The following is a 141,821-nucleotide window of genomic DNA, read 5'->3' as shown; positions in this document are numbered from 1 at the left end:
AAGTCATGCTGTACATGACATGCATGTCATGATTTTCATGTTAACTCGTGTTATTTATGTTCGTTACACAGTCACGTCGCAAGATACCAATTTTTGTGTATATAAAGCTAGCGAAACGGCCGCCAGTGCACCATGAGCGTGGCACGTAAGTCATGCTGTACATGACATGCGTGTCATGATTTTCATGTTAACTCGCGTTATTTATGTTCGTCACACAGTGACGTCACGCAATACCCATTTCGGGGTAGATCAAGCTAGCGAAAAGGCCGCCAGCGCACCATGAGCGTGGCACGTAAGTCATGCTGTACATGACACGCGTGTCATGATTTTCATGTTAACTCGCGTCATTTATGTTCGTCACACAGTCACGTCGCAAGATACCAATTTTGGTGTATATCAAGCTAGCGAAACGGCCGCCAGCGCACCATGAGCGTAGCACGTAAGTCATGCTGTACATGACATGCATGTCATGATTTTCATGTTAACTCGTGTTATTTATGTTCGTTACACAGTCACGTCGCAGGATACCAATTTTTGTGTATATAAAGCTAGCGAAACGGTCGCCAGCGCACCATGAGCGTGGCACGCAGTCATGCTGTATATGACATGCGTGTCATGATTTTCATGTTAACTCGCGTTATTTATGTTCGTCACACAGTCACGTCACAAGATACCAATTTTGGTGTATATAAAGCTAGCGAGGCGGTCGCCAGCGCACCATGAGCGTGGCACGTAAGTCATGCTGTACATGACATGCGTGTCATGATTGTCATGTTAATTCGTGTGTTATTTATCTTCGTCACACAGTCACGTCACGCATTACCAATTTCGGGGTAGGTCAAGCTAGCGAAACGGCCGCCAGCGCACCATGAGCGTAGCACGTAAGTCATGCTGTACATGACATGCATGTCATGATTTTCATGTTAACTCGTGTTATTTATGTTCGTTACACAGTCACGTCGCAAGATACCAATTTTTGTGTATATAAAGCTAGCGAAACGGCCGCCAGTGCACCATGAGCGTGGCACGTAAGTCATGCTCTACATGACATGCGTGTCATGATTTTCATGTTAACTCGCGTTATTTATGTTCGTCGCACAGTCACGTCACGCAATACCCATTTCGGGGTAGATCAAGCTAGCTAAACGGCCGCCAGCGCACCATGAGCGTGGCACGTAAGTCATGCTCTACATGACACGCGTGTCATGATTTTCATGTTAACTCGCGTCATTTATGTTCGTCACACAGTCACGTCGCAAGATACCAATTTTGGTGTATATCAAGCTAGCAAAACGGCCGCCAGCGCACCATGAGCGTGGCATGTAAATCATGCTGTACATGACATGCGTGTCATGATTTTCATGTTATGACTTGTCATTTATGTTCTTCATACAGTCATGTTACGCCATACCAATTTTGGTGTACATTCGATTAACCAAGCGACCAGGAGAGCACAAAGTCGTAGGCGGCTAGATAGATAGATAGATAGATAGATAGATAGATAGATAGATAGATAGATAGATAGATAGATAGATAGATAGATAGATAGATAGATAGATAGATAGATAGATAGATAGATAGATACGCTCAAAGTCGCAGAAGTTCGCTAAGAAATGCTTCGCATTTAAAAAACACTTTTCTTACGGTCAGAATAAACCTTCAGGGACGCGTAACAGCCTCCCAGTGTCGCGGGTCACAAAGCACCTGGTTCATTAATTAAATGCGCGCGTACGGGCCTTATATTTACGAGTGCTGGTATGATTGCCGACATCTAAAAACCTGAATGACAATCATTCAGGATTCTTCCTGACGTTGCCCCAGCCCTGACAAACAATAAATGAAAATGTATGCTAGCTTTCTTTTGTCGCATGCTAATTTTCCATGCTTTCTAGTGATACGAATTTCGGATGATACGAATATTTTTGGTGGTCCCGTGAGATTCGTATCCCCGAGTGTTTCGCTGTATATAAATTTATTATGTCACATTTATTACTGCGATTGCAAAATAACGTTCGATATATAAAATAATAGTGAATGCAATTAATAATGCACAGAATAGTGAGATGATATATATATAAGTGTCTGGTCTATTTACTTTTAGCTCGCCCGTTTCAGATCACTGATAAAGAGTGCTTAACAGAGGAGGGGATAGAAGAGAGGAGACAGAGCTCTGTCAGCGCTCTATATCCTCTCTTCTATCCCCTCCTGTCGTTTGCATTCTTAAGCACTCTTTATCAAGGAAAAGAAGTTAAGTACATGTCTACGGCTGCTCATAAAACTGTCCCTCATAAAACTTCTCCAAATAGCTTGCTCCACACAAAAAAGTGTTTTTTCGAGCTAAAACATGTGGATCATATATGTAAGCGCAATGTATGTGGAACAGTCTTAAGAAATGAGCAAAGTCGAAGCCCGGCCCGACCCGAGCCCGCCACCTTAAACCCGGGCCCGACCTTACGCCCTGATCTTCAGGCCCGAGCCCCGCCCGGGCCCCGCGTTTGCGGGCAGGCCCGAGCCCGTGCAGTGCTCTATGACTAGCCTCGGGCTGCATTTCAGTGATGCGGCCATACGCAGCTGTATACATACGCATAGGCGTGCGCACAAAGGCGGGAAGGGCAGGGAGTGGCGGCCGCCCCCCCCCTATTCACCTAAGAGGGGGGGCGCAAGGTCAGCCCCACACATTGACACAATAGTGAGGAGGGGGGGGGCGCTGCGACACGGAGGGGGCGCAATGTCAGCGCCCTACATTGACATAATTGGGAAGGGGGGCGCTGCGACGAACCCCCCCCCCGCCCCCCGAAGGGGAACCCTGCGCACGCCTATGTACATACGCACTGGCGTCCAAATATCCCGAGTCCGAGGAAGAGCGTCGTCGTCTAGTCGCTCATGCCGGCGCGCAACGAGCGGCGTCTACAACAGAAACGCGTATACAAACGGGAATAGGCTTCCCAAGCAACGCTTAGCGGCGCTGCTGCTCTTGACAGGCACGCCATCTCTGGCAGAAAAAGAGAAACTGGGGCGTGATCAGCGAGCGTTTTCCCTTCTCTCCACCGCGTTGCCGCTCGCTTCCGTGCACGTGCAGAGCTCTCGCGGTGCACTTGCGGCGTCTCACAATGTACCGCGTGCAGTGCGGCTTCAAAAGAATCTTCAAGCTTGACTGGCACTTCCGCAAAGCGAACTTGATAAAATGAGGAAGGCTCGTCAATCACGTTAACGGTGAAGAGCAGACGATCGACGACAACCACGCCCGACTCAAAGCGAAATGCATTTCCCAAGTCGCGATTACACCGTGTAGGACGTATACCTCGAGGTAAGTCTCATTCTGTCACGTTAAAAATGAATGATGGTCCACATGCACTCCGAAATGAAGCCGTACACGCTATCGATGTTCTGCGGCGTGGACTACGAATCATATGATTGTTGTTTTGATATGGAATGCTTACAGTAGCAGCCGTGTACTTTCGTGAACAAACGTTTGCGGCGTGCGAAAAAAAGATTATACGGCCATGGCACTGCTTCCTGAGAAGGTTAGAGTCAAGTCCTCCGTGCCGCTGGAGAATCACCCGCCGATTAAGACGCGAGGCAGCTAGCTGAGCTTCAACCACTGTGAAGCAAGATGAACTGCTCGCCTCGTTTTTTCGGCTCTCGCGTCATGCTTGCAGTCTCTTTTTATGATACCGACTTGACAGGCGTATAAAACCTGTTGCGTGAACGCGGCTAGAAAATCGCACAAAGTCAGAAGGTGGTTACTTCAAGGTTGCAATTGCAAAGCATGTATTAAGTGCCAGTTATATTTAGCGGCTTAAATATATATCACCCCAATAAAGTGACAAAAACAAAGCAAACCTGCAGAACGATGTCAAAGCTTGCTGAAAATGCACAGACGTCCGTTCCGGCGTGATAAAGCAGCCTTCCCGACGCGTGAAATGCAGGCGCCGAACTTCTGACAATGTGCGGAATTCAGTTGAATTCAACCAACCGCGCAACGCTAACGGTATAACGCGAATGTGAACGTTCAACAACGACGGGTAGGTCTCACGAGCAAGGGGAATCAAAACACAAAGTTGCTTCACCTACAACCGTAACTGGACTTTAACAATGCGAGAAGACAGCGAGTAATCATTACTGTAGTCGCTGCGTGCATGCGCTCCGTTACTTACCGATTGAGGTAGTCGGAACGAACGAAAGCGATGAACTCAGACAGCCAAAATAGAAGGCGAGACAGCGCTGTCAGCTATCCACGCTTACCGCCTTTATTTCTCGTGCGACACGCCCGGGAACCGATACAGTTTAACACGTGAATCGTGTGCCTTGTCTGCACTGTTGTGGCTGGCCACTAAACCGCAATACTTCGGGACCACGCTTGCGCTTCCGCGGGGTTGCTTCTGCCATCGTGGAAATGCGCAGCTTCGCACAGCAAGCCTCTTGGTTCAACGTACCCAGCTGACGGCCTCCCAGTTACCCGCACCGAGAGAAGAACGCGTGCGCACGTGCGCTACCGCTACCGTGAAAGGGGCTGAGTCGGCCGCGCGAAGGTTCAGAGCTTTCCGACAGAGCCGCAGCGCGGCTGGCGCGGCGCTGTCGTCGCGCCGCAAACTTGAGCTTGGGTTCCCTATACAGCTTCTCTTGTAATCACTCCTGATATGAATGTCGTGTCTCCACGAACTTTAGTTGCGAAGCACCTTATGCGCTCGGGCTGTCGGCATACAGTTGCATACTGTAATGAAAAGCTCTGTCTCTGCGATGGACGCTGTCTGCGACGCTGTCTGTAGCAATGGGAGGATGCTGTGCTCTCATAGCTATTGACGTGTCCCTATGGGAAACACCGGTGCTTCGCACCTCCCCAGGTTTCACGTTAGCGGAGCTGTCTTGTTTATTATACTAGTATAGCAAGGTGTGGGAAAGGGGGTCAAGGTGAGGAAGAGGGAAAAGAGGAGGGCAACGCCACCATCTCCGCAGCTTCCTTAGTCTTCACACTACAGTGCGTATTAGGAGCTAAGCACCTTAGGGTCTCTGCTTGTCGGCGTGTCATGTCGTCGTCACGGTCCATCATAAACGGGTATGCGTCACAAAAATAGGGTAAATCCCACTACTCGCCACCGGTCCATACTATGCATATTGTGAGTTAAAGGTTCGTCGTTATTGCCTAAAACATTATGTTTGGCTTAGCAGCGGTGTCAGAATCCCCGGCGAAATTTACCAAGGCGCTCAAGTTTCTTATCTAGAACTAGAAACACAAACGTGCATCTCTACCAGGGGCGTAACCAAGGGGGGGGGGGGTTCAACCCCCTCCGAAAATTTTCAATTTTGCTTGCGTATATATACACGCACACACACAAACGCACGCACGAATATACATAAAGTATGGCTGAACCCCTCCTCTCCCCCCCCCCCGGAAAAAATTTCTGGCTACGCCCCTGATCTCTACACTAAAGTCCTCTATTTGAAACACCACTTCTTGAAACATATCTGTAATGTGATGGAGCTTTACTCGCCACCGGTCCACTAAAAAAATCACAGCATATCCACGTGGTGAATGATGATGAGTGGGGCGAAGCGAACTCGCGCTGCAGCACGGCGATAGCATTGGCGCGAGCGTGGTCCTTCTTGATGGAAGATATTGTGACTAGATTGTTTGAGAACCACAATCTGGTGCACACACCGCAACTATGGCCGAAACTGTTATCAAGGAAGTCCCGCTGGAAGCGCGCGTCGGCGCTTTCGGGCAGAGCCCGCCTGATGCGTTTTACAGCCACTTCACGTGCTCGCACAGCCTCGGGCTCTACCTGCCGGTACGCGCGCTTTCTCGCCGCTTCATGGTCCTTCATATTTTGTAGATCCGATTCGCGCCGCAGCCGTGCAGCTTCGGCCTCGCGGGCTCGAACGGCGGGGTCTTCGCGCCGCCGCCGTGCGGCTTGTCGAGCAGCTTCGGCTTCGCGGGCTAGAACGGCAGGGTCTTCTCGCCGCAGCCCTGCAGCTTGTCGAGCAGCTTCGGCCTCGCGGGCTCGAACGGCGGGGTTTTCTCGCCGCAGCAGTGCAGCTTGTCGAGCAGCTTCGGCTTCGCGGGCTCGACGGCGGAATCTGCTTCGCGGCGTCGACGTGCAGCTTCGGCCTCGCGGGCTCTCACCTCAGGATTCTGTCTGCGAGCGCGCGCTGCCGCCGCCTTCCGTGCCCTCCGTTCCGCAGCCTTGTCTTCCATCTGGCGACTCCGAGCTAAAGAGAAAGCGTGCCAAGAAGGAGCCTCATGGCGCGTTACTTCCGAAATGTTGTCTTCGGGTGTCGTTGAAAGCACGAGACGTAGTAAAGGAGAAAGAACGCCACACAGGCGAATACGCACGAGAGTGTCACTCGTCAACGTCGTCTTCTTCTTCTACTGCATACCAGAACGCACGCTTCTCACGAGCTAGAGGTGGCTACTACAACGCTACAAACAAACGGAGGATGGACAGACCCACGGCATAAGGAGCTTCGCCCCTAAAATGAAGAAGGCAACAGTTAGCCCAACAAATAGCCGACGACGTTTGTGGAGCAGAAACACCCTTCCCTGCATCTCTTCCACCCCACACAATATCCCTCATACTGCACCTATTGTGGAGCGAAGCCCACGGTGTATCACTGCACCTGGGAATGTCCACAACCACCGGGCTGCCGCCCTATTCCTTCACCCTCACAATCCTCCTGGGAGACTGCGCTGACCAGCTCAGAGCCGCAGGAGCAGCGTCGGCTGATCCAGCGGGCACGTGGTGTGGCGCGAGCCAATGGGGCCCTGAACTAAGGGCTCCACCCAACGAGGATGATCCTTGAGGCCTCCACAAATAAAAGTTTTCTCTCTCTACTCTACAATGCCATAGGGAACTGAAACCGGGCATGTAGGGAAGAAGAAGAAGAAGAAGAAGCATTTTTCCTATCATGCCGCCGGTTCAACACATTCAGGAAACGAATACTTGTACCACCTCTTCGAAAACTAGGCCTGGAATTATCGGAATCCATTCTTCTTTCTTTTGGGGCCACTACCCTGGGGTACAGCCACAGGGATGTTTTCTTTGCTGTTCAGGAATACATCATTGCGACTAAAATAATATCTTGCTAAATTCCATGAGCATTAAAATTTTTCATTACTCATAATTGGCACTTTAATTCAAAACAAATAGCGTAGGAGTCACAACATACAGAAAATATAGGACGAATTCACCATCTACTCGGCCGATCCCCTCCATTGGGTATGTGCCATGACGAGAGGTCAACAACAACAACAACCTTAGGGTAAGAGTATGTGCCATAATGTTGAAGGGAAAAAAATTAACACCATCTTCCCAAAGGGAACCCTGATGGGATGCGAAGCAGCAGCGTTGCGCACGGGTGGCGTCACGGGTTGAACGGCGCTAACGCGGGTGCTGCGGTGAGCGCTGGAAGATTCGTTTGAAGCGATGGCTGGCGTAGGTCTTGTCGTTTCTTCAGAGTGGACACGGGTGCTGGACCGGAGCTGGCGCGCGTTTCGCCTTGACTACCACGGCCTTGTGATCGGTGAAGTGCACGCTGAGAGGTTCCTGCAGACATTCAACGTCGAAGTTGGCAAAGACCAGATCGATGCACATTCCCCTTATCGTGGTGGGTAGTTTCCGTTCCGCCGACACGCACTTCAGCGAGTGCACGTCACGCATGTAATCGACGAGCCATTCTCCTCCTCCTCCGCTGACGTGAACGTTGAAGTCTCCCGCGACTATATGAGGCGCGCGTCGACACGCCTCGCCGCAATCAGTCAGCGTCTACTCCAGACAGCGCTGAACCTGGTCCTTCGGCAGGTTGGGAGCGAGGTACAGCGCCAGGATCGCGACGTCGCCGACGCGCACGGCAACGCACTCGGAGCAGGAGCGTCTTCGAGAGGTTCCGGATCGGTTCTTCCGGAGAGGTTCTTCCAGGTAGACGTTAAACGCGCGTAGTGCACGCCGACTCCGAGCGTAAAGGCCGAACCATATAGAGCGTTTTTGCCGGCGTTTTTCCGGCGTTTCGTACGCCGGCGTCCCTCGACGTCGACGCTACCGGTGACGGTGGCCGAAACGTCCACCTCTGGAAGGTCCAGACCACGGTGTTAGAAGTACAGGTGGAACGACGCAGCACCGGCGCCGTGCGCTCGCTGCGTCGAACTTCGGTTCCTCCGCGCCGTCACGCCGCGAGGTGGCAGGAGCAGTCAAGAGGCTCACAGCGGCGCGCGCCGGCCTCTCTTCCGACCAAGCCACGGTGACGAAGCAGTTGTCGCCACATTGCTTCCTCGTTTAATTCTTTTTGTGCGATGGCAGGTCATGCTATTCGAGTGAGAAAGCCGTGAAATGGGCAAAAAGTGTTTTGTGCCGCGGTGCAACTCTGTGTACAAGACCTGCACTGAAAAGTCGATTTTTCTGCACCCTGAGATGCGGAACGCCTGAATGTTTGGCGCCATGCGATTCCGCGCAAGGACCGCGTGCTGCAGTCGACTGATTACGTGTGCGAGAAGCACTTCGAGCCGAGGTACATAACGAAGACGTGGGAAGCAGTGTACAAAGGGCACGTTCTTGTGAGCACATCACGAAAGGCGGCTCTGGCTAATGACGCCGTGCCGACGAAGTATTGAGTTCGTTTTGAGTTCATCGTCTTGAGTTCATCCACGTCGTGAGTTGGCCCGTTTTTAACACGAAAGTGTTTTATGCCGGGGTCCACCAAGTACATCCGTCACGGATATGACGTTGATAAAATGGACGCCAACGGGTGAGAAAGAAAAAAACCAAGAAAAAGATACCCCGCTGGGAATCGAACCCACGACGTTGCGGCCGCGACGGCAAGCGCCCGACGCTCTACCGACTAAGCCAACTCGGGAGATGCGAGGCACGGCGCGAACGCGCCTTATATCTTTCACACCTTCTCTTTCGCGGCGGGCGGAGCGGGGCGGTGCCGCCGTCTGTGAGAGGTGAAAAGAAGTAATGCTTCACGATCTTTGCCTTTGGATTCGTGTTAGCGTGCGTCGGCTCATCGGAGTAGTGCAGCTTCCACGTGCACGAACGGGATTTCTCTGCCGCCGACTGCTTCAATTGCGAGAGCACCGACTAACAAAACTGCTGCAATATGCGTTGCAGAAAGGACGCGATTTCGACGGGCGAATGTCGTGCCTTGGTGGAGCGAGAGCAGCGCCTGCGAGACAGAGGCCAGCGGGACGCACGCGTTTGCGGCTCAGGCTACGAACCTCTACCTCCCGCGTTGCTGAAGCGCAGTGTGTGTTAGTGTATGCATGAGCACAGGCGTCGGCTACCCATTACTAGAAAGCGCACACCGTGCCGTTTCTCTCCTTAATTGACGACGCTTTGAAGAAGTGCATACCGGGTACCAATGTTGATTATGAGCTTGTTGATATCATCCTTACGCGGGATTCACGATTCGCTGTGTCCAAATATATGTTCGCACCGTCAGCTACCACAGTGGTTTAATCATGATCATGGGCGTTAGTCGTCGCGATAGAGACATGCTGTCAACATGGGTGCATCTACGTCAAACGGTTCTATAGCTGCCAAACACGAATAGACATTGTACAAGCTCTCATATATCATAAGCACTACTTCTGTGAAGACACGTTTCACTTTCGTGTTATACCGATTCCTATGACGGAGGGATCAGCCATGTTTTTTTTTTAACACCTACGTGCGTTTGCAGTCTTTCTCTCTCTGTGCGAAAGCTACGCTTGTTAACAGTGAGAATATATGGGGTTTTACGTGCTGAAACCACGTTATGATTATGAGGGACGCCGTAGCAGAGCTCCACAAATTTCGGCAATGTGGTGTTATTTAACATGCACTGACATCGTAGAGTACACGGGTCTCTAGCACGCCGCCTCCATCACAATGCGACCGCCGCGGCTGGGATCGAACTAGGGAACTTCGGTCAGCAGCCGAGTACCGTAACCGGTGTACCATCGCGGTTGACTGGCTACGCTCGTAAAGACTCCGCACACCGCGATCGACATGTTCCTTGAAAGATGAAGTAGTAACGCTGTCTTCGGGTGACTATGCGAGACATAAACAGTAAAATATATTCCTCAGTTGGCAACAGAGAAGAATCGGAAACATATATCCACCATTCATAATGTCTCCCCTTCTCGCAGTGCCAAACCAGGATGCTTTTTCATATCCTTCGTCGGTGCCTCAAACTTAGCTGCTGGCATTCGCTAAAATTAAGTATTTTATGCACGACCAGCTAAACAGTCGTATTCGTGACACATTTTTTTATCCGCGATCAACGACCGCAAATTACTTCGAATGTTCGCGACAGCAAAGACACTGTGCATTTTCTGTTGTAATACTACGGCTAATGCGGTATTTTTTCTAACTATCTAAACTATACTTCTACAAATAGAACTAATTTTTGTCATATTTCAGCGTGACGTCACTGTCATATCTTTAATTGTCCGAATGAGGAAAGCATATGTTGAATTTGCCACCGCCAACCTTCGCGGTGGCAAATTCAACATATTCAACAGGTAGCGGCTGTATCGTCCAAATTTCGATTTATTCGAAGTTATAATTTATTTATTTATTTTTGCGCTCGTTATAGCGCGAACGCACAGTTTTTTTATTCATTTCGAGGGGCGGTCGCGGCTCCGAAGCGACCACGCCTGATACCGCTCTTGAGCCACCAGTAGTGTAGCGCCATCTAGGGCCCTGTGAACAAGACGCCACAAACCGCGGACAAAAGTTCGCCGCTTCCGGAGGCGCCGTCGGTCCACCTATAATACTTCTAACACCGTGGTCCAGACATCACGGGCGGCAGCGTCGACGCCGGAAGCAGTTCGATGGACGCAGAACCAATCAGCGTGCGGCTGGCAGCGACTTCCGCTACGTAACGGCGTCGTCGCTGCTGCCAAAATGGCTGCCGCCCGCCTCGTATCTAATAAGTCGTCGCCGTGCACTGTGTGGCCCTTAAGTTCTCGACTGACGCTTGTATTTGACTTAGCTTGTTCCCTAGAAGCTTCGACAGCAAAGCGATCGTGATATCTTTGAAGTATTTCCGAGTGCCGTACTCAAGTTCATCGGTAGGCTTAGCAGGAATGAGTGTATTGGCCGAATACGTGGCCTCAAAGATGTACGGCAGCTTCAAGCTCAGAGGCCATATATTACAAGTTTGTGCTTCTTCTTAATGCCAATAGCTGGCGCTACAAGTCAAATAAAAAAAGAAATTGACTTTTCGGTGGCGTTGTCACTGTGACTCGTTTTCTGCACCACAGAACTGCTAATGAGACATAAAAGCTATAATCGGGAATATATCTTGTTGGTCCATTGACGGAAACTGTACACTGCTTTACGAGGTGTCAGGTTCATTCCCTCTGGTCACACTGTGTGACGCTGAGCTAACGCTCTTCATATGGTTTGCCGCCCTCTCTGACGGCGTTGATGCGACGACGCCGAGGGACGCAACGCCAGAAAACGCCGGCAAAAACGCTCTATATGGTTCGGGCTTAAAGGCTCTGTGATACTCCGACGTCCGACGCCAGCGCCCGCGAGGACGTTGCGTTTCGTCACACCGAGCTGGCGATGCTACGCCAGGCGCAAATTGGTCTCCGCTACAGTCGAGCCGGCTCCAACGCACCGGTGCGATCGCATCTAGAGGAGCGCATGCGCAGTAAAGCGAAGAACGGCCACGCCACCTGTCGGGAACCGACGAAACAGCCCGCGAAGCAAGTTCCTGTACATGCGAGTCCTGCGCGACCGGCGCGAAATGCAGCAGGATCTATTCGGAGCCGAGCGACGCCCGAGCGCGCCAGCAGCCGTTGGCCACGTCGGCGGTCAGCCGACGCCGGACTGTAGAGGGCTGTTTTTTGCTGACGTAACGTCGCCGTGACGCGTGCACGCGCGCGTCGACGTTACGCTGGAGTATATCAGAGCTTTAAACGGCGACTCCTCCCGCCGCCGAACGTTCCGGTAGCGGCAGGTGTTGCGGGCGAACGGACGAGGCGGCAGCTGTGGGCACTGCGGCGAGCGAGCGGCAGGCGAGGGAGAAAGTGACGTCAGCGCGCACTGCGAGGGGAGCGTGACGTCAACGCCCAGCTGCGGAGTGACCTACTTGGCACCGCTCCAACACCTGCGGCGAGGGGAGCGCGTTGCGGCGGGTTCGTACGGACGCACGGAGGGACAGCGTTACACAGGCTAGTCAAAGGGCTGCTTCGCATCTAAAAACAAATAAGCTGCATTCCGATGACGTTATTGGAGCTGATACACCCTCCCGTACATGCCCAGTTTCAGGCTTGGCACAACTATAGTGCCTCGTCAACAGATATCTCTCTCAAAACAATGTGGCGAATTACCTCGGTAAGGCCCTTCTCTTGTTCTGTCTCTTCTTCTGTCTCGCATTGCCCATTAGCAGCGATTTTGCAGTGGGAAACACCGGCGCACACTGCATGCTTCGCCCCTCCACAGGTTTCACGTTAGTGGAGCTGAAACATTTTCCCCTACTTGCTTCGCCCTTCCCCAGTTATTTTTTTTCATACGGCGAAGATTATAGTCTACCCTGTGCCGTCATCGTCGTAGCAGCAGCAGCAGCAGTAGTAGTAGTAGTAGTAGTAGTAGTAGTAGTAGTAGTAGTAGTAGTAGTAGTAGTAGTAGTATTAGTAGTAGTAGTAGTAGTATAGTAGTAGTAGTATAGTAGGAGTAGTAGGAGTAGTAGTAGGAGTAGGAGCATAGTAGGAGTAGTAGTAATATAGTAGGAGTAGTATAGCCCAGGTGAAAATGAGTAACTGGGAATCCAACTGGTTTCAACTGGTGTCAACTGGGATGAAGTGGTTCCAGTTGGGAACCAAGTGCTCCCAACTGATTCCATTTGCAACAGGTCCCATTTAGCAGCTGGTCCCAGTTACAACTCAACTGGCCACCAACGGGAACCATCACCAGTTGAACTGGAAGCAGCTAGTAGGAGTAGTAACAGTGGTATTCTAGTATTAGTAGTAGTAGTATAGGCATAAGACAGAGGGCGAGTGAATAAAGAAATAAAAAGCCGGCAGATCCCACGCATTGTGGGTATCGATGTAATGCGAAGCAGCCAGCAAAGAGCTGCATACATCGTCTTGTATGTCATGGAGGAAAATGCGTGCCATGGTTTTCATGTTAACTCCTATTATTTATATTCATCACACAGTAACGTCGCGCAATACCAACTTCGGGGTAGATCAAGCTAGAGAAACGGCCGCCAGCGCACCATGAGCGTGGCACGTAAGTCATGCTGTACATGACATGCGTGTCATGATTTTCATGTTAACTCGTGTTATTTATGTTCGTCACACAGTCACGTCGCAAGATACCGATTTTGGTGTATATCAAGCTAGCGAAACGGCCGCCAGCGCACCATGAGCGTGGCACGTAAGTCATGCTCTACTTGACATGCGTGTCATAATTTTCATGTTAACTCCAGTCATTTATTTTCGTCACACAGTCACGTCGGAAGATACGAATTTCGGGGTAGATCAAGCTAGCGAAACGGGCGCCAGCGCACCATGAGCGTGGCACGTAAGTCATGCTGTACATGACATCCGTGTCATGATTTTCTTGTTAACTCGTGTTTTTTGTTCGTCACACAGTCACGTCGCGCAATACCAATTTCGGCGTAGATCAAGCTAGCGAAACGGCCGCCAGCGCCCCATGAGCGTGGCACGTAAGTCATGCTGTACATGACATTCTTGTCATGATTTTCATGGTAACTCGTGTTATTTATGTTCGTTACACAGTCACGTCGCAAGGTACCAATTTTGGTGTATATAAAGCTAACGAAACGGCCGCCAGCGCCCTATGAGCGTGGCACGTAAGTCATGCTGTACATGACATGCTTGTCATGATTTTCATGTTAACTCGCGTTATTTATGTTCGTTACACAGTCATGTCACAAGATACCAATTTCGGGGTAGATCAAGCTAGCGAAACGGCCGCCAGTGCACCATGAGCGTGGCACGTAAGTAATGCTGTACACGACATGCGTGTCATGACGTTCATGTTAACTCGCGTTATTTATGTTCGTCACACAGTCACATCGCAAGATACCAATTTCGGGGTAGATCGAGCTATCGAAACGGCCGTCAGCGCCCCATGAGCGTGGCACGTAAGTCATGCTGTGCATGACATGCTTGTCATGATTTTCATGTTAACTCGTGTTATTTATGTTCGTTACACAGTCACGTCGCAAGTACACCAGTTTTGGTGTATATAAAGCTAACGAAACGGCCGCCAGCGCACCATGAGTGTGGCACGTAAGTCATGCTGGACATGACATGCGTGTCATGATTTTCATGTTAACTCGTATTTTTATGTTCGTCACACAGTCACGTCGCGCAGTGCCAATTTCGGGGTAGATCAAGCTAGCGAAACGGCCGCCAGCGCCCCATGATCGTGGCACGTAAGTCATGCTGTGCATGACATGCTTGTCATGATTATCATGTTAACTCGTGTTATTTATGTTCGTTACACAGTCACGTCGCAAGGTACCAGTTTTGGTGTATATAAAGCTAACGAAACGGCCGCCAGCGCACCATGAGTGTGGCACGTAAGTCATGCTGGACATGACATGCGTGTCATGATTTTCATGTTAACTCGTATTTTTATGTTCGTCACATAGTCACGTCGCGCAGTGCCAATTTCGGGGTAGATCAAGCTAGCGAAACGGCCGCCAGCGACCCATGAGCCTGCCACGTAACTCATGCTGTACATGATATGCGTGTCATGATTTTCATGTTAACTCGTGTTATTTATGTTCGTTACACAGTCACGTCGCAACATACCAATTTTGGTGTATATAAAGCTAGCGAAACGACCGCCAGCGCACCATGATCGTGGCACGTAAGTCATGCTGTACATGATATTCGTGTCATGATTTTCATGTTAACTCGTGTTATTTATGTTCGTTACACAGTCACGTCGCAAGTACACCAGTTTTGGTGTATATAAAGCTAACGAAACGGCCGCCAGCGCACCATGAGTGTGGCACGTAAGTCATGCTGGACATGACATGCGTGTCATGATTTTCATGTTAACTCGTATTTTTATGTTCGTCACACAGTCACGTCGCGCAGTGCCAATTTCGGGGTAGATCAAGCTAGCGAAACGGCCACCAGCGCCCCATGATCGTGGCACGTAAGTCATGCTGTGCATGACATGCTTGTCATGATTATCATGTTAACTCGTGTTATTTATGTTCGTTACACAGTCACGTCGCAAGGTACCAGTTTTGGTGTATATAAAGCTAACGAAACGGCCGCCAGCGCACCATGAGTGTGGCACGTAAGTCATGCTGGACATGACATGCGTGTCATGATTTTCATGTTAACTCGTATTTTTATGTTCGTCACATAGTCACGTCGCGCAGTGCCAATTTCGGGGTAGATCAAGCTAGCGAAACGGCCGCCAGCGACCCATGAGCCTGCCACGTAACTCATGCTGTACATGATATGCGTGTCATGTTTTTCATGTTAACTCGTGTTATTTATGTTCGTTACACAGTCACGTCGCAACATACCAATTTTGGTGTATATAAAGCTAGCGAAACGACCGCCAGCGCACCATGATCGTGGCACGTAAGTCATGCTGTACATGATATTCGTGTCATGATTTTCATGTTAACTCGTGGTATTTATGTTCGTTACACAATCACGTCGCAAGATACCAATTTTGGTGTATATAAAGCTAGCGAAACGACCGCCAGCGTACCATGATCGTGGCACGTAAGTCATGCTGTACATGACATGCGTGCCATGAGTTTCATGTTAACTCGTGTGTTATTTATGTTCGTGACACAGTCACGTCACGCATTACCAATTTCGGGGTAGATCAAGCTAGCGAAACGGCCGCCAGCGCACCATGAACGTGGCATGTAAGTCATGCTGTACATTACATGCGTGTCATGATTTTCATGTTAACTCGTGTTATTTATGTTCGTCACGCAGTCACGTCGCAAGATAGCAATTTTGGTGTATATCAAGCAAGCGAAACGGCTGCCAGCGCACCATGAGCGTGGCATGTAAATCATGCTGTACATGACATGCGTGTCATGATTTTCATGTTATGACTTGTCGTTGATGCTCGTCATACAGTCATGTTACGCCATACCAATGTTGGTGTACATTCGAATAACCAAGCGACCAGGAGAGCACAAAGTCGTAGGCGGCTAGATAGATAGATAGATAGATAGATAGATAGATAGATAGATAGATAGATAGATAGATAGATAGATAGATAGATAGATAGATAGATAGATAGATAGATAGATAGATAGATAGATAGATAGATAGATAGATAGATAGATAGATACGCTCAAAGTCGCAGAAGTTCGCTAAGAAATGCTTCGCATTTAATAATACACGATGTTGATGGGGCTGATGACGCTGCCTGCGCTCCTGTGCAGCCGTGATAGTAACACGCGTTTTGGGTGAGTTAGCGGGTGAAATGGACTATAAAAAATAGACCCTAGAAAACGCCATGGCCGCACTGGAACGCTGCCATAGCGTTTCAAAGAGGCCGTGAACGAGCTAGCATATCGTCGCATGGGATCCATATGGGTAAACCTGAGAAATAAAGAAACAACAAAGAAATCCCTTGTGGTGGCCGCGAACAAGCCAGGCGAAGAAGCTTGGAGCGGCAGTTCTCCTCTCCTAACCGGTTCCTCACCACGCGGAGAAGGAAAGGGCTAGGAGAGTGAAGGGAAAGAATAAATAAGTCACTTGAGAGTTGGGATCAGTGATGCCACGGCTGCTGATTTAGCGATAGATCTATTTATTTTTAAGATTTTTCTACTGATTCAGTGATAAGGCCTCTTGATCTACTGATTTTTCGTCTTTTTTACAGAAACAAAAGGAACTTCTACCTTTTTATTACCAACTTTTCTTATAGTGCAGTGCCACCAGGCAAACAAGGATTTTGCTTTATTTCCAGATTCTCAAAACGCTATCTATGTCTTTAAGAGCCATCGATTTCCCAACAGTAGTTAGTATAGGAAGCTCTATATATGTGTAGGAAGCAAATATCGGAAAATCACAATTTGACTGCATTAACGCACCCCACAGCTACGAAGCCACAACCAATAACTATCCCTGTTGTGCTTCGAGTTCCTTACCCGTGCTGAGAGGTATCGGGCACTGGCTCGAGAGCCGGAGAGGAAGATAACCGGCCGGGTACATGTTCACGCTCAGGAAGATCGCGCTTGCTGACCACGCTAGTGATTTCGGCAGTCTGGCCGTGGGCCTCAAGAAGTTAAGGTAGAGATGTTTCTCTTGTCCTCCGTGTCCTCTCTGAGAGCCTCAGCTGCAGCCACTGCCTCTGAAGCTGCGGCCCTGATCCCATAGAGGAAACAGGAACCTCATGGGAACACCTACATGCTACCGTCTGGTTATTCAATTATTTGGAGTCGAAGCTGCGGAACAAGGCCAGCACGGACGCTATCTTGGTATTCTGCACACGAGACACCTGAAGACTTCTTCAGCACGTCACACATTCAACATGTACAGGCCATTCGGGAATGAACAACACAAATCAATATTGTGCCTTTAATGTGATGTTGCTTGCGCATCCACTTCTGGAATGTAAGCATAGGCGTGCGCACGGGGAGGTTGGGGCTATTGAGCTAGGGGGGGGGGGGGGGGCGCAAAGTCAGCCCCACACATTGACACAAAAGCGAGGAGGGGAGGGGCGCTGCGACACGGAGGGGGCGCAATGTCAGCGCCATACATTGACATAATTCGGAGGGGGGGGGGGGGCGCTGCGACGAACCTTCACCCGGCCCCGCCTGAAGGGGAACCCTGCGCACGCCTATGAATGTAAGGGAACACGTGGTCATGTTAAAACTGTGTCAGGAAAGTCATTTGCGAAATTAAGCTTGCTTGCTCGCTTGCTCCTTGCATTTGGCCCACACCCACAACGGGGGATTGGCCAAGAAGCCGGCGGTTAAAGTAAATTGGAACATTAAGTAAATATCAGGGTATGGGAAAAGTGGCTTTTTTTCAAATAGAATAAGGTGATTGTCGTGATACGAGAAAAGGAAATAGAGAAATAAATAAGATTTTGTTTGGGAGGTTCGTATGTTGTCTTCCATCTCTGGCATAAGTAGTGACTGAAATAATCATGCTAGGGGATTCTGTAGTGCATCACCTCTAATCTCACGGATATTTTAGTGCTATTTGTTAGAAAGTACAATACTGCCGCAATGGCCAGTATAAGCGCTAATATCTCATCAAAGAAACCCAGAGCAAATACTGAAATTAAAGATCTACATATTTTTCGGAAAAGCTCTTTAATACTATTTTTTGATGTGCCGTGGCAGTGGTTGCGATTCACGCCGTCCGATTTCTTTTCTTTACTGCGCGTACTCGCGATCCCAACATCCCAGTGAAAACTTTGCCAACCTGGCCGAAACTTAGGAGCAAAGTGTAATGCCTTACGAAACAGGCGACATGTTCGCTGTCCGAAGGTTCTCACGGCATGGAAGTGGCTAGAAATTTTTTGAAAAAAAAGTTTTTTTTTTTTTGTCTAGTGCGGTATAATTCAGTCACGATCGCTTAGAAGTGCTTCTCCAGCCTTTCGCGCGTCGCTTGACCGCCTCGAATGTGTGTGCGTCAGCGCCGAGTGAAATATCGCTCCCGCTTGTGCATATGTTGTCATCTCGCTCGCTTGTGTCTTAGTTTACGACATTATTTAAAGGGCAAGCGCTTGCCTCTGTACAGGGGCAATTATCGCTGCACAATTTACCAGCGCGACGGGGACGCAATAGTTTCTCGTTATTGACTTCAGATCTGCAGATTGTTTTCAATGCATTGGGTGCTCTCAAACTGGGGTTGTTGCACTGTGAAACACCTGTCACACGGACACTTGCGTATGAGGTGCTGCCGGCTGCTGCTAACGTGGAGGAGGGAGCGTCATGTGATTGGTATGACACCGCTCCTCGATGAAATCAACCAGCGAAATGTAGCAGGGGCGTAGCCAGAAATTTTTTTCGGGGGGGTTCAAGTTCAACCATACTTTATGTGTGTTCGTGCGTGCGTTTGTATGTGCGCATGCATATATACGCAAGCAAAACTGAAAAATTACGGGGGGGGGGGGGTTGAAACCCCCCCCCCCCAACCTCCCCCCTGGCTACGCCCCTGAAATGTAGTGAAACATATGACTTCATATGAACCCTATTCATTACGAAAGCATCGCTTTAAAACACGAGGAAGAAAATTTAGAATTAACGCATTCACGCCCCGTTATTTTCAAATCGCCCGCTCAAACAGAACTTTTCTCCAAGATGACCATTTTCGCGCCCCGCCACGGTGGTCTAGTGGTTATGGCGCTCGACTGCTGACCCGAAGGTCGCGGGATCGAATCCCGGCCGCGGCGGCTGCATTTTCGATGGAGGCGAAAATGCTTGAGGCCCGTGTACTTAGATTTAGGTGCACGTTAAAGAACCCCAGGTGGTCGAAATTTCCGGAGCCCTCCACTACGGCGTCTCTCGTAATCATATGGTAGTTTTGGGACGTTAAACCCCAGATATTATTATTACCATTTTCGCTTTTTTTTTTTTTTTTTAGCAGGGCTGTGTGGCGTACGAGTACGGACAGTAGTACGAGGGTTCCACGCGGACCAACTTCTTTCAAGTCTGTCACGCTGTCTGCTGTAAAAAGAAAGAAAGACTGATTAACTTTTAAAAAAAAGGTATATTTCACATGTGTAGCTATCAGGGTGTCGGAACGGAACGAAAACCGAAAACGAAAAACGAAAAAAACGATATTTTTGACCGGAACGAAAACGTAACCGAAACTTTATCTATTATTTCGTTCCGGAGTGAAACCAAAATTTTTTCAATCGTTTTTCGGTTCACGAGAAAACTTCACAGACCGGAACAACTGAGCTCATGCAATGTGAGCATATCTCAGGGTACAGTATTAACGCGTACCTCAGGCAGCAATTCCAAAGCAAAGATATGTTGAAATTGTGCGAAAAACGAAAACAGTGGCAACCAGAGATGTTTATATTAACGTAAGTGGACTTTTGAGGGCCTGTCACGCAGGCCAAAGTGGAGAGGGCATTGTCGGCGCTGAAGTTTGTTACAGCGAAGGCTCTTATGAAATCACAACAGCTGATTTTGGCACCATAGTTGTCCGCCGCCGCCCGTGTCCGTGACCACTATCGCGTGAAGTAAGAAAAAATAAAATGAGAAACAAATTTATAGGATCGGATGGGATTTTAACCCGCGCCCCCTGCGTGGCAGTCGAGTCTTCCACCACACTGCCACGCTGGTGCTTATAACTCCTTCGCAAAAATACTCTATACAGGCGTCACGTCGGGCAAGGAATCATGTTAACATATGTAATACAGCGTGGCAGAAGAGTAAAACGACAACCAGCCATCACACAATGCTAATTCCGCAAAGAGTGTGTGGTTTAATGGTTCCCACCCACTGCAAAGTGCTCAGCCATAATTCATCGTCATCAGCCACAGCACAAAGCGCACATAATGCCTTACAGATGTGTAGCGGCTACCACGATTCTGCGAAGAATCACTAAAAATGACATAGTGGGAACTTCGGTACTTCAGAAAAATTACGATGATTTATGGCGTAGTGGGTACCCTGCATATGTACTTGTATCAGCTGCCCCAAGAGACTCTACAACGGGCTCTACAAAGTCCGCTCTTCCAACTTTCGCTGTGACTGTGCTGCGCATTCCACGCAGGCCTGGCAATCTTTTAGGGGCGAAGCTCCTTAAGGCGGCACCCGTTCGTCCCTCGTAGTCGTAGTCGTAGTAGCAGTGCGTAACCAGTCGTAACGCTAGTACCAGATCTTGACCTCCAAGGTGGTGCCGGTGGGAGATTTTTCCTGTGCGTTGTTGAACAATAAAAAATTCGCAGCGTGCGCGTTAACTAAAAGCCGAATTCTTCTGTCTCTCATTCCCCATTAGCAGCCATTGGCATGTTCCAGTAGGAAACGGCAGTAGAAGTAAAAGTGTAAGTGTTAGCTAAAAGCCGACTTCTTCTGTCTCTCATTCCCATTAGCAGCCATTGTTTACCTCCAAGGTAGTGCCTGGTGAGATTTCTCCTGTGCGTGATTAAACAATAAAAATTTTGTTCAAAACGCCGTTGATTGATGAAATAAACCAACGAAAGACGCCAGATGTTTTCTAAAAGCCAAACGAAAGAACGCCAGATGTTTCTAAAGCAAAACGAAAAGACGCCAGCTGCTTAACGAAAGACGCCAGATGTTTTCTAAAGCAATGGTTTGCTAAACAATGAAAATTCACAGCGTACATGTAAAATTAAAGTGAGCTGCAAGTCGTCATAACTCATCGAACCTTTAGTATAAACGCGCCCGATCTCACGTCGGTGATGATGTACTGGGCAGAATTCACGGAAGATTCACGGTTTACCGATGAACCTCCGCAGCTTCGCCCACTCATCATCATTCACTCCGTGGGTATGCTGTGATTTTTTTTTTATCAAAACAGCGGTCTCGCACACCACAGAGTGCACTCAGTGACGTGCTGCTTCTGAGATCGTGCTCACTCCCTTGACACAAAGCGCTGAGCCCACTAAAAATCGTGATTGAATTTGGAAAAAATAAATACTATAACTTTGAAGGGTATACTGGTTTGTGCTAGTTGGTAGGAATTAATCGTACATGTTACTTCCGCTCCTCTGAAGAACGTGTTTTACCCTTGTCCCGCTTTCTTAGGAGGAAGGCAAATAACTACATCACAAATCAAATGTTTTTTTATGATTACTTTAGCTTCAAATTTTTCCATAAAAAAACGTTACGAACCGTTACGGAACATTTTTTTTTTCGTTCCGGAACAGAAACGGAACGGAACTTTTTGCAGTGGAACGAAACTAAAACCGAAACGAAAAACATTTCGTTCCGACACCCTGGTAGCTATCATTATCACCAACCAACTAGGGAAGCGAAAAAGCGGTTTTCTCATTTTCCTCGCTGCTGTGGCAGGCTTTGGTTCCCTAGGCCACTTCGCAGCAGCAGCCATGTAATCGTATGCATCCATGAAGCTGATCGCTTGGCTGCCGGGTTCTTATTTTGCGACGCTTCCGTACGACTGGGTCCGTTGCCGCTTATGCCCACCACGGCATCATCAGCCCGAATGGCCGCTGCGCCGGCCTGAAGACACGGCGCTGCCGCATCTTGTGGCCACGACGAACCAACCGCCGACGACGCTTGGCTAGCTTCGGCGCCCGCCCTGCTTGTAAACATGGCGGACGTCTCTGTCAAACGAGGTGAGACCTCCTTTTCTCACTAACATAACGGCTAATTTCCTGTGACCACGCGACCCTAGCTGCAGCACAGGCGATCGCGACGCGGTGGCTGTGTCCGCGCGCTTTTGTTAGCCCGCGGTTGGCGCTTGCGCGAACGTTACCCGTGCGTGCGTGCAGAGCGGCTTCGCCGTCGATGTTGCACATCGCTCCCTCTGCATTTGAAATTTCGAGCGAATTTATCGCCGCAAACACGTTCTCTCTGTTGCGGGGCTGTCATCGTTCGTTTAGGAATCGACCTGGCAAAGTGCGCGAGAATTTCAGCCGGCGGATAGCTTCGAAAGATCAGGAGCGCGCTTGGAACGGGCGCCCTCGTTGACTGCGGAGCTATCGCGTTTTGAAGCGGTGGCGCTCCCCCGGCGGGGCTTGCCTTATTTTGTTTGGATTTCTTTCGTGTCTAGTCGGGAAGGTTGTCTTGCGGTTAGTCTCGGCCAAACTGTACCGTGTACGGCGCTTTCGTTTTTCTTTTCGAGGTCTGAGATGGGGCGCACGAATGTCCAAGTCGCGTATTTGCTGCCTGTGCGATGATTATTTGAAGTGAACGTGAGAGGTGACTCGAATCTCAGAAAAAAACGAGCGCGTGTTTTATCGTGACACCCGTATTTCCATCGTTCTCGTCGTCACAGTTTCGTGAAAGGTTCTGCCGGCGCGTTTACAGCTGTGCGATGCTTTTCGGAACTTGTGAACTTAAGAAAAAAAAAAAAGGAGTGGGGCCAAGGAAAGGAGATCCCTTGCATGTATGCGCCTTTTGTCTTTCGCAACACACTTCAGCCGCGTTAAATGAAAGAGACTGAGAGCTTCACTTTTGCTCGTTTTAGCAGGTGCCAACAAGTGGTAAACGCTTGTTGTAGTACAGACAGCCGTGCTTTCAAATTTCAGGACATCGGCGCGTGCTCAAACGCGCAGGTTGCTGCATAGGTCTTTCTATTCGCCCTGTGGGGTCAGCTGGTGAAATACTGCCCGTTGATGTGTTTTCGTATGATATATCAGTTGTAGTGGAGGGGAGAGCTGGGCTCCTCATTGGTTATCATTGTATTAAAGCTTACATGGATGACCAGCCAGATGGTTGTATCTACTTGCACTTCAATACTCTGATATCAAGAGTAGCAGGACAAGTATAAATTGGCTTTTACAGTCTGCATTGAGCAGCTCGGAGGCCACTAGGGTTTCACTACACATCAGCGTTAACGTCGACATAGCTTTATTAATAAATTTCCCACCCCAAAAAAAAAGCTTTGTGTCCGCTGCTGAGAACAGTGTGGCAGTGGTCGGTTGCTTACATCTTTTCAGGGCATGAGTTACGTTAGTATGTATCAATTAAGTCTAAAGTTTGTTCCTTGCTGCCAATAAACAGTGTTTTTATGGGCCTTGGCACATCGTGATTTTAGTATTGTTCTGGCGTTAGACGCTATTTGGAAAGCCACTGAAACATTCCGGCAGCACTATTGTTTTGGTAAATTGACCTCAAATACCGTTTTCCCATGGGACAGTCCGATATACTCAGCTTCACTTTCCATCGTTGGCTCGCATTTTAGTTCCATTTTGAATTTTGCAAGTGAGGAAATTCTGCAGTGTATGAGGTTCAGCCCCTGTGAGGCCAGTGTGTGCATTGTATAGAGCAGCCAATCGGTGTTCATGAACTGATCAACTTGCCGTGCCTTCTTCAGTAAAGATGGGCATGTATTTGCCCATTTACAGGATTGCCTTCTCATTTCGAGGTTATAATTTTAAAACTACCTTTGCAGTCTTTAACACCTTAACTGCTTTGGACGAGCAGAGCTCGTCCTGCCCAAACTGTCCCCAAACTGCTTTGGACGAGCAGAGCTCGTCCTAGCGGAATAGGTACTCCCCTCTAGCGTTCAGGACAAGAGGCACTCTTCTACAGCTTAGATTACGTGTAATCCACCAGATGGCAGCATTTACTTGGCAATTTATTTTTCTCCTGCAGAAAGAGCGCGGTTTTTGTATGAAAAGATGGCTTGCGGTGGTGGTCACCCATGCATAACTGGCTCGTCAACACGAAAAAGAGGCTTGTCATTTTCGTCATCTTCTTCGAGAGATGATAATTCGGATACAGATGTTTATCTTGTGACCGGAAGTGAAGACAGCGAAGGCGGTGAATTGAGCATCTCCTCCGGTGATGATGAAAACAGCTTGGAAGCGAACATCGCGAGTGCTCGCCAGTGGATCCTGCTTGATGCGCGGACAATCCTCCTGTGAAGCCTCCTCGCTTTCCATTCTTGGCCATTCCAGGCAAGGCTTTCAACTTGTCATTGCCAGATGACCTTATGGAATATATTCAGCAGTTTCTTCAAATGTGCGTCGTTTGCTCTCGGAAGCGAGGAGAAAACGGGAAAAAGTTGAGAAAGGAGACTCGATTTTGGTGCAGGAGCTGCAACAGGCCCTCTTGCGTTATTCCGTGTTTTGATTCGACTGAGTATGTGGTACAAATATTTTTTTCAACATCGACAAGCTCCTTTTTAGTACAATCAGATTCGAAATCAGCAATAAAAAAAAAATAGGCACTGTTGGTTGGGAAATTTTCAAAAAAATAAAGCACTTAAGGGGTTAACGATAGTTTAATGTAAATAAAGGACGTTCCATCGAAACCTTGTGGAAGGATTCCTGCCAGCAGTCCTTGTCTGTAATCCAATGCATTTCCTCATCTCTGTCATTCAACTGGTTGTGGATTGACCACTCAGTAGACACTGGTCGTGCCACACTAACCAATCGTACGTAACATCCCTGGTTAAATTTCACAGTGACTCCATTCCTTTCCCACTTTCGCTCTTCTTCAATTTCTCCTACAATATTCTCCAATCGTCCTCCAACTTGTGCACGTGCGTAGTGTAGAAACCATAAACAGAGGTGCTGTGAGCATATCTCCATTGATTTGTGCCCGCCCTATCGTTTACGTTTTCCGTGTCCAGTTGCATACAAGAAACTGGTTTGCTTCACTGATCGTACAGCATTGCGGACCATGTTATCGGGGAATTGAGAGACCAGATTTGCCATGTGTCACATTTTGTACTGCATTCATTCCATTTATTGGTCACTGTAGTGAGTATGCTTTTATGTACATTGTCATCAGTACTGGATGGTTTCAATATGTGCTGGGAAAGTCATTGGCTTCATACCCTAATTATATGTTCTTCCTGCAAACAATAGAGGCCGAGGAGGACGTGGCAGCTGAAGACACCACAGATGCCATGGCAGCAGCTGACCTGCAGACTACACCAGCGCAGGCAGCTGGGCGCCGCACACGCAAACCCGTCCAGCCCTTGGGGGGCGTGGTGACGCGGAGAACCTCAGCTCGACAGGTGAGTACAGAGTGGGACTTCATGCCAACTTCGTGCATTCTTGTTTCGGCCAACTGAAAACAAGACCTAGCGGCGTGTTGTGCAAAGAGAGGGAGAGAACCTTATTGTGTGCGTCTGATCGGCACGTGAATATTCCATTCGTCTGGCACCATAAAGTTTAGAGCCCTTCCGACTGTTAGCAAAGAGGGAAGACCAGCGATGCTGGGGGAGTGCTCCAATGGCGAGGCGTCGCGCTTGCATTTGGCTTCACTTGCCCGACCGTCGTCGGTGGCATTGGCTCAGCGGCGACGAGTGGACTTGCGCTTCTGGGCACGCCAATGCTCCTCGTACTGCCACTGTTCCTTTTTGGAAAGTACGACAGGTGTCCAACCCACGGCGAGTCCTAAGAGCAACTGAATACGTCACTAGCGTTACGATCTCTTGCGTTACGATGCAAGGGACAAATGCGATTGGTTTACGAGACGTATTGGATAAAGACTAGGACATCTTATTAAGGACAGCTCCACCAATCGGCATGCCTACTAGCGCAGACGCGTTGTTGACGTGGACGTTGCCTTTTCTTGAGGTGACGTGCAGACATGACCATAGGCAGGCATTCGAAACTGCAGAAATAAAACGAACTTGGACATTATATCCGAGGCGTCTGCCATAGTGCATGTCTACATGCTCCGAAACAACATTGCAGTTCTGTCGGTGTTGTTGCCACCCCAAATCTTGCCTACGTGAGTTCTCCTTGATCCCGGCACTAGACAGAATCGCCGTAAAAAGGGCAACCAGAGGCCGACAAAGGAGGCACTCTTCAACCGGTCCTCAGTCCAGGCTGTCTGACGTGCCCTGTAGCTCTCAACAAACTGCACAATTCAAGTGATGCACACTGTTATTTGGGCATAACTTGAGCTACCTTATCTCAAAAAGAATTAATGAACAATGGTGAGATGCTTGCCTTCCAGATGTCACCACTTTGGTTTTGTGGTAAACCAAGTGATGATTGCATTCATACACGCACAACCATCTGGGCATCAGGACTCATCAGTTTAGCGGGAATTGTGCCAGATGTCCAATGCCGAGTGAAAAGGCAGAGAGTTTCGCTGGCAGCGAAATTGCAGTGTTGCTTGAGTAGAGTGGCTACACCGATAATAAATGAATATGTGTTGGAGGTTGACTGTCACACTGCCAGTGTGTTGTGTTTCGAGGTTTGTCATACTATAATACGAACTTCTGAATTGAAAAAGAAGCATTGCATAGCGTTAAATAACAGTTTTTCTTCCGTGTTGCATTTCCGTAAAAGAAATATCTTGACTTGAAAATTTCTAGGAAAAAAAGCTCCTTGAGGCAGGTTTCTTCTTGAGTGAGCATTTCCCTGGTTAAGGGGTTCAGCACTCTAGGCTTCCTTTTATTTTCAGTGTGGCTTTACGTAAAAAAAAAAGAAAAAAGAAAACTGCACATTTGTCCATCTCAACAACTGATACACGAAAGTGAACTTTACGAAAACTGTACGAAACTGTACCAAGGAGTGACGTCGTAGCCTTGGCAGACGTATTGGCGCCGGCGCGCGCGCAGCTATTCGCCTTCGCTGTGCAGTCGCCGTATGACACTGTGCTGGAGCCGCTTGATAGCGCTTATGACTGGCGTTTGCCAGTGTGGTATAGCCATGGAGAAGGAGAGCGCAAATGCTGCTCAACGGCGCAAAAGAGCGGAGAAGCTTAACTCATTGGATCCCGAAGTAGTTGCCTGGTAAAATAAATATACATGTGCCACATAATACGTATACCGTGTGTGTGTCATTGGAGCAGCAGTAAGCATGACAATCAAGCTAATCATAGACAATCAAGAAAGCTAAGAATAATTAGCTGGACCTTTGCTAACACTACGTTATCCTGGCATAGCCGAGCTAAGCCACTGCAACATTTTTTTTTAAAGCTTCCTGCACTCACTTGGTGTTGTACAGACGAAATCAAACTTGTCTAGAGTGGTGGAGCGCATGGGTGTGCACGCTGTTGTTGTCCCTAGCTGCTGCCTCACGTTAGCTTCAAGTCTCCATTCATGCTTGAATTATAGCAGAAGGACCTAGCATGTCACACGACTACGTCTGGTATCATCATAGCATCGGTTTTTGCTTATTTCTGCAGAAAACGGCAGCTAAAGCGGCAGGCCCGGCGCTCTAGACAAGTGTGATTCTGTATGTACCACCTCTGAGATGATCTCACGTTTTGGTACCATTTGTGTTCACACATCCAGATACCCGATTATATAAGGTTTTTGTCTTAACAAAGACACACTTAAAATCACCACAGTGATTGCAAGGAGTGGCACAACATAACATAGAAGCTGAAGGCAAATTGTAATTATAATAATTGTTGGGGTTTTACGAGCCAAAACAAGGCCAGTTGTCGTGATCGGCTTATGCTGAATTGAGCACTCATCACTGAGGCTAAAGCTGTACTGCAAATGTCGGCCAAAGCAGCTAACTGATCTTCTGCAATGCCTAAAAGCAAGCAGCTGGGAGCTGGGAAAGCAAAACCTCAAACTAGAAGAGCAGCTGCTCGAAGATGCTGTTTGAAGGAGACTGTGATGGTGCCATATATATGACGGCGCAACAGACTCGTAAAGAGTGATATCTGCTGTCCAGACAAAGACTACAATGTCAAGCAACACTCGTGCAATGTTTAAAATGGTTGAAGCGTAAACGGATTGGTAGGTATGCATTTAGGAGGTGCATTTAAGACACCCTTTTGCAATATAGGAGGTGTTCACTGTGCACAAATATTTAGGAAAAGGGACACTCCAAGCACTCTTTGCCTGTCCATTTTCCTAAACATATGCATGTGCTCTAAATACCTTCTACATGGAATGCTACTTTTACGGAGTGGTTATCATTGTTTCTGGCTTTGAGGAAACCTAACAGCTTTTCCAGAGTGTTGTGGAACATCCCCTCCCCCCCACCCCTTGTTTCTCTTTTTGTAAAGCAGCATGCCATTGCACAGACACAGTATAAGGGCTCATTAAGGTATGAAGATAACGGAAAATGGGGAGGGGAGCATTGAGGCGCTAAAGCAACAGCACTGCCGTGTCTGCGAGTGACCTCTGTTATTTACTGCAGGAACGGGGAGATGGAAGCTTGCGATGAAAAAATCCGTAAACAGGGGGTGGCTGGAGCACCCACCCCTTGTTTACGGATTTTTTCATCTCTGTTATTTACTGTTACGCGTGTTGTCCTTGGTCTTGAAGCACAGGAGCGTCTGATGGATGAGGAACTCTCAATCATATTAGGGCAAGGCATGCTATGCTACAGCATGGACTGCGTATAGGAGGTGTTTCAAGGTCCCTGAAACTTGTGGCAGTTAGATAAGTTCTGAAAGCAAAAAAGCACTTTTGTATATTTTTTAATCTCTTGTGTGTAACTAAGAGGCTAGACTTCCATGTGAGCCTGTCACTGGATCAGGGATTGCTACAAGTTTGAAAGAACCATTAGTGCTGTGCGGCACTGTGTGCAAAAAGTGACGTGCCTCTCTCTGCCCCCCTCCCACCAGGTGGCGTCGTCGGCATCCCGTGGAAGCGCAGCCACCGAAAGTAGCAACAGTACGCCACGACAGAGCGGACGCGCAACGCGGCAGGCGGGGCCCCGTACGCGGGCCACGCCCGCCGCAGCCGCGGAGGGTGACGCACCAGCCGGCACCACGCCGCAGCGCGCCAGTGGCCGGGGCACCTGGAAACGCAAGAAGTCTGACGCGGAAGAGCTCTCCACATCGGAGCCTGAGATGGAGCACGACGACTCCGATTCTGATCCGGTGTGGGTGCCAGACGCGACGGCAAGCAGCAAAGGTGCGACTGGGGCCGATGCGGACTCGCCAACAGCGGCCAACGACAGCACGGAGCCCGTGGCAAAGGTGGCGCGTCGCGGGAAGCCAGCGAAGGCAACCAAGGCAAAAGCCGGAGCGCGGAAGGGCGCGGCGACGGCAGGGAAGAAACCCAATGGAGCTTCAAAGAGCGAGGCTGGAGCAGGAGGAGGTGCGGCCAAAGGAGGGCGGCGCGGCACTGCGCGCAAGACAGAGCCGGTGCCAAGCATCGACCTGGGCAGCAGCGTTGCATCACCAGATTCACTTCAGCTCAAGGTGGAACTGCCTGGTGATAGCGAAGAGGTCAGTACTTGGCTTTTTTCATGCCACATTATACTTCCTGCACTAATGAAGTTGCTGTTCATTGTGTACCAACCGTGTTCATTGTTTTTGCCAATGTGTACACTCAAACCCTGATATAATGAACACGGATATAATGAATTATTGGTTATAACGAAGCAAATGAAAAACAGTCCTGTCATTAGATACAGTGTTGTGAATGTTTATAATGAATTTTCAGATATAACGAAGTTATTTTCATGTCAGATATGACTGTTATAATGAGGTTATAGTGTACAAGGATGTTCACTCTGAAGAATAGCATCCCGTGAGTAGTAAAGCACCCCAAGCAGCCTAAACTGAGCACGGAGGCCTGCTAATTCGTCTTTCGTTATGCTAGAGTGCTGTATGCTGCTGTATAAAGTGCATGAATAGCCTGCCAACATACGATGAATATCTGATTGCAGTTGTCAGGTCCAAGATACAGTCAAACCTCGTTACAACGAACACCACATTAACGAACATTTCAGATTAACGAACTTTTAAGAAATCCCGTGCTGACTGCTTATAGTTTCAATGTAAAAATATTTCACTACTACGAACTTCAGGATAACGAACATTTCAGAATAACAATCGTTATTTAATTCCCGTGTCATCTTAACAACACCTCAGTACTACGAACTTATATCCCGAAATGCGAGGATTCTTAGATTTCAGTGTATCGGTCATGGCAGTCGGAGCTGTAAGCTAGCAGACGACGCAGCGCGAAGAGCGGACGCCCTCCCGCAACAACCTGAGATGGCACGGGAGGAGAAGGACGCGGGCGGAGAACTCTTTTTTTTTTTTCCCCCTCCGTTGTGTAGGCGACGACGCATCAGGTTTTGTAAGCGGAGTGCCGGGGAACATTGGCTCGGAAAACCTGAGACGGTGCAGGAGAAGAAAAAAAAAATTACAAATAGCCACGACTTTTCTTTTTTCCTGCATCACGTTTCACTTGCTTGCTTTATCAGTTGTTCGCATGCTGTCACCTATATCAGTCTTCTGCGTATTTTATTGTATTGGAAGTGCGTCCAGGCATTCGTGTTGCCCTGAGCTCAACAACTCTTCCTACGGAGAAGAAGCAGAAGCAGTTTTCTTTGAGTGAGAAAGTAGACATTTTTCGTGAAATAGAAGACTGGAAGAAACAAGCCGTCGTGGCTAAAGAACATGGAGTGACGCGGTCGACGATCGCCACGATTCTCAAAGATAAAGGATTGCAGCGATGACATGGACGACGATGTCACGGTAGCACCCGAAGATCGCAACGAGTCCGTGTCGGCCACGGATGCGTTGGACTACTTGAGGAAACTACTCATATTCATAGAAAAAAGCGGCACAGCGACCGAAGCGGCACATAAAAATGCGGGCGGTCTAGAATCGTTCGTGACGCAGAGTTTGTGCTTCACCTGTCAAAAAACGATCACGGTCTATTTCAAATAAACATGCCTTGTCTGACGTTCACGTGTGCATTGTTGTGAGAAACGAATTCAAGGACGTACCGTTGCAAAGATGGGACGTTTGCGTTACTGAAATCCTATTGCTATGGTAAACTTGCGGGCTTTCACTATAACGACCTTTCAGAATAATGAACATTTTTCCGCGGTCCCCTGAAGTTCGTTATACTGAGATTTCACTGTAGTACTCCCTGGAACATGTGCAGCCTGATATTGGGCGCGAGGCCCACCTCTGGAAAAGCTGGCACCACTGTTGGCGTGATGTGCTAGGCAGGTTCAGTGGCAGCGTCGTCTGCTTCGGGAGCACCAATGCGCACTGAAAACGAAATTTTAGAATGCCACCTGTGGCTATAATTCTGATTAAATTGGGAGGCTTTCCCGCTGCGGCTGTGCGTTTGACAACACTTGAAAGCACTGCAATATGCAGTTGTCTTTGAAGACATCTTATATGGTAGTCCAGTACTCAGTGCCGCAGTGCAGAACGTACGCGACAGAGCTCGGTGTGAGCCTTCAGATGTGTTGTCAGGGCAAGAAGCTGCTTGAAGCTTGGATTTTAAAACTTAGAAATGGTGAAGAGCCATCATCTACAACACGCGCGTGCGGCCAAGACTTTCCGCGAGGAAGATTTCTGCTTCGGCATGGGGCTGCGATGTTCGGTGAGTAGCAAAGAGCGTTCACTGAAATACTCGCATGTGCACGCTGGCCGGCTGATCACATCTTTCTCCCCAAGCTGGCCCATTGTTGCTCACCTCCATATCGACCCCAAAATTAGGTTTATTCACTTCCAAATTGAAGGTGGCCCATCTGAATCCTTATTTGTTTTCCGTAGAGCCGTATGTATTCTTGTCGGTAGGAAGCCTCGTCTTTATCTCTGTACAGACGATTTTGCCACCAAAATTGCTGGAGAACTTGCCAAAAGTTTTGTGCGTCAAAATTTTACATTGCAGTCTCTACACCTTGATGTTACCCCGTGTTGCAGCTACTTGCTGCAATTAACTCTTGCTTTTTCACTGCGATTCCGAGCTCATGCGGGTCCTTGTCTTCTGCCATTGTTTGGAGAGCAAGTCCAGTGAACGTTATGTGATACAGTTAAACCTGGATATAACGAAATTGGAAAAAGTTCGGAGGTTTTCGTTACATGCAGTTTTCGAGTAAAGACTAGAGAAACTATTGCAAAAACCAAACGAAGACGCGGCGGATGCCAGTTCGGTGCCACTCACCTCAAATATTTATGTATTTAGCACAAAAAAACTGCGTTATCTTGACTTGTGTCTTCCGTGTCAAAGATGACGTCACGCGGCGGTTCAGAAAAACCAACTCATCCAATGCTGCCTCGTCATCCTGTGAGCCAACGTGACGGCGCAGAACGTCCAGCGCGTCCAAGATCTCCTTCGCGGTAGGCAGCGGCACTGTATCTGCCTCTGACGAACCTTCACCATCACCACGATCTTGGGCAGTTTCTACAAGTGCCACATGCGACATTTCTTCGGTAGATACAGCATCACTGTCAGCGTACAAAAAGTCAAGTCCAACGTCGTCGGGCACTCCACCATTCGCGCAAAGTGCATCCTACGCTTCACTGACGTCGGATGGATTTGAAGGTTCCTGGGGTTCTTCTTCGTCGACTCCAGCCTCTGTAACCGCTGACACCCCGGCTTTCATGAAGCAATTTGCGACTGTGTCAGCTTTTACTTCCTGCCACGAAGCAGCAAGCATCTCGATGGCTTGGTAAATGTCTATCTTAGTCAGCCGTTCAAAGCGTATATCCAAGAGGACCTTCTGAATGACGCGACGACGATAGCAGCACTTAAAGCTGTTGATGATCCCTTTGTCTAACGGCTGTATTAGGGAAGTGCAGTTGTCAGGGAAGTACTGCAGCTCGATGTTCGACAGCTGAAGGCCTTCGATGTGGTTCGCGGAGCAGTTGTCCAGCAACAGACATATTTGGCGACCCTGACGCTTGACATCTTCGTTGAATGCCTTCAGCCATTCAGTAAAGATTTCTCGGCTCATGCAGGCCTTCGAATTGGCCACGTACTTGACTGGCATCCGCTTCGTGCCTTTAAAACACTTTGGCCAGGCATTTTTTCCTATAACTAATGGGATTCTTTTGTTGCTGCCGTCACTGTTTGCGCAAAGCAAGACCGTGACGCCTAGCTTGCTCTGCTTTCCGCCTCGACAATCGTGCCCTTTAAGCTCCAGCGTGCGATTCGGCAACATCTGGTAGAACAACGCCGTTTCATCGGCGTTGTACAAGTCCGCCGCCGCATAGCGGTCCAAGATGCCCGGCAGCTTTTTGGCCACCCACGAGGCAGAGGCATCGCTGTCAGCAGATGCAGACTCGCCGCTAATCACTCGACCGACGACACCGTGCTGGCTCTTGAATCCTTGCAGCCAGCTGTTACTTGTCTTGAAATCGTCATGGCCAAGAATAGACGCAAAATCCTTCGCTTTCTGCTGCAGGATTGCGCCACTTATGGGCATGTTGCGTGCCCGTGTGTCCAGAAAGCAGGTGATGAGACAGCCTTGTCCACATCAGCGTACGTTGACTACTTCAGTCTTTTCTTCGTCGAACCTGTGCCCGACTCCACTGCCTCGCGGATGCTGTCCTTCGCACTCAGTATCGTTGACAGGGAGCTGGCTGGGATATTAAATCGCGCAGCAACGTCCTTCTTTTCCTCATCTGCGGAAACCGTATTTACAATCACAAACTTTTCTTCAAAACACAAAACCTTGCGCTTTCTCGGCACGGAGCTCATTTTCACAGCGAGAGCAGCTGAGAGGCCTAACAAGAGAGGCCTGACAACGGCCTGACGCTCGCACCACCGCTTCGTTCACCCGTTCGGCACAGTAGCGCCACCGGACGTCGCAAGTCGCTAGCAAAAGCTGCATAGCGAGGCCTCGAGATGCGCACCGCATTGCCATCTCGAAGGCTTTGCAACGAGGAAACTCCGTTTGCCGCTAAGCGGCGCAAGCTATTCTAGCGACGCTTGTATCATCATCGCGGCACGCGCTTGCCTGCTGCAATGGTATGCGTTCTACCCACAGCCACCCCTGTGTATTATTAATTTTTGTATTATAAAACTTACGCGTTGTACATACAAGATTTTAGTAATGTTACGACTCAAAATAATAAATGATCAGTGCCGCAAATTCGTTACATTCAGGCCAATTACCGCAACACCTTCGTTACCTGGAGGTAACAAATACATGGGCTTCTATGGGGATGGTATTGGGGATTGAAAAAAAATTCGTTAAATCCAGGAATTCGTTACATGCAGGTTCGTTACATGCAGGTTTAACTGTATTTGTTTGCTTTCACATTGCACGATGCCACATGTTTCACCTCATAGACAGCTTCTCCTTCAAACAGCAGTCGCGAAGCCTATGGACGTTTTGATGCTGTGGATACTGGCAATGGCAACGTTGGGAGTCATGTTAAAAAAGACAGCATGGCATATGCTAATGTTTGTGTTAGTTCCTACCAATTAAAGGGGTCATGAACCGCCCCTTGGTCTTGTTCAGAAAACACATCCTTCGGAAAGCATACACTGCTATGAATAGTTCAGCCAAATCTTGCAGTCGTGCGTGGCAAAAAGAGTTTAGATGTGGAGCACGAAGTTGCCATTTTCTCAGGCACCCTCTTTTCACACAGAGGCCTGTCCCCACTCTCTTTGTTAGGTGGGATGCCTGCTGTGTGACATCACACGAAGACAGCATGCTATTGTCTGACAGCTGACACAAATTGAAAGCGGCATTCGGATCAGATGCGCTTCTTGCCACAGGGTGCCGCCACTTGCCGGCACCACACTCCTCAGTCTGCTAATTTTACACGGTAGCCACACTCGTGCACACGAATCACAGCGGGAGAGAGAGCGATCGTGTTTCATCATGCGCACTGACGTAACTTCTTTCCCCCGTGCCATCCCTCCCTTTGTAGCTTCCAGTGCGTTCGTCGGGACAAGAGAAGAGAGAAAGCGCTCAGAATGTGCGCCAAAGCCCCGTAACTCCACTCGTTCTTGACGGATTCGAGAAACCTCTGCGGCAATCGATTCAGGAGGCAGTAAACTCAGTACTTGGAAAAGTTATTCATGATCCCTTTAATGTACTAGATTTTTTTAAAAAAGCAGCGGGTAATCGCTCACTGCAGAGACCGACAAATGTAGTACGACGCTTATTACTTATAATGATAATGAAGTGTCAAAGAACTTACAAGAAAAAAAAAATATTGCTGACAGCATGCACTAGACTCTGTAAGCACCAATTTCCTTAAAGTTTTTAAAAAATTTTGATAACATTCACACAGCGGTTACTTATGTATACAGTTATAAATGCTCTTATAAGCTGTGGCCATGTGATCGCTTAATGGAGGCTTCATTCTGGTATGCCTCATTTAGTATTTATACAGACAGTCCAATGTAAGAGTGTATGTAACATAGCTCGCCTTATTAATGAAAACTAACAGACAATAATGCCAAGGAAAGTATAGGGGATGTTTTTAGTAGTAAATGTAAGGTAATTGTGAAGAAAGAAAAGTGGACGAAAAGATAGCTTGCCGCGGGCAGGGACCGAACCTGCGACCTTCGAATAACGCGTCCGATGCTCTACCAACTGAGCTACCGCGGCGGCCATCCCCCCGTCCACTTTATAGGGTATATATGTGCATTTAAACGTGGGAGCGTCAGTCAGCGCCGCCAGTAGCCACGAGGGCGAGTGTGGAACACTCTTTTTCTGCCTGTTGGCGTCACGTAGCACGTGAACTTATTACGAGCTGGCAGCTGACCAATAATCCCTCGCATACTACCTGAAAGCATCAAGTCTGCCAGAACGAGACCCTCGCTATGAATGAAGGAAAGAAGTTTAATTTCAAGGGCTCGTTTTCTTTGTTATACACAATATTAATGAAAACTAACAGACAATAATGCCAAGGAAAGTATAGGGGATGTTTTTAGTAGTAAATGTAAGGTAATTGTGAAGAAAGAAAAGTGGACGAAAAGATAGCTTGCCGCGGGCAGGGACCAAACCTGCGACCTTCGAATAATTCTTCCGATGCTCTACCAACTGAGCTACTGCGGCGGCCATCCCCCCGTCCACTTTATAGGGTATATATGTGCATTTAACCTGCCTTTCACGCGAGGAGCAACGTTGGGGTACCCCATCGTTGCGACCGTGTGCATTGTGCGCTCACTGTACATATTCTGTAAACAGCGCTTGTAAACAATTCTATGCTTCATTTGTGGTCCAAGATTATTATTTTCACTACAAGATCTTCTCTCGTTTCAAAAGTATTCACAGAAATGTCCAGGAGGGCTTCTGTGTGGTGTGTTCGTAGAGCACCAACAGCCAAACATAAGAGGAGTGCACCGGTGTTATCCTACCTAGCACGCAAGAGAGGTGCGCCCGATAGAGGGCGACTCCGTAACTTCTCGCCCCCAATAGTATATGCATGTTTGTGTGCTTTGCTATTTAGACTTATGATGTTGGTAGCCCCTTCATTTCGCTGTGTGAGCATGGTCTCACTGCACCTGTGGCCAAGGGGATTTTATGCATGTATGAATAGTACAGCTGTGCGAATAGCAAAATTTCGGGCGCGAAGTGAATTCGAATATTGAAGTGTAAGTGCGAATCGAATCGAATATTTTTCGAATATTTCTAGAATATTTCTCGAATACTTCAAAGCGAAATTGCAGAAAAAAAGGTTGGAGAGGATTCCTACATGGCTTCAGAACGGCACAACAAGGAAGACGAAAAGACGAAAGATCACACAAACACAGGCGCTTGTGTTTGTGTGATCTTTCGTCTTTTCGTCTTCCTTGTTGCGCCGTTCTGAAGCCATGCATCTGTACCAACTCGCCCAATTGTCAGTGCTACTCAGAGGATTCCTAAGCATATTCTTATGAGATAGCAACATGATAGTTTCTTTTTGCTAGGTTGATGAAGCACTGGTGGGGTGGTGTTTCATAGTTGTCTTATCAAGAATGAGGCAATGTAGAGGCCGAATTGTATTTATGTACATGATTTGGTGCAACCAAAGTGTTGCCGACAACACTTTACACGTGATAGGCAAAGATGCCATTTCCTCAGCCTCTCCTCCTCTTTCAACTTCTGTGGAAGCGCGACTAATGTGGTGGACAAGGGTGCGCTCTCTTCAAGTCCGGAGTTCCAAATCTGCCTTGTAGACGTGATATATAAGAACATCTGAAATTTTGGACGCTAAAAAGCTTCGACGTCCGATTTTTCGGACTTCCTGCCCAAATTTCAGGTCCAAAATAGCATTAATAAAGCCCCCAACTCTGCCACATCTTTCATCTCCATGTTGGAACCAGCATTTTTTTTTAGTTAATACATTTGCGACCGTAGCGAAGCTTGAAAGGCAGCTTTGCCGCAATACGGGGCTGTGATGAGGTGAAGCATATTGAAAATCTAAGGGCCACTTCCAATAGGACGTTGACTGTGTCTTGGCTAAGTTCGACCGTAACGGAGTTTGAAAGGCAGCTTTGCCGCAATATGGGGGTGTGATGAGGTGAAGCATATTCAGAAATCTAGGGACTACTTTCAATCGGACGTTGACTGTCTCTTGGCTAAGTTCGACCGTAACGGAGCTTGAAAGGCAGCTTTGCCGCAATACGGCGGTGTGATGAGGTGAAGCATTTTGAAAATCTGAGGGCCACTTTAGCCGGGACGTCATACTGCTAGGTATGATGACCAGGTCTGTGTTGGCCTTCTGCAGGGCTTCCTTGACACCCGGAGCCTCAGTTATTTTTCAAGAGCGTCATGCCTGCCAGTTGCTGGGCCGCGAAAAGCACAAAACGGTTCATTGCGCACGAACAGTCAGTCCCTCTGCTTCCGCCAACCCCTAATCAACTTTTACGTCGAACTCACGCTAAGCGGCACAATTGCTGGAATTTCCGGCAGAAAGTATCACTTGACACTTGAAGTGAGCTGTGTAGCTCTACCGACAGGACATCGTGGCAACCGTGCATATGCAAATGCGAACCATCACATCAGATCGAACAACAAACAAAGAGTGAGTCCTTAGGCCAGTGCCATTGCGGCTGCGTGCCGGCAGGCAGCACGGCTAGGGGGCTAGGAACTTCACGGCCTACCTAGGGAAATCGCAGGTTCCAGCGCAAACATGGCGGAGCGGCTGCATTTCGCGGGGGCTTTGAAAAGTCGGTGTGCAGCTATTGCACGAATAACTTTTTTTTTCTTAGTTACCTAGTCTGAAAAGGGGAACGGGTACGGCCCTTATTCCAGATTTTATGGTATATAATGTGCGTATGTAGCAGGAAGTGCTTGAAGAACAGCGAATATAGGTAGAAATTCTTTGGTCGCGAATATAGGTCGATAGCTGATTATGGGCAACATTTTTGGGGAAAAAAAAGGTCGACCTATATTCGAATAAATACGGTAGAAGCAACCAGATTAGTCTTCAGAATCGTCCAGTTTTGCTGTTTTCAAGCCTTGCGCGGCTTAGCGTAAGCTTCACCAATTTTTTTTTTGCACGTCTCTTTAGTGTCGTAGCTTGGTGTATGTTCATAAATAGTGCTATTATAAACTTAATTGTATATCATCTTTTGGACAAGTGAGCGAAGACGAAGGGAACGAAGTGGCGCGACCGAGGACTCTGAGCTCGTGACCAGGCTACCTGCTTTTCAGTGTTCTGGAAAGACAGTAAAAAGGATGTTATAATGAAACTTCAACTCGAAGTCATGAGTTAGTAAAAGTGTATAAATAATGCAACAAATGAATGAGGAATGTGATAGGGGGAGGGGGCAAGGAAGAAATTCTGCGCTTACTTCCCACCTTGGCTGCGGCATAATCATGCTTGTGCATCCTAAGCCTGTGGGTATTTTTTTTCAATTCCGCAACTACAGCGCTGTGTGTACTGTCTCTTCACTGCTTCTGTATAATGACAAACTTAACTTATGATCTAGAATGAGGGAAATATCTGTTATAACTGGCTCTCAAAGCATGTTCAGAGGTCGATAAGAAAAGGAGGGCTAGGAACCAAACCACCTACTTCGTGATGTCTGCCTTGTTCTTCACTGCAGTATCTCGAGCCGCACCGCATTACACTGGCCCGAGATGATGACCTCTATCATCTGAGCTATTTTGCTAGTCACTGTACCCGGTAGGAGGAGCCTTCCAGACTTTCACCTCCTACTGCTGACTCTTAATATCAAAACGAGCTGCCCTGTTGCTGACCAGTTGGTTTTCTGGTTGAATAGGCGCGGTGGCAACGCTGCGTGCAGGTTGGCATCACTGGCGGGGTCAAGCGGGACTACACACGCCGACCCGTGACCAACGCCAGCGCGTGGAGGACACCGGTGCCCGTTGTGGTGACGGAGCCGGGTGCAGCCAGCACAGGAGAACTGCAACCGGGTGACTACATCATCGCAGTGGCCGACGTGCACCGCGCGCGGCCGCCCATCTGGCGCATTGAGGGACGGTCACTGCTGCAACGCTTCGAGGCTCTCGAGACTGGCGAGGACACCCTCCTTTACCGGAACAGCTCCTCCGTGAGTGCTCGTTGTGGCAGTTATTTGAGAGTTATCTCGTCATCGAAGCACTACATTGAATATCTCGTACTATCATTTATCTATGCCACCATGACTGCATTTCTTCAGTGTTCACATATGAATGATGTGCAGATATTTTCAGACTTTGCCCAGACGATGATGGAGGCATTGTAGCACTTTTTTAACTTGCCCGCCTCTCAAAAGCTTAACAGATGTTCATGCATGCGTTGGCGTTATGTCTGATCATAAGTGGGATTTGACTGTGCTGTGCTTGTAGGAAAGTAGCAATTTCTCTTCACATGAGGGGTCTCTGCCAAATGTTAATGCCCGTGGCACGTGCTGGAATGTTGTCAATGCAGTTTTCAGCGTGGAACCCGCTGGAGCAGTCCAAATATGCCAACATATCCGTGCGGGTGCACTCCAACAGCCGGTCAGCCACCGTTGTCGAAGTGCTCGAGATCCACGCCAATCCGAACTCCAGCCTCGCCAAGTAAGGAATTTCTCTTCGTTCACTGTTTGAACCATTGTTTCGTCTTGGCGTGTTTACTCGAAAATAAGTCTGCTCATGTATATTGACCCCGCTGAGAAAAAAGAAATCCTAATATAGGTCCACCCTAATCTTCACAAAACTCGTGACACATGACATAATGTGAATTGCCAGAAGTGACTAACACATGATGCATAGAGGAAGGGAATTTTCAGGGCTCATTTCTTTGTTTGACACAACCTTAATGAAAACTAGCAGATAATGATCTCAGTTGACAAAAATTTAATCTGGTCCGGGGATTTTCTTGTAGCTTTGTGCTTCTAACGGGTGCTTGTCAATTTGCCCTGGTAACAGTTTGTTATCTGTGTTAGCCACACCGAGTGCCTTGAGAGCTGTGCTGCGTGTGAGCAGCGCAGCTGCCGAGCTCACACATCAGATTGTGAATTTCCTTTTTTGTCGGCAATGCAGAAATGGTGGCACGGAAGCCAGGTCTGCGGCATGTGGAGACCAGCAGCCCAACCTGGAGGAGAAGTTTGAGGTGTACCTGCAGACGCTGCTGAGTCACGTGCTCGATCCTAACTTCCTGGCCGAGGTGCATCGCGAGAATGACGAGTACTTCCTCGCCAACCTGCAGACGGTGGACGGCGAGAACGAGCGCCGCGGCTCCCAAATCCGGCAGCCCCTGTGGGGTCCCGAGCTGTGGTTGGTCATCACCACGCGGCCCGACGTACGGGTCACCGACCTCCGGCCCACTCAGGCCACGGCGGCTGTCAATATTGAAACTGAAAACTCGGCGGGGGGCAACGAGGTCATCGTGATCAAGAAGGAGCCTGTCGACGAAACTCTGTGCGAGGTGGGCTCCCCTTTCAGACGTTATGAATTGGGAACGAGGGATCTTGCCATATCTGAAACAAAGCAATTCGGCTGCAACAGATTCAGGGAGGAAGCTGCTTTTTAAACCTAAATTTGGCAAAAAAAAATTGATTTTTTAGAAACTTTTTGTTTGAAGTCTGGCATTACAGTATAACCTCATTAAACAGGCCTTCATAGTGAAGACGATTTTGGTCTGTTGTAAAGGGAGTATGTAAAATCCAAGTACTCTTACAACAGACTTTTATGTAAACGCTGAATGGGTCTGTTATAACTGGAGAGGATTAGAAGTCACAAACATATTCTTAACGGGGGACCCAAAAATAAATGCAATTTTTGGAAAATCGCATTCTCAGTTTCTGTAGCCCTTTTTCTATCTGATTCCAAAATATATCTACTGAAAACTACGTAGAATTGCTATAAAAAATTTTCTTTGTGTCTGCTTACTTGAACAAAATTGCGGAAATAAGAAAAAAGCAAAACAAAAAAACTGTTTTTCAAAATTATAGCTCAGAAATGGCGCGACTGGGCGCCGCCATTTTCTGCTCATCATAAAGAGCGTTTCTCCGTGGTCAAGTTCTCCATTTCAGCTAGCTCCTCCATTCGGTAACAAGCGTACAAAAAGCACATGTTTGAAGTTCAATTCAAGGCCTCCGATTGGCTGCTTCTGCCGTGATGCTCGCTTCGGGAGCGTCATCTGCTGCTTGTGCGTCGCGAGGTCATGGCTGTCGAAAATTGTGCTACTTAGTGACGCATTCGCACTCATTCTGTGTTCACGGGTCGACGATAATGTTCAATGCTTTAGTTTGGCAGCTGCAAGCGGAAGCTCAATTATCAGATTACGATAGCGCGCCGAACTCGTCGCGAACATCGCAGACGTGCGACAGTAATAGTGTAGACTCGTTGGACCCGCTGTTAGAGGTTCTTCTTGTGAGCACTTCGGAGCTTATGACGAAGACCACCACATGTCTGACAACTCTTTGTACTCACAGTCGAGCATGAAGTACTTTGAAACATCGGGCACTGCAGCCACGCACATCGCAACCGAGCTTTTTAAAGGGGCGCTAAAGGCAAATATTAAGTCGACGTCGATTGTTTAAATAGCAGTCGAGAAACCTCGTAGTGCTACTTTTATGCCAAGGAAGTGCTTATTTTGAAATAAAATCAAGTTTTAGTGGTCCGCATCGCGTTAGCGCACTTCAAATCACCTGCCTGAAATCAATCTTTCACACGTCACTGCTGCCGTGCCCAACGGTGCCTGCCTTTACTGCGCGGCGGCTTGCACTGGCGGCGTGCACCATTCGGGCATCCGGCAATATCACATGTATGCGGCATTTTGTCGAACTTTCTGTCAGAGCGACTTTCACAAGCGTGCAAAACACACGCGGCAGTACGCGATACCGAAACTACCACTGAGACGCGACCGCGTCAGCGAAGCAGGGCGCCGGGCGAAGCGCAGTTCGGTGAAAACGGAACCTTTGAACCACGCGCGCAGTTCCCCATGGCAACACCAAAGAGGTTCTTTTTCTCATGAATCAAACAGAAACGAACAAACAGCATGTTATTACGTCTCCTAATGCACGGAAGGTTCTTTTTGTGGATGCTAGTTTGATTACTAGTGATTAATTGTAGGCAGACTCTCGTACGTCATCGGGACCATTTTGAAAATGTGCCGCTCGTGGCACTCATCGTGCGATACATTTAGCTTAATTTCTCGGTAAGTAGGGCACTGCTGTTGATAATATTGCCGTTTTAGACGTTGTCATACATTGAGCTTTCACTCTGACATAAATTGTTATTTGCCTTTAGTGTCCCTTTAATCGATGTTGTAGCTAGGCGTAACTCCGCTCACGGTGCCAATGTGTGAGACAAATCCGAACTTTGCGGGCCAGAACATCGCGCTAGTGGACATGCGAAAGCAAAGAAGCCGCAATGTCCTTCGTTGCAAGCAACGAATTGCATCGCCCGCTGGCTCCTCAGAACCGCGGATGGGCATTTTGCGCATCGGCAGCGGACCCCCCCGGCTAAGCTCTCCACGCAGCGACCGCTCGGAGAAGTGGTGGCAGCGGCTAGCAATTTTGCGCTTCATCGTCACAAAACGCAACACCAAGCACACTGCACGCCAATTTTTTGTCGCTACAGCCAGGCATAACTGATCATTGAGAGACCGGAGATCGGCGGCCTTCGTTCTTAAATCGGTATACTAACGTATACCTATTGGTTCCATTGGTGACAAATAGATGTCTCCTATTAACCCTTTGAGGGTCGAATTTTTTCGCAAAATCCAGTCCAAAAATGTGTAATTTTTTTATTGCTGAAATAAATTCTTCAGACGATTCTATTTAAGAAAAGAATTGTCTAAAATTTTTTTTCATGACCGTAAAGTGACAAAAAAATTATTTTTGTTGTTACATGCACATGGTTTATTCGCAGTAAAATCAAGCAAAATCCTGAAAAAGAAAGCGTAACAGTTTTTTATAAATAAAAATTATGCATTGTATTAAACATAGCTCACAGACATACAAAAATAAGCGCACCAGAGTACTTTTCCGGTTAAGGGGAGACACTGGTCTCGAAACGAAAAGTTTTATTATTGGAGATATTGTAATGAAATTGGGTGTGTATATGTATTTCTTCCTCCTGTTTTCAAAAATATAATTAGTTTTCATGTACTTCAATTAGTTATCAAATTGTGAGAGCATAAGTGAAATCTAATTAGGTAATTTCTTACGGGTCATTAAGACACTTTCCCTCAGTATTTTTAGGTTCTGTTTAAGATGCAGCTGTAGCCAAAGACCTGCCATGTGGAGCTATGCTATTTATATTGTCACTGAGATATATCGTCATATAAGAACTTTCAATTGTATTGACATTGTGTAATCTTGAAATGCAATTAGCTCACATTATTGTTCACAAAATTTCATATGTTCATCTTAGCCACAAAAAAATAGCATAGCTCCACAGTCCTATTTCTTACGAATTCAACGGTATAAAATTTATCAAAATTACCTTACAAAAACATAATGAAAAGATCCGTAAGGCTGGTCAAGTTGGCAAAAAATGTGAAGCTGAGAAAATCGCGTTTGAAGATTGACACGCACTGTATAAATTTCTAAAAGGAACCTTTAACCATAAATTTTATTCACATGTTCCCCATCTGTTTCCCTTCAAAACAAAACAGAAAGTGTCTTGTTCCACCCAAGGAATCATATCTAAAAAAATTTTCCAATGTGCAAAGCATGATCAAAACCCCACCATGACAAGCGGCTGGGGGGTTCTGGAAAAGCCATGGGGTATGAGGCTCAAGCGACTGGCTGCTCATGTCTTTTCAGTCTTTAGGAAGAACCTTCTAGATGTTAGGCAGCATGTTACCCTGGGTAATAGGTTGCTATGCTTGAGAGAATACCTTCAAAGTAGTCCAGGACTGTAATCTTCAGTTGTACCCGTTTTGTGTCTCCTTGCAAGAGTCTTTTTTGTGTTGGTGCTCTTCAGATGAGTTGCATTTGCCTTGCGTAAACGCAGAGAGTCTTTTTCTAGGCTTCGTCGAACAAGGCAATCCCCAGCAATATAGCCCAAACTTGCAGCAATGGACTCGTTGGTTGCCCTTCTTCCTTGGTTGTAGATGGCAACAGCCTCAGCGGCAGCTCGCTTCACACTTTCCAGCGAAGCGTTCCCATTCTTTGAAGTTTGGGTCCAGATGACCGAATGAAGACTCTCACTCGCGTTCTGGGTCTTCCCTTCACAGCACCGTGCCAGCAGGCTCTCATCACTGAGCCTCGCAAAGACTGGCTCCAGAGCAGCCCCAACACAAGCCGGCAGGGCATTCTTGTGTGAAGGTGGACTCTCCCCATTGGCCAAGGCTCTATTGTACTTGCACCGAGAGCTAGCACCCTCGGGGCACTTTGAGTGCTTTGGTGCATCATCTGTCGATGTCATGTGCAGCAGTGTAGCTTCGACTGCCCTCTTCATAGCTGGCACGTCATTGATATTGCTCCTCAGGGCATATCCGTAGTAATTCGCGATCTTCTTGATCTTCTCTTGTGTGAGCTTTCCTCTACCCCCAAGAGACTCACCCTGAGCCTTCTTTTTGTCCACAAGGTTCCGTAAAGCTGCACCCATTCGCTTGTGGACATGGTTGATGCAGTCCTTTTTGTCTATTTGGATAAAGCCGTACACCTCGGCTTCGGACAAGGCATGAAAAGTGCGGCTGTCTCCATCAGAGAGCACAGTCGTGTAGCGCAGACCATGCTTGGCCCAGGACCTCTGAAACATGGTCAGCGCAGCCTCTACTTCCATGCGGCCAGAGTTGCATTCGATGTTTCGTTGGCACTCGTGGGTTGCCAGCCAGTCGGTGTACCCTTCGTCTTGCGGCTGTGGTCCCAGGGCACAGCCGAGACAAAAGTTTGAGTAAACAACATGGTCAATTACAAGGCCAGTGTAGAGCTCAATGATGCAGCCCACACCTATGTGTGAGCTCCGACCTCGCGTCATCCATGAGCCGTCGAACACAACATCGATGTTCCCTATGGGGTTCAGGAAGTCTGTATACAGCTCTTTTATTACTGCCACACTAGCAGCTTCACTTTCAGTCGCTGTGTTTTCGCAGGCTTTCACTAAACTTTTTAGGTGTCCCTGAAACGTCTTGTGGTGCAAGCCTCGGTGCGAAAGGTTCATACACGCACAAAAGTCCGAAAGGGCAGTAACACCTTTGCCTATCATCTGTATCCCCTTCATGGCCCTCATGTTGACTTCGAAGGGAGTGATGGTGGCAGTTCCGCTCACTCTCGGAGAAGAAAATTGCTTCTTCTCGAAATCACAACTGCTGCAAGAAAAAATAAGCTTTACCGCAAGGCCGTACTCCTTGTCCGTTGCCTTCCTCACGCTGAGACTTTTTGCGTCGCATTTGTCGCACTTCGCTTGTGCAAAAAAGTTATTCAAAACTTTCATATCGACGAGCAAAAAATCGGTCCCGGCGTCACCGGTCTGGCACTCCGCGCTTACTCCAAGAAGGTCGAACTTGCGCTGGGTAGCCGACTTTCCAGACAAAACGGTCTTCGTTTGCGCCGATCTCTCAACTCGCTGCGCCTGCTCCGCCGTTGAGTAGTACGCGGCATCAACCCGAAGTGTTTCGCTAGTCGAACTTGGTCCCACGGTGTCGTCAGTTGAAGTTCCCGGCAGGTCCAAAGGGTCCGGCCGCGACTCCAACTCCGCTGCCGACGGTGCACTTGTAGCCGGCGCCTTCTTGTTCCAAGCCCGTTTTTTACGGCTTCCAAAAGCTCGTTGCGTCGATGGTTTCAGACGAGAGTCTCCAGGCATCTCGATCGCGTGGAAAAACTACCGGCACAAAGTAGAGACACGGTCCGTCGAGAAACACGCACGATCGCAAAAGCAGGCGCACACAAACGGACAGCCACGGCGGAGAACCAAACACAAAGAAAAAAAAAATGACGTGTCGGTCGCGCCAGCCAATGGGAGACTCGGAAAGGCGCGCTTGAAAAGCGCGCCGCGTGAGAGCCAATCAGTGGCCTGGAAACGACCTTCAGAAAACCCGCGACGGCGGCCGTTCTGCTTGAGCGACGCCATTTTGAGATGGCGCAAAATGTGCACAAAGAAAACAGCTTCAAATCTAGCCCAAGATGGCGGCGCTCGGCCCGCTGCAACGCTCATGGCGCGCGCGGGAAGTTCGAACAAATTTCGTCCTTTTGGGGACATTTTAGTGCTGCCGGGGTGCTTTGAAAGCCGATTTTATCGCGTTTCCCGACCGAATTTAGCGTTAGCAATTTGAGAGTAGGTGCTCAGAAGTACAAACGCCTCGAAAATAAGCTTTGCGAAAAATCGATTTTTTGACCATTTTTGACCGTTCCAAGACCCGCGTCTCCCCTTAAAAATGTTCGTGCTCTAACACTAAAAACTTTTCAGCGTGTGATAGTCATTGAAGCATGGCTCGCCGCGCACGCTTTTCAGATGTCGCTCTGTGATCGTCATCGGCGTCTAAACTAGTAAAAAAATCCTCGTCTGACAAACTGAAATCCAATTAATCAGATTCTGATTCGGCACTTGGGGAATAGTCCGCATCGGAAGAATCGCTGCTCGACTCACCGGCAGCAGAGCAGCCGGAGCGCGCTTCCATAGCGTAAGCGAACTGCGTCAGTGAGCGCACGGAAGAAAGCTCTATAGTTGTGCGGCCGTCCTGAAAGTAAAACGAGTGAAAAATCTACAGTAATCCTTCGCCTTATCGCCAACAAGACGTAGTTAGTTTTTCCGAGACCCCAAAACAGGAAACGCAATCACGGCGGTGTAGTTTGTGTAATTTAGCGCCGCACGGAAACAGATGTAATCGCGCCCCGGGGTGCAATAAACGAGAGAGTAACAAGTAGTCACCCTTTGAGGGATTAGAAACCAAACAGCCATCAGCTTTGCGGGTGCAAGAAGCGAAAACCACCTGAAGGACGAAATCGGAACCAGCCGCACCGCGTGCGCGCGTTCCGATGCGGAACTGAAAGCCGCCGCGCCACTTTGGAAAGCAAAAAAAAAGAGACGGAGACACATCGGCGCATTAAAAAAAGTTCCACGTATTCTCGAAACGTGGCAGCACATTCCAAGCAAAAGAAATGATTGAAGAAGGCGCGCGTTTGAAACCAACCACTCTGCGGGTGCACTCGGTTGCGCAAGTGATAGCCGGCGCGCCGTTTTGTGAAGCATAAAAAAAGCAACAACGGAGAGACATCGGCGCATGAAAAAAATTCCACGTATTCCCGAAGCGTGGCAGCACATGCAAAGCAAGAGAAATGATCGAAAAAGGCGCGCACTTTAAACCAGCTGCACTGCGAACGTGCTCGGATGGGCAAGCGATAGCCGGCGCGCCGTTTTGGGAAGCAAAATAAAAATACAACGCAGAGACATTGGCGCATGAAAAAAATTCCACGTATTCCTGAAGTGTGGAAGCACAGGCCAAGCGAGAGAAATGATCGGAAAAGGCGCGCGTTTTAAAAATAAACGCTATGCCGTACATGTACGACAAAAACCCTTTGGTACCAGGAAGCTTCTACCGTACATGTACGGCGAAACCCTCAAGGGGTTAAACCCTATTGGTACCAATACGTGTCAATTGGTTCTATGAGTGTCAAATAGTTGCCAGCTATAGGCACCAATAAAAAATTTATTGGTCGTATCGGTGACAATTAGATATCATCAATTGGTCTCTATTGGTGACAATAGAATTCTAATAAGACCTATAAAGCTCCAATAGAGCACTTATACAACAAATGAGATGTTTCTATAAGACCGATAGAAAATTCTATTGGCATTTTTGCTAGGGACACAGCAGCCATGCAATGCCGGACTCAGTTGAGCATCGTGTCAGAAGGTACAGTTGGGCTCCCGGGTAACCACAGAGTGATTCTTTTAGAACTGACTTATTTCATTGGGCTGTAGTTTTCTTACAAGGTATCCTATTTTAATGCACTTTGCGCCAAAGCATTTAGGAAGGATAAAAATTTAATGGCCCTGCCCGTTCTTTTTTTAATGCACAAACCCACAGAAAATGTTTATATAATTGCTATCTCAATTACAGTAGACACGTTAAACGGAACCTGAAGGGACCAGGAAAATGTGTTCCATTTAACAGGAGTTCTTTTTATTGAGAGATGCACCGGGCTGCAGAATCCAAGTCCGAAACGTGTTATTTTACATGCAGTTGTTCCGTTTAAGGGATTATGGTAGCGTAGATTGACCAAAAAAGCGATTTTTTGATTTCATTACTAAAAATTAATACATACTCTGAGGAGTAAAACCCTGCATTGGCGAGCGCGTTGGAGTGCTCCAAGCCCTTTAAAAATGGCGCCAAAGACCGCGCCTCCTAACGTATATGCGGGTGCTTTTCCATCACTGTTTCTGCGTGTATGCATTTATTTAATAATTACTATGGCTAGATCGGTTGAATCCATTCACTTCCAACCATTTTCATACTTTTTGATCGTAAATTTTTCCACCAAAGTGCTTTTTTAGCGTACTTATTGCTGTACATTATGAGCACGTTTCGTGCCTGTTTTTAAACATAAAGTCGTGTTTTTCTTACAGATTTTTGAAAATTTTCCAAACTTGATGTACTTTTTCTGGAAAACTATTAAACCGCTCAGCTACACAAGCATGCTAACAGCGTGCTGTTTGTATACACAACTTACTGTTAGTGGTATGCAGATCTCTGAAGTGCTTCAGTGTGGCAGAGGCTTGTTCACTATCACTCACAAGATGGTGCAAAAGTCCAAAGTACGCGCATTAAAAGGCTACTGATGCCTTTTTTTGAAGACGAGTTTACTCTGCCATACAAATCAGAGACGGCTCTGAGCAAGTGGAAAGCTCAGCAAATGCTGATAAGATATTTTATTTTGATATTGAAGTTAATTTTTCTATGGTGCACCTACTCGACACTAGCTTGATGTCAACCTGCAGTACTAATTCTGGTGACTTCACATAGCAGTCTGGCTAGTTGGGATGATTTCAGGTACCAAAACTTCCAAGATGGCCACTTGTGCATTACCAAAACATTCAAATTGGCCACTTGTGCGTCACCAGTGGAGCCACGGTGCGGAGCGGCCGTGGAAACATCACTATATCTTGAGCGAGCACATGACGAGAGGCTCATACCGTGTTGTGACGTCAGGGTACAGTAGGAACCGAAACTAGCTTTTAAAAACATACTGTAATTACTTTTTCAGGGTGCACTCGCGCTTAGCACTACATTTTCTAGGCTCGTGAGGGCTTGGCCTTTCAGTTGATGCAAAAAAAACAACTGAAAATGTGCGTGTCAGTACCCCTTTAAAAGGTGTTGCAGCCTTTCGCCGGAGTGGGGCTGTGCGCTTTCGGCTCTGTACTTTGACCTACAGGGCATGGTCTCCTGTGCTTGTGTGCTTGTCTCCTGGTGGGGGTTTAACAGATAGCTCATAGCTTTCTACATGTTGTACTTTCATCACAAAGTTTGCGTTGAAGCCGTAGTCCGCACGAAGGTCACTTTGCTCGCTGCAGTGGCCGTGTTTGCTAGAGTGAGCTGCTAGCTTTTCTTCATATGACATTCCAATTTGTTGCTTTCACATTCATTGCTTTACCTTCGCAGCAAAACTATTACTTTTTGTAATCACATGACATCGTCGCTTTACACTGCTTCCGTGATCGGTGCACCGATCAAGGAGGTAGTGCAAATTCATGTGAGGTGCAGAAAGCTTGCAGAGAGGGAGGGGGAGAATCAAGCCGTCGATCGAGAAGAAAAATAACCTGGCTTTCGCCTTGGAGTTTTCTTAGGGGAATGCATTAGGGACAGTGTGGCTCTTTGGCATTGAGGCACTGCTGTCTACCACGTTTGCTGATAACCACATATAGATGTATTTAGAGTTTTATTTCATAACTTGCGATTTTATTTATCCGGTATTCTGTTTATTTGCTAGTGTCGAAAATAATCGCCGAAGAGGTTAATCCAGAACACTCAACTGCATGAGTCCTTATTTTTTGCAGGTTATGGTTGGGTTTCGCATTTACCTACGCGTACATGTTCCGCATAGGAATGTCCGACACCACAGCTTGTGACCACTGCGGAAGTGATGAAACGATTGAGCATATTCTGTGCGACTGTCCACAGTACTGTTCGCAAAGACAGTCGCTTTGCAACGCGCTTGGTAAACTGGACGACCGAACTCTTTCGGAAGAAAGAATCCTGCGCCACCGACAGGACTTAACGTCACAGAAGAAGGCTGTGCAGGCGCTAATGCGCTTTCTGCGTTCAACCGGTCTATCGCAACGGCTCTGATAGGACGTCCTGCATGTGTGTGCATTTTTTGCTTTGTTTTTATTTTATCTCCCTCTCTCTCTGTCCTCTCTCCGACCCCATATCCCCACCCCTGTGCAGGGTAGCAAACAGGTCACTCGCATCAGGTTAACCTCCCTGCCTCTTCCTGTTAATCTATTTCTCTCTCTCTATTTTTTCATTAGCGAGTGAAGTATGGAGTTCTCCTGAGATGATTTTTTTCGTGAGAATTGCAATGATTCCAAATATTTCTAGCCTTCATAAGAGCCCCATAATAATTTTCAGGTGCTTGAATGTTAATGCAATATGCTTCTGTAGTGCACTCCAGGATGTAAAATTTGCTGCTCCAGAGTGCTCCCAGATGCAAAATTATCTGCTCCAAAGTGCTCCAAGATGACAATTTTTCCTGCTCCAAAGTGCTCCAAAACGGAAATTTTGCTGCTCCAAAAATTGCTCCAAATCAGAAGTCCTCGGTAGCATCGCTGATCCACCCTGAAAATACCGTATTTACTCGAATGTAACGAGAGTTTTTTTTCCAGATTTTCACTTTCTGAAGTTGGCCCTTGCCTTACCAGTCGAATACCGAAATTCAAGTTGTCTAAAAAATGCAACGATGCACCCAATTCTAGACGACTACGGTTTTGGCCATTCTGCGACATATGTTGGCAACATGCGCAAGCCAAATGCCATTTGGATCCACTACAAGCCAATAACCGTTCTGTGATGGCATGCACTTTGCGTTTGTTCTTGTGTCGTAGTGTGTGGTGGTCTCGGTAGCTTTCGTTGCCCTCGGATGCTTCGACTCCTCTTCGGCTTCCCTTGCGGTGGAAACGTGTTGTGCTCAATACGACGCCCATTTCCAAGAGGCATGCTATTTTGACGGCGGTAGAAATCAGCTGCTGCCCGAAGCTTTCGCATGAGTGAGGTGCCATTCTGAGAGTGGCGGCTCCAGCAGGGACTTCTTTTTAGGCGCGAGCACGGCCACCACTTTGAATTGGAGCTGCGTGTTGCTGATTTCGTCACAGAAATGTGCAGTCGCTTTACGGCGGTCGGTGTTGAACTGATGCAGTGAAAGCAAGCAATGTCGCTTGGCAGATGGGCATCCTGGGATTGAGTTCAACGTGTCACGTGGGTTGGTGCGAAATACCATGTTTTGAGACAAGTCTTTGAAAAATAAATGTGCCTTTTCATGGCTCTGCCGGCCTCACGTTACATTGGTAGTCTTACATTACAGTCTGATGCATTGAAAAGTTGCCCCTCACGTTACAGTCGTGGTCGCGTTACAATCGAATGAATACAGTATCACTATCTAAGATAGTGATACACCCTGTGTATTTTGAGTTTGTGCTAATTGCTTACTGCAAGAAAAACCTGTTGTGATTGTTCAGTATTCAATTTGATATCGATACTAGGTATTCTTATGAGATACAAACTGAGCAAAAGAACTTTTTCGGTAGTTTTAGTACCATCTTCTTTTTTCACATTTGGGAGGACCATTCAAACCGAGCCGGTCTTTTACGTGGGTGCCGCAGGCGTGTGGGAAGGACGTGGCTTCGCGATTGGCCGAGTTCTCTGGCGGACCTTACGACATGCTGGACCTCTCCTTGGAACCCCGCTGCGACGACAAGCCATGGGCATGCAGCTTCCAGTTGTGCGCCTCCTGTGCTGACCCACTTCCTACCTTCAGTGAGCTGTACCACTACAAGTACCACACTTTCCATCGATGCAGGGAGAAGGTGAGGGAGAAGGAGGAGCCTCCTGCTCTTTTGTGTCTTTCTAGGGTGCAAATATGTGCACGTTCTGTGATAGAACATTCTACTGCGCTGCACAGGATTGGTCGAGGCTTCTCTGACGGTCAGACGTGAGAACCGCAACCAGGACAGGCAGTGCTGTTTAATCATTTGGTTGTCTGCTAGGCAAAGAACGGGCACAGAACGTACGGCAACACCGTTCTGCCCACTAGAACAGATATAGAACATTCTCCGGATGGCTTGGATTGGATCTAAACATAAGCGCTCGTGCTGGACAGAGTTCTTCAATCATACCAGTTGCGAAACTGCATTCCGAAACCCGGGCATGCCCGTGGCCATTTCTGTGGGGGCCTGCAGATTGTCACGCCATCTGGGAGCAGCAATACAAAACACGAAAACGATGCGGCAGTGCCCCCTGCGAGTGCTTCTCGCAAGCTGCTAAATGCCGCACGCAGCGCTGGCGTCGTTGCGAGTGCTTATTAAAGGAGTCCTGACACAGAAATTTTCGCCCCGCGTTTTTTTTGCTGCAGCACGTGACAGATAATTAATTACAAGCTCCTCATTATCGACACAGCCTCAGTTTCGGTTTGACAGAGCTCCAAAAACGACAAGCCGCCGGGTGCAACTATCACCACCTAGCGAGTGAAACGCTTGGTCACGTGAGCACACAGAACAGTGACGCATTTCCGCGCCGTCTGACGTCGTCGGGCTCATCGTCGTCTGATGGCGACGATTTTCTTGCGGCGGGGATGGAAGGAATTTTCGACGTGGCGAATCACTTCAGGTTTGACCCGCTGGCGAGGAGCGATTCGTCGGAAAGCGCGTCAAAACAGAAATGGCGGCTACGACGTCATCATAACTTGTACCGGCTGCAGCGGTTACGTAGGGGAAGTAGGGGGGTCACCTCGGGTCACCTCCGAGGGTGTCAATGCACCAGGTGCGGCCTATAATGCTGGATCGCACTCGCGAACTTCAAAATTCATATAAAATACCTTCCAAGCTTTATTCGCTGTCGACATTTTGCAGATAGTACATGCACGTACACGGCAATCGATCCAGCAGGCTATCTCGGCCGCGAAATTTTGTGTCAGTACCCCTTTAATGTATTTTTTGGTAAACAGATGACGCGAAAATCGGCAGACCCCCGTGATTTCGGCCAATGGCGTGTCCGTATTTCAATACACGGGGCCTATGGGGAGTTTCGCAACTCGTATGATTGAAGAACTCTGGTGCCAGAGAATCGAGTTAGCCTGCTTTGTGCCTGGCTTAATCCAATCCCGCGTCGATAGTTTGCACTAATGGCAACCAGGCCCCCCCAACCAAACATCTCGGGAAATTGTGACACCACCTAGCACCCAATCAAGACATTAACACAAATAAATTGTTACACTCATCACGCTCTTCAATTTCAATTTTGAAAAACAATGCCTCCCAATAATGATATTCAGTTATAATAATTTTATATCTCTTCAAGCGTTAAAAACATTTCTAAATTCCCTCAGCTCGCCTATTGGCTGTTTGCTCCCTCTCGTTCTCTCGTGACGTTGCGTTCTGTTTAGGGGTGTGCGAATATTCGAAATTTCGAATATTTTTCGAATAGTGTTTGCTATTCGATTCGATTCGCACTGAAATTTTACTATTCGAACTATTCGAACTTCCCAAAGACAAATGCAGTCAACATCCGGTTGAAAGTGACCCCTTCAGATTTTCAATATGCTTCACCTCATTACACTATCGTATTGCGGCAAAGCTGCCTTTCAAGCTCCGTTACGGTCGAACTTAGCCAAGAGACAAAGTCCGGTTGGAAGTGGTCCCTAGATTTTCAATATGCTTCACCTCATCACACCCCCGTATTGCGGCAAAGCTGCCTTTTAAGCTCCGTTACGGTCGAACTGAGGCAAGAGACAGTCAACGTCTGATTGGAAGTGGTCCCTAGATTTTCAATATGCTTCACCTCCTCACACCTCCGTATTGCGGCAAAGCTGCCTTTCAAGGTCCGTTACGGTTGAACTTAGCCAAGAGACAGTCAACGTCCGTTTGGAAGTGGTCCCTAGATTTTCAATATGCTTCACCTCATCACACCCCCGTATTGCGGCAAAGCTGCCTTTCAAGCTCCGCTGCGGTCGCAAATGTATCTCTAATATGGAGATGAAAGATGTGGCAGAGTTGGGGGCTCAATTAATGCTGTTTTGGACCTGAAATTTGGGCAGGAAGTCCGAAAAATCGGACGCCTAAGCTTTTTAGCATCCAAAATTTGAGATGTTCTTATATATTGATGTGTACGAGGCAGATTTGGAACTCTGGACTTGAAGGGCGCACACCCTTGTCTGCCACATCAGTTGGGCTTCCACAGAAGTTGAAAGAGAAGGAGAGGCTGAGGAAATGGCATCTCTGCCTATCACGTGTAAAGTGTTGTCGGCAACACTTTGGTTGCACCAAATCATGTACATAAATACAATTCGGCCTCCACATTGCCTCATTCTTGGTAAGAAAGACAACTATGAAATATGACCCCACCAGCGCTTCCTCAACCTAGCGAAAAGAAACACTTTCATGTTGCTATCTCACAAGAACATACTTAGGGATTCTCTGCAACTTTTTCTGTAATTTCACTTCGAATTATTCGAAAAATGGTTGAGAAATATTCGAAAATTATTCGAAATTATTCGATTCGATTCGCACTCAATCTTTATTATTCGAATTCGCTTCGCACCCAAAATTTTGCTATTCGCACAGCTCTAGTTCTGTTCTGTTCTGTTACAGAACGTGTACAAGATTGCGCCGCTAGTGCCCCATAAAGCGAAAGAAGGGGAACTCTTTGAAGTTCTCGTTTCTTCGCTTGGCGCAACCAAAGGAATCCAACAGACTATTAGGCCAAAGAAAGCATAGGACACATTACTTCATGTCACTTTTATTTCCAGGCCCCCTCAAGGGGGGGGGGGGGGGGTGCTATTACATAAGGGGTGGGTTTACAATTGGTTGACATATATACATAATAATAATATATACACAATTATACATACACAAAAATTATACATAAACAATAATATATACATTCATAAAATATACACAATAACCACATATGCATATAACAAGTAGCCACATATAAACATAAGCAGTGATTCCACTCCTGCGCCAACTGCGCCAAAGTGCGCCAAATTGTATTTACTGCGCCATCCTGATAATATCGACGAAATTTGCGCCAAACTGCGCCAAAGTCTCGGGTTTGAAGGCGTCTATCACCAGCAATCGCACCGCCGGCGCGTCAGAACATGTGCAGCTCGATCTTGGGGCTGCCAATAAAGTCGCAATCATGGACCAAGAATTATTCCACTGAATAAATAGCGCTCGTGCGTGCGTTCCGAGTAAGCCACGATGCCATGCACGGTGCCGACGCAGCTTCTGTTCTGCAATTCGGCCCGACAGCAAAACGCGCTCTCCGCAGAGGCTCGTGACGTCTAGGCCTATCGGTAGCGAGAAAGTGCGACGGCGATTCATCGGCGGACGTCGTCTGTTCCAGAAACGCTGCTGATAGCTCGTTTCAAGCGTCGCACGGCACGTAAGGAAAGCAATGTTCAGTAATAACTACATGAGTGCCGCTAAAATGTCTGTAACTTCTGTTTCCGGACATCGCGGAATGAAATCTGGGATCGCTCGCAGTAGATATATGGGACAATATCGAATTTTCCTTGCTTCGCGTTTATGGAAGAGCACGCGAACGGTGGAAACGCGTTGACACTTTTCCTCAGATATACTTTATCTATGGATCTTCATCCAGAACAGCCTTTTCGTAATTCCTTCCGCCAGCACGTCCGAGTTTGTATTCACTCTGCGGTAAATACCCCCTAAAAGGCCCTGCCATTTCGAGCTCACGTGCTAGGGTTCCAATTCGAATTTTTTGCTTGCTTTTTTAAAAATGTCATCTCATTAGTAAAGTCATATCTCCTGGTCGGAGCAGCCGCAAATGCGCAGCTGTCAGTAGCGGGCCCGTCGCTGACGGCCCACAGTGAAGCGGCTACGCCATGTACACGTCCGCCCCTCGCTTTCGGGGGTCAATAGCTAACGGTTAAAAAAACTCAGTTTCGCTTAAGAGTGAAGCAATGAATGCGATACCAAAAAATTGTATTGTGAAACGAAGTAAGACTAGCAGCTAACTCTTTTGGATCCGATCTCGCGTAACTCAACAAAACGCTGGTTTAAGGGAATATGGCCCCTCCAGGAACCGAAGCGTTTCCTTGCTCTGAGTTCTCTAAACGCGAAGTAAGCGTTGAGAGCACAGCAAGTTTACGAGCCGTCTCCTGATGCCTCGAGATAGCGCGCGCGCAAGCGACTGCGCCCTTCGAACGATGCGCCCCCCCCCCCCCCTCCGCTCCCCTGGCGTCCCTTCATGCTCCTTACGAAAGACGGGCAGGGCATTTCCTCTAGTGATGCAGAACTATCGATGGTACTATCGATAGTATCGATAGTTGAGTCACTATCGAACTATCGATCGTAAAAGATACTATCGATAGTGCTATCGATAGTAAGTACTATCGCTAGTTTAAAATCAACAGCGCGAACTCATTGCAGAAAAAAATTACATCACCTCCCACTAAAGGGACCCATGTGGGGATGCAAAGCAGTGCATGGGTCGACTTAAAGTTCCGTTCATCACAGGCACCTTGCCCGATGTTAACGCGTCCTTGCAAGTGGAGCACACTGTGAAATCACTGTTGTTGCTGTTGCTGTTACTCGTCCCGAACTCTTGTTGGAGCACGCCACGCGGGTTCATCACGCGTCTGCAGAATCTCGTTCCCCGACGCCATCACGTGATTGCTGAGAGAGTGTAAGGGGGAGAGGCCACAGCGTCTTACATAGCCCCTTACACAGGCCCGAACGCGCTAGCGCGTGCCAGTACACATGGTTTTGTCTGCGTTACGCCAAGCTAGGGCAGCATACGGCAGCCCGGGCCCTTAAAGCGCTCTGCACGTATCATCGTCAAGGCGGTCGAAGAACAAGAGGAGGAATACTTCTCCTTGGCGCAAGCGCGCGCTCAGATGGCTGTGCTAGGTGGTACAAAGCGGATGGTCGCCAATGGAACTACGGACACAGCCCCGAGCAACAGCTGCTTCGCATCTAATAAATTTGGTTCGCCGCGCGCGTGGTACATAGTGGAGCCGGAAGAGCAGGCTGTAGCGGAAAGGAAGCCGTTACATGGGGTAGAACTGCGCGGCTTGAGCTTTATATTGCATTTGATGATTTCAATATAAAAAAATAATCAAGAACTAAGTTTGTTAATTGTAAGTTCTAACTGGTTGCTTTTAAATATTAATTTATTGGTGGATATATGCCGCCATTTTCACTGCGCAAATAATTTCTCTCCATAAAAGTTTCCTTATAAATTAAGCGAAGCTGATACTAGGCTATCGCGAATATTCTGGCAATTTGGCCAGCCAGCAACACCATCGTTATTCGCACCACTATGGATAGTTTGTCACGTGGTTGTGACAGTGAAGAATTCTGCAGCAAGACTGGGCAATACGAAGCTCTTTTTTTTTTTTGTCGTACTTGTGCCCATAAAATCAAAACTCATAATACAAGCGATACACGCTGCGCACTGATTGCGGCGAGAACAGTCGCCGGCCGTCGAGTAATCTGATGACCGGTGGAACGCTTCGTCTTTTATACATCAGTCATCAAGCGCTCCAGCGTTATCGCTGGTGCTCGCGTAAGCTCTCGAATAAACTTGAATATTCGTGCCCGGCGTGTAATCTTAAAATGCCAAACAATCGCGAAGCTTCTCAAACATTGCGGCGCGGTCTGCGTCAAACGCCGCTAACAGTCTGTGGGTGAAACCCGAATACATCAAAACAAAGCAATAAACACGCCTGGCAATATTATCGCTAGTAATATTACCGATGGTACTACCGATTCGACTATCGATAGTTTGTCTACACTATCGATAGTTTCAAAGAAACTATCGATACTATCGATAGTCAATTTACCGATAGTTTTGCATCACTAGTTTCCTCTCTGTTTGATGAGCAATCGACGGCAGGCCCGCACGCGGGAAGATGTTATCGCATGCACTGTCCGTGCGGCGGGTACAGACGGCCGGCTAGTTTAATCTCCGCTTCAGCCGCATTCGTCGCCAGCGCTCGTGAGCTTTTACCCGCGGCTAGAATGCGCGTGGTGATGTTATTAATTTGGACTTTATACGGAAAATTACGGCAACGGCGACGGCAAAAATCCGCCGAGAGTGTCCATATAATTGAAGGGTCAATGTACGGGGCTGATTTTGCGCCCCCCCTCTTAGGTGATTAAGGGGGGGGGCGCCCCCCCCCTGCCCCCCCTGTGCGCACGCCTATGCTCCTGGGATGATTTTTTCCATGAGATTTGCAATGAATCGAAATATTTCTAGCCTTCATAAGAGCCCCATAATAATACTGAGGTGCTTGAATGTTAATGCAATATGCTTCTGTATTGCACTCCAGGATGTAAAATTCGCTGCTCCAAAGTGCTCCTAGATGCAAAATTATCTGCTCCAAAGTGCTCCAAGATGAAAATTTTGCTGCTCCAAAAATTGCTCCAAATCAGAAGTCCTCGGTAGCATCACTGCATAAGAATAAATTAGTGCTTAAGCTTTTCAGCAAATAATGATGGGCAAATGATATCAGCGATAGGACGGCGCAGGCCGTTCCACTCAGTCGATGAACGGCAAAAAAAAGGAGGCCGAGAAGGTAGTAGTGCGGCCGCGTGGACAAGTTACTTGTAAGTGATGCCCAGTCCGAAGGGAAAGGCGTGGGGGTGGGGCCAAGATGTATGGTGTCTGATGAAGCGAGCTGTAATAGAACTTGTGAAAAAGGATGAGTGAATCAATGCGGCGCCGGGATGACAATGAATCTAAGCCGGATCGTGGCCTTCAGTAGTGATATGCTTGTGTGATAAGAGTATGATGAATGAATTAATCTTTCCGCGCGATTTTGGACTGATTCAAGTGCATTGATGAGATATGCTTGATGTGGGGACCATATCGGGATGCGTACTAAGTTTCGGACGTACAAGTGTTTTAAATGCTAGTAGTTTGACATGAGGGGGTGCATGACGTAAATGGCGTTTTAAGAATCCCAAGGTTCGGTTAGCTGAGGCAGTAATGCGTGACACATGAACAGACCAATCTAAATCATATGAGAGGGTGACACCAAGGAGGGAGTATTGCTGATGTTATAGGGAATATAGGAGGGCTGATGGCGGCGAGTGAAACACATTACTTTACATTTATTGGGGTTAAGGGTCATGAGCCAGTCGTTACACCAGTTTGCATAATCGAGAAAAATAGCGTGAACCTGGGTGTTTCTGTCGAGGTTAATGTGCAAGTCATGGGTGAAGATGGCAAGTTGCGTTTTGCATGATAAGCCTTTGCGAAAGCCATGTTGGGCAGGGTGAAAGAAGTTAGCGGTGTCTAGGAAGCGCATGATTTGGGTGTAGATTACGTGTTCCATTATCTTGCAGGGTACACTTGTAAGAGAGATTGGCCGGTAGTTAAGAGGTGAATTTTTATTCCCTGATTTGTAAATCAGAACGACCTGTCTGCTCTTCCAGTCAATGGGAATACTGGAGGATGATAAAGACTCAGCGAAGATTAGTTTCAAGTAAGATGCGCACACGTTTTCTATTTTTCAAAAGTTTAGAATTGAGACCATCAATCCCGTATGTTGATAACTTTAGTTTTTCTATAATTACCATTATGCCATGTTCGGTGAATTCGATGGGTGGCATGACAGACTGTAAATGTGCAGGCGGTAACAGGCCGTAATTATTGCATTTAACAGTGAAATAGTTATGACGTAAATTGGAATGAATTAAAGTGGGCGAAAAACGCCTTTTCTGTCAGTGGGAACGTTGCGAGTTCGGATCCCACCAACAGAAAGGGTGTTTCTTCGTCCACATTGATTCTTTTTAGTTTACATCATAGCTACTACACTGCGGTTAAGCGAACAATGAAAGTCCCCCTATGCTTTTCTTGGCCTATTAGTTTGTTGGATTCAATTAGTTGTGCCCCATAGGGTTTCTCACAGCAGAAGAGTCCCCTGTGTGTGTCTAGTGCCCTGCAGTTTTTCACGATAAATCGTATAGTCAGATACAACTTGAGAAGTCCGTGGCATTTCCTCTTCAAGGGCGGTTGCACACAAGCCTGCACTAAGGGGCGCGCACTCTGGACTTGCATCATGAGCCAGACTGTCGGTGACCCCACCTTCAGAGAACATTGCCAAGTGCATGAGTGGAACTATATTTCTTCAGCCGCGGAGGCGATCGGCTATAGAGGAAAAACTGCCACCATAGTCTATGCGAGTTTCCTAACAAGCCTTGTGCCATCATTCGAATGACAGTGCAGTTAAATCTCTATTCAACGAAGTCAGTAAAGTCGGCAATTGACTTCGTTACAACGAAACATCGTTAGATTGTAATTGACATTGTATGCAAAGTAGTCACTGAAGGATTCATTTTTACACGGGTAGTGTCACTTGCACGAGGATTCACAAACATGAGAAATGAGCAGTGTCAGCCCATGGCATGCATGGAAGCACCTTCGATGATTATGAGCCCATGCCAACATGACAGCTCTAGGCAAAAGACACAGATCTGGAAGGCTTTACTTTTGCTAACTACGTGCGCCATTTATTTGTTTTGAAGTAAGTCATTTTTATGCAGATCTCTGAGGTTGTGCTTTCGGCCACAGGAATCTGAAAACTTCATGGGTGTTGCGCGCCAAGTTTAGGACGCGATTGTTATGCGGCAAAGAATGTGTTTTTGACGGCGAAATTTAGGGGTGCTATCATTGCATGAGTGCGATCGTTATACAGTCGAACCCGTTTATGGCAAACTCAAAAGTGCCACGAAAAGTGGTCACTATATCAGTAGTTTGTTGCATGTCTACTCGCCCTTAAAAACGTGCACTTAGCGACCAAGCCATTTTTCTTTCTGCTGTGCATTTTTATTTAAAAGTATTAACGACCCTTCCGGTCACAAGTAAGCCTCTTGGCATTGTGAAGCAATACCCATTGTGTGCTCACCAGTGTTAAACCGCGTTTGCAATGAACTGACGCAGTTTCGCTGAAGTGCGATACCGCCTTGTGAAGCCGATTATACATGGGTAATTGCGTGCAGCACAGCAGCAGTTTTCGACGTCGGGCAATGTTCTCGTTGAGTATCGTCATTTTCACCACCGCTATCAACACTCGGGCGAGTCCATTCATGACTTTGTTGCCGCCCTATGGGAGCTAGCGTCACACTATTCGTTCGTTTCTCAAGATGATGCTCTGCGGGATCAATTCGTTGCCGGCATAGTTTCCAACCGCATACGTGAGCGGTTATTGCTTGAGGGCCCCTCACTTTCGTTCAAGAGGTCAGTGTGAATTGCGCTTCAGTTTGAGCAAGCAGCTCACGAGCTAAAGGAATTTTCTCTTTCGATTGAGCCAGTTTCGTTGCTGTGTCATCGTATGCAACCCTCGCATTCATCGAAAAAGGGCAATTCACAGCCTGCAGCCCACAGCCCATTTTCAGCAAATGTCAACAAAGAGCGCGAGCGGCTCACATGCGCCGCAGCGGAACCGTCCCCCTGAATGAAACCAAGAACACAGTAGGCGCTCTGCGTCGCCGCACTGTTTCCAATGCAGCTCGTGGGACCACTTGGCATCAGAGTCGCAGTGCCCAGCGCATGGGAAAAGTTGTTTGTTTTGTGGTCACAAGGGCCACTTTCAGAATGTATGCAACCGCAAGGGAACGCAAGTGCAAGGCAGTATCCGTGAAGTTTATTGTGATGACAGTGTTTCATCGTGTAGCAGTGCTGAGCAAGTCTTGACTGTGCAACGTCCCGCTCGTAGGGGAATCCACATTGAAATGCTAGTTGCGAACGTTAGGCTTACACTTCTTGTTGATTCAGGGTCATCTGTCTCAATTTTGTCAGTGCAAGAATTCCGTCAACATTTTCAGAGCATTTCGCTTCTGCCTGCTCCGCACGTCACTCTGTTTGATTATTCCCAACGTCCCATTTGCATGCTAGGTTGTTTCAAGGCAGACGTACAGTTTAAAGGCCGCACCACGTCACTCTGTTTTTATGTTGTTCGCCAAGGAACTTCTCTTCTCGACCTTGACGGCATTAAAACCTCAAGTCTTCGCATTGAAGGTTCTGCTCTCGAGTGCTCACATACGTCTGTTGCTTCGCTGACACGTGTCAATGACCCGGTACCTCTTTCGATTTCCACGCTGTCCAAACGCAGCCCGGTCAGGGAAACCTTCCACTAGCCTTGGCATAAACTTCTCAGAAATTCCTGTGCCACCACCGTCCTGGCTATAACTGCCTCAGCATCCTTCAACTTGCGTGCTTACACTGAAATATGGAAGTCTGTGGGCATCAAACCTGCAGCCTCACCTTCAAAGATCTGGCAAAAATTACCAACAAAGAGAAAAAAAAAACACACAGTGCAGAAAGAAATAAAAGTGCAAGGGCTTAGGAAAACCCCTTCAAGCAAGGACACTAAATATTATAGCACAGGGACATTTTGATGGACATGTAGTGACTGCGCAACTTTAGTGCCAGTTTTCTCAGAAGGTGTGTTGACCCAACTTGTCACGCTTCCAGAAAGCATAGCACAACTATGGCTTGATGGATTTTCATGAAGTCTGCTGCATTGTATTCCTTGGTCAATTGTGTACGCAGTGACATTCCTATTTTTTTTAATTACTATCTCATTTTTTTCTCCTTAGGTAATATGACATAATGATAATGAGTGCATTATGCAAACATGAATGTAATGTTCCCTGTAAAAAAATTCAGGGTGATAAAAACATTTGTAGAATGTCACGGCATGAATCATTTCTAGGGCTAACATATGAAAGTAACTGCGGGCTTCTACTGTGTTTTTTTGTGACACCAGGCTCTGTGGAAGTTTGGTACAGCAGTGATGGAAGTAAAAATTTATAATGTCGAAACTACTGGAGGTATCATAATAAAACTTTGTTATTAATCATTCAGTGCACTTCCCAGTAAGCATGGACCTGCATGAACCGGCACTTCCCTGCATTGGACCTTAAGCTCCTTCTAAATAAATCATTAAGAGCACACTGGCAGTGTTTGTGGGATAGAGAAACCAAAAAAAAAAAACATGGCTAATTCCTCTGTCATAGGAATCGGTATAACACGAAAGTAAAACGTGTCTTCACAGACGTAGTTGAGCGTTTGTTGTGCATTGTTTTGCCCCGAGGGCGAAGGAATGAACGCTGTAGCAACAAGTTGTAATGTCACACGAAGAACGGCAAGCAGCTTGAAACTTGCAACGCGCTGCTCAAGCAGAAAGGACGCACGGAACGAACATACACAGTATGAGTGCGAACTAACAACTGTCACAGCTCTACAGTTAAAGCGCGCTGGTCAAATACAAAAGAGAACGCATGAAACGAACGCACAAGTATACACAGGATGAGCGCGAACTGTCACAGTTGTAACTTATTTGTTTGTGAGCAGCGCGCTTCTTTCGCAAAAGCGACCGCTGGAGTAAGCGAAGTGACCTTCGTGCTCTCTCTAACTTCAGCGCAAACTTGCAGTGACAGCGCAAGACGTACAAGATAAGCGCGCGCGCAGGAGCGACCACGCCCTGTAGAGGCGCACGGTCATGTCAACACGTGGGGCGACGCACGCCGTTCGAGCCCTTCGCGCCATCTCGCTAGTGATAACGAAAACACGCTGATGTACCGCGATCTCTGAGTACAGCCACCGGCAATTGGTGTACATAAATAGCACGCCGTTAGCATGTCGAAGAACGTGCCGTCTGTGGCGGAGTCGTTTCGCGCTGCGCGCTGGGGATCGAGGGGTCGTAAGTTCGACTCCCGGTGACGGAACTTTTTCTTCTAATTTTTTTCTTTGCCATATGTTAGTCTTTATATTTTACAACGTCATAACCGGAATGGAAATGCGTCAGTGGAGCCGTGGTGGACCCCGGCATAAAACACTTTTCGTGTTAAAATAAATTGTTCGTCATCAAGCCGCATCTAGGCGGCTGGTCACCAGTGTTAGTCACGCTATACAGAAGTCACACTTTGTAGAATCAGAATAGGACACACACAGTACACACGCACACATTTTGTCCGGTGATGACCCACCCATGTGTGAGAAATGCAGCACGCCACTCACTGTACTCCACATCCTCCTTCAATGCACCCATCTTGGTGCCATCAGAGAAAAGCATTTTCTGTCATACTGCCAACACCTCCCACTCCATCCTGCAATGTTCATAGGCAGTGAACATGTTTTTAAAGGGACCCACAACTGGGCGGAACGTGTGATTAGATCATGGTAGAAATGAAAAGACCTTGAAATATAGTGACAGATTCTAGCATCCTTTTGGCGTTGTGAGTAGAATTTATGTTTTTAAATCGTGCTTAAAAGTAACAAAAATCGGTATGTCACGCAGCCTAGCGGAAGAGCTTTGAAGCAGGATTATGAAGTCAGTCACTTTGCTGTACGTAGTCACGTAGTCTGATGCTGTCATGCACGCCATAATTGGCCCTCAAAGTTAGAGTATGTATATCATTATCTATCCTCACTCTGTTCTGTGCTGCCTACAAGGTAAAAGGAGTTGCACGGTGAGAAGCGGCACTGCCTTCGCAGCCGCCAGTGGCCCATGTCGAGCCTCGGCGCATGGGCGTAGAGTGCACACATGCGCACTAAACCGCCGAGCTCGAACACAAACCGCTCTCGCGCTCACTGTTTGCAGCATGTGTGGTCAAGTGTGTTTAAGACTTCATATTCGACGCAGATAGAAAAATTCTGATTAAAAATGTTTCACGGCGTTTTCCACGTTACTATCCATGAGTAGACACTCTGACCAATTAGCTTTTTGTTGCGCTAAAGAAAATAGGTGCCCTAAAAATTTGCTGTCAGTCCCTTTAAATATGATTCACCTCTCAGTTTCCTCAAATATTTTGAGACATGCAGGCTCTGTACGCACATTTCACATTACTCATGATTTTAATACAAATATGTTTTGACAAAAATTACTTAGCGCAATGAAAAACATGGCACACAAGGAAGGCACACAAGGGACAAGCGCCAAGTAATTTTTGTCAGTATGCACCAACTAGGCCCAAAAAGTCCTATTAAGTCATATATGTTTTATCCGCCTTTAGTGCATGGAATTTTAAGGCCCTTATACAGCCATTTACCATAATCATTGTTCACATCGTTTTGTCCCATGACCTGGCACTCTTTGGCCATAAAATGGCCCTTGTGCCGTAAAACATCCTATATCATCATCCCAATAAGCATGCCAGATTTCATTGCTCTACTACAAAAAATAATTTCACCTCTGATCCCCACCTCTGCCCTTAAAGGGAACCTGAAGGGACCGGGAAAATGTGTTCCATTTAAAGGTTTACTAAACAAGACGTTTACTGCCAAGATTTTCAGCCCAATTGAAAGCTTGGGTGCTGAAATTGGTTGACACAACCTTGTTTTCGGGCAGAAACTAGCGGAAAATAATGGATTTAATGCGTTTGTCACAAACTGTCATGTTTGTCACAAACAAACCCACTGAAAATGGTTGTGCCAACCATGCCAGCCATCACCCGCGTCTCTCAACTCGTTCCGCTCCCACTATGGTTCCTAGAACCAGTACCAATGCACCGGCAGCGAACAGTACTCCTGGGTATAGCACATCTCAGTTCCTTGGTGGAAAGGGGAGTGGGATGTAGAGGAGAGATGGAGAAATGGATGTAGCAAGACGGGAAAGTGCGCACCCTGCTTCCGGTGTGCAGCTCCGTGTGTGCTTGGTGTGCAGCCGCCGCGTGCTCACAATCCTCTGAGAACACAGCCATCTTTTAAAATGATGTGAAATAAACTTTTTATCAGCACATTCGCGACTTCTGAGTGGAAATTCAATGCATTTGTCATTTTTTCATGCATTTGTTCAGTATCCCTTTAACAGGAGCTCCATTTGCTGATAGATGCATACGGATTTGGATTTCAAATACAAGACCAACCATATGAAAGGCAGTTCCACTTAAGCAGCCATTCTGTTTAAGCAATTTCCATTTACTGAGTGTTTACTGTACTGAGTGTAGGTACGCTATGTTTGTGCAGATCGAGCGCTTGAAACAGGAGCAGAATGTAACCGAGTCGCATATCATCCTTGAGCGTTGCCTGCAGGACGACACATGGGTCAACCAGGTGAGTGTTGTCATTCTTGTTAGCAGAGACTGGAGGGTCCTTAAACTGTGCACACAGTCTTCTACAGACAAGTTTTGCCAGTTTCCCTCAAAAGGTGAAGAGGTGTTCATGTTGATTGCAATGCTTCGGACAACTAGATACAGTGAAGCTTGGCCCTCTGAGATGTCAATGTACTTGATTTTTACCGATTAGGAACTACGTGGATCCCAGTAGACACCGTCAGAATCTATGGCGTCACGGTGTTTGTTCCACGATTTTCAGGGTGAGGTCGGCACCCACATTTTCTTTTTGCGTGTTTTCTCACTTACCAAGACTCTTGTCGCAGTGAGCGGGGTCATTATGCAATTTTGATAATACTCGACTAATAATTGACTGATAATAGAAGAATTGTTTTTTTCTTTAGTGTCCCTTCAAGTGGGTTCCTCATGTGTTGCGCGTACATATACGTTTCACATTTTATCTGGATAAAACTGTTCTTTTTTGTTTATGTGGGGGCAAGCTTTTTGGAGAAGGTTTATGAGCGACACGTACTGATCTTCTTTTGCTTCATGCATGTGGGGCTACTTGATTTATCCGAAACGGGCGAGCTAAAAGAAAATAGACCAGGCCCCTATATAGTTAACATCTCGCTACTCCTGGCTTTATTTGCATTCGTTATTATTTTATATCTCAAATATTATTCTGTAATCGTAGTAATAAATGTAATATAATAAATTTATGCCTATAACTTATCATCGCAAGTGCGATCACGGAAACCCAAAAGTGGGGAAACGTTCTTGCAAGTTCCAGCCCTCCACTAAAACGAAAAGACTGTGCGGAGTCTCGTTGCATAAAATCCTTATAAAAACATTCTTTTTCCGCGGCTCCGTCTAGGCTCCCAGAGGTCATGTGACGCGAGATGGACATGCCCAGCCTGCTTTGTGCAATGTGGGCTGTTCTTTGCACAGCCCACATTGAACATCTGAGTGTTCGTCTTGTTCCGCTATATCAGGGGTCTCAAACTCGCGTCTGCTAATGGGCCGCATTCACGAGAATTTACTTCTGCAAGGGCCAGGACAGTGACGAAGGTAGGAGTGGAGGGGTGGGGTGGGGTTGAAGAATAGGTTCTACCAGATTTCAGCTAACGTTGCTATTTTTAAAGATTTTTTAAGACCTTTTTAAGATTTCATATATGGGGCATTTCTGAAGGGTATTTGGCGGCAAGTTTCCACCAATATATCGATACCTATGTCCAAAATGACTAAAATCTGGGTGCTAATTCTGCAATATGGAGTTTTGTTTCACAGTTATATATCAACACATGGTGGCTGCAGGCGGTGCCTCACGAAAATAAAGGCTTTAGACCTGTCATGCCTGTGTAGCTCAAGAACGTACAAGAACGTAAAGAACGTATGGTGCCCTCACAGCCAGCGCCGAATGCCGCGCCGACGACAACGAAACGCGGCAGATACAGTCAACTGCTGATTTTTCGGACGCCCGATTTTCCGGACATGCTCGAAAATTCAGACGCTTTCACGGTACCGTCACCAGCCCCATAGACGTCAGTGGTCAAGAACGTCTGAAATTTCGGACGCTAAAACGTTTCGGCGTCCGATTTTTCGGACTTTCTGCCCAAATTGCAGGTCCGAAAGGCAATAATTGAAGCCCCCGCTTCTGCCACGTCTATCATCTCGTAGGTTCGAACCAGCGCTTTCGCTAATCGACCCGTTTGCGACAGTAGCAGAGTCCGAAAGTTGGCTTTGTCGCGATGCCGAAGTGTTATGGGGTGAAGCGGACCGGAAATTCAAAGGGGCCGCTATCACGGCGCCGTGCGCCGATGTCTTTACGTATAAGCAGTGGAAATGCACGGAGGCGTGATGGCGGCAGGTGGCAAACGCGCCAGTACGGCTCAATCGCTGACAAGCCTTACGATCAGCATCTTCAGTCAACTGCTCGATAGTGCATGTGGCCTGGTGCAGTTGCATGCGTAGTGCACGCATTTAATACGGGAGAACCGAAACGCGCTGCGCCGCCATTCATGCTGCCTCTCTGTGCGACCCCTAAGTGCGCCGCACAGACGCGTTGCCTTCACGAACGAAACCAGCTCGTCATCGTACAGTGATCACATCACACTGGCGAAGATACAGGCGGACTTCGTCGCACGTAAGCGGAAGTGCGGGTAGCAACGCATTGACAACTTTTTTCAGCCACCGGGACCCTCAAGTGTCAGTAAGAGCATTTTTTTTTCTGACGCATTCGTTTTTTCGGACATTCGATAATTCGGACTTATTTACGTTCCCCGTGGAGTCCGAATTCTCGGTCGTCGCCTGTAATGCGAGTGTTACATGAGCCACAACAGCGTTGGAATGTGCGGGAATAGCATAAGTCCATTAAACATGTATATTCATGTTTAAAGGCAAAGCATATTAGCTTGATGAAATATCTGGCTTGAAATAAGAATCACAAATTCCATGTCGGGGGTATGTCCCCTTTGTCCCCTTACCTTGAATCATATGCATCCAATGAGTGAGCGTCGAGAAGCTTATTCGCACCTTTATTACCAAACTGGAATGAACCCTGAAAATAGATCGCAATCACTTCGTCCACCTATTGCCAGTCTTACCAGTGTAGTCTTACCAGCATAGGCCACCTTCTACCGGTGCAACATCGTTAGGGAAACATGCACCATTATAATATGGAAAAAAAAGAGCCCTGTGCAAGCTGTGCATAACAAACACTGCTGAAAAGTGCGAGGAGAAGCCCTCAGAGGCATTTACAGATTATATTCAAGATTGGCACATCGTTCGGGAACAAGAGAAATGAAGGAATCGGCTGGGCAGCTATTTTCATTCTGCAGAGGTCCTAAAAGACATCCCAAATTTGCTCCAGTAGTGGAAGTCAAGAACTACGACTGCCAACACCTTCACATTTCTCAACGCGGATGTGCACCCCGATGGCCAGTGCAAGCAGTGCAAGAAACTTTAGCGCGGCAGGAGATGTGATGCAACGGCGCATGGTGTACATATAGCGGAATATCTTTATAATTAGATTTTTTGTACAATAACATGCAAACAAATAAACGATCAAATATGCCACAAAAACTTATAGACTGTATGTAATAGCAGTGGTGGGATATATGAAAAGAATGCTATGACAAATAGTTGCTTTTTTTTTTTTCATTCGGCTTCTTATATGTATTTCCAAAGTGCACGTGGTGCGCGCGGTTCATTGTAATTTTTATCTAGGTTAGTGCATTTACAACAAATGTAATAAATTTCACTTTTTTCTCTATTTCTCTTGATGTGGCAAGGTGCTACTATGATGAAGATATATATATTTCACGACCTCCTCTATAAACTTCCGACCTGCTCATGCCGCCGCTCCCCGTGTCGCCAGATTTGCTTTTGCTTGTTTGCTTTTTTTTAGTTCTCCAAAGTGCCACAGCACGCCTTGGCGCCACAACTTACCCCCATCGCTGCAGCCGCCAAGCTGCTGTTCTGCTTGGTGCGTGCGTGCGTTCGCTTGATGTTGTGTCACTCGAAGGCTATCGCTTGTCACATCTATCTTTAATAGAAAAAACGTAGAGCTGGCCAGGCAACGTAGTGCACAGGACCTATAACCAACGTGTAGCGAGAGCGACGGAGTGGATATCGAAGGATGGCTAGCGCAGCCGAGGTAAACAGCCGAGTTAGGTGGCTTGATGAAATTCAAAAATTGATAATTCAGGGATAAAACCGAATTGGCGTGTGCAAGACGGGGCAAGAGATCATTGCGAGAGGTCTTTACCCTGCAGTGGACACAGAATAGTCGGGTCATGATAGTGACATCGGATATTTCGCCCCTGCATTGAGATATTTGAAAGTTGTTGGATATCTGGGAGATTTTGTCTGGTCCCAAAAGCAGTGTTTACTGGATCCTCTGGCAGTATTTTGCTTTGAGCAGGGCTGAATTTTAGTTCTGCCTCCCTGCCCTCCCTCTGCGCACGCCTATGATGATGTGAAGGAAACAATTGGCAGCTGAAGCCTCAGGCAGCATCAGGAATAGTACATTATTGGTGGGAAATACCATGTGGGTATATGCTAAAAGTTCGTGGAATATAACAGGGACAGTGCAAAGTGATTTAGCCATTTAAAAAGCATGCTCTAGATTATAAATGAAACTCGCGTTTCTATACATCGTTATGCCTATGATGGAAATAGAGCACGCAAGAGCTGTTGTCTCGTAACGCTGTGTGAATGCTCCAGCAGTAAAAGCGTGGTCGCATTGCCGCAGCAATGCCAGCGACGCTCGAACAGAGGCCATAACTGCAATAAACTGTGTTTGATAATATTTGTATGTGCGAGAAATTGCTTTAACAACGTTATGATAATCCGCCGGTTTTGTCGCACGCTTCCATCATTAGACGCGTTCGCTAGACCCAAAGCACCCAGACGATAGTACAACTGCGCCCTTCTGTCGTCATCCGTGCACAGTATGACAACGATATACTTGAAGGGCGACGGGCAGGTCACGAAAACTTACACGGGTCATCACATGCATCGTTCGTACCGCATGTCGTCTTCATTTGCGTCGTAGAAACTTCGGTTTCAACTTGTTACAAGATCGCACCGTATCGCCCACGAACGAATTATTTTTGCGGCTGCTAGACAGCGGTTTAAGGCGCCGCTGCACAAAATAAAGTGAGGAAATAAGGCCTACGTTCTCTGGGTTATGTGTCGCATTTTGCTTTCGTTTGCCTGCACTTAGTTGGGGACGCAAAAGCGCTCGCGCAGAGGTTGAAATCCGGTAACGAACTTCCCGGAGCCATCCACCACGGTGCGTCTCACAGCCAGAATGTTGCTTCGAGATGTTAAATCAGTGGATTGCTCGATCCACGCGTTAGAGACTAGAAAAACAATGAGAGGAACGCGCACACACGAGTGCACCACAACGGTTGTGCGTCGTCTGCTATGGGGGAAAGTTGTGGCGGCACCTGGCGGTACCTCCGGTCCCTACACGCCAATTTTTAGCTCCACACGCCTCCGTAGGGATGGCGCCGGTGAGCAGGTCGTAAGTTTATAGAGGAGGTCGTGATATATGTATATATAGGTGCTACATATCCGGAAGGGTGCACGGTTGGTTTTGTCGTTACAGCATGCTTTAAAGGGGCACTAAAGGGAAAAACAATTTTTGTCGTATTATTAGTAAATTACTCTTTCACAATTCCAAAATAACCACACCTGCCGCGAGAAGACGCATGGGAAGCGCAAAAACGCGCAAAAAGAAATTACGGCTGGTGACGCCACTTCGGAATTCACGCATCAAAGGCATCATAGATTTTGACCGTGTATGCTAGGTCCTGCACAGTTCCTAATCAGTAAAAATGAAGCGCCTTGTCTTCCAAGGGGAGGCCATAGGCTTAACATATTAAGCTTCAGGAAATTTCGACAAGCCAAAGTTGCCAAAATACGAAAAATCCGTGTTGAAGTCCGTGTTGTCACGTGTGGACATTTTGGCGCGAAATTTAAAAATGAAACCTTGACCTTGATTTTCTCCTTTATTAATGCATCTGTGTTGGTGAAACTAACAACATTGGATTTCTCAGAGTACAGTTTATCAATCTAAGCAGATTCATTGTTTCACTTTCGTGTCCATTTAAATTTCAATATGAAGAGAGCGTTCTGTTCTCTGTCCCCTGTGTTTTTATTGCGCTCCTTATCGAACCCGGACTCATGCTGCAAATCACTTTTCTTCCTCAATATCTGCTACAAAACGCTCTTGATGATCTCGATTGTATTCCTAGAAAATTAGGTACTGTGTACCACTGCCGAACAAACATTCATCGTACCCAGTATGCCCGCTCAAGTGTTTCCACGGTGAGCCAGCCCCTTTTTACAAGAAAGTACCGTAGGTTAAAGTATGAGGGTTATTCAAAAAGTAAGGGCCGTTTGGTCCCCAGAAAATAAATATACGTTAGTAAAAGTTTTTATTGGCTGGTTTAGTTCGACTAGTTCACTTTTTTACATAATCACTGTTAAATTCTAAGCACTTTTCGTCCCAGTGCACCAGTTTCTTTAGTCCCTCTGCATAGAAGTTCGCCTCCTGGGAATTCTTTGTTGTTTGAGTTGGTTGGTAAGCATCTTTGGTACCCACTTTGCACATACTGTGATATCTGGGCTTTTCAGTTACAGTTGTGCAAATTGTAGTGCGGCTGACATGTCAAATTCATCCGACAGACAACTAACTGTCAGTCGTCGATCTAATCGCAATGCCCGGTCCACTTGTTGAACAGTTTCATTGGTCTGGATTCTGGCCTTTCCACTCCGCTCTTAGTTGTGCACATTTGTGCGGCCATTTGTGAAGTCTCGACACGATTTTATGACATTTTCTTGACTTATAACTTGATGTGCATAAACTAGGCACAATTCCACATAAATTTGAGAAGCTGATGATCCTTGTGCAAGCAAAAAATGAACTACAGCTCGCACTTCACAACAGGTGCGAGCAACGATTTTCGCAGACATTGTCATTTACATTCCCCGATAAGCAGACGACTTCTGAGTCAGAACAGTAACTTCAGTACCTGCGTGAAGAAGTAACAGATGGCGCTGCACAATTAAATCTTTATTCTAATGTGTAAATATTTAAATATTAGCAAACGGCCCTTACTTTTTGAATAGCCCTCGTATATTTGCTAGCAAAGCATGCGCCAAGCATGCGTAGATATTTGTCACTTAAAATGCTCTTGCGGTTGATTCTATCTTCGGGCAACGCCACCTAGATTACTGGCTCGGGCCCCTGTCGGGCCCAATCCGTGGTCTGGCCGGGCTGAGCCGGGTAGGCAAAATTTTTTCTCAGGTTCGGGCCGGGCCCGGGTCTCGCTTTGAGTCGTCGGGCCGGGCTCGGGTAGGTAAATTTGAACAAGTCCCGGGCCTGGCCCAGGCTTGAGCTGTGATTCACGGCCCGTGCAGTGCTTTACTCAGCACTGCCCCAGAATTTAAAGGGCCGCCTGGCTGCCAAACATGTTCAACCCTCGCCCAGACAGAAGGAAAGGTTCACTGCACTCGAACTAAAAAAATTAAGGCAGCTTTACAATAGTGGTGCCAAGCCTGAAGGGAAGTGAGGAGCTGGGTGGCGTGCCTTGTTTCTCTTTATTGTTCTCTTTTATTGCGATAGCAATTATATGGACAGTCTCGACGGGTTTTTGCCGTCGCCGTTGCCGTCATGTCCTTCCGGTATGAAGTCCAAATTGATAAGATCCCCCTGCGCATTGTATGTTCTACCGCAGGTAAAAGGACGTGAGCGAGGGCGACGAACGCGGCCGAAGCAGAGTTCAAACGAGCCATCTCATTTCCGTCGCTCGGAGGGTGCATGCGATAACATCACCCCGCTTGGGAGGCCTGTGTGAAGCAGACAGGAAACGCACTGCCCATCTTTAACGAGCCTTAAAAGACGCGAGGGGGGGTGGAGTGTCGCGCGAGGAGCACCTTTGAACTTTGAATCTAAGGGCGTGATCGCTGGTGCCTTCCTTTCAGCTCTAATGGCGTAGTTTTTTTTCTAGTTTCAGTATCAGAAATAGCGTTCAGTAAGACAGATAACTGGGCAAGTTGGTATGGATGCATAATTTAAACTTTTTTAGTGCGCACAAAAGACAAGGACAAGCAAGAGACACACGAGCTGTCCTTGTCTTTTGTGCGCGCTAAAAAAGTTTAAATTATGGAAAAATAGTGTTGTTTGTAAGTTTTTTTTCTTGGGTAACCATTTGCATTTCGAAAGTGACATCTGGCAGGTAGCGTTATCTACTGCAAGACTGCCTGCAAATCTGCTTTTTGAGGTGTGCAAAATTTCTTTGCAGTTGGCCTGCAGCCTGCAACAAATCCCTCTAACTCCTCTCGTACTTCATAGATTGGAAAAGTTTTTACGGCAGTCGATTCGTGAGCCAATTACACAGATACTGAGGTATTAGTCTTAGGGGAATGCATTAGGGACATTGTAACTATTTAGCTTTGAGGCACTGTTTTACGTCACGGCATTTGTCTACCACGTCTGCTGATAACCACATATATGTTTTTAGATTGTTAATATTATTGATCCAGTATTCTGTGTATTGGATATTTTCGAAAATAATCACTGAAGAGATTATTCCGGAACACTCAACTGCACGACACCCATATTTTTGTATTATAGAGTGAAATATGGAGTGCTCTGGAGATGATTTTCCCCATGAGGTTTGGAATGAATCGAAATACTTCTAGCTCTTCATAAGAGCCCCATAATAATTATTCAGGGCTTGAATGTAAATGCAACTTGCTTCTCCGGTGTACTCCAGGATGGGAAATAGCATCTCCGTAGTGCTCCCAGATGCAAAATTATCCGCTCAAAAGTGCTCAAAAATGGAAATATTTGCTGCTCCAAATTGCTCCAAAATGAAAGTTTTGCTTCTCCAAAAGTTGCTCCAAATCAGAAGTCCTCGTAACATCACTGCATGTTAACCTGGTTTTGAGCATTGCTAGCCTTTTTATGGCCTGTATTGAGCGTTTTACTACGAGCGTGATCACACCACATGAGATGCATGGATGGACGAAAAGCCGGCCCCCTAAAGTGCTCCGCACTTAAAAAGGATGGAGTAGAAAAAGAGCGTAGTGTCAGCGCTCTTTTATTGTGATAGCAATTATATAGACAATTTTGGCGGGTTTTTGCCATCACTGTCGCCGGCGCTGTCATGTTCTGTATAGGTATATGTGTGTGTGTGTGCGTGTGCCTATCACCTGACTTGGTGTGAGCACAGAAGCTTCGACAGTATCCGGATCATTCGCATCTTCAGACTCCCCTCGTGCACCAGAAACAAGCTGCACTATCTCCTCATCTTCGAGAACTTCTCTTGTGTCACTGTCTGCGTCTGCATCAGTGTTCACGAAGTCGTCGAAGATCTCATCTATGGCCACCTCATCACGCTGACGAAGCTCTTCCCAACAACTGGGTGATGCCTCTTCCTCCCTCCTCGTGTTGGGGGCTTGTGGAGCCCGATGCAGCCTCAGAAGTAGAAGTGTGGAAGCCAGCATGCCGGAAACAATTCACAACGATTGAATGCCTGGTTGCTCTCCACGATGCTGCAACCATCTCGATCGACATGTACACATCGATCTTGGTTTCATGTTTGATGATTTCCAAGTTCAGCAGGAGCTTCTCAATGAACCTACGCTTATATGTGTACCAGTCATGGTGACTGACCGAGTGAAGGACGCAAGTTCGTGCTGAGGAAAAGAACCCCCTAATCACTTTATTGCATTGTATTTAAAGCCACACTGAGGGAGAAGGTTAGTCTGAAAAGAAAGGGAAGCAAGATAGTACAAAATTAAACATTGGCACGTTTGTGCTCCAAATGAGAGATAAGGGCTTACTAAAGCAGATATGATACGTCCCTCTCGTCAACAAATAGTTTGCTTTAAGAAACACTTCACAGTCACTTGCTGATCTGTTGAAAGTTTCTTGTGTAGCCTAAACGTTCGGGTGGCCTAACTTGCCGCTGCGATATTAAGATTGGTGAAGGTTGCCGCAATGCTGTCGTTTGTGGTGCCACGTTCGCTGATGACGGTACCATGTTTGCTGATGGCGGTGCCTCGTACGCTGATGTGTGTCTCCTCGTCAGAGTTGTCGCTCATTTCATCTTCTGATGGTTCGTGGTGCAGATACTCTTTCGTCTTCAGCAAAAGTTGGCGGTTTCGCCGTACCATCCTATTGTCTCCCATCTTGACAAAATAGGGCCTCGGCCCTGCTGGTGCTATCACTGTGCCTTTTCGTGGCCATGAACGCTTCTTTATGCGCACCACATCATCCTTTTGAAGAGGTGAGAGAGATGGATGATAGATGCTTGTCTGCTTGTGCTTCTTCACCTCCACTGTTCGCTGTTCCCTAAAGTCAGGCGGTGGGGTCCGCAGGCAGCGTTCTTGAAGCAGCTCTCCGGGGGACCGACCGTCCTCCAGGGGACTTGCGCTGTAAGCCAGAATACCAAGCCAAAAGTCCTTCTTATCCTCAGAAGTTTTCTTTAGAATTTGTTTGACAATTTGACCTCCTTTTTCAGCTAGACCGTTTGACCTTGGGAAGTATGGACTTGACGTGATGTGAAGGAAGTCGTGCACTTTCGAGAACTGAGCGAATTTGCGACTGGAAAACAGGGGCCCGTTATCTGTGCATACTTCTACGGGAATACCATATCTTGAAAAAATTGCCCTGAGCTTATCGATGACCACAGGGGCCATGGTTCCGTGCAGCAACTCTACTTCGGGAAAGTTAGACGTCGCATCGTACGCACACAGGCAGTAACTTCCTGCGTACTGGAATATGTCGACTCCAATTCGAAACCATGCACTAGTCGGCGTTGGATGCATCATTAGCGGCTTGGACGGTTGACTGTATGCATGCTTTCTACAAACTGGGCATTTTCAATCAGAGCTTCAATATCATTGTCTAGACCTGGCCAGTATATCAGCCGTCTTGCTCTTGATTTGCACTTAGTTGTACCGAGATAAGCCTCATGCACACGCTTTCAGGCCATATGCATGTAGGGATCACTACCTTTGCCCCTTTCAATAATACGCCCTTTATTACTGAGAGCTCATAAGCCACGGGTTTAAGCTGGCCTGTGACGGGTTTTCCTTCCATAATGTGCTCGAGCACAGCCTGAAGGTACGCATCAGAGGCGGTCTCACGCACTATTCGAACTGCAGTCATTTCACTCGCGATTGCTGCCACGACGCTGGTAGCGTGAACTTCGACGTCGCCATTGTCCACGGCCATCAAGTCGCCAGTGCACGGTGCTCTTGACACCATGTCCGCCAGCTCCATCTATTTTCCGGGAACAAACATCAAGTTGTAGTCGTACTTCAGAAGTCTTAAAAAGAAACGTTGTGCCCTAGGCGGCATATCGGCAATTGGCTTCGAAATATCAGTGAGTGGCTTGTGGTCGCTTTCAAGTAGCAGTGGATGACGGTATGTAAAATGAGAGAACTTCAGACAACCCAAATACCAGAGCAAAAGCCTCTTTCTCTATCTGGGAATAGCGTTGCTCTGTGTCGGTCAAAGCTCTTGATGCGTAAGCTATTGGCCTCTAACCGTCTTCGTAACTCTGCAAAAGGGCGGATCCAATACTGTTCTGGGAGGCGTCTGAGGCTACCTTAGTTTGCTTGCATGGGTCGAAAACGGCAAGTAGTGGTTTTTTGCCTAATGCTTTGCATATGTCCCTCGAATCTTTATCGTGTTTCTGTGTCCATTCAAACACTACGTCTTGCTTGATAACAGAACGCAAAGCAGCTGTTTTCTGGGCCAGCAATGGCAAGTATATACTGAAATAATTTACCACGTCTAGCAACCTTTGGATTGCGAGCTTGTTATCAGGCCTTGGCATCTACACTATACTGGCGACTAAGGCTGGATTGGGGCTGATTCCTTTGTCGCTGATGATATTGCCCAGAAATTCTATTTCTTGCACTCCGAACTTGCATTTCTGTGCGTTGAACGTCAAGCCTGCGAAATGTGCCGCTCTAAGCGCGCTACGAAGATGTATGTCATGCTCCTCCTTGTCACTTCCCCAAATTAGCACGTTATCCACATACACGCGCACTACACCTGGCATGTCCTCAAATACCTCATTTAGTGCCTTCTGAAATACTTTGCTAGCCAACGAGATGCCGAACGGCAGCCGGAGGAAGCGGTAGCGACCAAATGGTGTTCCAAACGTGCATATTTTTGATGAATGTTGGTCTAGCTGAATCTGATGGAAGCTGGCATTGGCGTCCAGCCGAGAGAAAAATTTCGCACCTGCCAGCTTAGCCTCAGTATCTTCCTGACAGGGCATTTGATAATGTTCCCTCTTGAGCGATGAATTGATTGTTCTTGGGTCCATGCAAACCCGTAGTTTGCCATCTTTTTTCCGCAAAATAACGAGAGGGCTTACCCAGTCTTTTGGCTCGCTGACTTTTTCAATGATGTGTGCTTGCTCCATACGCATCAGCTCGTCCCGAAGTGGCTGCTGCAACGCCAAGGGAACCCTTCATGCCGGCTGGATGGTGGGGACAGCATCTTCTTGCAACACTATCTTGTACTCGCGGTTGATCTGGCCAGTTCCCTGGAAAAGCTGTGGAAATTTGTTAACAACTTCATTAACAGTGCATGCTGCTATGGTGCCGATTTCTCGCTGGAATAGCCCAAGGCGTTCACTTGCATTTAATCTCAGGATCGCCTGGTAATCCTTCTTTACCACGAAGAAGTTTGCGCAGATTTTTCTGTCGCCAATGAGGACAGGTAGAGAGACTGTGCCACAGTGCTTGATGATGCCCCCATTGTACGAGCGCAGAGTTGCCATACTAGTCTTGAGGGGTCTGATGTTCAGTTTTCTGTACATTGATAGCGGTACTAGGTTCGCTTGGGATCCTGTGTCAGCTTTCATTGACACCTCTTTTTTCCCGATCGTTGCTTTGACGAGCCAGTCACGGTCCGTGTCAACTGCGCTGATTGAGACGTCGAAAACGTCACAGTCATCTTTGTGCTGTACTTCCGCGACCAGAGTCCTTGATCTGAAACATACGGCAAAGTGGTTCAGTCCGCAGCATGTACGACAAATTTTTCCGAAGGCTGGGCACCACCGAGGGGCATGCAATCTTCCACACCTGGAACATTCGGTACCCTGTTGAGATGGGCGCCATGTCCAGGTCGAAGTGACAGCTTGAACTTAGGTGTCACTTTCTCTTGACCCAATGCACTTTGGCGCACAGAGGTCTTGGCTGCTTTGCACGTAGTGATTGCTTTCGCGGGGGTTAAATTCTTCTCTCTCAGCAGCTTTTCCCTCAGCTTTGTCGTGTTCAGGCCAAATACTATCTGGTCTTGAGCCATTTCATCTACCAGGCTTCCAAAATTTCAGTGCCTAGCTTGCTTTTGTAGATCCCACACAAAATTCTCGAATGGCTCTGCTTCTGTCTGTACACGGGCGCGGAACACATATCTTTCATGAACCTCGTTCTGCTGATCGACACAGTATTCTTCAAAACTTGGTGACGACTGTGGTGTCGTCTTCTTGGTCCTCTTCCTTGGCAAATACAAAGTTGTTGAAAATCTCGATCGCGTCCTCGCCGGCCACACTCGGGAACAACGTTGTTTTTGCCGCTTCGGTTCGTACCTTGCCGGTGCATTCTGTCGCCTTCAGCAACTGTTCAAATCGCTGTCTGAAAAGAGCTTCCAACTTTTCCTACCGTCTCCAGCTATGCGTAGTGGCTCTGGTGGCTTGACACTTTCCGTGGTGGTTCCGCAGTGGTCAGGGCCGATGTGATGGTTCAAGTAGATGCCCACTTCTGACACAATGTATCAGTCATGGCGACGGACTGAGTGAAGAACGCAAGCTCGTGCCCCTAATCGCTTTATCGCATCGTATTTAGAGCCACACTGAGCGAGAAGGTTAGTGTGAAAAGAAAGGGAAGCAAGATAGTAGAAAATGAAACACTGGCACGTTTGTGCTCAAAATGAAAATGAGGGCGCGCACAAGCAGATATGATACAATACGTGCATTGCACACTGTTGATGATCCCGTGATCCTAGGGGCTGGATGATGGAAGTCCAGGGTGTCTACCGACCGGGAAAACCGGGAATTCTCAGGGATTTTGGGTAGTCTGGAAATTCTCAGGGAAAACTCAGGGAAATTGTGCTCCCATCAGGGAAAATTCACAGTAACTTTATTGAAAGGCAAGGTAAGTCGCGGTAGCGCTGGCTCGATATTTTGTGAACGCATTTTTCAAATCAAACGGCCGCTGCGGCTGCGGGGAAGTGGAGCACCTCGATGCTGTCATCGCCTTCGGAGCGGTGGAGTGGGAGAGAATCAGGCTAATGCGCGGCATGCGGGAACCATGAACCACGACACATCGTATCGTGCAATGTTGTCAGGGTGGACTACGCGGTGTAGTTCTGTATTCTTTCTTGCGCGTGCTGTGCGTTAGCGCCCGATATGGTGTTTCTGTTATCGCCGCGTGTCAAGTAACAAGCATGATTCAGGAAGCGGATGTCTTCGACAAGCCATCCCGATCTGGCAAGCCATCCCGATCGGCGAGAAAAAAGACGACGCTTGTTGGCTGTTATCGGAGAGCTCACTCGCTCGGATCCCGAGCTTCAAAGATGCTATTTAGGACTCCGTGAAGAATAGAATAAATTTCCAGGCAAGAGCTAGCGTAACTCACAGCAAGTGAAAGCTTTTTTGTTTTCTTTTTTCCCCGATGAGGGCACATGCTAAAACAAGTTTTAGGCAGTCGACCGATATTTTGGGGAGCTGCAGCTCGCAATTACCAGCCACACCACGTGGATGTTTGCTACAAAGCCGAATTACAAAAATTCGCGACCCCAGCACGGGTCCCATTGGCTTGATTCGGCGCGCAATGTCGGAAAACAGTAACGTTTCCACCATAATCGGATGTGCCTTAATTCAGGCTGTTACCGTGCTTTCATGAGATCTTAGCCCGCAGCTATATTGCTTTTTTTTGCGATAGCAATTGTATAGACACTCCGACGGGAATTTTATGCCTTCGCCGTGATCTTCCTTATCAAGTCCAAATCGCGATTACATCACCCCGCGCGTCGTATGCTCCATGCGCGAGTGAGAGTGCGCGAGCGCTGCCGACAAACGGTGCTTAAGCAGAGATGAAACGAGCCGACCGTCTCGTTCGCGCGATGGGCACATGGAGATAGGAGCCGGCGGGTTGGGGGGGGGGGGGGGGGCGGCGTGAGTCCGACAGGAAGTGCGTACTTTGTACCAGCGGGCGTGGTCGCGTGTGCCGCGGTATCTTTAGTGGGAATCAGCAGACGGCTCATACCTTTGCGGATGCACGGCCGGTCTAGAGGCGCGCGCTCGCTCCTTCCCTTACGGCCTGAGCAGCCGCCGGGAGTACAATGGAACTTTTAAGTGCGAATGCACTTTATAAGCGACCCTGAATCCGCCGTCCCATAGCAACGGCGCGAGGAGCGGAGAGGAGCGTCTGTAGCAACGGCGCAGCGACGTCAGGCCCCACGTGACTGCGCGCGCTCCGCCCTCCGCTCCGTGGCTGCGCGCGCCCCGCGCATTGCCTGTGGCGATGAAGGCCGGCGGCGAGACGCCGAACGAAAGCGTGCGAAGCGAGCCGAGCACCCCGAAGCCGATCTGGCGCGGGGACGCGCGATGCGTGAGCGAGCGCGGGCCCTCGAATTCGATCGGCCGGACGCGCGCTTCAAGCGAGACTTCCTGGACCGCAGCTTCGGATATAGCTGCGCGGTGTGCGATCGACTGTGGTTCGACAACAACCTGAGCCCCATCTCGGGCGTGCGCAACGCCGCCAACAAGTTGAACGCGTTGCGGGTTCTTTGGAACGAGTTCGGAAGACAGATCATCATCATCAGTAAAAGTGCTTTGCACTTAAAAACGGCCAGACCTCCGTGGGTCGGCTGGCGCGTGCTCTCTCGCTGCCGTCTCTTTCGCTCGGCTCTGCAGGTTAGAGTCACTGTATATGCTACCTTTAGGTAGCAGAGTTGCGCATAGGTCCGGCTAGCAACCACGGCTATGCGGTGAAGTCGCACTTCGTTTTTGCAGGCGACATGCCTACCGTGTCACCGATTAACCTGTCTGGCGTGTCAAAGACCGGCGATAAGCATTGGCTGTCGATGGCAAGTGTTAATTCAGTTCGCTGCAGCGGCGGCGTCGAGAAATAAAAAAAAATTGGCCCAAGCGGCAGCTTCTCCGCAATGCATGGTTGCTAGCGGCGTTGGAAGACAGATGCGCAACTCTGCTACCTAAAGGTAGCATATACAGTAACTCTACTGCAGGTTAGTCGCGCGCGCCCCCTCATAGCATCAGCCCGTGCTTCGCACTTCCTCATACTCCCCTTCGGGGAAATGCGGGGTTTTTTTTTCTATACAGTCACGACGGCGCGCTCCGCGTGAGGGCGTCGCGAGCCAACCGCCCAAAGCGCGTTTCGCCGCATGCGCTTCGTGTTTTAAACCAGCGGTGCCCAGCCAATTTCTCGTGCTAATTACTTCTTTCGGTTGTAGCAAGCGGTGAAGGAAGTACAGGTGCGTGTGGGGACATTCTGCCTTTCTCGGCACTCGGCAATAGAAGACGCACACACAGCGCTACTAGCAACAACAATATTTTTTAAGACCCGACCACCTTATATTCGATGGAGGCGAAAATGCCTGAGGCCCGTGTGCTTAGATTTAGGTGCACGTTAGAGAACCACAGCTGCCACAGCAGAGCATGTTTGGTGAGCCACGCATATTTACAACGTCACAGAGGGGAGCCGTCACAGCTGCTTTGACCTACATTGTCACGGAAAAGGCGCTACCTTCAAAAGACATGGGCATTTGCGACGAAAACATTGAAGAAGCGGCGGTGCCTATTCCGGAAGATGTTATTGAGGAACTTGAAGCTGTGCGAGAACCTCCTCGCAAACCACCGAACTCTGTTGCCTATTCAGGCTTGGTGCATGTAGGTGGTTACATTGCCAAACTCATCACTGATGTCGGTTGCGAAACATGCGCCGTGCTAGTGACGACAAACAAAACGAGCAGTCCTTGTATCATATTCTCCGTCAGCAAGAAGCCTATGATCTACATTACACAAAGCCAGAGTTACTCTCAATGCTGGATACAATTGTGACGTTCTTCGAGAAAGCAGTCAAATATCTTCCTCGAACGAAAATCCTCGAGACTCTGCAATTGACTGTTGAGCCATACCTTGAAGATTCGCCACTTCTCGACTGTACGGAAGGTGTGGACAAGAGTCACGCGAGAGTGCTGGCTCATATTATTTCTGAGAAGTTTCTCCGGATTCTTCTTATTAACTACACAAAAAAGTTAACAGATCAGAATGACAGGCCTTTCGGTTTTATTCACAAGCCCACGGGGAAGCATATCAGGCTGTGACAGACTTGACTCCTTTAAACTGTGATCGTCACTACAGTGTTTTACCAGCAGTGATTTTTTTTCAGTTCTCCATGCGCATATTGTAGTACCAAGGAAAACATTCTGTTTCCCATTGACAGTATTCTCTGAAAGTTTTTTATGTTTCCTCTTCGTCTTCAGCGTGGCCGTCCCCATTATGCAGTGACTTTCACTTTTTTGGAGTATTTGTTTCAATATTAAAGCGCGAATTAAGATGCCTCCAACAAAAAATGTGCAATTTTGTTATTTTCAAGTACAGCGACGGCCGGCACATACATTTGAAATAAATATTTCCTAAACCATGATTAAACCGTTTCCTCAACCAAATGCAATGTTCATCCTCTTACTTACTCTCGAAGTTACAGAAACCAAAAAAACAAAAAACAAAGCTGTGTTATAACCGCACCGATGCTTTGCCGAGCAACAGAGGCGGGCTGAGCGGCATGCGCCACCACTTCTGTAAAGCGGAATTTACCAGAGTCATCATATATACTTGCTACCATGTTTCTATGGCATTGGTACCATGAATACCATATAGAGTAACTTCAGAAAGCGCCACGGTAAGTCGGAAGCCGAGCACTCCCTGCGCGCGCTAGCCTCCGCAACAGCCGGGAGTGAGTTAGGGAGCAGTTGGCTCGGAGCGCCCCCACGAAATTGCGGCCATAGGTAGCAACAGCCCCCCCGTGCGCAGGCCGTAAAGGAAGGAGCGAACGCGCGCCTCTAGACCGGCCGTGGCGGGTGTTGTGCTTTAATTGCAAAACTTCCGTTGAAGCCATAGCAGTGGCGGATACAAGGGGGGGGGGGGCGTAGCGGCGATCGCCCTCCCCCCCCTTAAGCCAGCCCCCGCCCCCTCCCTTCAGTGCCTGTCGTCCACCTCCTTTGTCAGCTTATAAGTGTGGAGGCCTGGGCTAGTTGGTTAGTGTTCATAATTGCAGGGTTTTGCAGTGCGCGAACATAGGAAAAATGGACAGAGTAGACAGAAAGAGCGCTGACTTCCAACTGACTTTATTTTGCAAAGTGGCAAAATATATGCGAGGGATGTTTGCTTTTATCTTCCTTTCCCTCGCATATATTTTGCCACTTTGCAAAATAAAGTCAGTTGGAAGTCAGCGCTCTTTCTGTCTACTCTGTCCTTTTTTCCTATGTTCGCGCGCTGCAAAACCCTGCAATTATGAATCCTTTGTCAGGCTGCCTGTTGAGTTTGCCCCCTTTTTCAGGTTGCTTTGCCTGCCACTGCCCAAAAGGGGTAAAGAGAATTTTGTCTCTGCTCTCTACCTCTCTCATCGCTCTACTTTTTCCTGCTTCCCTATGCACATTTACAACGAAGGCTTCTTACGCACCGCCATAATCCCCTCTGGGCTGTTGTAAATATGCGTGACCCACCAAAATGCACTGCTAAGCGGGGGCTTCAGCCTTTGTAACCCCCCCCCCCCCCTTTTAGGTACCTGAATCCGCCCCTGAGCCATAGATAGGGCACTTCTCTCAGTGCAGCGGCTGCGTTTTCTGAAGGAGCAAGCTGCCAGCCTATATTCACATAAAATTCCTCTTTGTTGCTATCGGATTTACTGTTTTGCTCTCGTGGTGAAACTGTGACTCTTTTTTTCTAACGTGGGATGGTTTTCGATGTTTTGCATTCGTGGAGAGCAAATGGTTCGGCTGGGCAACATCGTAGCAAAGGCGTTGCATTGCTCTGGGCAACGCGCGAGGATTTGACAACAACCCACAGCAGCAGAACAAGCGCAATTCCACAGTGCATTAAACCCGCATTTGTTTCGTATATACATGTGACACTCGGCAAGGCATTTAACTGTGATTGCTGCACTTCAGGCTCAACAAAATTGATTTTTTTTTCACGCAAAAAAATAAAAAGTTTTTTCATGTTGCCATATTAGCCGAGCATTCTTGTGGCATTTTCAGTTTAAGATTAATCCTTCAGTAACTATGCCTTGCATGAAAGGTCAAATTTCAGTTTAACGAAGTTTCGATATAACGAAGTGAGTTGCCGCTTTTACCAACTTTGCTATATTGAGGTTTAACTGTTCTATGTACTATTCAAATGGGATTAAGTCGTTTTTATTTTCTAACATGCGTATTAGAGAGTGACATCACCGAGCGATATTGTCTCTACCCATCTTGACCTAAAACAAAGTTCTGCTTCGCTCAGGGAATTTTAGCAAAAACACTCAGGGAAAACCTGGAAAACTCAGGGAATTTAGAAAAGTCAACTCGGTAGACACCCTGAAGTCACATTGGGGGGGAAAGAACTGCAATTCCGCATTCCTCATGTGAAGCTCTGGGATGTGGTATGCCGGGCAATTGTCCAACAGCAGACACATTCCTCTTTTGGCGAACCATGTCGTCATCGAAGCTTTTTAGCCACTCCGAGAAGATCGCAGGCTCATTGTTGATGTTCGAGACGTACTGAGCCAATAGTTTTTTAACTCCTTTGAAGCACCGAGGATTCTCGGCCTTTCCAATGATGAGTGGATCACGCTTATCACTGCCATCCATGTTGACGCACAGTAAAAGTCTAAGTCACTTGTTACTCTGCTTGCTGCCATGGCAAGGCTCCCCTTTCCGAGCAAGTGTCTTGCTCGGCAGCATCTGATAAAAGAGACCGCTGTCATCCGCGTTGTAGATGTTTTACACGGCGTACCTCCCCAGGATCTCCGGCACATGCTCTGACAACTACTCGTCGGCTCCTTGCTTGTTCACGCTCGACGACACCCCATTCGACACTTTGCCAACAATCCCGTCGCGCTCTTTGTAGCGCGAGAGCCAGCTGGGACTTGCCTTGAGCTCATCAAAGCCGAGCAAACATGCGCATTTGTGTGCTTTCTGCTGCACCCCTTCCCTGCTGAGTGGAATGTTTCTGGCTCGCATATCGTTAAACCACATAAAAAGGGCTTCCTCCAGCTTCTCGTGCGGGGTCGTCTTCAGGTGGTTTTTCTTGGATGTGTTCCAAGAGGAAGTCACAAGGATGATGGTGTCCTTCGCCTTCAAGATGGTCAAAAACATGCTCGCCGGGACTCCTTGTTCCGCGACAGCACGGAATATGTTGTCCTTTTCTTCAAGGGTCACCACTTTTTGTCTTCTTCTTCGGAGGCTCCATCATTTGGCGACGCAGAATGTGCATAGCAGAAGAAAGAAAAATAATGTGAGCACGCGAGAATAACGCATGCGAGATCAAGCGCCGCTTTCGCCATCTGGTGGAACTGACCCAAAGCCTGGAAAGAAATGTGCAGTCTGTTGTTCCATGCAGTTTCAGTTTGTAGTTTCGTAAGAAGCAAAACGAGAATGCCTCCGCTGCGTCAGTTGTACTGCTCCTATGCTGGCAGCGCACTGCCAGACATTCGAGACAGCATAAATTTGGAAAAACTCTTTTTCCTTGCATCTTTTTTCCCGGAATGCTTTGTTAAATATGGTTTGGCGGTGATGTTTATCTCGAGTTCATAAAAGCATTAAGCCTACGGGCAGCTGGGGGGGGGGGATCCGAATTTATGCAATAAAATGGGAAATTCGTAAAAACGGGTTTCGTAAAATCAAGTTTCAACTGTATATATAAAAGCCACAGAGAAAAATAATTCATAAGAAATATTTTCTGAGGCGAGCAACCGGAGATTCGAACCTTCGACCCCTCGCTACGCAGTGTGCCGCGTTAGACAACTTGGCCACACAGCGGACATCCTCCAGCATATTAACAGCGAGTTATTTATGTACACCATTCACCACTGGCGGTACACAGAGCTCGAAGGTGCTTCAGTGTGTGCACTATCACCCTCAAGATGGCGCGAAGGGCATACGCCTCCTACCTGTACTTTAACGTACAGGGCGTAGTTGCCCGTGCTTGCACGCTTATCTCGTGAAGGGGGAGGTTTGTACGTCTTGTGCTTTCACCGCAAAGTTTGCTTTGAAGCTATAGACCGCATGAAGGTCACTTCGCTCGCTTCAACGGCCACATTTGTGAAAGGAGTGGGTTGCTAGTTAGAAGAGCCAAGGTAGGGGCTAGTTGGTTGTGCATAGTCGACACTTACAGCGCACTGCTCAAACACAAAGAAGTAACAGCTGTGACAGTTTTAGTTTGCGCTCATCCTGTGTATACCTGGGTGTTCTTTTTGTGCGTCCTTTGTGTTTGAGCAGCGCGCTGCAAGTGTTGAGCTGTGGCAGTTGTTAGTTCGCGCTCGTCCTGTGTGTGATCTTTTCGTGCGTCTTTTGTGCTTGAACAGCACGCTGCGAGTTTTGAGCTGCTTGTCGTTCTTTGTGTGACATTCCAATTTGTTTCTATCACATTCATTGCTTTGCCCTTGCGTCGAAACTGTGACTTTTTTTTTAACTGTGTCCTATTTTCCTATGTTCATGCGCTGTGCTATACGCCTTCACGAGCTAGAGCAAGCTTTGCCTCAGAATGTTCCTGTGCCAATGGCTTTTGTGACTGCTCACAAGAAACTTTTTTTTTTGTGCACTTTTCTACAGATGTATAGCAACCTGCAGAAGCTGTGGCGGACATGCACACTCGGGTCCAGTTGACCGGCTTATTCATCCACCAGCTACGGCCGGCCACTCTGGATTTCCCTGTTTGGTGTTATCATCGCTCCCAAAGCCTGCTCCTTCAACCACAGCGCACACGCTTTATGTGTACAGTCATTTACGTTTATTTTTATTTTTTTCTTTCTTCGTCTCTTAACTCTTCTCATGCCTCCCACCTTTTCCCCGCGAAACGGGGAAAGCTTTCCCCTGGACCTGCCCTTGCCTCCCTAAACCATTGGCTTTGTTGTCCCCACTGTCATCCAGGCAAGCATCACTGTCCCTTCGCTTAGTGTAAGCAACACTTCAGTTATTCTTGTATGCCCCTCATGCGTTTTCATTAGTGAAGCAGGGTGCAAAGTAACACACTCGTGAGTGAAGGTAAAGCAGAGTAGAATCTTCAAGTCAGCACTTTACTTGCGCCGTTGGGCTCGATCGTATCGGGATATTTGGCTTTTGGTTTCGAGCCAGCATATGCAATGGACGGACTCCAAGTTATGTGGTGATGGCCCCGTTCGCTTGGGTGCATGCTGTAGTCTTCCCCTGGGGATATATTGCAGAAACCAGCTTGGTTTGGCCTTCCTTTGTTGCCCCATAATGCTTGCAGTGTGCTCTTTGTGCTGCATGCTTATGACACGTCGTGTTTGGTCTAGACGCGATGTGTTGGGCGGTGGTGTGTTGTGAATTTTGCGTGTATGGTTCGTGTGTTCCTCGTGGTCTTTGTTGCACAAAGACTGTAGGGCGCGGTAACACTAGGAAGCGACTTGCGAGGTGTCACTCTTCTTTAATGGGTTGGTGGATGGCCAGAATAATGTGTTATAATGAAAAGAAATACAAAACAAAGGGGCCAGTATGAATGCAATCTTGTAGGGTATTTAAAACACAAAATCCAGTTTAAGCCATCAGCGCTTCACTGACCAGTTCTGAAAAAACAGTGCAACTTCACTGCTTCTTTCACCACCGGCAGAAAAGTGAAATGCAGATTTTGCAAAAACAATTCTCTACTTTCGGGCAGCAGTGTGGTTCTTGCGCAAGCTGGATGCACCAGCCTCGTTATGTATCAACGTAACTGCAATGCTGTAACTGCAGCAAACCAATGAATCAAGTTCAGAGGCTGTATTTTATAATGATTATTTGCATGGGGCCACCTTGCTTTTGCAAAATGCTGCATCTAGCACGCTTCATGAAAGCAACAGTCCTTGTATCATCTTTTTCACAGCCTCCATGATTAGGTAGCCTCGCAAAGCCATTCTCAGTTGCGCCACCATTCTCAGAGGCCATGGCTGGCTTTACCTGGTAAATGCGCGCACCACAGATGATGTGCCCCAAAAGCAAAAGAGCCCAAGCACACTAGGGCAACCCACATCCATTTTTTCAGCCTCCTGGTTGGCGCCAGCTTGCAACAGACTTGGTTAGATTCTCCCAGGGTGTTTGACATCAGACGTGTGTGCCATAATTGATAGAGGGTTTGTACATGCAGGCATTACTGGAACAGTGTAGTATCTCACCACCTCAACCCCGTTTAGAGTATGCAAGGACCAGTGAACTTCCAGTGGTCCACCTACCGCAGTTGTTTCCGACAACCCAAGATCAACTGCCCTGCCCAGCTTTCTTCACCATGCAAATCTCTCCGCCGTCCTTTCTCCTCCTCTTGCAAAGTTGTTTTTGATACGGCAATACAGCAGAACTGTATTGCCCTATAGACCGATTTTTGCAGCTACCGGCATGGAAAAAGAAAAGCACACGAACAAAAGTAAAATAAGAATGAAAATTTCAAAAGCTTTTGCAGTGCTCTTGTGACTTACTGTAAAAGAACAAAGGGAAGAATGAATCATGTTCTTCTCGCAGTGATCATAGCATTTAGGGAATGAGCAAGGACTGTAGGCACACCGCATCGTGCAGTACTGCAGTATGAAATTCTAAGGTAATGGTGGGATCTGCTCCACTGACATATCATTGTCCAGTGCAAACTGGCTTCTCGGCATTGCATTCCTAACATTCAGGTTTGAAAATAATTAGGTGTGCGATGGGGCATCGTTCCGCGCTACTGTTCATTCATTCCTCCTGCAGAATGGGTTTGACATTGTTTCGCCACTGATCACGTTGCTGTGGTCTCTCCATCATGTAACATGTCACCATTCGACTCCTTTAAGTGGCTGCTTAACGGGAGTTTTCATGGATCTGATTTAATTGGGTTAAAAAATGGCAGCTTAGGTATTGCATCACTGGTGTGGTTTTGTCAGGCTGGCTTTGGCTTCCATACCTGAATTTCTTCCCCGTTATGCCACTCCGCGATCATTATCATCAATGTAGGTGGTTACAACCTGGCAAAATTTATCATGGTGGGTGGCCGATTGTCTTCTATATAATGTACAAAGCATACACCTATACCTTCTTTTAAAGCGAAGTCGCATTAGCTACAAAGGTAATTTCATTATATGCGATAAGTACGTATTTGTTATCTGCTGATCTCGGCAAGAAAGGAATTTATGTTCGTTTAATCCCACAATTTGTTATATCTACACTGAATGTTATGTACTGATTTCCACTGGGGATTTTTTTTTATGCTTTGATCGTGCTCTTAGTTTGAACGTGCTCTCCCGTGTGGTGCATTTAGACGAAGCTTTATTTATTTATTGAGAAGCGGGACATTTTGGAACCTTAAATTTTGGCACTTTCACTTTCTTGGTGGCTTGCGATTGCAAACGGATGGTCTTTATACTCTCTATTACTGGGGTTTTCTGAAAGCATGCTTCTGACTGTTAGCAGGGCCTATTATAACCGACAACCGCTGTGGTTAATGTTCGCTCGATAAACTAATCACCTTTTTTAAAGAGACGCTACTGGGGAAACTGATCAGGTGTGGCTTATAAGTTTTCTGCATGGCCTAATCAATATATCTGACAACGACATTACAATGAAACCTAAACTTCTTCCCTAGTTGGATTTTGTGCCCATTCGCTGATCTCTTGGTGCTTTAATGTGTTAGGTGGATATTGTGTGACCTAAGGTGCCTACAGATGTTGCTGGTTAATATTACCAGCTTCATTTTGGAACATGAAGCAATTCATTCAACTTCAGTTTGTACCTTGCCTTACTTGCTGAAAAGATCAACGGATTTCCTTAAAATCGCATACTCAAAATTCTGCCAGTTCAGATAGATTACTTTCATCCTATTTATATGCGTGCCAGGTAACTGTGTATAACAAATGAATGAAGACTGCCGATCAGCTTTTCTGGCTTTTTTTTTAGCTGAAGCAGTTTTGTTATTGTCACCAGGTTTATTGGCATTTCATTAATTTCGTCACATTCTTCCAAAGAAAATCAGTGCGAAGAAGGGGAGTTGAGTTGCCCGGTTTCTGTTAGTAACTACTACTTGCATGAATCCACCAGATTAAAAAACCCTGGCTTCGTTATCTGTCGGTTTTATATGGCTGTCTTAAGGAGAGAGCATCGTAGGGAAATAACGCAGCATGCACAGTGTTCACACATTTTGGATGCGTATATCCATAACCGGTGCTAGCCATAGGAATTATAACATGCTTTGAACATTGGCTGGCTTTGTTTTTGCTTCTTTAAGTGGCATGTCCCCTGGGGTTAATTGTAAAAAGTTGATTAAAAAATTTTGTGCACCTTATGATTCTCATGGCATCGTGTGAACCATTTTTTTACACGTTAGCTTGACCTAACGGTTTCCCCTGGTGTCCCTTTAACGTACCGCTTCCGTGTTGTGGTGTTGCTTTTAGTGTTGTGGGGTGAAACATCGTTCTGTCAAGAGATGAGACTGTTATCTGTACCTGTGTGCTTGTAGATAGCCTTTTGACAATGCTTCGAGCCAACCAGCTGTGGTTTTCACGAAAATTTTGCATGGAGCAGTATTATATTGCCTGATGTGGTACATTGTTTGTGTGCGTCATTTCATTCACGGCAGTTAAACTGCAGAAGAGAACTCGCAAGGCAGGCTCCTATTTTAGAGTGCTGGCATTTTGTTGTGAACTTTATTTCAATGGCTGTTTCGTTCTTCATAAGCAGTGGCTGTTTGTCCGGAGTCTCATTCAAAGGCATGTGAACGGCTTTTCAGTTGCGCAAGTGCGTTAAGTTTTTGTACTACCACTATTTGATGTTCATTTTGAGGGAATGAGCTGCTTTAGTGGCCTAAGTAGTAGTGTGCATTTTGGAAAATTCGTTATGACGGTAATGATATAAACTTTCTGCACATTTACTGCATGGTTTCATGCCCTTCACGAAAGAAACACTGCCGACACTCGTTAATTACGCCAAGTTTTTCTCTTGAACCTGTTCCATTGGTGTCATGCACGCAACTGTGTGTGCGTGGAGCAGTTTGCAGTGCAGCTCGCTTGGTTAGCGCTGTTGCAAAATGAACAGGCTGGACAGACGCTGTGAAATAATATGCTCCTTAATGCAATCTGCACTGCATGCTATTGTGGATGCACGCGCACATAGCAGTAAAGTATTTGGGCATATGGCTATTACTATGTTTCGGTCTTTCGCCAGCTGTACTGGTGCGTGCACCGCGCAACTTATCTTGGCAAACACAATGCTGTAAAGTTGTATAGGCAGTGACAGTGGTGTACTAAAACTCCCTGATATATGTTGCATTGCATTGATGCGTGGCACGTTGCGTTTGGAAGATTGGGGACTTTGAATATACTGCTACTCTTTGTCAGTTCTTGCTATCTGTCTGATCCTTAATATTTGTTGCTTGATTAGTTTTTATCTTGTTATATTATATTGTTGTTTTAGATATTTAGTTTTTTTTTTTGGAATGGCAATGCACATGTCAATCGCACAATGATTGGACTGGACATCTCTGATCTGTATTGTATTTTTTCTGTCAGCTTTAGCCACAATGCAGAGGAGGTTTGTGGAGCAGCTGGTTTTGTTTGTGCAGTGTACAAAGGGATAGCTGTGCGACTGTAATGTTTGGCTGAGTGTTGCTAGGCTCCTCTGGTATTGTGGTAAAGTATAGCTCGCAGTGTGCAAGTCAGGGAAGTGACCTGCACAGCCATTGTCCGAGATGCTTGGTGCACTCTCATATGCTCCTGTGTCTGATCTTTTTATGCATATTCACATTGTGTGTGTGTGCGTGTGGCTAAACACGTCTCCAGAGTGTCAAACGCAGAGACGGTTGAACAAAAAATGTTTTAATATGTTGTGCACACGGTGGCCAAAGGACGGGACAGATGACAATGCTTCTGTGAGATTACACTTGGTTGTTTTAACTGCTTTTCCATAACATTGAACCTCCACCTTCCACAGAGTGTGATCCTTCGGTGGGGAAATTATTCTGTACAGTCTCATGTCGGAGTTACTGAATTTGTCTGCTAAGCAGTAAGGTAAGGTCTTGTTTCGAGGCACATTTCGAAGCTCTAATATATTGAGAAGTTTGCAGTAACTGCTACCTACCAGTTACATTCGTCCTGGGTGAGGCTTTTGTTCAAAAATTAGATTAAATCAGGTAAAACACTGCTTACTGCCTTCAAACCAGCTGACGTCCCTGTCTCGGCTAAAGGAACATGCTAGCAACGCATTAGACTATTGTTTCCTGCCTCACTGGCATCATGTTTGGACGCAAACTTGTAGTTATGTGCGTGTGTCAGTTTTTCTAGGTTGGGTCAGTGGCCATGCTTTCAAAGTAAGGCATGAAACTGCGGTTCAGTAGTGGATGCAAGTTTTAGCGAGTGCCTGCAGCCTAAAACTTTGTATCACTGAGTGAAAGCTCTGAAAGAAGAAAGTGACCCGAAAGACACCATGTGATGCATGGTCACATTCTCGCAATTGGGCCGCGTTAGTTACGGCCTACCACATTGGCAACGTCTGTCCTGTCTTTTTGCCGTTTTTGCGCTCTCGTTATTCTCGGCTTTCTTTATCGTTTTTTCTCTCGCTCCACCATACTCCACAACTTAGCCACTTCCCAACCGCACGGTTGGTGCTGCTGCGCGAGTTACGCTGTAGCTTGATATGATCACACTTCCATACCCACGTGTTTGTGACTTAGCACCAATCGTGTCGCAAGCCTGGATGTTTCTTGCAAGAGTCCTATGCATGTCAGTGGGACATTGTGTATATACGAGTGGCGGGAGTCATTTGTAAGCTTTGGTTTTCGCAGCATCCTTCTCTTTTGGCTGCCATTTAATAGTGATTTAACTTTATCCGCAACGGCTGCACAGCTTCGATTGTCTGGGGACCTCCTTGTGGAAAAATGAAATATGCATAAGGGCATTCTGTGCAGCATTGACTCCTTGCCTGCAAAGGCTGGCTGTAGTTGCGCTTCATTTGCACTAATGAGGGCGATTTTATTTTGCTTGTTTTCATTTACTGCATTCTCTCAGTTGACAACATGCAGCAATTGCACCAACTGCTATACAAGTCTTTTTTTTTTTCGCTAGTAGTTTCACCGCAACACTGCATCAAACCTGCTGGAAGGCATTGCACTTAAAGAGCTGCGTTGTAGACAGGTCTTATGTGCTCTATGTAATTTTATCGATTGTAGTGTTGTACGAATTTTTATGCAAGCACTGCTTTATTTCTCGTGATTGCTGTATTGCTCGCAGCATCTGCCTGTTTTGCACTGCCGTGTTTGCAAAGGGAGTGCTTTCTTTAACGTCCCACTACTCTTTCTTTTTTTTTGTTGGTTTCGCCATGCCTGACCTTGGCTTCACTGCCCTTGGTGCTCTTTTCTTTTCTATCTCTTCGGAAACTGACAGTTCAGGATGACCTGCCTCACCCCGTTACGACAACTCTGGGTACTGTCGAAGGTGCCAGCGAGCAACCCAGTTGTCTGTATTCCTCTTCACCAACTTTGTTCTGCATCTTAGCCTTGCAGAAGCATCTATGTCACACCATGGTCGAGAGTGTATTTGTACAAGCGATTCTACTGTTCATTTTTTAACCATGCTGTACTTTTTTTTTTCGTAGCCAGTAGTGGTCAGGGGAAATAAAGCATGTCACATAGTCCCATCACTGCTTTGATGCATTTTGCCTCCTGTATAATCGATCATTCGCAAGAATTGCTGTTCTTGAGTTGAGTGTGTATCGATTCAATGACCTCAACATTCAGCCTGATGTATCAGGTTTAAGTGCCGAGTGTATTTGAAATAAGCAGTACTGGAACCCTTTCCTCACTGGGTTGCTATCACAAAAACAGCTGAATTTGAATGTATAAGTGTTGTTGTTCAAGTACCCTGGCAAATTTATGTGCATAGCATAATGTCTTATAATTTAAAAAATTGATGATTGTACAATTTGTGTTATCGGATAATTAGAACACTCAAATGAGGATAACTTGCACTTTTAGGGTGGCCCTTAAAATAAGACTCTCATAGAAATTACACAGGGCTCCGTGGAATCAGATGAAAAGCAGTGAATGTCTCAAACTCGTGACTTACTGATGTGCTCAGACCGTAACCTCGAAGCTTCCAGATGTGTGGGATATTGGACAATCGACCTCTCAAGGAGAGTTGGATGTTCAGTAAGTAAGGTACTGAAGCCTCAATGTCTGAAATATGACACTGATATGCATCGAATTGACTGGGAGCCATGGGAAAGAAAAAAGAGAACACAACAAAACCTGTTGTCATTTTATAACTACATAAGATGTCCGAGAATTTCTGCGCCTCCTAGAATTTCTCGTGTTACTAGTAGATTTTACTCGTGGCAATGTCATTCTTTGCGATGAACTCGCAGTGTAATGTTGTCCTGGCAACACGCCAGGCCCTGCAATTCATTCGCGATAAGCACTGCTAGCAATGCGACGAGCCTGTTTGCCTTATTAATAAAATTGTGCGCATTATCCTAATGTGGTCGCATTCACGTACCAGAGATTCCTTCCAATATGGCCGTGTTACCGTTCCCCTTGCACTAATTCAGGGAAAAACAAGTGCAAAGCAAAGAACTGTACTCTTTTTCCAAACATGTATGTTCCTGTATTGTCTGTAGCATTGGCGTAGCCGGGTGGGAGGGGGAGGGCGAGTTAATCCCCCCACCCACGAGGATTTTCAGTGTCGCATGTGTGTATGTATATATATATATATATATATATATATATATATATATATATATATATTATATGCACATACTAACTCACGCAAGAACACATGAAATAGGGTTGACCCCCAATCCGCCACCCCACCCCCTCCCCGAAAAAAATATTCTGGTTACGGCCCTCGTCTGTAGCGTTGCGATAATCTTAACGACCGCCACGTTGGATGTACTGCCACACCACCTATGCGCCGTGCAAGCTGCGCATAACGTCAGAGGAAGGCTCACATTTAAAGAGGACCTGAACCACTTTTCCAAGTAGTAATGGAAGGGCCTCACCGGAAATTATCGCCTCACGAATTGATTGCCGCAAAAGTTCCTAGAATCTATCAAGAACGAGCGGAGCTACAGGTATATGTCGCGCGCATTAGGCGCTTCTTTCGTCCCGACGAGCACGCTGGAAGCTACGCAGGGAAGTTACGTAAGCGCGCGTGATGAAACGCGATCGCTCTCTTGTTGCGATTCCTGTGCTCGAGTGTGGCTCACTGTGTAATGTTCGCAGACTACGGAGCTCGGCGCCGAGACGTGGCGACACCCCGTGGAAAGAAGCACATCTGGTCCAAACACTGCTCTTGATTTATATTTATCGGCTGTTGGCCAATAGCAGGCTATCTGTTGCTCGGCGTCCATATGCAGGCACATGCAGCTCAGAGGGAGAGAGAGTGAGATCAGGTTTCAATATGAACAGAAGGCGCCTGAGAAAATAGCAACTTCGCCCTCCTCTTGTAAACTCGTTGGCGCGCAATACTGCAAGATTTAGCTGAGCTGTTCATAACAATGTCTGCTGTCCGCAGGATGTTCTCACCGAGCCCGAGGTGTGGTTCAACTGAGAAATCCTCTGAATACATTAAATCACTTTATTTGGCTTTCATAGACTCCGAAAAGGCATTCTATTCAATAGATGTACCTGCTGTCTCGGAAGCATCGCGTTGTCAAGCACTGGAAACAGATGTGAGCACCTGAACCAACGTCTGCGAAGACCTCGCCTTTTCATAAGAAAGACAAAAAGAAAAGCGATAATGAAAGGGGTCAAGCAAGGAGAAACAATCTCTCCAAAGTTCTTTACAACATGATTACAACAAGTATTCAAACGTCTTGATCGGAAGAAGCAGGAATAAACATTTTCGGAGAATGTTTCAGCCGCTTGCCGTTTCAACGTCACATTACAGGGTTTTTTTTTCTTGGTACTAAGGACGGTAAATATTAATAAATGATTGAAGACATCAACCATTAATGTGTTGGAGATGAATATGCAAGAGGCATTGACAACGCTCAATAGCCTGTCGAGAAAACAAGAGGTCACGTCTTGCAGAAGGACCATAGAATCTGCATGCGTGTATCTAGGACAGTTCCTGATCCTGCAGCCGGCACTGCGGCCTTTCAACGACACCTGAAGAGATTGGTACCTGAAGATCCTTACAAATAAGATCAGCAGCGCGGACAACATGGTGGAAATTTTCAGACATGATCTACCAAGGGCCAACTGTGGCTTCTCAATTGACGCCAGGAAAGTGTTTTATTCCGTTACCCACGACAAGTTGTTCGTGGCGGTCCGCAACTGCATTGAACGTTCAGGGTTAGTGGCCTTCCAGAACACGTGTGGGATCTCAGTAGATGGATTTCTGGAATTACTGAAACTGCATCTTTCTTCTGTTGTTGGCTTTCGGGACAAGTTCTACGTCCAACAACGCGGCATATGTATAGGTTCAAGCGTGGCGCCTGTTCTCACAGATCTTTTTGGCTGAATAGGACGTTTTGCTCTCAGGTATCCTTACTGATGACCGCACTAGAGTCTACTAGAACTGTCGAGTGGCGTGAACGCGCCTCGCCGCCTGATGCCTTCCGCGTCAAATATAAAAATGAAAATATAAAAATGAAAATGGGTTGATACCGACCGTGAAGATTCACGATCTCGGTGTAATTGAACCGAACTCATTGCTGGGCTAGTTACATTACTGTCAATTAACTAGACTCCGAACGACCGCCAAAAGAAAGAGAGAGGAAACAGAAAGGGCGTGCCTTATTCTGATTTCTTCTGTTTTAATGCTTTCTTCTGGTGGTGATTCGGCGTCTAGTTTATTCAGAGTAACTGAGCTGCCCTATTGGAATTTAACAGTCTTCAGAAAGCTGTGTGCTGATATTGTGCCGCAAGCACGCCGAACATTTACCGCGCGTTGGCGAAGCTGTGTGTCGGTGCGTATCTTTACAAATGCCCTGTGTAAATGTGACTTTTTCGACATTACGAGGGCTCAAAGGTATTGGAAGTCGATGGTAACTCGACCGGTACAAATAACGGTCGTCTTCAGGGACGTCGCATGGATATTGTTATTGGCGCCGGGTGGGAAGGTGAGACTTTACTGCCCGTATTTGTGCGTGTGAATATATATGCACATATATATAAAAACATAATATCACAAAGCGTAGAGCACCACCGCCCCTCCTGGCTTGGCTTTTGACACTTTACAGATAAAGCAACGAAAAAACATGCATTGTGAAACAGAAGATTTTGCAATGGCATTGATAGGTCAGGACAAGTGCAATATAAGCTGTCCATTGAAAATGAGAACTGGTTGTAGTGAATTTAGGCAGAATAAACGGCGGGCTATATTTAAATCTGCGCATTTTAAGATGCTTGAGATAAGCCCTGATGCACGAAGTTTGTGCCTCGGAGCGCGCCTTCGGCTCGGCTCCTGCAGCTGGCTCGGCTTCCTGGTCGCATAACCGATGCATAGTAACCGCGGAAGCGTAGGCGTGCTCAAGGGGGGGGGGGGGGGGGGGGCAGGGGGGCGGCCGCCCCCCTAGTCACCTAAGAGGGGGGAGGGGGCGCAAGCAAAGTCTGCCCCATACATTGACTTAATAGGGGTGGGGGGGCGCTGCGACGAACATTCGCCCGACTTCGCCCCCCCCCCCCTGAAGGGGGACCCTGCGCACGCCTATGCGCGGAAGCACGCGGTTGAAAAAAGATAGCCTTTCGGCATTAAAGAAACAGAGCAAAACTGGTAGAATTTAGCCGTCACTAATATAAATGTTGTGCTAGAGTTATTTGTACTCAGGTTACTCATGAAACAGTCGAGCGCATTGCTCTGGATATCGTAGAGACTGCCGGCAGAAGAATGGTAGGCTTTCGTCGATGGTTTCTTATTTCTTCGTAGTCACTTATAGTGTAGCGCGGCTCAAAGTGTTGATTGCAAACCGCACAGCAATCAGTGAGCAGCTAGGTCCAAAATCCCATTGTCGCCTTCTTTGGGGGCCGGCAGGCTCCAGAAACAGGGAATATCTCGGAGCAATTTTGGCACGCCTGCATATTCACTCGTGCACCACGGCGCGTAGCAGGCGTTGAGACACCGATTAAAGCTGAGTAATGTATTAAACGCGCCCAAAACGCGCAATTACACGCTTTCGTAGGCTGCGACGCGCGCGCGCCAAGCGCAGACGCTCTCCACAGCTTCAGTACAAAGCATAGAGTTAAGTATATTAACTCTATGGTACAAAGTGACTACAGCGCCGCCGTTACGATCGCCCGTCGGAGCATCACCCGTGATGCGGCGCGGCCTCTTCGTTCGTTCCACTGCCCCCTTCTAGTACACTGTAACCGCACCACGCGTGTGTTTAAATACATGGATGATTTCTTAGTCCTTTTAAATATTAACCCAGACGATAACCTAGAAGTGGTTGCCAGTGAAATGTTTGGTCCTTAAAGGAGCACTGACACAAAAATTTTGAAGGCGAGATAATGAGTGAAATAGATGTATGTGGAGCCATACACAACGTCTACGAAATATCAAGGGCCAATATAGCCTGGAACATATTTAACATCAATTTTAAAGTGCATGCCGCGCGCCTGAGCGAGATGCGAGCACCTCGCGACGCCGACATCAACGCGGCGGATATGTAAACAAACCTACGTCACGAGTTTGTGTTGTCTGGTTGCTGGTTGTGCTCTTGCGCTTGTGCGCTTGTGCTACCTGCCATTTCTTCCTCCGTGCCTGCGTCTTTGCGTGTGCTGGTTGTGCTCCCTTCCGCTGTTCGTTCGTTGTGCCATTTGGCAGATGTTATAGCCCGCTCACGCTAGCGGCAAGCCTGCCGCAACGGCGTGGTGCCGCAGAACATCGGCCGTCGCCGCACGCGCGAGAGCTGTCCAACGTGCACGGCAAGCTTCGCCGGCGAGGCATTCGCGCCTCCGAAAAACATGGCCGCACTGTCAAAAGCGGTTGTCGTCCACTTCGAATCTATCAAGTGGCCGCCGTGCGCTCTGTAGCATGTAAGCTCTGAACTGATGCTTCCATTTGCTTTAGATTCATGTCCTTAAGCTTCGACAGCAATGTATTCGTTCCGATTCGGCGCCGTTTTTGAGAGCCATGGTCAAATAATCGATGCTGTAGGGTTAACGAGTCGAAATGGGCGCTTCCGAATGCTCGGAGGACATAGATTACGCGTTTGTTAGTTGTTTCTAATCCTCCATAGCTGGCGCCACTTGACCTAGTGCCACCTTGGGGACATTTTATTTGGTTTTACGCGACGCCTTTTTTAATGCCGGACAGACTAAAACGCTCTATTGACTGCTCGAACCATGCCTGGCAACGACACGGACGACGTCCGCACTTCTAGCGTGGAAAACGCGGATCAAAAAGCAAGCAGCTAGAAGCGTCCCGCGTCAGACGAACTGGCGTAGCAGACGAACCGCAAGTGCGGCGTCCGCCGCACCCTCCCTCGCGCGTCGGTTACGTCACAATATTGCGTGGTCACGTGGCCAGCTGTGTTTACCCGTCCTTCGGAAGTAGTGCTGCCTAGCTCGGTGCTCTTTGAAACCGAAACTGCGACTGGGCGCTCTAAATAACCGTCGCGCACTCGCGCAAACGAGGTTTGCAGCCGTGATAAGTGGATCATAAGCTATCTATTGAAAAAAAAAAAAAAACCAAGGTGCAAAATGTTTGTGTCAGTGCTCCTTTAAAATCGATGGTGTCCAATTTGAATTTCACCTACGAACTACCCGAAAGCTCCCGTTTACAGTTTTTAGACCTGAAATTGTTTTTAATGGTGAAGACCACTTGTGTTGGGCATACCTTCCTACATCAAAAAAGGCTCTTCTACCTCATGATTCATGTCGCCCCAAGCTTGTCAAGCGAGAAATCGCATCCGCGTGCCTTAGATCCTCCCTTCTCAAGTCCTGTCTGCACGTGGTGCGGTTTAGTTTTGCCAGTCAAGTGGATAGGCTTCGTACTGCCGGGTTTCCTCCCGCTCTTCTCCATTAAGGCTGCCACAGAATCGTTGTTGAAGACCCTTAGGGTCAATACAAAGAAAGTAGAGCTCGAGGAAAGCGAGAGGCAGAGATTCTTCCTTATGTGCACAAGATCTCGCACGGCCTGAAGAGAGTGGGAAGGAAATTTGATGTGAATGTTCACTTTTCTGCGCCATGTAAATTGCCCCGTCTTTGCTCATTAACAAATAACAAAAACTTTCGAATGAAAGAAGGCTGTGGAATCGGTCAGAGAGCTAAGTATGTGCCCTGCAAAACAAGTTGTCTAGGAGATCCCACTCAGCTGCGGTTCAGTATGCGTCGGGAAGACGGGACGCTGCATTAATAAGCGTCTTCAGGAGCACAGTAATTCTTCGAGTCAACATAGTGGGATCCACCTGCCTTGGCACTGTCAGTCGTGTAAAACGACAGAAAAAGGAAAATGCGTGCCGCTTTTCAGGCACGCGAACATCGACCGCGCGAAAGACAGAAAGGCACGTGAAATAACGGAAGCCTAGCATATAATACGATACGGACCTAATAAGTGTGTCAGTGAAGCTTCTTTACGCCTGTAGAAGAAAGAACTGCACTTTCTTAATTGTTAAGTCGTTATCCAGGATGTAAGTACGGTTATGTTTGATTGTTGCGCGTGCGCTTTGCTGTTCTGGGGAAGAGGCGTCATCCTAATAAATCATTTGTTAGTCTGCGCTGGTCCCGTCCACTTTCTTGTGTCCTGTTCCTAGACGTAGTTTTATGTTAACCATGTCTTACCAACTAGCCCCCCACCGCACGCTCCTGATGAAGGTTGTTTCTATGTTGCTTCTAGGTCGTTGCTAGGCTTTAGCTAGGTGATACTAGGTTGTTTCTACGCTGATTCTTAGCGCAGGGAGGTTCGAGTTAAACCACACACAGTCACAGACACGACACGGATGTCCAACTCCAGAGACAGAAACTCGCACTGAAACCAAGCGTTCGCTCATCCAGATACGACATGGATGTCCAACGAGAGAGAAGCTCGCGCTGAAACAACCAAGCGTTCTCACCTCTCATAGATCTACGGGCACGTCGTCGTTGGCGTGTCCTTCGATCGCTTCGGGGTCTTCGCGCAGCCGCTGTTGCCTTTCCCTAGTGTTGGGGTAACCGTTGCCTTCTTCCTTTTTAGTAGACCAGTGATGAGTAGTGGGATTTACCCTATTTCTGTGGCACATACCCGTTTACGATGACAGTTTCTGATAGGCCGCACAAATTTCTGTGGCGCATACCCGTTTTTTGGGTTAACTGTTGTCTTCATTTTCAGTGGACCACTGGTCAGTAGTGGGATTTACCCAATTTCTGTGGCACATTCTGGCGATATGACCTCTTGAGTATAACAATGATAACGAAACGTCCAATTTCTGTGGCACATGCCCGCTAGGCTAATTACAGACAGCTTCACTTTTTAGTGGACCGGAGGTGAGTAGTGGCCCAATACCTATGGCACATACCCGCTGGGAGCTGCTCAATCGACACATACCAGCTAGGCTTGTTATGGACAGCTTCTTCATTTTTAGTAAACCGGAGGTGAGTAGTGGGGCTTGCCCAATTTCTGTGTCTCTGGCACATACCCGCTAGCAGGGCCGTAACTTGGGCGGTTGAGGGGGTTCTGACACACCCCGAAATTTTTTCATGCTGTAACTTTTCGGGTGATACTAAAACACTTGCACGCCTTCACCAGGTGCCAAAGTTAGCCGTTCTACGCAGAAACACCCCCCGAAAAAAACTCCTGGGTACGGCCATGCCCGCTAGGCCCTTGAGTCCCGGCTATGGAGAATTGTCCAATAGATTGGACAACTCGTTGTCGTCTGCTCCAACCCCAGCACCCACTATTTGCCGTTAAAAACTATTTTTTAGTTTTTTCATCGTCTACTAGCGCCCTCTCTCAATTGTGGGGAAAATCAATGCAGCGGCGCGCCTGGAAACTAGTCCAAAATAGTAGCGTTCAGCATTGGCGTCTTCTACGGCCGCTCTCGTGAAACTAGGTATTTAGTCAAGTACATCTGCCTTGCATTTCTGAAGTTTCTTTGCTTGTTTATCATTTTAAGCACTTGAGGCACGTTCCGACGTTATTTTCGCCATGTTATTTCGTCCTGATGTCCAATATATTGGACATTGCACCACATACAAACCCCAAATTTTACTAAACTAAGCTTTAACACTTTTTGCCTACGTGGTCTATTCGAGCTATACTGAACTTTCTGAAAAATTTCGTGCACCTAATTTTAACCCGGAACTCAGGAGGATATACAGTGTAAAGGTATTTGATGGCACTCGGCGACGATGCGCTATGGCGACAGTCAAGCAGGGCTGGGCAAAGATACTTTGAAATTGTATCGCGATACGATACAAGATACCGAGGCAAAAAGTATTTGAGATACAGATACAAGATACCACAACAGTGATTGTATCCGATACGATACATTCTAGTTGTATCTTAAGATACTTCGATACATTCGCAAATTTGTTATTATATATCTAGATAATGTACCACTGAACGCCTGTGTACAAAAATGTTCGCTTGAAAATTTGTTAACCGTGAACAATTTTCTTTCATTTGAATGAAATGTCTGTTAGTATATCAAAAACTTTGTATTTCTTGCTTCAGGCATATTAGTTTCATTCCGAAACAACTTATTGGCGTTGCTTTAGCTGCTAACCATGACAGCTCTTCATACATTTCGCTGATTGTGGTTTTTGCTTGTCGCTTGTGTAATTGGTGGCAGTCGCTACTCTGCTTGCCGACGAGCTCGCGGGTTGCCATCTAATCACAAGAACTTCAATATGAAGCCTCCGCACGATGGTGCAAACAGCGCTGGGGAGTCCTACCTTGCCCGTAGACGTATTACGCTTTTCGCAATACCGGATCGCCAGGCAGGTGTACAGCAGTAAGAACGCAGGCAGAGACATCCTTTGCTACGCATCGTGTTTACGTAGAGGACACAAAGGTGCAATGGCTTATACATTCTACTTATCTCCTGGCGTAGAGCGTTCGTTAGCGACGTACTCAGTAATGCGCAATTTTTCAACAATTCCTATTCTACGAGAGAATATGTGCAGCCCAGAAATGTCTCAGACGTAGTGTATATTTCCACAAAGTACCGCAGAACACCGCCGCTATTTCCACTATATTGCCACTTATAGCTCCAATTACCTGGTCATTATTACTGCAAAAATATTTAGGAAGCCTAAAAAAGGAACACAAATATATCTAAGTAAAATAGAAAAGCGTTTCCGTATCAAACACAATGAATATGAAAACCACAATAGGGTTATGAGAGACGCCTAGTGGAGGACTCGGGAAATTTCGACAACCTCGAGTTATAAAACCTAAATATAAGCACACGGGCCTCTAGCATATTTTCTCCATCGAAATGCGGCTTCCGCGACCTTCGGGTCAGCAGTTAAACACCTTAACCACTAGACCACCGCGGTGCGTAACCCCTAATAGCTGTGACAATTAAGCGTTTAAGGTAAGGCCACAGAAAATTCACTGCCAATGGAAAACAGCGCGAAACCACTCGTTGGGACGCTCATGAGAAGAAGGGATTATTTTGTAGGACAATGTTTCTCCAGTCCTAATAATTTACGTTATTATAACTGAATTTCGCTATTTTACTATGAAGTAAGCAGAATGTTTGCTACTGTATAATCTAGGCTCGCGCAGATTATTATATATTTGTCCGCAACGTCGCCTTGACACAACGGTAAGCTCAAGGAATGAAGGAAAGTAGAAGACTTTTAAGGACTCGTTTTTCTTTGTTAGACACAATATTAATGAGAACTAACAGACCATAGTGCTATGGAAAGTATAGGGGACGTTATTTGTAATAATTAGAATACAAATGTGAAGAAAGTAAAGTGTACGAAAAGATAACGTGCCGCCGGCAGGGACCGGCACGTTATCCTTACGTCCACATTACTTTCTTTACATTTATATTTTAACTATTACAAATAACGTCCCCTGTACTTTCCATGACACTATGGCATAATGACACTACGAGTCCTTAAAAGTCATCTACTTTCCTTCATTCATATAGCGAGGGTCTCGTTCTGTCAGACTTGATGCGTTCAGGTAGTATGCGAAGGATTATTGGTCAGTTGCCACCTCGTAAAAAGGTCACGTGCTACGTGACGCCAACAGGCAGAAAAACAGTGTTCCACGCTCGCCCCATGGCTGCGATCGGCGCAGACTAACACTCCCAAGTTTAAATGCACATATACACCCCATAAAGTGGACGGGAGGATGACCACCGCCGTAGCTCAGTGGTAGAGCATCGGACGCGTTATTCAAAGGTCGCAGGTTCGGTCCCTGTCGGTGGCATGTTATCTTTTCGTCCACTTTACTTTCTTCACATTTATATTTCAATTATTACAAATAACGTTCCCTATACTTTCCCTGGCATTTTGGTCTGTTAGTTCTCATTAGTAAGGTGAAGGGGAATATATGTACGAAAACAGTAGCAGAAATGACGCTAAAAGTAAAGCAGAGAGCTTACCTTGGCAGCACGTTAAAGACATATTGCAGTAAGCAGACGGGAAAAAACAATACAGATACAAAGGTAATATATTGGATGGAAAAGAACGACATCTTAGAGCTTGTACTAATAATCAAATTATGATTCTGTCACAAATTAGCGGGTTATAGACGTCAGACTCTGCCCAGGCGGCGCTGCGAAAAACACCGCCACCAGCGCCCTCATCGTAGCCCTGGCACTAACTGGGTAGTGCAAAGAGAGCCGCCCGCAAGCGAATGTGCATAGGCCGCAATATAACCCTCCTCTTTCGTTGGTGTCGAGGCGCGGTTTCCTGAAAATCAAGGACCTGGAAAGCTTCTTCCGCCAATCCACGCTTCAGAAACAAAGGAAGCTGATCAAAGCGAACTGCGAGTACAATGCAAAATAAGTTTTAGTTATTCCCGCGCGCTGCAACTCGCAAGTACAAGCGAGCATCACACGACACCGAGTTCGAGGTAAGCCCTCCGACATCCGTTCTCTAGAGCCTGAATGCGTTAAAATCGGGTATATACGTATGCCACAGCGATAAAGTACCTACATACACGATCATTTTACTTAGCTATGCATCTTACGATCAGTGGTGCAAAACTCGGTTCATCAGGGGCGAATGGCTCCGGCGATTTTCGCCTTTTCAGTTGCATTCTCCCTTAATTCATCTCTCGCTTCCTGTGCATTGGAGTGTTTTATTACGCATCCTCAAATGGTCTCTTGATGGTCGTCTTCCGTTTGTATGTACTGCAAATGGGGATACGTGCGTGTCCACTTTCGCGGGGTACAACCAAGGAGGTTAAAAAAAATTGCTGGAGTGGCGATTATTGCGCAGCAGTGAAGCCGTGCCCACCAAAAGATGGCGGCTGCGGCCGCCATCTTAGTAGGGGCACGATAAATCATCGGCGTTTGGCGAAGGAAAGCGAGCGTTTTCCACGCACGCCAGACGAGTTTAATATGGCAACTTTTACGGGTCAGATAATGCTCCAAGCCTGTCTTTGTGTTACTAGTTTTCATCAGTAAGCCTCAAAGTCATGGCAAATTTCATTGGAGATCAATCCCCAATACTCCACTCGACAGGTTACTTTTGTCGGCAACAACTATCTTTTATTTCATAATTAACGTAGTATTTATACTAACAGATCAAAGCCATTTGATCTCTTAGTAGGCACCACCAGAAAAGAGCATGTTTCCGAGCTCTTTGGTGGGCAGAAGCTGGCTTCACTTGTGCTGGCAAGGCGTTGCGAGAGCTTCCACTCCAGAATTTTTTTTAAACCTCCTTGGGTACAACCAAAGGCAAAACCGTGGCCTCCGAGATAGCTACGGCAACCGCGGAGGACACGGGCGAAACAAACCTGAAGGGGGTCACGACCAACATTCTGCGATTTACTTGTGTGACGCACGTGGTGTTAGCTAGTTAGAACCAGAACTCTGACCCTTCAAAACGTACCTACGTCCGCGATGCTGTGTCGTGACGACCAACTCGTCGCGGTGTGCGTATCACGCGTCTCGAGTCTGCCTCTAGCTGCTCACTTCGTGTTACACGACAAGCAACCACGGTTTTGCATCAGGGCTACGCAAAACAACAGCAGAGCCACACATTCATGCCACCGGCTGTGGAGAACGCGGGTACTTCGCTTTCCCAACACGCTCGCAACATCCCATATCCAGCGATCTCGCCTTTCTTCTTCGTACGACAACTATGGAAATCAGTAAAACTGAACGTTGTTATTCAGTCTTTTACGTCCGTGGCAATTCACAACGCAACAGTGCGTCTTTTGCGGAGTTTCTTCGTAGCGTGCGGAGGGCTCTCGTCTGCTGCTGTTTTCGCCGTCGTTCAGGCGAGTGATCCAGCAAGCACTTCACGACGGCTCGGTGGCGCGTTCGACTAGCAGAGAACAATTCACAGCTCTCGTTCTGAGTGCTAAATGCGCAAACACACGCGATATTAAGCTCAATCGTTGTTTCGCACTCGCTAGTTGCACCTGGTCCCATAGCAAACTGTGCGAGAGAGTCGGTCTATGCACTACTCAATACTTCTCCGACAGGTGGCGCCACAGATCTTGGAAATTCTGCCGTAAAGGGCACAGAACGAAGCTGAAAACTTAAGGTTTTTTTTTGTCTTCTGGAGTAAAATAGTTTTAATTGAAGTAAAGACACTAGGCCAACGCTAAAAAAAAGGAAAAAGAGAGTAAAGGTTTTCTTTTTTTTTTTTCGAGCCTGGTGGCACACTTGTCACCGCCCCGTTATAAAGGGGACGCTCATAGCATCCATCCATCCATCCACTCCAGAGTCTGACGTCTATAAAGCGCGCGCGAGGCCGCTTTCAAACTGCTACGAGACAGAACGGCGCGACCCGCTCGCCAAGAAGCGCGAAAAGACGAAAAAACAAGCACCAAAAGACGCCGGCGCGCCGCATCCTCCTCACCCAATCGAGCCAGGTGCAGACGACGCGATCAAACGCCCGGCAAATCCTGGATGTTTCTAGAAGGAAGGGGGGACGCATCCGCGAGCGATGCCGCCGCGATTCGAACCTACGAGAAAGCTCTCGCCCTTTCCCCAGGCTTAGCTGTACTGCACGCAGAAGAAACATCCCGACGCTTCTAGAACCCGGGGGAGAAGGGATAAAAGCGTGCAATCGACGGTAGTGCAGTCAGTGAGACAGTCAGCGAAGGAGTGAGCGAGTCAGTTGGCCCGGTGATGGGGAAGTTACGCTAAGTGTGGCTTCGTTAGCCAAAGAAGACGTGTTTATGATGGTGTGCGGTCGGCCGATCGTCAATTTGGAAGAATTGGATGACGACGCCGTGTGAGCCGTGACAAGTCACTACGACGGTTGAGCTACGACGATCAACGCTGGAGCTGGCGTGAGTGTTTCCTTGAAGAGAAGCATTCGATTATCGTCCAAGTATTGTGGACTGGATACGCCATTGTTTATTCTGGACTTCAACTGTCCTTGAATAGTTGTAATGCATGCGATTGCATTTGTAGCGTGCGATCTGTTTGTTTAGCTCCCGTTGTGTAAACACCATCTGAGTTATATTGTGAAGTTGTAACTGGTACCAGCCGAGTGTGCATGTGTTTGTGTTATCTGTCTTGCCTTAACTGAGAATATATTTCGTTTTCGTTTGTGTTATCGACTCTCGGCTCTGACTCGGTTTTTGGACCACAACCGGCGTTCGCTGGCGCACCAAAGGACCAACTCTAAATTGTCCGCGCTTTCGTGGTGCGTTTTCGGAGGGCCGTGACGCCAGCCCTTAGAATCCGCCCGGCGATTGCCGTCCCCATTAACGGGATCAGTGACAATTATTCTGGCGTCCGCGACACAGGACCTTTTTGGTGCAAAGTGTGTCCAAAGTAGGGAGAAAGAGCCTTGAGACGTTGATAGTGCTTGCGAACGATTTTTGTGTGTTGCACCGCGTTCTCGCTAACCTGTGTGCAGAGAGTGCTTTGGAATTCGAAGTTAGGCAGAGGTATTGTGCACGCGGCTAGGTTTTGTTTGACGGGCATCATGGATCTCGAGAAATTAGTTGCCCTTGGTGAGAAGATGGGTCTTTCTGGGGCCGAACTTCGAAAGTGGGTGAGCCAAAAGGAAAAGGAGGCGGTTGAAAGAGAGAAGTTGGCGGCTGAGAGGGCGAAAGAAGAAAGAGAGCAACAGTTGAAACTATAGAGCTTGAAAGAGAGAGGCTAGCAGCTGAGAGGGAGAAAGAAGAGCGAAAGGCGAAGGAGCGTCAGTTGAAGGAAGAAAGAGAGGCGCAAGAGAGACAGATGCAAGCTGAGATGGCTGAGAGAGAAAGGCAACGGCAGCACGAATTGGAAATCGAACGGCTCCGTTTGCAGCAGCGCATAGAGACTCCCGTGCAAGCTAGAGTGGAGAGCAGCGAAAGGGAAGATCATAGCTTCCGTTTGAACCCAAGCAAACTGCTTGTGGCGTTTGATGAAAGGAAAGATGACCTTGATGCATACCTGCACAGGTTTGAGACGATAGCTAGAAGCCAAAATTGGCCGGAACAGCAATGGGCAACTGCTTTGAGCACTTGTTTGAGTGGCGAAGCGCTCAGTGTGTACGGTAGGCTGACACCTACCGATGCAGCTAATTACACGAAAGTAAAAGCTGCTTTGCTGAAGCGATTTAGATTCACCGTGGAAGGCTTCCGAGATCGGTTCCGTACGGGAAGGCCAGCTGATGGCGAGACGGCAACGCAGTATGCCGCGCGGCTCAGCCATTATTTTGACAGGTGGATCGAACTTTCAGAGACGGCACAGGAGTACGGTGAGCTTAGAGAGCTTCTAATCAGAGAGCAAATTCTCACCAGTTGCCACCCGAGCCTGTCGCTGTATCTGAAAGAGAGGAAAGCTAAATCGCTTGACGACATGCTTGAGTTGGCCGACCAATTCTTGGAAGCGCAAGGTGGCATGAATCTGGCCAAAGTAAAAAAGGAGGTTCACGAGGAGTCGAAGAAATCGGCACCTGACGAAAAGAAGCGTGCACCGGAGAGTGTTCCGCGATGCTTTCTGTGTAACCGGGTGGGCCATCGCGCTAACAGTTGTCGGACTAACTTCTCACGCCCCAGTGTGATGAAGTGTTTTAAATGTGGTCAGACTGGGCACAAAGCAGACGCATGTCGAAACGATGCTAGCAAAGACCACCAAGCAGCTTGTGCGTATGCCCCGCCAAACGAGGAAACAGAAGCGATCAAAGATGAATTGGCCGATGTGAAAAGCGGGAAGAAGATGGATTTCATTGGTGCTGCGGTGACAACGGACACAAAGAAAGAAATGCCGACAGTTAAGGGGAAAGTTGGTGGAAAGGAAGCCACGGTATTAAGAGATAGTGGATGCACTACTGTGATCGTACGAAAGAAATTGGTCCGAGAGAGCGAATTCACAGGCAATACCCAACCTGTTCGCTTGCTTGATAGTTCCATTCGAATGCTTCCCGAAGCCAAGATTGAGGTTGAGACCCCTTACTTCAGCGGGAGAGTTACTGCCCTGTGCATGAATAACCCCCTGTTTGACCTAATCGTGGGAAACATCGACGGAGCTCGAGGGCCATACGATCCTGAACGTTTGGGAGAAGCCCCGAAGATGGAGCCCTCGTCATTTCGGGAACCGCGACAAAAAGGAAGCGCGGAAGGGAATCCTATGAAGGATGCCGCCCGGGCTCAAATTGAGGCCGAGGTATCACGGAATATCAGTGATGGAGCACCAACGGTAGCTGTACCGCCCGTGAAGACGCGCCGAGCAGGTGATGTTGCCACCAAGCGGCCACCACCACCGGTGAGTGGAATGATGACGAAGGTGGTCGTTCAAGCAAAACACCACGACGCGCAGAAATTGGCGAAGCACCGCGAACGTTCTAACCAACGCGACCACGCCTTGCCGATGTCGAATGTGTCGACGGCAGCAGAGACGCCCCCTCCGGCACGGTCAAATGGAACGGCTCGCAAGAAAAAGAAGAGAAACAAAAAGAGAGCGGGCGAGCACCGAAAGAAGGGGCGCAAGCGCGGCACGATTTAAACATTACAGGGTGTTGGAATTGAATCTGTTTGAAGTGTTTTGAGTTTGAAAGTGTTTGAAGTGTTATTATTCCCTGTGTCATGTGTGTATGGCTAGTGAGCCCGAGTGTCGTTTACTTAACATTATGTGTACAATGCTATTGATATAATTGTATATGCATTATAATTGCAGAGCTTCGTGCGTTCGCATTGTTTATATGAAAGCTATGCTGGTGTTTTGTACTTATGTACTTGTGTTTATATTTCGACATTGAAATGCCCTGTGAATTGTATTGAGAGTTCTATAGACGTCAGACTCTGGAGTTTCCAAGATGTGTGGCGCCACCTGTAGGAGAAGTATTGAGTAGTGCATAGACCGACTCTCTCGCATAGTTTGCTATGGGACCAGGTGCAACTAGCGAGTGCGAAACAACGATTGAGCTTAATATCGCGTGTGCTTGCGCATTTAGCACTCAGAACGAGAGCTGTGAATTGCTCTCCGCTAGTCGGACGCGCCACCGAACCGTCGTGAAGTGCTTGCTGGATGATTCGCCTGAACGACGGCGAAAACAGCAGCAGACGAGAGCCCTCCGCACGCTACGAAGAAACTCCGCAAAAGACGCACTGTTGCGTTGTGAATTGCCACGGACGTAAAAGACTGAATAACAACGTTCAGTTTTACCGATTTCCATAGTTGTCGTACGAAGAAGAAAGGCGAGAGCGCTGGATACGGGCCGTTGCGAGCGTGTTCGGTAAGCGAAGTACCCGCGTTCTCCACAGCCGGTGGCATGAATGTGTGGCTCTGCTGTTGTTTTGCGTAGCCCTGATGCAAAACCGTGGTAACCTTGACTATGAAGCTCAGCAGAGGCTCTTACCGCGGTGCTTGTCGTGTAACACGAAGTGAGCAGCTAGAGGCAGACTGGAGACGCGTGATACGCACACCGCGACGAGTTGGTCGTCACAACACAGCATCGCAGACGTATGTACGTTTTGAAGGCTCAGAGTTCTGGTTCTAACTAGCTAACACCACGTGCGTCATACAAGTAAATCGCAGAATGTTGGTCGTGACCCCCTTCAGGTTTGTTTCGCCCGTGTCCTCCGCGGTTGCCGTAGCTATCTCGGAGGCCACGGTTTTGCCTTTGGTTGTACCCCGCGAAAGTGAACACGCATGTATCCTCATTTGCAGTACATACAAACGGAAGACGACCATCAAGAGACCATTTGAGGATGCGTAATAAAACACTCCAATGCACAGGAAGCGAGAGATGAATTAAGGGAGAATGCAACTGAAAAGGCGAAAATCGCCGGGGCCATTCGCCCCTGATGAACCGAGTTTTGTACCACTGATCGTAAGATGCATAGCTAAGTAAATTGATCGTGTATGTAGGTACTTTATCGCTGTGGCATACATATATACCCGATTTTAACGCATTTAGGCTCTAGAGAACGGATGTCGGAGGGCTTGCCTCGAACTCGGTGTCGTGTGATGCTCGCTTGTACTTGCGAGTTGCAGCGCGCGGGAATAACTAAAACTTATTTTGTTGTACTCGCAGTTCGCTTTGATCAGCTTCCTTTGTTTCTGAAGCGTGGATTGGCGGAAGAAGCTTTCCAGGTCCTTGATTTTCAGGAAACCGCGCCTCGACACCAACGAAAGAGGAGGGTTATATTGCGGCCTATGCACATTCGCTTGCGGGCGGCTCTCTTTGCACTACCCAGTTAGGGCCAGGGCTACGATGAGGGCGCTGGTGGCGGTGTTTTTCGCAGCGCCGCCTGGGCAGAGTCTGACGTCTATTGTGAATGTGACGCGCATTTTGGGTGGACTGAGTCGTGGATTCTGTATGTGGGACATTCTTGGTCATGTGTATGTGCGCGCTAATTTGTGTTGTTTGAATATTATGTGATAATATTGTTGAAGTGGGGGGCAGTGTCACGAATTAGCGGGTTATAAAGCGCGCGCGAGGCCGCTTTCAAACTGCTACGAGACAGAACGGCGCGACCCGCTCGCCAAGAAGCGCGAAAAGACGAAAAAACAAGCACCAAAAGACGCCGGCGCGCCGCATCCTCCTCACCCAATCGAGCCAGGTGCAGACGACGCGATCAAACGCCCGGCAAATCCTGGATGTTTCTAGAAGGAAGGGGGGACGCATCCGCGAGCGATGCCGCCGCGATTCGAACCTACGAGAAAGCTCTCGCCCTTTCCCCAGGCTTAGCTGTACTGCACGCAGAAGAAACATCCCGACGCTTCTAGAACCCGGGGGAGAAGGGATAAAAGCGTGCAATCGACGGTAGTGCAGTCAGTGAGACAGTCAGCGAAGGAGTGAGCGAGTCAGTTGGCCCGGTGATGGGGAAGTTACGCTAAGTGTGGCTTCGTTAGCCAAAGAAGACGTGTTTATGATGGTGTGCGGTCGGCCGATCGTCAATTTGGAAGAATTGGATGACGACGCCGTGTGAGCCGTGACAAGTCACTACGACGGTTGAGCTACGACGATCAACGCTGGAGCTGGCGTGAGTGTTTCCTTGAAGAGAAGCATTCGATTATCGTCCAAGTATTGTGGACTGGATACGCCATTGTTTATTCTGGACTTCAACTGTCCTTGAATAGTTGTAATGCATGCGATTGCATTTGTAGCGTGCGATCTGTTTGTTTAGCTCCCGTTGTGTAAACACCATCTGAGTTATATTGTGAAGTTGTAACTGGTACCAGCCGAGTGTGCATGTGTTTGTGTTATCTGTCTTGCCTTAACTGAGAATATATTTCGTTTTCGTTTGTGTTATCGACTCTCGGCTCTGACTCGGTTTTTGGACCACAACCGGCGTTCGCTGGCGCACCAAAGGACCAACTCTAAATTGTCCGCGCTTTCGTGGTGCGTTTTCGGAGGGCCGTGACGCCAGCCCTTAGAATCCGCCCGGCGATTGCCGTCCCCATTAACGGGATCAGTGACAATTATTCTGGCGTCCGCGACACAGGACCTTTTTGGTGCAAAGTGTGTCCAAAGTAGGGAGAAAGAGCCTTGAGACGTTGATAGTGCTTGCGAACGATTTTTGTGTGTTGCACCGCGTTCTCGCTAACCTGTGTGCAGAGAGTGCTTTGGAATTCGAAGTTAGGCAGAGGTATTGTGCACGCGGCTAGGTTTTGTTTGACGGGCATCATGGATCTCGAGAAATTAGTTGCCCTTGGTGAGAAGATGGGTCTTTCTGGGGCCGAACTTCGAAAGTGGGTGAGCCAAAAGGAAAAGGAGGCGGTTGAAAGAGAGAAGTTGGCGGCTGAGAGGGCGAAAGAAGAAAGAGAGCAACAGTTGAAACTATAGAGCTTGAAAGAGAGAGGCTAGCAGCTGAGAGGGAGAAAGAAGAGCGAAAGGCGAAGGAGCGTCAGTTGAAGGAAGAAAGAGAGGCGCAAGAGAGACAGATGCAAGCTGAGATGGCTGAGAGAGAAAGGCAACGGCAGCACGAATTGGAAATCGAACGGCTCCGTTTGCAGCAGCGCATAGAGACTCCCGTGCAAGCTAGAGTGGAGAGCAGCGAAAGGGAAGATCATAGCTTCCGTTTGAACCCAAGCAAACTGCTTGTGGCGTTTGATGAAAGGAAAGATGACCTTGATGCATACCTGCACAGGTTTGAGACGATAGCTAGAAGCCAAAATTGGCCGGAACAGCAATGGGCAACTGCTTTGAGCACTTGTTTGAGTGGCGAAGCGCTCAGTGTGTACGGTAGGCTGACACCTACCGATGCAGCTAATTACACGAAAGTAAAAGCTGCTTTGCTGAAGCGATTTAGATTCACCGTGGAAGGCTTCCGAGATCGGTTCCGTACGGGAAGGCCAGCTGATGGCGAGACGGCAACGCAGTATGCCGCGCGGCTCAGCCATTATTTTGACAGGTGGATCGAACTTTCAGAGACGGCACAGGAGTACGGTGAGCTTAGAGAGCTTCTAATCAGAGAGCAAATTCTCACCAGTTGCCACCCGAGCCTGTCGCTGTATCTGAAAGAGAGGAAAGCTAAATCGCTTGACGACATGCTTGAGTTGGCCGACCAATTCTTGGAAGCGCAAGGTGGCATGAATCTGGCCAAAGTAAAAAAGGAGGTTCACGAGGAGTCGAAGAAATCGGCACCTGACGAAAAGAAGCGTGCACCGGAGAGTGTTCCGCGATGCTTTCTGTGTAACCGGGTGGGCCATCGCGCTAACAGTTGTCGGACTAACTTCTCACGCCCCAGTGTGATGAAGTGTTTTAAATGTGGTCAGACTGGGCACAAAGCAGACGCATGTCGAAACGATGCTAGCAAAGACCACCAAGCAGCTTGTGCGTATGCCCCGCCAAACGAGGAAACAGAAGCGATCAAAGATGAATTGGCCGATGTGAAAAGCGGGAAGAAGATGGATTTCATTGGTGCTGCGGTGACAACGGACACAAAGAAAGAAATGCCGACAGTTAAGGGGAAAGTTGGTGGAAAGGAAGCCACGGTATTAAGAGATAGTGGATGCACTACTGTGATCGTACGAAAGAAATTGGTCCGAGAGAGCGAATTCACAGGCAATACCCAACCTGTTCGCTTGCTTGATAGTTCCATTCGAATGCTTCCCGAAGCCAAGATTGAGGTTGAGACCCCTTACTTCAGCGGGAGAGTTACTGCCCTGTGCATGAATAACCCCCTGTTTGACCTAATCGTGGGAAACATCGACGGAGCTCGAGGGCCATACGATCCTGAACGTTTGGGAGAAGCCCCGAAGATGGAGCCCTCGTCATTTCGGGAACCGCGACAAAAAGGAAGCGCGGAAGGGAATCCTATGAAGGATGCCGCCCGGGCTCAAATTGAGGCCGAGGTATCACGGAATATCAGTGATGGAGCACCAACGGTAGCTGTACCGCCCGTGAAGACGCGCCGAGCAGGTGATGTTGCCACCAAGCGGCCACACCACCGGTGAGTGGAATGATGACGAAGGTGGTCGTTCAAGCAAAACACCACGACGCGCAGAAATTGGCGAAGCACCGCGAACGTTCTAACCAACGCGACCACGCCTTGCCGATGTCGAATGTGTCGACGGCAGCAGAGACGCCCCCTCCGGCACGGTCAAATGGAACGGCTCGCAAGAAAAAGAAGAGAAACAAAAAGAGAGCGGGCGAGCACCGAAAGAAGGGGCGCAAGCGCGGCACGATTTAAACATTACAGGGTGTTGGAATTGAATCTGTTTGAAGTGTTTTGAGTTTGAAAGTGTTTGAAGTGTTATTATTCCCTGTGTCATGTGTGTATGGCTAGTGAGCCCGAGTGTCGTTTACTTAACATTATGTGTACAATGCTATTGATATAATTGTATATGCATTATAATTGCAGAGCTTCGTGCGTTCGCATTGTTTATATGAAAGCTATGCTGGTGTTTTGTACTTATGTACTTGTGTTTATATTTCGACATTGAAATGCCCTGTGAATTGTATTGAGAGTTCTATAGACGTCAGACTCTGGAGTTTCCAAGATGTGTGGCGCCACCTGTAGGAGAAGTATTGAGTAGTGCATAGACCGACTCTCTCGCATAGTTTGCTATGGGACCAGGTGCAACTAGCGAGTGCGAAACAACGATTGAGCTTAATATCGCGTGTGCTTGCGCATTTAGCACTCAGAACGAGAGCTGTGAATTGCTCTCCGCTAGTCGGACGCGCCACCGAACCGTCGTGAAGTGCTTGCTGGATGATTCGCCTGAACGACGGCGAAAACAGCAGCAGACGAGAGCCCTCCGCACGCTACGAAGAAACTCCGCAAAAGACGCACTGTTGCGTTGTGAATTGCCACGGACGTAAAAGACTGAATAACAACGTTCAGTTTTACCGATTTCCATAGTTGTCGTACGAAGAAGAAAGGCGAGAGCGCTGGATACGGGCCGTTGCGAGCGTGTTCGGTAAGCGAAGTACCCGCGTTCTCCACAGCCGGTGGCATGAATGTGTGGCTCTGCTGTTGTTTTGCGTAGCCCTGATGCAAAACCGTGGTAACCTTGACTATGAAGCTCAGCAGAGGCTCTTACCGCGGTGCTTGTCGTGTAACACGAAGTGAGCAGCTAGAGGCAGACTGGAGACGCGTGATACGCACACCGCGACGAGTTGGTCGTCACAACACAGCATCGCAGACGTATGTACGTTTTGAAGGCTCAGAGTTCTGGTTCTAACTAGCTAACACCACGTGCGTCATACAAGTAAATCGCAGAATGTTGGTCGTGACCCCCTTCAGGTTTGTTTCGCCCGTGTCCTCCGCGGTTGCCGTAGCTATCTCGGAGGCCACGGTTTTGCCTTTGGTTGTACCCCGCGAAAGTGAACACGCATGTATCCTCATTTGCAGTACATACAAACGGAAGACGACCATCAAGAGACCATTTGAGGATGCGTAATAAAACACTCCAATGCACAGGAAGCGAGAGATGAATTAAGGGAGAATGCAACTGAAAAGGCGAAAATCGCCGGGGCCATTCGCCCCTGATGAACCGAGTTTTGTACCACTGATCGTAAGATGCATAGCTAAGTAAATTGATCGTGTATGTAGGTACTTTATCGCTGTGGCATACATATATACCCGATTTTAACGCATTTAGGCTCTAGAGAACGGATGTCGGAGGGCTTGCCTCGAACTCGGTGTCGTGTGATGCTCGCTTGTACTTGCGAGTTGCAGCGCGCGGGAATAACTAAAACTTATTTTGTTGTACTCGCAGTTCGCTTTGATCAGCTTCCTTTGTTTCTGAAGCGTGGATTGGCGGAAGAAGCTTTCCAGGTCCTTGATTTTCAGGAAACCGCGCCTCGACACCAACGAAAGAGGAGGGTTATATTGCGGCCTATGCACATTCGCTTGCGGGCGGCTCTCTTTGCACTACCCAGTTAGGGCCAGGGCTACGATGAGGGCGCTGGTGGCGGTGTTTTTCGCAGCGCCGCCTGGGCAGAGTCTGACGTCTATTGTGAATGTGACGCGCATTTTGGGTGGACTGAGTCGTGGATTCTGTATGTGGGACATTCTTGGTCATGTGTATGTGCGCGCTAATTTGTGTTGTTTGAATATTATGTGATAATATTGTTGAAGTGGGGGGCAGTGTCACGAATTAGCGGGTTATAAAGCGCGCGCGAGGCCGCTTTCAAACTGCTACGAGACAGAACGGCGCGACCCGCTCGCCAAGAAGCGCGAAAAGACGAAAAAACAAGCACCAAAAGACGCCGGCGCGCCGCATCCTCCTCACCCAATCGAGCCAGGTGCAGACGACGCGATCAAACGCCCGGCAAATCCTGGATGTTTCTAGAAGGAAGGGGGGACGCATCCGCGAGCGATGCCGCCGCGATTCGAACCTACGAGAAAGCTCTCGCCCTTTCCCCAGGCTTAGCTGTACTGCACGCAGAAGAAACATCCCGACGCTTCTAGAACCCGGGGGAGAAGGGATAAAAGCGTGCAATCGACGGTAGTGCAGTCAGTGAGACAGTCAGCGAAGGAGTGAGCGAGTCAGTTGGCCCGGTGATGGGGAAGTTACGCTAAGTGTGGCTTCGTTAGCCAAAGAAGACGTGTTTATGATGGTGTGCGGTCGGCCGATCGTCAATTTGGAAGAATTGGATGACGACGCCGTGTGAGCCGTGACAAGTCACTACGACGGTTGAGCTACGACGATCAACGCTGGAGCTGGCGTGAGTGTTTCCTTGAAGAGAAGCATTCGATTATCGTCCAAGTATTGTGGACTGGATACGCCATTGTTTATTCTGGACTTCAACTGTCCTTGAATAGTTGTAATGCATGCGATTGCATTTGTAGCGTGCGATCTGTTTGTTTAGCTCCCGTTGTGTAAACACCATCTGAGTTATATTGTGAAGTTGTAACTGGTACCAGCCGAGTGTGCATGTGTTTGTGTTATCTGTCTTGCCTTAACTGAGAATATATTTCGTTTTCGTTTGTGTTATCGACTCTCGGCTCTGACTCGGTTTTTGGACCACAACCGGCGTTCGCTGGCGCACCAAAGGACCAACTCTAAATTGTCCGCGCTTTCGTGGTGCGTTTTCGGAGGGCCGTGACGCCAGCCCTTAGAATCCGCCCGGCGATTGCCGTCCCCATTAACGGGATCAGTGACAATTATTCTGGCGTCCGCGACACAGGACCTTTTTGGTGCAAAGTGTGTCCAAAGTAGGGAGAAAGAGCCTTGAGACGTTGATAGTGCTTGCGAACGATTTTTGTGTGTTGCACCGCGTTCTCGCTAACCTGTGTGCAGAGAGTGCTTTGGAATTCGAAGTTAGGCAGAGGTATTGTGCACGCGGCTAGGTTTTGTTTGACGGGCATCATGGATCTCGAGAAATTAGTTGCCCTTGGTGAGAAGATGGGTCTTTCTGGGGCCGAACTTCGAAAGTGGGTGAGCCAAAAGGAAAAGGAGGCGGTTGAAAGAGAGAAGTTGGCGGCTGAGAGGGCGAAAGAAGAAAGAGAGCAACAGTTGAAACTATAGAGCTTGAAAGAGAGAGGCTAGCAGCTGAGAGGGAGAAAGAAGAGCGAAAGGCGAAGGAGCGTCAGTTGAAGGAAGAAAGAGAGGCGCAAGAGAGACAGATGCAAGCTGAGATGGCTGAGAGAGAAAGGCAACGGCAGCACGAATTGGAAATCGAACGGCTCCGTTTGCAGCAGCGCATAGAGACTCCCGTGCAAGCTAGAGTGGAGAGCAGCGAAAGGGAAGATCATAGCTTCCGTTTGAACCCAAGCAAACTGCTTGTGGCGTTTGATGAAAGGAAAGATGACCTTGATGCATACCTGCACAGGTTTGAGACGATAGCTAGAAGCCAAAATTGGCCGGAACAGCAATGGGCAACTGCTTTGAGCACTTGTTTGAGTGGCGAAGCGCTCAGTGTGTACGGTAGGCTGACACCTACCGATGCAGCTAATTACACGAAAGTAAAAGCTGCTTTGCTGAAGCGATTTAGATTCACCGTGGAAGGCTTCCGAGATCGGTTCCGTACGGGAAGGCCAGCTGATGGCGAGACGGCAACGCAGTATGCCGCGCGGCTCAGCCATTATTTTGACAGGTGGATCGAACTTTCAGAGACGGCACAGGAGTACGGTGAGCTTAGAGAGCTTCTAATCAGAGAGCAAATTCTCACCAGTTGCCACCCGAGCCTGTCGCTGTATCTGAAAGAGAGGAAAGCTAAATCGCTTGACGACATGCTTGAGTTGGCCGACCAATTCTTGGAAGCGCAAGGTGGCATGAATCTGGCCAAAGTAAAAAAGGAGGTTCACGAGGAGTCGAAGAAATCGGCACCTGACGAAAAGAAGCGTGCACCGGAGAGTGTTCCGCGATGCTTTCTGTGTAACCGGGTGGGCCATCGCGCTAACAGTTGTCGGACTAACTTCTCACGCCCCAGTGTGATGAAGTGTTTTAAATGTGGTCAGACTGGGCACAAAGCAGACGCATGTCGAAACGATGCTAGCAAAGACCACCAAGCAGCTTGTGCGTATGCCCCGCCAAACGAGGAAACAGAAGCGATCAAAGATGAATTGGCCGATGTGAAAAGCGGGAAGAAGATGGATTTCATTGGTGCTGCGGTGACAACGGACACAAAGAAAGAAATGCCGACAGTTAAGGGGAAAGTTGGTGGAAAGGAAGCCACGGTATTAAGAGATAGTGGATGCACTACTGTGATCGTACGAAAGAAATTGGTCCGAGAGAGCGAATTCACAGGCAATACCCAACCTGTTCGCTTGCTTGATAGTTCCATTCGAATGCTTCCCGAAGCCAAGATTGAGGTTGAGACCCCTTACTTCAGCGGGAGAGTTACTGCCCTGTGCATGAATAACCCCCTGTTTGACCTAATCGTGGGAAACATCGACGGAGCTCGAGGGCCATACGATCCTGAACGTTTGGGAGAAGCCCCGAAGATGGAGCCCTCGTCATTTCGGGAACCGCGACAAAAAGGAAGCGCGGAAGGGAATCCTATGAAGGATGCCGCCCGGGCTCAAATTGAGGCCGAGGTATCACGGAATATCAGTGATGGAGCACCAACGGTAGCTGTACCGCCCGTGAAGACGCGCCGAGCAGGTGATGTTGCCACCAAGCGGCCACCACCACCGGTGAGTGGAATGATGACGAAGGTGGTCGTTCAAGCAAAACACCACGACGCGCAGAAATTGGCGAAGCACCGCGAACGTTCTAACCAACGCGACCACGCCTTGCCGATGTCGAATGTGTCGACGGCAGCAGAGACGCCCCCTCCGGCACGGTCAAATGGAACGGCTCGCAAGAAAAAGAAGAGAAACAAAAAGAGAGCGGGCGAGCACCGAAAGAAGGGGCGCAAGCGCGGCACGATTTAAACATTACAGGGTGTTGGAATTGAATCTGTTTGAAGTGTTTTGAGTTTGAAAGTGTTTGAAGTGTTATTATTCCCTGTGTCATGTGTGTATGGCTAGTGAGCCCGAGTGTCGTTTACTTAACATTATGTGTACAATGCTATTGATATAATTGTATATGCATTATAATTGCAGAGCTTCGTGCGTTCGCATTGTTTATATGAAAGCTATGCTGGTGTTTTGTACTTATGTACTTGTGTTTATATTTCGACATTGAAATGCCCTGTGAATTGTATTGAGAGTTCTATAGACGTCAGACTCTGGAGTTTCCAAGATGTGTGGCGCCACCTGTAGGAGAAGTATTGAGTAGTGCATAGACCGACTCTCTCGCATAGTTTGCTATGGGACCAGGTGCAACTAGCGAGTGCGAAACAACGATTGAGCTTAATATCGCGTGTGCTTGCGCATTTAGCACTCAGAACGAGAGCTGTGAATTGCTCTCCGCTAGTCGGACGCGCCACCGAACCGTCGTGAAGTGCTTGCTGGATGATTCGCTTGAACGACGGCGAAAACAGCAGCAGACGAGAGCCCTCCGCACGCTACGAAGAAACTCCGCAAAAGACGCACTGTTGCGTTGTGAATTGCCACGGACGTAAAAGACTGAATAACAACGTTCAGTTTTACCGATTTCCATAGTTGTCGTACGAAGAAGAAAGGCGAGAGCGCTGGATACGGGCCGTTGCGAGCGTGTTCGGTAAGCGAAGTACCCGCGTTCTCCACAGCCGGTGGCATGAATGTGTGGCTCTGCTGTTGTTTTGCGTAGCCCTGATGCAAAACCGTGGTAACCTTGACTATGAAGCTCAGCAGAGGCTCTTACCGCGGTGCTTGTCGTGTAACACGAAGTGAGCAGCTAGAGGCAGACTGGAGACGCGTGATACGCACACCGCGACGAGTTGGTCGTCACAACACAGCATCGCAGACGTATGTACGTTTTGAAGGCTCAGAGTTCTGGTTCTAACTAGCTAACACCACGTGCGTCATACAAGTAAATCGCAGAATGTTGGTCGTGACCCCCTTCAGGTTTGTTTCGCCCGTGTCCTCCGCGGTTGCCGTAGCTATCTCGGAGGCCACGGTTTTGCCTTTGGTTGTACCCCGCGAAAGTGAACACGCATGTATCCTCATTTGCAGTACATACAAACGGAAGACGACCATCAAGAGACCATTTGAGGATGCGTAATAAAACACTCCAATGCACAGGAAGCGAGAGATGAATTAAGGGAGAATGCAACTGAAAAGGCGAAAATCGCCGGGGCCATTCGCCCCTGATGAACCGAGTTTTGTACCACTGATCGTAAGATGCATAGCTAAGTAAATTGATCGTGTATGTAGGTACTTTATCGCTGTGGCATACATATATACCCGATTTTAACGCATTTAGGCTCTAGAGAACGGATGTCGGAGGGCTTGCCTCGAACTCGGTGTCGTGTGATGCTCGCTTGTACTTGCGAGTTGCAGCGCGCGGGAATAACTAAAACTTATTTTGTTGTACTCGCAGTTCGCTTTGATCAGCTTCCTTTGTTTCTGAAGCGTGGATTGGCGGAAGAAGCTTTCCAGGTCCTTGATTTTCAGGAAACCGCGCCTCGACACCAACGAAAGAGGAGGGTTATATTGCGGCCTATGCACATTCGCTTGCGGGCGGCTCTCTTTGCACTACCCAGTTAGGGCCAGGGCTACGATGAGGGCGCTGGTGGCGGTGTTTTTCGCAGCGCCGCCTGGGCAGAGTCTGACGTCTATTGTGAATGTGACGCGCATTTTGGGTGGACTGAGTCGTGGATTCTGTATGTGGGACATTCTTGGTCATGTGTATGTGCGCGCTAATTTGTGTTGTTTGAATATTATGTGATAATATTGTTGAAGTGGGGGGCAGTGTCACGAATTAGCGGGTTATAAAGCGCGCGCGAGGCCGCTTTCAAACTGCTACGAGACAGAACGGCGCGACCCGCTCGCCAAGAAGCGCGAAAAGACGAAAAAACAAGCACCAAAAGACGCCGGCGCGCCGCATCCTCCTCACCCAATCGAGCCAGGTGCAGACGACGCGATCAAACGCCCGGCAAATCCTGGATGTTTCTAGAAGGAAGGGGGGACGCATCCGCGAGCGATGCCGCCGCGATTCGAACCTACGAGAAAGCTCTCGCCCTTTCCCCAGGCTTAGCTGTACTGCACGCAGAAGAAACATCCCGACGCTTCTAGAACCCGGGGGAGAAGGGATAAAAGCGTGCAATCGACGGTAGTGCAGTCAGTGAGACAGTCAGCGAAGGAGTGAGCGAGTCAGTTGGCCCGGTGATGGGGAAGTTACGCTAAGTGTGGCTTCGTTAGCCAAAGAAGACGTGTTTATGATGGTGTGCGGTCGGCCGATCGTCAATTTGGAAGAATTGGATGACGACGCCGTGTGAGCCGTGACAAGTCACTACGACGGTTGAGCTACGACGATCAACGCTGGAGCTGGCGTGAGTGTTTCCTTGAAGAGAAGCATTCGATTATCGTCCAAGTATTGTGGACTGGATACGCCATTGTTTATTCTGGACTTCAACTGTCCTTGAATAGTTGTAATGCATGCGATTGCATTTGTAGCGTGCGATCTGTTTGTTTAGCTCCCGTTGTGTAAACACCATCTGAGTTATATTGTGAAGTTGTAACTGGTACCAGCCGAGTGTGCATGTGTTTGTGTTATCTGTCTTGCCTTAACTGAGAATATATTTCGTTTTCGTTTGTGTTATCGACTCTCGGCTCTGACTCGGTCTTTGGACCACAACCGGCGTTCGCTGGCGCACCAAAGGACCAACTCTAAATTGTCCGCGCTTTCGTGGTGCGTTTTCGGAGGGCCGTGACGCCAGCCCTTAGAATCCGCCCGACGATTGCCGTCCCCATTAACGGGATCAGTGACAGATTCCAATAACCCATCGAATAAAAGAAAAAGAGAGGTACGCCAAGATAGCTTATCTTAGCTGAATGTGTGTTCTGTTAGATGCAGCATCGGTACCGGTGGTTCTATAGATGTCAGAATTATTTGCACATAAGTCAGTCTCATTGTATGTAAGTCAAACTTACATCCACGAGGTTCTTCAAGTCGGCAATGTGTGAAATCCACGAGACGCAAAGCAACCCCACTGCTCCATTCTTCAGACTTCGTAACGAAGCACAACGCAAGAGAAACTTCGATAATGACACTACAGAGGCGCCAGAATTTGTGCGAGAGACGCCGCACGGATTGGAGTGCGTCGCACAGGACAGTGGCTAAGAGCCAAGTGTCATGGCACTGACGCAACTAAAAAAAAAAAGAGAGAACGAAAGGTTGGCTGGGGGCAGACATTCGCGCGCTTGTCTGTCGAGACAACGCGAGCGCTACCACGTGACTCTGCTCCATCAACTGGGACGCTCAGAGCTCATCGCCTGCCCTCGCTTGAAAACTCTGGCGGAACAATAAAATAATGTAACTGCCGTAATTCTGGTGGCTTAGTGGCAACAGTATCAGATTGAGAAGCGGAGATCAGTAAGCGGTTATTGTTTCGCACGGTGTTGCGATTGCAGTATCTTGTATCGTAAGATACACGATACATTCTTCAATGTATCGGAAATATAGATACTGATACACGTCTTGCGAGACGTATCGCGATACAGATACAAGATACACGAAGAGTATCTAAGATAGTATCTAAGATACATGTATCTTCGATACTGCCCAGCACTGCAGTCAAGGCAGGGCATGGACTCTCAGCACGAGTGGCGTTCTTCTCGAAAGGAGCCGAAGAGGACGACCCATTTGAAGGCGCTGGAGAGAACGACCCGTTACACAGTTCCAAGGCTTCGCTACAATCACCCCGGGTGCGAAAAGGGACCTAATAGCTTGTCACTATATGAGCGGGTCATGGTATAGGTCTTGAGGCGCTCCAGGTTGGCAATGTCGCGCCCTGGACGGCGCATGTCCGAAGATGGTTCAATGAGTTCGATGAGGTAGTTAACCGTAGAAGTACGTTCGACGACACGGTAGGGGCCGTGGTATTTGGGCAGTAGTTTTGAAGAGAGGGCAGTTGCAGTGGTATAGGAACCGAGCAACTCCAGGGAGGAACGTGGGCGCAGAAGTGGTGTTGTCACCGCGAATGCTCTTCTGCCGCTCTTGTTCATTCGTTGTAAAGGTCTTGGCAAGCTCGCGACACCCTTCAGCAAGCCTGGCAGTAATAAGCGCACACTCAGATGGATCCGGCTTGTATGGAAGGATCGTGTCGATTGGGTGCGACTTGATCAATCGCCCAATTTCTGTGGCACATACCCACTATCTGTGTTTCGCTCCGCATGGATCTTGCTGAGAGCGCGCACAAGTCGCCGCAGGTGCCACTTTCCTTAACGTTTTTAGTAACTTATTTTCGTAAAGCTTTGACGACGTCCGCGCAACGGCGGTTGCTTGCGTATACAGTTTCTATAAGTGCGCATATATGCTGCGGCTGCGCGATCGCTTAACTGAGGCTTCATTCTGCCCCATTTTTTTGTACAGACATACCATAAGTGTATGTCACATAGTCCCCCTTAGGTGTTGCCATACCTTCACGTAAGAAGCAAGTATGGGGATACCCCATCGCGGCGGCCGCACGCAATGTGCACTCACTGTACGCATTTCGTAAACAGATAGCGCCTGTAAACAATTCTGTGATGTCTTTTTGCGCATGATTATTATTTAGACCGTAGAAGATTCCATCGTTTCGAAAGCATTCGCAGAAATTTCCTGAGGGCTTCCGCGTGGTGTTTTCGTAGGGCGCCGACAGCCAAACACATGAAGAGCGCGCCGGCGTTATCCCACCTCACGCAAGACAGGCGCGTCCGATAGAGGGTGACCCCGTATCTCCTCACCCCAAATACTCGTCCGCCCACAGCCATGGCTGTCCCTCCCACAGAGAATTCGCGTACATGCTCTAATTTTCGTGGCGTCAAGCACTTCTCGCGTCCTGGTAAATTCGTCAGGGATCCTTACATCGCTGTTCAGTCAACCGTTTTAGGCAGTAACGACGAGCCTTTAACTCCTAATATGCGCAGCATTGACATACCCGAGAAAAACTACCAATGGTTCGAGCGGGAAGCCACTAGCATGACTGTCTTTCGCAGATGAATAGCAGGCGCGCTGCGGTTCGGTGGGAGGACATTTTTCTTAGGTTGTAACCGAGTACAGCTGAGCACAGCGAGTGCGCAGTGCGCAAAATAAATTGGATTTGTCATTGTTGTGATAAAAATTTGGAAGGCTGCTCACGCGAGGCTTATGTCTAGAAAAGCATGTAGCGGCTAACCCGTCCTGGGCTTGTTCCGCGGAGGAGTTCGAGTGGAGTGAGTGACACCAGGCCTCGGAAAGTGTCAAGTTCCAGCCATCGCCGAAGGGGGGCGAAAAAATCGACCCCGTTTGCAGCTAAAAAACAAACCATAGTGGCTCCGTTCAAATCTGCCCTCGGCGACGCCAAAAAATCCGCCAGAGGCGCCGTAATAAAAGCATATTTAAGAGAAATACAGCTATCATTCCTGCATAAAAATGCTTTTTCTTGTGTAAGTGAAAGTAATGTTTGAATGATGAGTAAATTTGTTGTTTAGTGATTGAAAACATCTCTGCCTTGTCGCTCACCGCTGACGGCCGGCGCGCGGTAACGAGCAAGCGGACCGTCGCTGTGACCAGTGACGAAGCGCAAAAAGTGCGCCGCTGCGTCTCGGGTGTCGCAGATTACGCGCAGAATATGCGCAGTTAGCGTCCGATGGTTGGCAGCTGGTTTGTTGATCCCCGTTTTCTTGCGAATTCTATCGTTAATGTTGTCTAAAATACGCATGAAAGTTTTTTAATTCACCGATGTAATCATATTGCAGTTATGGTGGGCAGTTGGTGTGCTACTGTACTGTGCCGCAGGAGCTGCGATACCAGCGAAGGCGTCAGTTCCCACAGGTTCCTCGACGATGGCAGGTACACGTACTTTCAAGCTCAGCGTTTTTCTTTCTGCTTTGTGACCTCGTTAACATATCACACTTCACTGTTCTCGCTTTTGAGTTGTATGCTAACACGTGTGGACAAAGCTGCTATTTCACTTGTACTTGCAAGGTCTGGTGGGCTCAAATGAACAAGTGAATTATGCGATGGCATGAGCACGACTTGGCCAGACTGTTGATATAGCCTACTTTCCAGTGGCGATGTCACAATAAGAGAATGACCGGGATAGAAAATCGTTTCTCCCTTCTCTGTTTTTCCGCACCTCTTTGAGGCCTTGCATATATCCCATTTATGGGTTGTTTCATCGGTATCACGTGTTAAAATGCTCATGTTTTCTGCCATTCTGTAAGCATCCACTATAATGTGATTTCTTTGCGTGAACCTGCTTGGTATTCTCAGCCTGACCGCAATATGTTGTAATAACAACAAACCCGGGGGTCTTCAGGCGTACTCGTTGAAAGCAAGTACTGAAACTGTAGCAAAAAAAATGCTGATGCTTTACGCCTTTCTTGCAATACAAGTTGGTTATTCTGAGCGCTAGATGACGGTGGAAACGGGCAACAAACGTCATCTAATTTGTTTTGTCTCTTTGAAGTACCGCGAAGGCTAGTCGTTTACGAGCTCACGATGTCTCAACAAGGACCTTTTACCGCTTGCTGACTGTCAATAAAGATTATCGTTCCTTCTACTCACTCGTGAATTGTTCTTACTGGTGTCAGTTGCCAATGTATGCCTTTCGGTTCCATGTAACCTTCGTACGCAAAGGTACTGCGTTCCGAAGGGCGCTTTGGCGTGCTGCTGGGCGTATCGACGCGCTCAAAACAAGCGGGCGAAAGATAACGAGACCTCCGTAGCCCTACGCGAGTCCCGGCCTCTTACGTCCACTTCTGTTTAAAAGGGATAGAATAAAAAACCAGCCGAGGCACCCGCGTATGCGCATACGCACCCGGTACGGAATAAAAAACGCAGCCATTTGCATTTTTCTACCTAAAAAAAACAATAAATTTTGTTTTCCGCTTCCTGTTTACGCAGCGCCATCTCTTGGGTGCCTTCGGTAGTTCCATGCGCTACCGCTGCTTATCTTTCGTACCGTTGTCAAGGCTACAGTTTCCCTTCTCTAAACTGGTTCTTTATTCTATGGTGACACCTCCCTCCCCTTTCCCAAACTGCGTTCCCATACCCTAAAAAGCGCGACAGGGGAACTGCCGGTTGCCATCACACGCGGGTGTCACGGGACGTATGCAGAAACATCAAGTATGATGTCACTGATAGAGCCGCACGTCGCTGTCGGCTCTGGATATGGCAGTAGTGATGCTGACGAAATAGCGAGAACCGCGAATTGGCGCGGCGTAGTTACCTATGGCCCCCCAGTGACGGGCGCCAACCACTGACACTGGCAAAATAGCGACAAATAACGCCAGGCAGACACGTTCCCTTTCACTGAAATTTTGGCGGTGGTATGACGTCATTACGTGGCGTTCAAATCACGTGACTCTTCCCGCATGGGGCAGCAACTAGAAGTTCCGCTTTTGGCGCTTTTTTTAAGCTATGCAAACACGGTTCCCCGTAAATGGCGCTTCTGCCATATTCATTGGTCTAACCATTTCTAATCGCGCGGTAATCTGTTTCTCTCGCTCCATTTTCGATGAAACTCGATCCTGTTGTCGATTTACACTTTTCATTTACACTGTACTGGGATTTTCTCGACATCTTCCAACATCCGCTGTCCATGTTTTTGGGGTACGGGTGTTCGTACGTTTTGCCATCCGCATATCTATTTCTTTAATACGAGGTCTTGAGTCTTCGTTCAAAGCTAACGTTGCTTAGTGCTTCTCTGATTTCAAAGGAAGCCGCTTATATGGTATATGCTGAGTAGGCTGTGAAAAAGCGAGAGAACGAATGCGGCGAAGGCAGCTGTAAGATGAAGCTGCACGCGCAAGATGGCGCTCAACAGCGCATCAGAAAGAAGCTGACGCGCGCTTCGTTCACCATCGTCGATACAGAGTGTTCGCTGTTTCCTTCGAACACTTCAAAAGGCCAGAAAATCTAAATAAAATTGTTTCAGCGCGAATGAATGGAATTGAATAGAAGAATGTTTATTAAAAAGAAAAAGAAAGGGGTTTAACACTTCGTGACCGCGCCTATTCCCATCGTCAGTGTAGTAACGATGATTTCAAGTTCAAGTTTTGGCGCTTTCTGAGTCCTTCTGCACTGATAACTCCATCTAAAGGGTAAATGAGGAAGTGCTTTATCAGTTTCGCTTGTGGGTTTCTTTTTCCCGCAGCGGGGAGATTTTTAAAGCTCGTTCGCAGTCGGGTATGCGTGAGCGTTCGTTGTTTCAGAAATGCCGGCGACGTCGCTCGCTCGCGGGTGCTCCACGGAAACAGCGAATTTCGACGGATTCCGATGAATCTGAGCGGGAATCTCGGAGTGTTAGTAGCAGCACAGACACGGAAGACAACATCGGTTCGTCAGACTTCAGTACGGATGGCGAAATTGCGTCAAAGCGCCCTGGAACATCAGCAGCTATCCGCCAGTAAGTTTCGTCCTCTCCTCGGTTCGTTTTATCGCTGCCGCGCGGGGGCGAAGCCAAGGTGTGTGTGTGTGTGGGGGGGGGGGGGGAGGAGGGTTCAACCCCCCGTCCGAATTTTTTAGTTTTGCTTGCGTATATATACACGCACACATACAAACGCACGCACGAACATACACAAAGTATGGTTGAACCCCCCCCCCCCCCGAAAGAAATTTCTGGCTACGCCCCTGCTGCCGCGCGTCGATGTAAACGTTTGGCGTCGGCTGCAGAAAGAGCGGAGGTCCCTCTGCGAAAACAGCGCGGAGTGGACGCTCCGGCGTGCCGCGCGGCGGTTTCTTGGTGCTATTTTTCACAGCAGAAGTCGTCAGAGAGATAGGCAACCACACAGATAAGTATGCGGAGATGCATATTTTCGAAAAGCCAACGTACAGTGAGAGGGACAGGTCTTGGAGGTAGGTTACTGAAGAGGAGATGCGCCAGTTCGTCAGAATTCTGGTGTACATGGGAATCGTTCAAATGCCGTGCCTGCATTGCTGTTGGCGTCGACAACACATATTTACAGGCCTTCGTCCACCGTCAGTGACCCCACGGAAAAGGTTCAAGGCGTTGTTTGCCTTCCTGAGTGTCTCTGATGCGGAGAAGACGACCGTCGCATCCCACTAGAAGCTTCACCACGTGTCTTCTCTATTGCAACACATGAACGATTCTTCCGCGCTACTTTTTTAAGCGCGTCGGAACTTTTCCGTGGGTGAGAAAATGGTATAATTGAAAGGTCGGTATATGGTATTCGGCCGTATATAGGGGACAAAGTCGTCAAATGAAGGTAGAAATTTTGGCTTTTTGCAGATTCGGAACGAGCTACACTGTTCATTTCAACGAATACACAGGAAGGAGCTTCGGGGTTTCCGCACCATCCACAAAAATGGAAAAATGCCGGCACTGCAAACTATGCTAGGAAACATGTGCAGCCAGCCTTTGTTTCACCGCGTCGAGAAACTGCATTGCGCTGTGGAATGATAGGCACCAGTGCCTATACTTTTGCATGTATGTAAGTAACCTTTGCAGCTTATGTTTCCATTATTGTTCTACGAGGGCTTCGCGTTCAAAACTTTTATTTTCATTTTTTAAAACGTTTAACCTGTGCAGAGTAGCATTACTGTTTTGATATTTTTTTTCTGTTTGATGAGTTTATTTTATGATTTTTATAACATTCAAAACAAATATGTTGTTTGAATTAATACTGTTAGAAAGACCAATTCTTCTTCTATCATTTGATGCCCTACACTTTAGCATCAATTAACTTCCGTGGCAGGAAAAAATATTTCCTAGACCACCCAAAAACGACCGATTTTTCCGCGGTCACGAAAGTGTTAAGAAGCACGTGGGTGTGGCCTCTAGTCAAGGGCTCCACTGGCCTCATCAGCCCGCCTTGCCTGGTTGAGGAGCGCCACTTGGGCGTCCTTGGGAGACCTTGCTCGCCAGCACAAATGAAATATAGGTGGACATCAGTTGAATGCAAAAGTATGCAATTACGTTCGCTAAAAGAAGTCTGGAAAACGTTACGACACTCGTTCATATTGTATAGTTGAAGAAAATCTCCTTGAAAATCTTGGTTGCTGTTTATAAACTTCAGTTTGGCTATGCCGTCGAGCAATTAGATAGATAAATGACTTTACTGAACACCGAGGGAGGAGAGCCGGGTTTTACCGCGATCCCCCTGCAGGCCGCTCCCACGTTGGAACAGCCAGGGAGTACTTGCCCGCGGCATCATGGGCCCCTTGTATTGCCCGAAGCTGACGGTGACGATCCGTGCTTTTGATGGCGGAATAAAAGCATTGTCTTGGAATGATTTGCGCCTTGAGTCGCTTGGGTATGTGAGGGCAATACGTCCCACATCATGCGCTTAAATGTACACACACGCCTACAGTCCGGGCAGTCAGGAGATATACCCATATAAATCGAAACGTTCGTTGGGCAGGGTTAAACACCTGTCTGTAGAAGTCTGAACGTGATTTCTTGTCCTCTGGTAAGATGCGAATGGGTTGGAGGAAAGATCCTACGACCCAGACGATAATGTGAAGTGACCTCGTTGAATGTAGCTAGAACGTCCCGCGACCCTCTAGCAGCCGCGCCCCCATCCAGAGGATCGGCCCCGGGCGGGGCGGAGCGGTTCAACGAGCTAGGGCCGTGAAGCCCTGCGCGGAAGGCAAGTCCTCGCGCCCGGGCGTGGGCCAATTCGTTGGAGTTGGGGATGCCGCCGATCGTGGAGCCTATATGGGCCGGGAACCAAATGATCTCGTGTGGATTGCTGGTCCTACGTCTGAGAATCCTAGCAACGAGTGGTGAGACCCTGCCATAGGCAAAGGCACTAACCGCCGACCGTGAATCAGAAAAGACATGAAAACGGGGGGAATCCAGAATCCCTAGTGCGATGGATACCTGTTCAGCTATTGCCGGGGAGGTTGCCTCGATAGAGCATGGCGACATTAATGTACAGTACAGTCCACTGTTAAAGGGAACACTCCAATGAGCACCTTTTATTTTGCTGGCCCTCTAACAGCAAGTGGACAGGGAAACATTGTTCATGCACTGCACGAGTCTGTCAAAAAGAGGCAGAACTGTCAACCACTAGTAGTGTTATGCAAATCTAAGCCACTATGTTTTTGCAAAAGAGCGAAATCCAAACATTCCCTGCACGCAAGTGTTCCCTTTAACGGTGGACCCGTATGTACCTCGCTCAGAGACCGCGACGGCCACATAACGATTCCTATCCGCACGCGCAGCGTCCGTGAAGGTCGACGTTACCGACTTTGTACCTGCTCCAAAATTTGATTGGCTCTAGCCCTTCTCTTCGGGATGTTAAACTGAGGGCGCCTATGCCTAGGATGAACCACGAGTACCTCTCTAACGGCGTCAACCAAATCAGTATTTTTACCTGATCGCTGTTTAGGACGATCCTAGCTGCAACACCAATGTACTTGTTGTACATGTAGCCACGTCTGCGGCTGATATCTGAAAATTGAACAGACATCGATTTTCTGTTCTTCTGTTTTCAGACATTGCTATTTAAGCACGGCGTCACTTTTACGAAGCCTCACTGAAGTGGCGGAGCTGAATAATCGAAATGCTAATCAGGGAACATTTACACTTGCCACCTGAGCATTTAGACTTTTCGAGCATGTAACATGCTTTTGTTGCAGAGGTCCATCCGTGGAAACCTATATGCGCTGTGGCAATTGAAAGAAAGAAATACTGTCACGTGGTCGTGACGTCGACGAAGGCAGCAGTCGGCGTTTGCAGGATGAAAGTGTTTATTTGGCCGAACTTGTGGCCGGAAAATGAGAACTAGAACTACAGCAATACACGCTGTACAATGATAGCGGCGAACAGGGCGTCGTCCGTCGATCAACTGACAAGCGGTCAAGTGCGTCGGTTTTTATACAGGTGCTATGGAACTTTCCAGCGATATCGCTGGTGGCGGCGTTATCGCTCGATAAAGCTGGAACATTCGCGTGCGGCGCGAAATCTTAACAAAACCATCTACTACAATCGAGAAGTCTCTCGAACACTGCTTCGCGGGCAGCGTCGAGCGTTGATAACCGCCCTTGCTGGTCAAACCCAAAAACATCAAAATAGGACAAGAAGTGGGCGTGGCATTGCCCCCCTCTGAAAAAAGCATCGTCCCGATGCTTGTGAAAGAACAAAGAAGAGAGAAAAAAAAACACAAGTGCATACATAAATAAATTACAATAACAAAGGTAAAAGTAGAGTCCCCAGATTCGCTAACGTGCAAAAAACGGCTTAAGACGCACGACATGGACGACTTCAGGTCGTGCGCGGCGTCGCTGGGAGTTCGTAATGCCGTCCGGGATGACCTCGTAGTCAAGAGCGCCGAGACGTCGAAGAACCTTGTAGGGTCCGAAGTATCGTCGAAGAAGCTTCTCGCTCAGTCCGCGTCGTCGTATTGGCGTCCAGACCCAGACACGGTCGCCGGGCTGGTACTCGACGAAGCGTCGTCGAAGATTGTAGCGACGGCTGTCGGTGTGCTGCTGGGTCTTGATGCGCAGGCGGGCCAGCTGTCGAGCTTCTTCGGCACGTTGTAAGTAAGCGGCGGCGTCGAGGTTTTCTTCGTCGGTGACATTCGGTAGCATGGCGTCCAGTGTCGTCGCCGGGCTCCTTCCGTAAACCAACTTGTACGGCGTCATCTGCGTCGTTTCTTGGACGGCCGTGTTGTAAGCGAAGGTCACGTACGGAAGGACGGCGTCCCACGTCTTGTGCTCAACGTCGACGTACATGGCGAGCATGTCGGCGATGGTCTTATTTAGACGCTCGGTGAGGCCATTGGTCTGCGGGTGGTAGGCGGTGGTGCGGCGGTGGCTCGTCTCGCTGTATTTTAAGATCGCCTGAGTTAGGTCCGCTGTAAAGGCGGTACCTCTGTCTGTGATGAGGACCTCTGGGGCGCCATGACGCAAGACGATGTTCTCCACGAAGAACTTGGCTACCTCGGCGGCACTGCCTTTGGGCAAGGCCTTTGTCTCGGCGTAGCGGGTGAGGTAGTCAGTTGCTACGACGATCCACTTGTTGCCGGAAGTCGACGTCGGGAACGGCCCCAGTAGGTCCATCCCGATTTGCTGGAACGGCCGGTGAGGTGGTTCGATTGGCTGCAGAAGTCCCGCTGGCCTAGTCGGCGGTGTCTTCCGTCGCTGGCAATCTCGGCAAGTCTTAACGTAGTGGGCGACGTCGGCAGGAAGGCGTGGCCAGTAGTATTTTTCCTGTATCCTCGCGAGCGTGCGGGAAAAGCCGAGGTGGCCAGCCGTCGGGTCGTCGTGCAGGGCCTGCAGAACCTCTGGTCGCAGTGCCGAAGGTACAACAATGAGGTAGTCGGCCCGGGCCGGAGAGAAGTTCTTCTTTACGAGGACGTCGTTTTTCAAGAGAAATGACGCCAATCCCCTCCTGAATACTTTTGGAACAACGGCGGTCCTGCCCTTGAGGTATTCCACAAGGTCCCTGAGTTCCGGGTCGGCTTGCTGTCGTTCAGCGAAGTCGTCGGCACTTATGGCTCCCAAGAAGCAGTCATCATCGTGGTCGTCCTGCGGCGGTGCGTCAACGGGGGCACGAGACAAGCAGTCGGCGTCGGAGTGTTTTCTTCCGGACTTGTAAACGACGGTAATGTCGAATTCTTGGAGTCTTAGGCTCCACCGTGCGAGGCGACCTGAAGGGTCCTTCAAGTTGGCTAGCCAACACAAGGCGTGGTGGTCGCTCACAACTTTGAAGGGCCGGCCGTAGATGTAGGGGCGAAACTTCGATGTAGCCCAGATGATGGCCAGACACTCCTTTTCTGTTGTGGAATAGTTGATTTCTGCCTTTGATAGCGACCGGCTAGCATAACTGATGACCCTTTCCAATCCGTCGGTCTTCTGCACAAGGACGGCGCCGAGTCCTACGCTGCTTGCGTCGGTGTGGATTTCCGTATCGGCGTTCTCGTCGAAATGCGCAAGTATCGGAGGCGTCTGCAGGCGTCGTTTCAATTCTTGAAATGCCTGAACTTGCGACGTTTCCCACCTGAATTCGACGTCGTCCTTCGTGAGTTGCGTCAGTGGCTCGGCGATCCGTGAAAATTCCTTGACGAAACGTCTGTAATAGGCGCACAAGCCGAGAAAACGGCGTACGGCCTTCTTGTCGGTGGGCGTCGGGAAGTCAGCGATGGCAGCTGTTTTCCGCGGGTCCGGGCGAACACCATCCTTGCTGATCACATGACCCAAGAACAAGAGCTCCTCGTACGCGAAGCGGCACTTTTCGGGCTTCAAAGTGAGTCCGGAGGTCTTGATTGCTTGAAGTACAGCTTCAAGGCGCCGAAGGTGTTCGTCGAAGTTTGAGGAAAACACTACGACGTCGTCCAAGTACACGAGGCACGTCTGCCACTTCAAGCCGGCCAGTACTGTATCCATAACCCGTTGAAAAGTCGCAGGTGCCGAGCAAAGACCAAAAGGCATGACCTTGAACTCAAACAGGCCGTCTGGCGTTATAAAGGCAGTCTTTTCTCGGTCTCTCTCGTCGACTTCTATTTGCCAGTAACCGGTCTTGAGGTCCATCGACGAAAAGTACTTTGCGTTGTGTAATCGATCCAGGGTGTCGTCTATCCGGGGAAGGGGATACACGTCCTTCTTCGTGACTTTGTTCAGGCGACGATAATCGACGCAAAAACGAAGAGTCCCATCCTTCTTCTTCACTAGCACCACGGGGGATGCCCACGGACTCTTCGACGGCTGGATGATGTCGTCGCATAGCATTTCGTCGACCTGTTTCTTCACGGCCTCCCGTTCCCGCGTCGAAACCCGGTAGGGACTCTGACGGAGTGGTCGAGCATTTTCTTCTGTTATAATGCGGTGCTTAGCAAGGGGCGTTTGTCGGACCCGCGATGACGACGAGAAACAGTCCTTGTATTGCAGGAGCAGGGTTTTGAGCTTATCTTGCTTGACCTTCGGAAGGCTCGGGTTGACGTCAAAATCCCGTTCGGGACCTCTATTCGTCGAAGCAGGTTCGACAGCATCGAAGAGGGCGAAAGCATCGCTGGCGGCTACACATTCGTCGATGTAGGCAACCGTCGTACCCATGTTGAGGTGCCTATATTCGTGGCTGAAGTTTGTCAGCAGTACCTTTGCTTTACCGTCATGCAGCTCGGCGATACCTCTTGCGACGCAAATTTGACGATTCAGGAGTAGTTGCTGATCGCCGTCGATTACGCATTCAAGGTTCACAGGTTTTTCGGTGCCGACGGAAATAATGACGCTGGAGCGTGGCGGAACGGTCACCTGCTCTTCTATCACATTTAGTGCATGGTTCCCTGGCGTCGCGTGGGGCGGGAGCGCTTTTTCTGAGGTTAGTGTTATCGACTCAAACCTCAGGTCGATAACGGCGCCGTGGTCACTTAGGAAGTCCATTCCGAGTATCACATCCCTGGAGCAGTTTTGTAGGATTACAAAGCTCGCAGGATAAGTGCAGTTATTGATGGTGACTCTCGCCGTGCAGACACCAATCGGCGTTATCAGGTGGCCTCCAGCTGTCCGGATTTCTGGTCCACTCCAAGCGGTCTTTACTTTCTTCAGCTTGGTGGCGAATGGCCCACTGACGACGGAATAGTCGGCTCCGGTGTCGACGAGAGCTGTGACGCTGTGGCCGTCGATAAGAACATCGAGGTCGCTTGTTCGTCGTCTTGCGTTGCGGTTAGGTCGTGGCGTCGGATCACGGCTTCGTCGATTTGTCCCGCTGTTTCGACGTTGCGTCGTCAGGTTTTCTTCGGGCCGCGAAGTTTCGTCGTGAGGGCTCCGTCCGGTTTGCGTCGTGTTCTGAAGGTCTCGTCGCGTTGTCGTCGTCGGCGGCCGCGGAGGATCTTCGGCAGTTCGTCGTACAGCAACCGCACCTCCATCGGTTGCTGCCCTTAGTTTCCCGGATACGGGCTAGGCGACCGGCCCCGGTTTGGGCCAGTGTACTGCCGGCGGTGCGGTGACATGTAGCGGCCGGGCGACGGCGAGCGGGAAGGTCGTCGTTCTTCCCACTGTGTTCCGGTGAGGAAATCGTCGATGTCGCGAGGCCGTTCGCCTGGCTGCGGGCGCGGCGCGTTGACGGCGAATCCCCGTAGCCCCATCTGTCGATACTGGCATCGGCGGTATGTGTGGCCGGCTTCCCCGCAGTGATAGCAGAGCGGTCGGTTGTCAGGGGCACGCCAAACGTCGGTCTTTCGGGGGACGCAGCGTTGTCCTGTCGGCGGGCGGTATGGCGTCGGTGGTGGTGGCGGCGGTGCCTGGCGGCGGAACTGCTGCGGCGGCGCGGCGTCTTGACGTGGGCGAGGAGGGGGGGCGTTGCGTCGGGCTGCAGCAGCATAGCTCATGGCTTCCGGCTGAGCCTGCGGTGCTTCGGGAATTCCAAGCGATTGCCGGACTTCCTCGCGGACAACGTCGGCGATTGAATCCACTTGATGCTGCGGCGAAGGTAACAGTTTGCGCAGCTCCTCCCGCACAATCGCTCTGATGGTGTCACGCAGGTCATCAGGCTGCAGCGCCTGAACCTCCCCGTAGGTCGTCGTAGGAATGCGGCGGTTGTACTGCCTAGTGCGGATTTCTAGTGCCTTTTCGATTGTGGTGGCCTCCGAAAGGAATTCCGAGACCGTCTTCGGCGGGTTGCGCACAAGTCCGGCGAAGAGTTCTTCCTTCACTCCCTGCATCAGGAAGCGAACTTTCTTTTCTTCGGACATGGCTGGATCGGCATGGCGGAATAGGCGAGTCATTTCTTCGGTGTACAGTCCGACGTTCTCATTGGGGAGCTGTACACGGGTCTCGAGAAGGGTTTCAGCCCTTTCTTTCCGGATGACGCTCGTGAAGGTGTTGAGAAATCCGGTGCGGAAGAGGTCCCATGATGTTAGCGTGGACTCTCGATTCTCGAACCAGGTCCTTGCGCCATCTTCAAGGGCGAAGTAGACATGGCGTAGCTTCTCGTCGCAGTCCCAGTTGTTGAACGTGGAGACTCGGTCGTATGCCTCCAGCCAGCTTTCTGGATCCTCGCATGGTGATCCGCGGAATGTCGGCGGCTCCCTCGGTTGATGCATGACGACCGTTGTAGGTGGCAGGGGGTCTGTCATCGTCTCGGCGGTAGATGTGACGGTTTTCGGCTGCCTGGCGTTTTCGGGAAGGAGCCCGTAGTCTGGTTGTAGTCCCTTCTGCCGGCGGCTGGTTCGAGGATCCGGGTTGACCTTAGAGTCGTCTTCTTCGCGGCTTGGGCTTGGGTCAGCGCTCCGCGGTGGCGTCCGGATCATGAAGCAGCACCTCCACCAGATGTCACGTGGTCGTGACGTCGACGAAGGCAGCAGTCGGCGTTTGCAGGATGAAAGTGTTTATTTGGCCGAACTTGTGGCCGGAAAATGAGAACTAGAACTACAGCAATACACGCTGTACAATGATAGCGGCGAACAGGGCGTCGTCCGTCGATCAACTGACAAGCGGTCAAGTGCGTCGGTTTTTATACAGGTGCTATGGAACTTTCCAGCGATATCGCTGGTGGCGGCGTTATCGCTCGATAAAGCTGGAACATTCGCGTGCGGCGCGAAATCTTAACAAAACCATCTACTACAATCGAGAAGTCTCTCGAACACTGCTTCGCGGGCAGCGTCGAGCGTTGATAACCGCCCTTGCTGGTCAAACCCAAAAACATCAAAATAGGACAAGAAGTGGGCGTGGCAATACGATCAAATGAAAAAAAAAATAAACGAACGAGCACAACATATGAAAAGGTAATTTCGTTTACGAACACAGTATAACCTTAATGAGTGGCGTTGACGTCACTTCGCAGTGTGATGATTTCGCACTGGAAATGATATAGCTGGACGACTGCTTTTGATCGAGGCGTTGTAGCCTTGCCGCTTGTCAACAAATGGCGTTGAACTTTCGGAAATTTAAAGAAACTGCTCAGGCGTGTCGCGCTAGTGGTGAGCAGTTTGCTCGTCACAATGCTGGCTGCATCCTAACAAAAACACGCTAAAACAAAATTGTCTACAGGAGGCTTTATTGGCATTGAACTGCAGGTTATGTACATTACTATAGCTTTATCACATAAATTCTATCTGATTAACCAGCGATCGGTTTAGGCTCATTGTCAGCTTTTTCAAAGCCGGTGCGCCAATTCATTCCCGACCGTACCGCAGCATTGGTTCATCTGCGTCTAGCATCTAACATGTCGCCAAGTAGAAAAAAAAGCAGTATCGCAATGTGTTCCCTTGCTTCCTTCCTTTTCAGTCTTTGTATATCCTTGCAGAAAGCGCACTAAGCTTGGAAGCTAGTACACGCGCGTGATTGATATTTTCGCCCGTGGGACAACCATAGATACACAAGAGGAAGGAACCAACATTACGTGTTCAACGCGATAACACAAGCGCATTCGCGGGGTCCTGCACGCCTATCGGTAGATTTTTCTCAGGCGCTAGACTTCCTTCGCTGGAAATTTGTGTTAGGGTGCTATTTTCGCTATCAGAATGCGTCACGCGCACAGTTCACTTCTAAGGTTTCGAAAGATGCAACATCGATGACCGTGTTTCAGAAGCGAGAATGTCCTTTCCCGCAGTGTTCTAATCGATAGAAAGTAGTCGCCAGCACACACACTCACGCCCACAGATGATCTCGTTGCGTTCATGAGTACTTCTAGTCCACGTTTCGCACACACCGTTGTTGCTGGCGTCAAGCCTTCTCCAACGCGATTCAGTTCACACGTACGTAACTATAAAGCACTGGGCAGGGTTATGGATGCATCATTTGCTTCGACTCGAAGAAGGAAATCTTTGCACCCTTCTCGGTGATGGCGTAGTGGGAAGGTGCGAAGCAACTTGATTTCTAAGTTGCGTCGTACATATGTCCGTAGTGGCGTAGGAGAAGCATCCGGACGTTTTAAACACATGTGCTCTCTTTCGTAGCGACCAAGAGTTGCACGCAGACACAGGTGACGTATGGTCTTTGGATGTCGTCAGTACATTTGCTGCATGCGTATTGGACGTTTTCGAAGCTCTGCCGTGTACGGCGTTTGAAGTCTCGCCTGGGAATAAGTGCCTCTTTAGCGTAGCAAGTTCAGTGTCTCAGACGCACAGGGGTTGGTTTCTGCGAACGACATCTCACTTCACGTTGGGAGCACGAGGATCTGGAATATGCTCTGGTTTCTCGATGTGCTTCTGATACTGTTGTCGCTTGTATCACTTCTCTGACGGCTTCACCGAGTGTTTGATGCCTAAAAAAAAAAAGAAGAAATGGAATTATGCCAAAGAAAACAGAAACGTACCGCGCAAGATACAATAAGCGCGTGAAGAAAGACCGAGGACAGTGACCCTATTTCAGCCATCCCCCCCCCCCTTTTTTTTGTTTAGCACGTTACTGTTTTTTTCTGCATGAGACAACTACTCTGCAACAGCATATCTATGGAAAATCCTGCTTCATCTTTAAAACAAGCATAAAAACAACAAAATATTTGAGGAAAGGACGACGAGGAACCGTGAAAGAAGAATCCATGCCTTTCTTGTCATTAATTGAAATATTGAAAACACAAGTAATGTTTATTCATTCTCCTAAGGGACACAGTTATACTCTTTACACATGCGAATCTAAGGGCAAGTCTGATCACAGTAGTATAATTGACTGGTTTAATACAAGGAGGCACGTTGATGCACGTACAAAGACACAAACTATAGTTTGTGTCTTTGTAATTATAGTTTCCGAAAGGCGAAAGTGCAAAGTTGGTCTCTGCGCATGCCTCACAAATCGGCCCCTTACTTATCGTTGCTGCCGGTACAGCGCCTCCGCCAGGGGGTGCAGCTGTCCTGCGGACGTCACCATAAGAGGCTGTGCCATCTGGTAGTGCGTTGCGTAAGCCCGATGCTGCT

General features: G+C 48.2%; 2 protein-coding genes across 3 annotated transcripts in view; one reads left to right on the top strand and one right to left on the bottom strand.

The window, feature by feature from the left end:
• The first annotated feature begins 21,962 nt into the window (after nucleotides 1-21,962).
• Nucleotides 21,963-95,244, top strand: LOC119383774 (uncharacterized). Of its 2 annotated transcripts, none has more exons than XM_049412673.1 (9): nucleotides 21,963-22,241; nucleotides 25,446-25,597; nucleotides 29,128-29,736; nucleotides 39,461-39,727; nucleotides 40,087-40,217; nucleotides 40,683-41,067; nucleotides 52,413-52,616; nucleotides 66,748-66,834; nucleotides 88,213-95,244. In XM_049412673.1, exons 1-9 carry the CDS (start codon nucleotides 22,217-22,219, stop codon nucleotides 88,264-88,266), a joined length of 1,914 nt encoding a protein of 637 aa, XP_049268630.1. In that variant the 5' UTR covers nucleotides 21,963-22,216; the 3' UTR covers nucleotides 88,267-95,244. The 2 variants fall into 2 exon arrangements, with proteins under 2 accessions (XP_049268630.1, XP_037508001.1); XM_037652073.2 differs by having other exon boundaries at nucleotides 39,437-39,727.
• A 46,467-nt stretch (nucleotides 95,245-141,711) lies between these two features.
• The window catches only part of LOC119381955 (uncharacterized), a 12,155-nt gene continuing 12,045 nt past the window's right edge, over nucleotides 141,712-141,821 (bottom strand). Inside the window, exon 5 of the mRNA XM_037649704.2 lies at nucleotides 141,712-141,821. This exon is cut by the window's right edge and continues 373 nt beyond it. Coding sequence (XP_037505632.2) covers nucleotides 141,712-141,821 — 110 coding nt within the window.

Source organism: Rhipicephalus sanguineus, chromosome 2 (genome assembly GCF_013339695.2).
Source record: "Rhipicephalus sanguineus isolate Rsan-2018 chromosome 2, BIME_Rsan_1.4, whole genome shotgun sequence".
NCBI lineage: Eukaryota > Metazoa > Arthropoda > Arachnida > Ixodida > Ixodidae > Rhipicephalus > Rhipicephalus sanguineus.
Note: the sequence above shows the minus strand (reverse complement) of the source record. Positions and strands in the feature narration are given on the sequence as shown.

Bases quoted from the DNA above. Each gene is read 5' to 3' on its own strand.
- LOC119383774 (XM_037652073.2), top strand. From the start codon at position 22,217: ATGGCGGACGTCTCTGTCAAACGAG. The intron at 29,737-39,436 runs GTCAGTACTTGG...CTGGTTGAATAG, and splicing joins TGCCTGGTGATAGCGAAGAG to GCGCGGTGGCAACGCTGCGT. The intron at 52,617-66,747 runs GTGAGGGAGAAG...ATGTTTGTGCAG, and splicing joins TCCATCGATGCAGGGAGAAG to ATCGAGCGCTTGAAACAGGA.